The 144,179-nt window shown below is 35.2% G+C and overlaps 1 long non-coding RNA gene and 1 pseudogene across 2 annotated transcripts; one reads left to right on the plus strand and one right to left on the minus strand.

Annotated features, from left to right (window-relative positions):
• Positions 1 to 32,136: 32,136 nt before the first annotated feature.
• Positions 32,137 to 59,133, plus strand: LOC122227272. 2 transcript variants are annotated; one of them, XR_006205949.1, is made up of 5 exons: positions 32,137 to 32,241; positions 37,479 to 37,617; positions 38,357 to 38,456; positions 41,533 to 41,612; positions 58,643 to 59,133. It is a non-coding gene; the product is annotated as an uncharacterized LOC122227272 (long non-coding RNA). The 2 variants fall into 2 exon arrangements; XR_006205948.1 differs by lacking the exon at positions 38,357 to 38,456.
• Positions 59,134 to 61,064: 1,931 nt separating this feature from the next.
• On the minus strand, positions 61,065 to 98,849 carry LOC122225940 (annotated as a pseudogene).
• Between the last annotated feature and the right edge of the window lie 45,330 nt (positions 98,850 to 144,179).

The raw sequence follows: 144,179 nt of genomic DNA on the forward strand, positions 1-144,179 counted from the left end.
AAGTCATTTTGTCCTTTTCAGGCAACTTTTATCTTTATAAGATTAATAAGATTTTATCTTTATAAGATTTTATCTTATAAATTGTACTAAATTAATAATTTGTGTTATTTATATGAGAAGATTATTTTTCAAGACTGATATGCTTTTTCATATTTATTTAGTCAAAGATATGTTAAATATTAGAAATGAGAAACAAGAAAGTATACACTGAAACATTCTATCTCTGTTCTTAAAATAGCTGGCTGTCCTGCTGTACATATTATATTTTAAAATATTTATTTATTGCAGCTTGTTTTCCTTATGCTCAGGAACCATGCTCCTTAGAGTCACCTTAAAAGTGTTTATGTTAACTATTGAACTAATAGGAACTGAAGTCTTCATCAATGATATAAATTTAATATTCTTGTTGCATAGCTGTCTGTACACTCTTCTCCAGTAAACACTAGTGATTTGTTTGAATTCATTTCTTCTAGTTTCACTTATAATAATGTTATTATTGTGAAAAAATATCAGTTTTAATTTAAACAAGAGACAAAGAGTCTTAAATACTATTTCTTCTATTGCATGGTGTATTTTTAATATCTTGATTTATTTACCCCACTAGTGTTATTAACAATAGACCTGAGATTACCAACAAGTACATATAGGCTTTGTTGCATCCTAAAAAATCTAAGGATGTTTAAAATAAATGCCAAATGATTGATCAAGTTGAGAAATAATGGAGTTCAGTATGGTTTGGAGTCACAAGCAAAGAATTATAGACAATAGGACAAACTTAAGCTGAATTTGGAAGGAAGATTAATATTTAAGTAACTAGAGAGGAATGAGTATGGCATTTCCAGTAAGTCAAATCAGAGTAGGTCACTTTGGGAAAACCAGAAGAAAAAAGTTCAGAGTCTGAAAAACAGATTTTTATCCATTAATGCCAAGTGCAGGAGTCTGAGTCCCAATCCAAGCTTTCAAATCTGTGTTTCAGATTCATAATAGCAATTCAAATAATTAATATGCATATATGATTAACAGTGAATTTTAGTGGCAATAAACCAATTATGAATCAGTTGAAATACTTGTGAAATGTGGAATTTCTGAATTAGGGTATGTGCTAAATTCTCATTGCAGTTGCAACCAGACTCCATCTTTAGCTTTTGCACTTACAGCAGAAGCACAATCTTACTGCATTTGTAAAAGAATATTAATCAAAACTCCTTTCCTTTCAGTGCAGTTATTTGTATCAGATGAACAGTGAGACCTTAGTTCTATTACTTTAAAAAGGTCTTGACCACCAGATAAAATCCATTACAGAAAATTCCACTTGTACTGGATACATGTTGCCTCTTCAAGACTGGCAAAGTGCAATAAATCTAAAATTCTCAATACAGTAATTACAACTTCAGAGAAATTCTCAGATTGGATAAAGTAACAAAAGTAACTTCTTATCATTTCTGAACTTTGAACAAAGGACAAAAAGTTAATTGACTAAAATGATAGAGTTTACCTTCAAAATGAAAGCACATTAACCTATAAAGTCAGTCTGTCTCATTGAAAATAAATTATTTTACCTCTGTATTTTTACTGTAGAAATCTCTTGTGGGAAAGAAACATCATTAAACCATAAATTGTGAGATTTAGCAAAATTCATCAATAATGGTTAAATAAATTCACTTTCATGGCATCCACCCAAATATATCAGGCACAGAAACATGTATTATTAGAACTGTTGGGACATCATTAGAAGCATACACTCATATTTATTTTTATGATCAGCTCCAATTAGGGGAGCACAGAAATATAAGACAATGTACAGATAAGCAGTGATGGAACATAGGTCGAGAAATTATAGTTAACTCAAAAAAGTATAGTAAAAAAAAATTGTTTTCCAAGTACATTGGGCTTCCAGCATTTCTGTCACTCCCTAGCTCTTAGTGAACACCTTTTACTTTGTAAAGTGCTAAACAAATGTAAGTTATTATATCTAGCTCCACACAGGTATGAAACAAGTTGAATAAATATAGACAATAGAGTTACAAACTTCTTTGGTTTAATAATATACAAGTAAAAATTTGGCTGCCTACAAATGTTTACAGTAGAAACAAATAAAATAATTCCTACTGGAAGTGAAACGAACTTGTGAACTGTTCAGTTTTGAGTAATTCTTGGATAGGAGAGAAAAAAAGCTACAAACACAACAGCAGTCCTCTAACTTTTCATGAATAGCTTTCCATCTCCATTGACCTCAGTGAGAGTGTGAAAAAGTTAGTGACCAAGTTGGTTCATTTTCTTTATTGTACTGATGAGGCAGTTGAGACTCTAGAGAATATTTGGGCTTCCAGCCTCCAGTCTGTACTAAAGAAGCTTGGAAGTTAGCACCCTGTTCTAACAAGTAAAAACCTGAGCAAACTGAGGAATCAACCACTCTTCTCAGATCCTTAAGAGAAGTGATGTCACAGGGCAAACTCTGTCCCCAAAATTGGAGTGAATGCAGAGAATCATAGCTTATGGGTGCAGAGACTCACAAACTGCCATCTTGGTGGGAACCACTGCTGGAGTGGGGAGACCTGAACCACAACTGAATGGAAGGAGCCTCAATGTGGGCAAGTCCAAGAGCTAAAAATTCCTACATGACCCAGTTATAGTGTTTTACCTCCATGAGCTTAACAGAGTCTTTGTTTCTGGCAGGTGGAGGGGAAAAAGAACCATTTAGAAATAACACCATAGCACATTGTTCTAACAAAGGCTGCCATCAGGAGAAGCTAATTAACCACAACCTATCTGCTGGGGTTTTATCAGAACCTGACCCATGTAAAGAAAGGGAAATACCCAACTCTAGCTGGATCTAGCCATCTACAAGGCCATCTGATCCTACCTAAAGGAGTAGGGGGAGGAACAGAGAAGAACTGTGATGTTCACAATCCAAGGCACAGACTCACTAAAAGAACGACACCTACTCTTAGGACTACAGAATGTGTCCCTTCCCCATACCTCACTTCCGTGTTACCAAAGATCTATTTGTAGCAGTTCCTTTTACCAGTAATCATGTTCAGCTATAAAGAAAAAAATATTACAAGACATGCTAAAAGGCAAAAAACACAGTTGGAAGGGACACAGCAAGCATCAGGAGAAGACTCGGATATGGCAGGGATGTTGGACTTAACCACACCAGGAATTTAAAATAACTATGATTAACAAATATGTGAAGTGCTCTAATGGATAAACCACATTGCATAAAAGACAAGATGAGTAATGTGAGCGGAGAGATGAAAATTCTAAGAAAGAACCAAAAAGAAATGGTAGAGGAAATAAAAAATACTGCAACAGAAGAGACTGTCTTTGATGGCTTATTAGTAGGTTGCACATGGCTAAGGAGGAATTCTCTGAGGGGCATCTGGGTGGCTCAGTAGGTTAGGCAACTGACTCTTGATTTCAGCTCAGGTCATGACCTCATAGTCATGAGACTGAGTCCCATGTTGGCTCCGTACTGCACATGGAGACTGCTTAAGACTTGCTGTCTCCCTCTCCCTCTCCCTGCACATGCACATTCTCTCTTTCTCTGTCTCTCGAAAGAAAGAAAGAAAGAAAGAAAGAAAGAAAGAAAGAAAGGAAAGAAAGAAAGAAAGAGAGAGAAAGAAAGAACTCTCGGAGCTTGATGATAAATCAGTAGAAGCCTCCCAAAACTAAAAGTAGTCAGAAAAAATGACTGAAAAAAAAAAGTAGAAATCTAAGAACTGTGGCACTGCTACCCAAAGTGTAATATAAGAGTAATGGGAATACTAGGAAACTTAGGCCTCTTAACTCCAGTTCTGGTTTTTAATTCTGCGCCATGCTCCTGCAACACACAGATCTACTTCCCAATTGCCTAGTTGGTTCAAATTGCTGGCTGCTCATAAACCTCTCTTGGATTGATTGTCTCCTTACAAATGCCTTTGTTCTCACTTCACTAATACACATCTATCCACAATCAAAAGAACATGACACTAATAAAACTTTGCAGAGTACCAAATAACTACATTAAAAGACAGTTAATAGGTTAGCAAACTCCACCCCTTCTCTCTGTGTATGTGGTAATTTTTTCTAAAGACACAAGTAGAAACCAATCTGTGTGTTCTATTAGTTATATATTAAAAAAGGCAATCAAAACAAGGAGAAGATTTCGGTTAATGTACTCAGGATTTTCTTGCTAACATTCTACTAGAAATTAAAATAATGGCTTACTTTCTGTTAGTAGAGATTGGAAAATAAAATGTCTATTACTTATACTTCATGGAAAGCAATATTTGCACTACTGCAAAGTAATTCAGTCATTCCAAGAGATGAATTTTGATTGTGTCAACATTATAATGTCAGTGAAAATAAAACAAAACTTGCCAAATTTAAGTTATAGAATGGCTTCTGGTTCCTATCATATCCAGGAAGACAGAGTAAAATATTCACTGACATCATTTTTGGCTTCGGAATGAATGGATTACTCAAAAGGTATTTTACCTGAACTTTGGGAAACATATGTTAGAGAAACATATTATGAGGTTAGAGAAAAGGGATGGTAATGATTAATGTTTCTTCTTATTTCCAAAGTATTGTTTACTCTTGCGCTGGTGAAGGTAGTTTTATTTTCCATAAGAGAGCACTGTCTTGTAAAAAGCATAGTTTTCTGAAAGGGACATGAATTTTGGAAGTTAGCTTCTAATACATATACTTTCTTAACTTATATTTCTCCTAAGTCATACCTGCCTAAACATTTGTAAAAATACTCCCATATCACTGCCTCCTCGAGTCTCAACAAAATGTTTTCTTAATTGGAAGGCCATGGATCTTGGCCAAAGTGGCAGTCTTGAAGTCAATGGGTATCTTGACTTCTGTCCATGAGCTTCCTATCCAATGCATGTGTTTTTAGTTCACGAGGAGAATTTTGAACTCCAAAGGAAAGGATATTTAATGTGCCCATCCCTGTTACTTTCCTATAATAATTAATACTCTTTCCTGATAGCCTTGCACTAGGTCTCTGACATATAATGTATTCAGGTCTTATAATAGCTCTGCTAGATATGTAACATTAAATCCACTTGTGTATATGGAAATTCAAACCTGAATATATTAACTAACTTGATCAATCACAAGCTCTGAGCATTTTATTAAGGTCGTTAGAACAGAATCAAGGAAGACCACTTCTAAATAGGAGCAGAATCAGCTCCTTATGGTGAACGAAAGGATAAATTATGATTTTTTCCCCATGGCACTTGATCTACTCTTTTAGGCTAAGGTGTTAGAAACCTTTTTTCAAGTAGTGCATAGGTAGGGAGAAGCCATTAACCCTTGGGTTTAAATATATATTTTTAGATATCCCAGGAGAAATGGGAGATGGATGGATCTTTTGTAGAACAAACAAAAAGAATCTTAACAGTTCTGGAGTGGCCTGTTCAGTCTATGGTGCCCTGGTGATGTCCCAGAGGTACCTGAAAGCAGGGAAGCAGAGAAATCAGTGGGACTATGAGCTGGCTGTTCCTCACAATAAATTCACAATTCATATTAAATATTTTGAAGAAATATTTATGCAGGAAAAAATACTTTGAAAACCATTAATTCAGAGAATGAGATGTGAACAGAATGTGAATCATCAGGCAATCAGTGGACTCAGGCAGGAACCAAGAGGGGCAGGGGAATAGTTTGCCTGACTCAAAACTTTCCTGGACCGAGGCTGATAGGAAACCCATTATCTTATTCAAAGGAGGGAACTAAAATAAAAAATAAGGCTTTACCAAAGCTGAGTGTAGAGTGACAACTCTGCCATCGCGACTCATTCTGTCACCACCTGTATCCATAGTTTGTACATTCCATCCACTAAATTGCTAGTTAGCACAGTGGTGAAACTCTTTTATGTCATTACCAAAATAAAACTGGGTTATAATCCCTGATCTAGGGCCACAAAGCTGTTGTACTTTGTATCTATTGTACTGATACCCTAACCAAGGGGACAGATAGGATTGAAATCCAGTTGTCACTCAACTCATCAGCCTTACTGTATGGCTTGGGAATGTATCTGGATGCCCTTTCCTCACTTACTCAAAGACACCACATGGGCTAGTGACAACCTGACTTGTGTAATGGTCCACTCAACACCCACCTCCACCGCATGTAACCTCCATTTACCTGTCTCATGGCATTTTTGTGTAACATTTTAATGTAACCCCCAGTAAATTTGGGCCATTATTCCTTGCTATGTAATAACATAAGCATGATTTGTTATTATATCTCCTACATCTTAGTACTGTCCCTGACACATAAGATATTTCATGCATGTTCCAATGAGGTAAAATTAATACATATAAGTCACATTAGAGAACTTCAAAAAAGTATGTACTTATATAACTTTTTTATGTTAATTACAATGAGATATTTGATGTACTATATGAATTAGATGAATCATAAAATATATTTAGTTCACTCAAATCCCAGGATAGAATTAGACTGTTTTCTATTATACAGTACTTGTCTTGCTTCTTTAGATACTCTCCATTGGCATAGACAGCAAAATTTAAAAGCCATAGCAATATCACATGATTTAATCAATCATATGTCTGACTAAGAGGTCTTGGCCTGAAAGAGGTAAAAAGGAGTTTCTACTACATGATAGATTCTGTGTTCACTTGAAATCATTATTTTTTACTTTAAACATACAGCCACTCTTTGAATTAGACATTTTATTTTTAAAATGAGGTAACTGAATTTCAGAGAACATAAGTGGCTTAGTAAAAGTCACTTATCTTGTAAGTGCCAGAATTGGAAAGTCCAGTGTTGATATGAGAGACTAATTTGTCCAGTTGATATTTTACTTACACTGATGATGCCTTCACAATGATGGAGTATTTTGTTTACTTGAGAATTTTGGCTAATTATCTCAATACTTTTCTTACACAATGAAAAATGACCAATTTGAGTGATGTTATTTTTTTCTCAGTAAGGTGACTTTTTTTCCATTTAACTGAATGTATTGATGTCATTATTGCATAGTCAGGGTCAACCTCTAACTTCCCACTGAATCCTGGTACATGAAGTGAAATACAAAGACACATTCAAACATAGGCCAAGGATATTTTCATTATCATTCTCCACCAACCATGTATATTCTTCCTTTAATGAAAATGATTACCTTTTCCTAGCTTTGTTCATTGATGAAAAATGTTCCTTGTTTTTCATTGCTTAAAAATGTCTCCCTGCTTCAAATTCTTTTCACCTATTGCTGTTTCTCTTGGATGAGTGTTTTGTTGTTGTTGTTTTGTTTTGTTTTGTTTTAATTCTGGGTGATTTTCAGCAATCTTACACAATATGCACTTTCTCAAAAAATCAATTAATATAAAATCATGCCCAGGATATATATCTTTAAAAATCAAAGATATTTAAACATCCCAGATGATAAAATATAGCAATCAGTTATATATACAGGTTTATCCATAGTTTGTAATCTACACAAAGAAAGATAATACAAAATTTAGATCGTCTCCAGAAATGTTTATGAAAAGTTTTATGTAAATATATTATATAAATGTATATAATGTAATATATACATTTATACATGTATGAAATGTATATATATTATATAAATGTAAATATAAATATAAATGTAAATATATTATATAAAATAAGTATTAAATGTAAGTATATAGGATAAATACAGACTCACATACACACACACTCATATATATAGTAAATGCCTATAAGGGCAAATTCGCAAACTGTTGTCCTCCTGGGTGTTTGTTAGAAATCATTTAAAGTTGAGCCATTTCCCATAAACATCCAAATTTAGAAGACCAAGCCTTTAAAAGACTAAGGCTATGTGGGGGGACCTGTATGGTTATCCATTAGATAAGATTGTCATGGGGCATATCATCCTCATACACATGGGGTTGGCTTTACCTGAATTAGATACTTCTTTACCCATGTATCCTGGTTTAGGACTATTGAAAAGGAAAGAAGATTGACAATAAAGGCTTCTAAGGAAAGAAGTAGGAACCAACGTGATTTAGTCTTGGATTGGGCTGGCAAGAGAAATTTACCCACGAAATGAGACCAAAGAGCATCAAGGAAATGCAATAAAAGCAGGCACTTTAGGTGATTTCAAACCTGAACATTATTAAATGAACAAAATAGATGGAGTGCATAATCTGCCATATACTCTCTTCGATAACAACATGATTACTATTGTTCAGATATCTTGTATAAACTCAATTCAGTAAATATTTTTCAGCATCTACTTTATGTCTATCATCAGGCTGAGCTCTGAGGATGCCAAAATTGGGAAGGTAGCTCTGCCCTAAGAAATTCACAAACCAGAGGAAGAAACTATCATATTATAAGTGCATAAAAATAAATGAATTTGCAACTCATTAATAAAAAGACAAATAACCCAATTAAAAGATAGACAAAAACCTTACCTTATACCACATAAAAAATTAACTCAAGTGTATTGAATACATAAACATAAGAGCTAAAACTATAAAGGTCTAAAAAAAACGTAAGAGAAAATTTTCAAGATTTTGGGTTTGGCAATGGTTTATTTGATATGATACCAGAAGCACAGCCAACAAAAGAAAGAATAGATAAAATAACCAATTCAAATTTAAATTTTTTTGTGCATCAAAGAACACTATCAACAGAGTACAAGGAGGTAATCCACAGAATGGGAGAAAATATTTCAAATCACAAACCTGATAAAGGATTCATATGCAGAATATATAAAGAACTTCTACAACTCAACAACAATAACAACAAAAATAGCAAAATAAACAACCGAATTAGTAAATGCAGAAAGGATTTGGATTCATGTCCAGGAATACATGAAAAGATGTTCATCATTAGCTATCATGGAAGTTCAAATTAAAATCACCATGAGATACCACTTTACACCATTAGAATGGCTATAGTAAAAACATAGTTAATAACAGGTGTTGGCAAAGATGTGGAGAAATTAGAACCTTCATAAACTGTTGGTGAGATTGTACAATGATACAGCTGCTGTGAATGACAGTCTGGCAGTTCCTCAAACAGCTGCACATAGAGTTACTGTAGACCCAGTGTTCCATTCGTAGGTGCGTACCCAAGAGAAATGAAAACGTATGTCTACAACAACTTGTACAAAAATACTCTAGCAGCCAAAAAGTAGAAACAACCCAAATGTCCATCAGTTGGTGAATGGATGAACAATATGTGGGATATCCTTAGAATATTATCCAGACATAAAAAGGAATGAAGTCTGGACACATGCTACAACATGAATAAACCCTGAAAACATTATTCTAGATAAAAGAATTCAGTCACAAAAGACCACATATTATATGATTTCATTTATATGAAATGACCAGAAGAGACAAATCTATGTCCAGAGAGTAAAGATTAGAGGCTGCCTAGGGCTGGGGTGAGTGGGGGGTTTGAGGAGTGATGGCTAACAGATGTGGGGTTTCTCTTTGAGATAATAAAAACAAAAATCAGCCAATCAACCAGTTATGCCCAGTATATATATTTAAGAAAATCAAAACTAAGCATGCAAGATGATAAAGTGTAGCAATCAGTTACATATAGATATTTTTATATGTTTTATAATATATGCAAAGGAATATAATAGAAAATTTAGATCGCTCCCCAGAAATATGTATGGAAGATTATGTATACGTGTGTGTGTGTGTGTGTGTGTGTGTGTGTGCATGTATATGTGTGTTTGGTCTTGTTTCAATAAAGTCAGAGTTAAATTGCAACTTTGCTTAGAAGTAAGAACTTTTTCTTCTTTTTTTTTTTTTATTTTTTTTTATTTTTTAATATATGAAATTTACTGTCAAATTGGTTTCCATACAACACCCAGTGCTCATCCCAAAAGGTGCCCTCCTCAATACCCATCACCCACCCTGCCCTCCCTCCCACCCCCCATCAACCCTCAGTTTGTTCTCAGTTTTTAACAGTCTCTAATGCTTTGGCTCTCTCCCACTCTAACCTCTTTTTTTTTTTTTTTTTTTTTTTTTCCTTCCCCTCCCCCATGGGTTTCTGTTATGTTTCTCTTCTCAGGATCCACATAAGAGTGAAACCATATGGTATCTGTCTTTCTCTGTATGGCTTATTTCACTTAGCATCACACTCTCCAGTTCCATCCATGTTGCTACAAAAGGCCATATTTCATTTTTTCTCATTGCCACGTAGTATTCCATTGTGTATATAAACCACAATTTCTTTATCCATTCATCAGTTGATGGACATTTAGGCTCTTTCCATAATTTGGCTATTGTTGAGAGTGCCGCTATAAACATTGGGGTACAGGTGCCCCTATGCATCAGTACTCCTGTATCCCTTGGATAAATTCCTAGCAGTGCTATTGCTGGGTCATAGGGTAGGTCTATTTTTAATTTTCTGAGGAACCTCCACACTGCTTTCCAGAGCGGCTGCACCAATTTGCATTCCCACCAACAGTGCAAGAGGGTTCCTGTTTCTCCACATCCTCTCCAGCATCTATAGTCTCCTGATTTCTTCATTTTGGCCACTCTGACTGGCGTGAGGTGGTATCTGAGTGTGGTTTTGATTTGTATTTCCCTGATAAGGAGCGACGTTGAACATCTTTTCATGTGCCTGTTGGCCATCCGATGTCTTCTTTAGAGAAGTGTCTATTCATGTTTTCTGCCCATTTCTTCACTGGGTTATTTGTTTTTCGGGTGTGGAGTTTGATGAGCTCTTTATAGATTTTGGATACTAGCCCTTTGTCCGATGTGTCATTTGCAAATATCTTTTCCCATTCCGTTGGTTGCCTTTTAGTTTTGTTGGTTGTTTCCTTTGCTGTGCAGAAGCTTTTGATCTTCATAAGGTCCCAGTAATTCACTTTTGCTTTTAATTCCCTTGCCTTTGGGGATGTGCCGAGTAAGAGATTGCTACGGCTGAGGTCAGAGAGGTCTTTTCCTGCTTTCTCCTCTAAGGTTTTGATGGTTTCCTGTCTCACATTCAGGTCCTTTATCCATTTTGAGTTTATTTTTGTGAATGGTGTGAGAAAGTGGTCTAGTTTCAACCTTCTGCATGTTGCTGTCCAGTTCTCCCAGCACCATTTGTTAAAGAGACTGTCTTTTTTCCATTGGCTGTTCTTTCCTGCTTTGTCAAAGATGAGTTGGCCATACGTCTGTGGGTCTAGTTCTGGGGTTTCTATTCTATTCCATTGGTCTATGTGTCTGTTTTTATGCCAATACCATGCTGTCTTGATGATGACAGCTTTGTAGTAGAGGCTAAAGTCTGGGATTGTGATGCCTCCTGCTTTGGTCTTCTTCTTCAAAATTACTTTGGCTATTCGGGGCCTTTTGTGGTTCCATATGAATTTTAGGATTGCTTGTTCTAGTTTCGAGAAGAATGCTGGTGCAATTTTGATTGGGATTGCATTGAATGTGTAGATAGCTTTGGGTAGTGTTGACATTTTGACAATATTTATTCTTCCAATCCATGAGCAGGGAATGTCTTTCCATTTCTTTATATCTTCTTCAATTACCTGCATAAGCTTTCTATAGTTTTCAGCATACAGATCTTTGACATCTTTGGTTAGATTTATTCCTAGGTATTTTATGCTTCTTGGTGCAATTGTGAATGGGATCAGTTTCTTCATTTGTCTTTCTGTTGTTTCATTGTTAGTGTATAAGAATGCAACTGATTTCTGCACATTGATTTTGTATCCTGCAACTTTGCTGAATTCATGTATCAGTTCTAGTAGACTTTTGGTGGAGTCTATCGGATTTTCCATGTATAATATCATGTCATCTGCAAAAAGCGAAAGCTTGACTTCATCTTTGCCAATTTTGATGCCTTTGATTTCCTTTTGTTGTCTGATTGCTGATGCTAGAACTTCCAGCACTATATTAAACAGCAGCGGTGACAGTGGGCATCCCTGTCGTGTTCCTGATCTCAGGGAAAAAGCTCTCAGTTTTTCCCCGTTGAGGATGATGTTAGCTGTGGGCTTTTCATAAATGGCCTTTATGATCTTTAAGTATGTTCCTTCTATCCCGACTTTCTCAAGGGTTTTTATGAAGAAAGGGTGCTGGATTTTGTCAAAGGCCTTTTCTGCATCGATTGACAGGATCATATGGTTCTTCTCTTTTTTTTTGTTAATGTGATGTATCACGTTGATCGATTTGCGAATGTTGAACCAGCCCTGCATCCCAGGAATGAATCCCACTTGATCATGGTGAATAATTCTTTTTATATGCTGTTGAATTCGATTTGCTAGTATCTTATTAAGAATTTTTGCATCCATATTCATCAGGGATATTGGCCTGTAGTTCTCTTTTTTTACTGGGTCTCTGTCTGGTTTAGGAATCAAAGTAATACTGGCTTCATAGAATGAGTCTGGAAGTTTTCCTTCCCTTTCTATTTCTTGGAATAGCTTGAGAAGGATAGGTATTATCTCTGCTTTAAATGTCTGGTAGAACTCCCCTGGGAAGCCATCTGGTCCTGGACTCTTATTTGTTGGGAGATTTTTGATAACCGATTCAATTTCTTCGCTGGTTATGGGTCTGTTCAAGCTTTCTATTTCCTCCTGATTGAGTTTTGGAAGAGTGTGGGTGTTTAGAAATTTGTCCATTTCTTCCAGGTTGTCCAATTTGTTGGCATATAATTTTTCATAGTATTCCCTGATAATTGTTTGTATCTCTGAGGGATTGGTTGTAATCATTCCATTTTCATTCATGATTTTATCTATTTGGGTCATCTCCCTTTTCTTTTTGAGAAGCCTGGCTAGAGGTTTGTCATTTTTGTTTATTTTTTCAAAAAACCAACTCTTGGTTTCGTTGATCTGCTCTACAGTTTTTTTAGATTCTATATTGTTTATTTCTGCTCTGATCTTTATTATTTCTCTTCTTCTGCTGGGTTTAGGCTGCCTTTGCTGTTCTGCTTCTATTTCCTTTAGGTGTGCTGTTAGATTTTGTATTTGGGATTTTTCTTGTTTCTTGAGATAGGCCTGGATTGCAATGTATTTTCCTCTCAGGACTGCCTTCGCTGCATCCCAAAGCGTTTGGATTGTTGTATTTTCATTTTCTTTTGTTTCCATATATGTTTTAATTTCTTCTCTAATTGCCTGGTTGACCCACTCATTCGTTAGTAGGGTGTTCTTTAACCTCCATGCTTTTGGAGGTTTTCCAGACTTTTTCCTGTGGTTGATTTCAAGCTTCATAGCATTGTGGTCTGAAAGTATGCATGGTATAATTTCAATTCTTGTAAACTTACGAAGGGCTGTTTTGTGACCCAGTATATGATCTATCTTGGAGAATGTTCCATGTGCACTCGAGAAGAAAGTATATTCTGTTGCTTTGGGATGCAGAGTTCTAAATATATCTGTCAAGTCCATCTGATCCAATGTATCATTCAGGGCCCTTGTTTCTTTATTGACTGTGTGTCTAGATGATCTATCCATTTCTGTAAGTGGGGTGTTAAAGTCCCCTGCAATGACCACATTCTTATCAAAAGGTTGCTTATGTTTATGAGTAATTGTTTTATATATCTGGGGGCTCGGGTATTTGGCGCATAGACATTTATAATCGTTAGCTCTTCCTGGTGGATAGACCCTGTGATTATTATATAATGCCCTTCTTCATCTCTTGTTACAGCCTTTAATTTAAAGTCTAGTTTGTCTGATATAAGTATGGCTACTCCAGCTTTCTTTTGGCTTCCAGGAGCATGATAAATAGTTCTCCATCCCCTCACTCTCCATCTAAAGGTGTCCTCAGATCTAAAATGAGTCTCTTGTAGACAGCAAATAGATGGGTCTTGTTTTTTTATCCATTCTGATACCCTATGTCTTTTAGTTGGCGCATTTAATCCATTTACATTCAGTGTTATTATAGAAAGATATGGGTTTAGAGTCATTGTGATGTCTGTATGTTTTATGCTTGTAGTGATGTCTCTGGTACTTTGTCTCACAGGATCCCCCTTAGGATCTCTTGTAGGGCTGGTTTCGTGGTGACAAATTCCTTCAGTTTTTGTTTGGTTGGGAAGACCTTTATCTCTCCTTCTATTCTAAATGACAGACTTGCTGGATAAAGGATTCTCGGCTGCATATTTTTTCTGTTTAGCACACTGTAGATATCGTGCCAAGCCTTTCTGGCCTGCCAAGTTTCAAAGGAGAGATCAGTCACGAGTCTTATAGGTCTCCCTTTATATGTGAGGGCACGTTTATCCCTTGCTGCTTTCAGAATTTTCTCTTTATCCTTGTATTTTGCCAGTTTCACTATGATATGTCGTGCAGAAGATCGATTCAAGTTACGTCTGAAGGGAGTTCTCTGTGCCTCTTGGATTTCAATGCCTTTTTCCTTCCCCAGTTCAGGGAAGTTCTCAGCTATAATTTGTTCAAGTACCCCTTCAGCACCCTTCCCTCTCTCTTCCTCCTCTGGGATACCAATTATGCGTATATTATTTTTTTTTAGTGTATCACTTAGTTCTCTAATTTTCCCCTCATACTCCTGGATTTTTTTATCTCTCTTTCTTTCAGCTTCCTCTTTCTCCATAACTTTATCTTCTAGTTCACCTATTCTCTCCTCTGCCTCTTCAAGCCGAGCCATCGTGGATTCCATTTTGTTTTGCAATTCGTTTAAAGCGTTTTTCAACTCCTCGTGACTGTTCCTTAGTCCCTCGATCTTTGTGGCAAGAGATTCTCTGCTGTCCTGTATACTGTTTTCAAGCCCAGCGATTAATTTTATGACTATTATTCTAAATTCACTTTCTGTTATATTATTTAAGTCCTTTTTGATCAGTTCATTAGCTGTTGTTATTTCCTGGAGATTCTTCTGAGGGGAATTCTTCCGTTTGGTCATTTTGGAGAGTCCCTTGCGTGGTGAGGACCTGCAGTGCACTTCCCCTGTGCTGTGGTGTATAACTGGAGTTAGTGGGCGGGGCCGCAGTCCGACCCGATGTCTGCCCCCAGCCCACTGCTGGGGCCACAGTCAGACTGGTGTGTGCCTTCTCTTCCCCTCTCCTAGGGGCGGGATTCACTGTGGGGGTGGCGTGTCCCGTCTGGGCTACTTGCACACTGCCAGGCTTGTGTTGCTGGGGATCTGGCGTATTAGCTGGGGTGGGTAGGCAAGGTGCACGGGGGGTGGAGGGGCAGGCTTAGCTCGCTTCTCCTTAGGTGATCCACTTCAGGAGGAGCCCTGTGGCAGCGGGAGGGAGTCAGATCCGCTGCTGGAGGTTTGGCTCTGCAGAAGCACAGAGTTGGGTGTTTGCGCGGAGCGAGCAAGTTCCCTGGCAGGAACTGGTTCCCTTTGGGATTTTGGCTGGGGGATGGGCGGGGGAGATGGCGCTGGCGCCTTTGTTCCCCGCCAAGCTGAGCTCTGCCGTCCGGGGGCTCAGCAGCTCTCCCTCCCTTTGTCCTCCAGCCTTCCCGCTTTCCGAGCAGAGCTGTTAACTTATGACCTCCCAGACGCTAATTCGCGCTTGCTGTCGGAACACAGTCCGTCCGGCCCCACCGCTTTTGCCAGCCAGACTCGGGGGCTCTGCTTGGCCGGCGAGCCGCCCCTCCGCCCCGGCTCCCTCCCGCCAGTCCGTGGAGCGCGCACCGCCTCGCCGCCCTTCCTACCCTCTTCCGTGGGCCTCTAGTCTGCGCTTGACTCCGGAGACTCCCTTCTGCTAATCCTCTGGCGGTTTTCTGGGTTCTTTAGGCAGGTGTAGGTGGAATCTAAGTGATCGGCAGGACGCGCTGTGAGCCCCGCGTCCTCCTACGCCGCCATCTTCCGGAACCTCGAAAATCAAGAACTTTTTCTTCTTTAAAGACAAACAGAATGTTAGACATCTGAGCAACATTCACAAGTCAAAGGTGGCCTAAGAAGGTAGTTTAACAATGAGCAAATTCTGATTTCATGCAGAACTGGTAAAATATGTTTAACTAATATTTCAATTAAATATCAAACCTTTTCGATAATTTGTGTCATGTTTTTCAAACTTAAAAGTTAAATTAGTTCTGCAACTACATATGAGTGTAGGAAGTCATTCTTAGCCATGCACTTCAATGGATTTTAAAATGTTTGTGGAGGGGTGCCTGGGTGGCTCAGTTGGTTAAGCATCTGACTTCAGCTCAGGTTATGATCGAACACGAGTTCAAACCGTGCATCGGGCTCTGTGCTGACAGCTCAGATCCTGGAGCCTGCTTTAGATTCTGTGTCTCCCTCTCTCTCTGCTCCTCCCCCACTCATGCTCTGTCTCTCTCTCTCTCTCTCTCTTTCTCTCAAAAATTAATAAACATTAAAAAAATTAAAATGTTTGTGGAAAAGGGTGTACTATGTTCTATTATTTTTATGAGATGACTATTTGTAGATATAGGCATACATATAGATAGATATAGATACAGCTACAGCTATGTGTAGCTGTAGATATAGATATGGATATAACTATGGCTATAGATAAAGGTAGATACAGACATAGGTATCACCCGTAAGTCCATGAGTATTTCAATTAACTGAAGTCTTTGGTTATGACTTTATGACCCAAAGATACTTTCATACATATTTTCCCCATTTTAAAGAGCAATAAAAAGGGTAAATGAGTCATATTCTCTGCAAATAAGGAGATAATCTATTGGAAGAAAACTATAAATATATAAAATAGTTCAAAGGAGACTAGAATAATCACAATAATAAAGGTAGGAAGTATACAGTGCAGCTAAATGAAACAAATCACCATACCATGTCATAAAATTTCTCCATATTTTGAGGTAGGCTATCTATTGTAGCCCCAGGTTTGCCTTCAAGTAAAAATGACTTTGTTAGATCATCGAGCAAGTGGATATTCAGTTTTCTTGTATCAAAAAATTAGTGAGTTGGTTCTAGGTTTTCCTCAGCTTTTACTTTTGATGACAAAATCACTATGGCAACTGTATAGTACTTTCATGAATACACTGTCCTTTGATTAGACAGGAAAAAAAAAATCCCAAAGAAAGAAAAGCATGTAGCATATGCATGGAATTTCTACAGATAAAGATAGCTTGATAGGTGATTGATAGATAGATAGATAGATAGATAAATAAAATAATAATACAAATCAAACTAATACAACCAAACAGCATCAAGCAAATAATAAGTTCCACTCCCCCCCAAAAAAACCCCACAAAAGATGTTTTTTAAGAAAAGTATATTGTTCAGTTCAGGTGGAGCAGAGTTGTATGTTGTTTGGTGGTAAGCAATAGAACTAGAGTTGGAGATAGTTGTTGGAATCATGAATGCTAGAATTTTTTATGTTTACAGTTAATTTGATAGGTAGAGGGGTCAGGAGTGAATTTGATTATGAATGGGGCTGTTCTGGCAGATTTGAGAAAAGGATGATTTGAAGAGGAAGAACCTTTGAAGAATTTGAAACCAATGCCAGGAATTAGGATCAAGTTAATGTGTATCCAAACTGACGTGAGAAAAATGAGAAGAGAATGGAGAAGAAAACAAACATTAAGAAGAAGAAAATGTATGAGTTTCTTTTGTGAAAGAATAAGGATAAAGCAAAAGATACACTTTGAAGGGCGCCTGGATGACTCAGTCCCTTAAGGGTCCAACTCTTGATTTTGGCTCAGGTCATGATCTCACAGTTTGTGGGTTCCAGCCCCAAGTCCAGACTTCCATCAGCTCAGAGCCTACTTGGGATTCTCTCTCCCTCTTTCTCTGTCCCTTTCCCACACACGTGTGTGTGAGCATGCTCACACACTTTCTGTCTCTCAAAATAAATAAACTTTAAAAAAAGAAAAGGAAAATTTCTTTTTTTCTTTTATTTGAAAATTTAAATGTGATCACCTGGATAAATGGTGGTGTCATTTCAAAGAAGAAACTCACAATGAGGAGCTTGTCTTTGGGGAGACCAGACACACAAAAAAACATTATATAGTTTAAGGGCTGGGAGAAAGATTAGAAATCAGGTAGGATAATATGTCTATTTCACACATTAAGAAATCAAGATTCAGAGAAGTATGACGAATGGAGAATGAAATTTTGAAACATGCTCAGTTGAAAGGACCAAGGAGCAAGTGAAGATACCCAATAAGGCAGTAGAGTACAGCTGATGACAGCAATGAAAATACAGTTTATTGTCAGAGTAAAATGATCACCTCTCTATAATAATAACTTTGAAACATGCAGAAGAGCAACTTTCTACAAAAATTCCAGGTGTTGCAACAGTATTTATTATAATTTTAGGAAAACTAATTTTCTCATGGCATGTCCAGATTCTATATTGTAAGAAAAATTGGGAAAAGAAAACATTCTTAAACCTCAGAAATATTTCCTGCTGTTCTGTTACACTGAGATTAATTGCAAGTCACACAAGTTGAACAGTATAAAATGTTTTACAGAGCACATGGAGAGTTTCACATGCCCTAAAATAAAGGGCTATAAACGTGACATACTACACTCTACTGGAAGAATGTCTGAATATTTCTATTATAAAGTAGTTTTCTCCTACTGCAGCTTCCTGAAGAAAGTGACAAGATAAAATTGATTTCTTAAGCCATCATTTCAAAGGATGATACAATTATCTCATTTTAAAATTGAAAAAAAAAAAAAAAATAGAGGCACTTGGGTGGCTCCGTCGGTTAAGCATCGGCTTCGGCTCAGGTCATGATCTCACAGTTCCTGGGTTCAAGCCCAGCGTTGGGCTCTGTGCTGACAGCTCAGAGCCTGGAGCCTACCTCAGATTCGGGGTTGTTCTGTCTCTCTCTGCCCCTCCCCGGCTCACACTCTCAAGTGTATAATATATACATATTACATATACATATATAATATGAATATATATAATATATATAAACATTAAAAAATAATAAAAATAAAATTGAAAATATATATAAACATTAAAGAATAATAATAAATAAAGTTGAAAAAAAATAAAGCAGTGATGCTGCCAGTAGCTTTCATGTTTCAGAGAAGTTTCACATATGCATACTACAATGAATTTAAAATTTACTAAAAAGGGTCAAGGAAATGAATTTATAAATAGTACAGTTGCCTCCATTCGCAGCTTTAATCTTCAGTTATATTTTTAATCTTCACAGTTATATATTTTTCAGTTATTTGTGTCATTTCTTATAAACATATAAATAATGGCTTTAATAATTACTACCATTATATAAATAAGTAAATGTCACTTAATTCCCACCCATTTGTAACATACTTCATATAAGTTAATTCCCTAATATATATTAAAAATATTTATTTAACCAAAATTTTGACATACTTAGAATCTGCAGTATAGTATCTCAATTTTAAATAAATGGAATTTCTGTCACTTATACTAATGGAAACAAAGAAGGAAAAAACCCTAAATATTTTACTTCTAAAATATTTGGAAAAATGTGCGCTACACAGTTAATAACCTTTCATAAACTACAGCATCTCAAGCAAATGATCCTACATGGAGGTATACAGATATATATATCTGTTGAATAGAAAGAGTAACTTGGGCATCTAGACATCTTTGAAAACTGATGAATCATCTGAAAAGAAGAAAAGAAAAGAGGAGGAGGTGGAGGAGAAGGAGAAATCAGAGAAGAAAGACAAAAGAAAGAGGAGAGAAAGAGAGGAGAAAAGAAAGAAGGAAGGTACTAAGTCACAAATCTGCTTACTTCATCTGCTGGTAGACAAAGTGAAGATAAAGGTCAGTCAGTACTCAACTTATACTCTCAAATATACTAAAAATGTCACTTTTGCCATATTCTGTGCCTAGAATTAGAAACATGACTTTTTTTTATAATTTTTTTAATGTTTATTTATTTTTGACAGAGAGAGAGACAGAACATGAGTGGGGGAGGGGCAGAGAGAGAGGGAGACAGAATCTGAAACAGGCTCCAGGCTCCGAGCTGTCAGCACTGGGCTGGAAGCAGGGCTCAAACTCACAGACCGCGAGATCATGACCTGAGCAGAAGTCAGACACTCAACCGACTGAGCCACCCAGGCGCCCCTAGAAACATAACTTTTAAACAGGTTTTCCCTACTATCCAATATAGTGTTTCTATAAAACCGTTGGTAAGCAGAAATGGTGTAAAGCAAAGACACAATTACCATTAACTGATATCGAAAAACTTTGAGCATTTTCAGACCCCCAAAATAACCTCTCTTAGGCTTTTCTGGTACCTTAGAACACATCTTGCCAACGGATGCACAAAATAAATCGAGATAACGCACAGATGCTCACAGACAGCTCCCAGATGGCAGCTTGATGCCAAGATGTTGAGAATAGTTGCCAGGGAAGGAGCTTGGCGGTGCCACTTTTGCTGCTTGGGGTGTGTGCTACCACTACAGTGGCTTGCTGCAAAACAAATGTTGAATGCTATTTTTGCTTTTCACCTTCTTCCATAAAAGCCAAAACCTCTTCAGATTTCTTTCAGTGAGTGGAAACAGGTACTAATGTAGGTTTTTCTTAAAAGCAAAGTGGTAAACCTGAACTTTTGAAAAGCAGGGGATCCCTGTAATGGGCATTGGAGGAGGAAAACCGGTTTGGGAAATGAATACATGCATTGTCTCTGTTGTAGATCCCTCTTCATTCTCCAGATTACTACTTCTTACTGTAGCCTTTGGATACTGCCTTCCTCTTCCATGTAGTCATCTATGTCTACCTTTCTTGGGCTTTGATCATGGCTAGCTGTCAAGAAAATCTGCTGTAAAATTACCTGTTGAATAGATCGTCTCCAGAATATTTACTTTTTATTAGACAAGCAAAAAAATTCTTATTTAAATAATAATATATATGGGATGATATATAATGGGATTCATTGAACTCGTTTGCATATTATTAAATTGACACCCAACCTTTGTCCTCTGACAAGGTCAGTTAAGCTATCAAACAGTGTATTAGGTGGCTGTTTACTCAAAGAGTATGAAAATACTAATTCAAAGGGATGTATGCACCCCTATGATTATTGAAGCATTATTTTCATTAGCTGAATTATGGAAGCAGCTCAACTGTACATCAATAGATGAACGGATAAAGAAGATATGGCACACACACACACACACACACACACACAATGAGATAATTATTCAGCCATAAAAAGGAATGAAATCTTGCCATTTGCAACCACATGGTTGGATCTAGAGAGTACAGTGCTAAGCAAAGTAAGCCAGTCAGAGAAAGACAAATACCATTTAATTTCACTCATATGTGGAATTTAAGAAACAAAACAAATGAACAAAGAAAAAAGAGAGAATGAAAGAGAACGAGAGAGAGAGAAACCAAAAGCAGACTCTTAACTAACAGATGGTTACCAAGGGGTGTGGTTGGGGGGATGGGTTAAGTAGGTGAAGGGCTCATGATGAGCACTGAGTAATGTATAGAATTGTTGAATCACTATAGTGTACACCTGAAACTGATATAACACTGTATGTTAACTACACTGGAATTACAAAACAAGAGACCAAAATAAGCCCCACAAAAAACAAAAACTGTGTTACATAATTGCTCCAAAGTACTCATAAAAAGAATAAAACATACATGCATAGAATCATAATATAAGGTAAATAAAAATAATTAATCGTATTGTACTGTGTTTAATAGTTTTTACTTAAAAAACAGCATAGATAAGCACTTCAATTCTTCCTTTTAATTTTTCAGAATGGTTTACAGTTCTGTTAAGTTTTAGCTTGATGTTAATTTATTTACCTAAATTGTGAACTCATTTTCCCTAAAATTACTTCTCATTGTTAATTGTTGATAGCTCTTTTCTATTCTTCATAATTTATATTTAGCTAGGTAAAATCATAAAACTGGCACAATTTTATGAATTTTTTAGTGCAAATATCAGAGACATCAAAGACTACTCTTGGGGAGTTTGCTGGCTCAGTTAAGTGTCCAACTGTTGATTTCAGCTCAGGTCATGATCTCATGGTTCATGAGATCAAGCTGACAGCACGGAGCCTGCTTGGGATTCTCTCTCTCTCCCTCTATCTGCCCATCCCCTGTTTGCTCTCTTTCACTCTTTCTCTCAAGGTAAATAAAATAAACATTAAAAAAAGATTGCTATCAAAATAGATTTTTCTGAAGGTAAGCCCTCTTAGGAAACATTTTAAATCAAAATCCTCTTGGAAAATTAAATATAATTTTTAAATTACAGTAAAATCATAATTAAAATATTATGACCAGTGATACTACTTTGCATCATACACAAGTAACCCTATTTAATTCTTTTTTTTTTAGTTTATTTTTATTTATTCAAATCTGACACGGGGCTCAAACCCACTAACCATGAGATCATAACCTGAGTCTAAATCAAGATCCGGACGCTTAACCGACTGAGGCACCCAGGCACCCCAACCCTCATTAATTCTTATGAGAAGGTTTATGTACTTCAAAATTTCACACTTCAAATATATGTCATACCATACAAGGTAAAATATAATACTCGATATCTGTGTTCTCATAGACAAATGATAGTATTCTTTTGTGCTGTCTGGTTGCCTTACTCAAAGTTTAAAAGTAATATTAATATTAATAATGGTAGATTCTTTCCCATTTCCTGGGGCTAAATATTATATTATGTTATAATCCTTACTTTATTTTTAAATTTTTTGGTCTCTGGAACATAGTATTAACCAAAGAATACTCAACCATTAAAAATAGTACTCATGGTCTAAAGAAAATAGGGATATTTTCTTCAATCCTTGCATGAGATTTGTTTGATTCTATAGTAAGACTGCATTCTGTGAGCATTTTTTTAGTCATATGCCCAGATTTTACATTTAATCAAATCAAACCCTTTGGTTTTTTTACAAAAAGAAATTATATGTATTATGTAGATTGAGGTATTCATCTGCATTTAATGTCAACACCTCATTAAAATTTAAGATTCTCTCCAATATTACATTCATAAATACTATGTGCTATTGAAAATCTGTGACACAGATATTAGCTTCTCATTTAAAAGTTTTGCTACTTGCTAATACTACACCTTCTAGAGCCTGTAAACTGTCATGGTGATCTGCAGAATCTACTTTGTAAAAAAATATTTACTTAGCAGTACATGTCATCTCTGAATACAGATGGCCCTTTGAAAAGACAGTCTCACAGTCCTTAGTTAAAATTATTTTTTATTATTTTTATTTATTTATCATTATATTCAACATGGATTGAATCATTATAATATACCAAACATTCTTTTATTCTTATGAGATAAGAAATGATAAAAATGACCTTGTGCCAGTTCTCACACTGCTCACTGCCTAGAAAAGGAAACAATATACTATGTATATAATAATGGCAATTTCATAGTAACTGTATGTTATATAAACATAAGATTGCTATGTAGTAATATAAGTGAATGTACATATAAAACTCATAGGTGAAATAGAGATTGATTAACTCTCTTTGAGAAAGGTCACAAAAGGTTTCAGAAAAGATAAAACTCAGCAGGGTGTTGTGCTGTGAATACAAACTATCTAGTCTCACAGATAACAGGATATCTTAAACAGAGAAAGAAGCATTTCAGCATTTCCAAAGTATCTCATCAATTGTGGATAGTAGTTAAGAAGGCTCTAGAATATGAACAGTGAAACAAAATAATGAAGCATCATTTATGTCATGCCAATTTGAGAACAGAAGAGGGGTTCTGAGCAAACAATTGGTGTAGACAGATTTCATTTCAGAAAGTTCTCTTACTTGAATGCAGAAGATGAATTGTAGGGAAGAGATATAGTTATACTTCTATTTGTAATAATGCATTAAATTCCATTTATCCTAATCCACTTCTAAATTTCCTTTCTCTTTAACAATTATCACTTTGTTACATACGTTGTAATTATTTGTTATTATTTCTGTTGATTCCAAGCTCTCAAATTTAAATTGCAAGGAGTCTGGAATCTTTGTATATTTTGTTTACTGATGTTTTGCAAGTACCTGGAATAGTACCTGGCCTAGTATGGACTATTGCTTAATATTTTCTCTATAAATAAAATGTATGAGTTGTGCTAGTTTGGAAGGTAGGTTATTGATTTTTTTATATTTAGTTTGATTGCTGTCCTTGACAAATTCTCTTAATAATCATTGAATTTTTTTACTGGTTGCCAGGTTTTCTAGGAATGCAAGCATATGATCATCAAAAGGAGAAAAAAAAATTTTGATATGCCAATATTTGTACAAATTATTTCTTGATTTGGCTGATTGGATTCACTAGAATATCTTAAGCAGAGATAAACAAAAATAACAATAGTCAATATCCTGTAATTTTCTTGGCATTAAAGATAAAAGTAGTTAGCTTTCAGAAATTATAATTTATGATGAGGAATCTGGTGATCTTCAAAGAAAGGTAGGAAGTGAGTATGGGATAAAATATGAGTGTGGAGTAGTTTTTTTTGAATGATCCATATTTGATTCTCATGTACTCTCCTGTATTTTCCATTTTTCTATTTGGTTTGGTTTGACTATCTTTCATTTACCTTATATTTTTATTTGCATCCCCTTATGTCTCTAATTTTGTCTCTTCATTTTACATGACATTCATAATATCTGATTGTTTCCCTGACTCCCAGAAACCACCCTATGCAATGGCTTTTTGCTCATACCAGAAGTTGGTAATTGCTTCCCTTAGAGAAGTGGATACAACTTACTGACATGAGTACTTCACTTCTATGGAATGTTAGACTATCTAGTGTTCCTTACTTCAAGATATTTTTGATGTTTCTAAGTGACTTTTTTTGTTGTTATTTTGCCCATTTTTCTAGTTGAGGAAATAGTGCATTAGTCTGCTCTCAAATATTATAGCTAGTAGGAAGTGAGAATTCTGATACATCCGATTTATCTTATCAGTTTGTCTGCTTTATCATTAGCCAGCAAAAATAGAAGCAAGACACCATGTTAAAAGGCCATTGCAATATCCCGAAACATTGATATCAACACATACTATTTGCAAAAATGGAGATATTGGAGAGTCATTTGATTTTGAAGAGAGGACCACCAAGATTTGCTGATAGATTTGATGAGGTGAAAAAAAAAAAAAGGAATGATGGATGATTCTGAAATTTTGGTGCAGTCAAAAGCCAACAAATAGATAGCAATGCCATTTGCTGGCCTTGGGAACATCGGTGAAGAAGAATGTTTGGAAAAAAATGTAAAGTAACATATTAGAAATCCAAGAGGAGTTATTGGTTAGGCAGTTGTATGTACAAGTCTGGACTTCAGAGAGATTTAGATCTGGAGTAGTCTTGTATGGACAATATTTAAAACTGTGAGACTGGATGAAATTATCCAAAGAATAAATATAGATAGAAAAGAGAGCAGGACACCGAATTCCAAAGAAAAGCACTGCAAAGTAGTTAAACGAAGAATTAGACATAGAAGAATAAGTTGGAATATCCAGTGACGATAAGAAAAATCAGGAAAGAATGGAAATCCAAAACCCAAATGAAGAGTGTGTAACATTGAAGGAGTTATCCACCACATCAAATGCTGCTGAGAATTTAACTAAAATGAAGACTGAAATTTGGTTGTCAGATTAAGCAATGCTGAGATCCTAGGTGACCCACTAGCCTAAAGGTTGACGCTAGAGCTTGACCAGGTTGGTTCAAGAGTCAAGTGAGGAAGTGCAGACCAATTTAGGGGAGTTTTGCTCTAAAGGAGAAGGGAGAAATTTAACTAAAAGCAATTGGGGTAAAGAGAAGATTTATTTTGTTAGCAGAAAAATGAAAACACTATGCTTCCTTGCCATTGGCACTGATCCTATAGAGAAATAAAATGTAATGATATAGGATAATAAGATTATCATGGAAAGAACCAAGTCCTCAAGGTAGGTAAAGTTGCTGCCCTTAGGTAGGAATATGATCAGTTCATATACTGTAATGACAAAAGAGTGTAGCCCATATCGTACAGTTGCACATAGTTGAGGGATGGCTGGCAAAGGATGAGAAAGTTTCCTTCTCCTGTATTTTCTCCATGAGATAAAGACTCAGTTTATTGATATTTGAAATGAAAGAAGAGTGTTGGAGGTTTTTGAAGGTAGTACAAACTACAAAATATTTATCTAAGATAGCAGAGAGTAGATGGTTTAGTAAAAAAAGATTGCTTTTGGCACTAAGGACCCATATGAGATGCTTGGTGATGAAATCAACATGGCTTAAGTGTTCCCTAGTCTCTTTGAGGGTGCAATGAATTATTTTAATGTATTTTAAAACTCCTTTGCATTTTTAGAATAAAGTTTACTCACTTTTCACGACAAAATGAGTTTCACGGTATTTAGTATCTACTTCGTTTTTTTGGTAATAGAATCCATAGTTGAAGTGGCACAATTAGCTATTGGTCAAACACTACAGTTTTTTTATGCCTCCCTCAGCTAATTGTGTTTTTATGGCAGAATTCAGGGTAATGAACTATGAAAAAATGACGTGTTTAGCTTTTAGGTGATTTTATTTAAAAAAAACCAAGATTCTTGTCCTTGAAGTTCTCTTTGTTCCACTGCCTGCAAATAGCAATCGATGGTAAATCCTGAAAGGCATGTATTATGGAGGGCATAACTGTCCTGTTAGCCTGTGTCACTAGAGGACCCATTTGTACTGCACCATTTAGTACAAGAGAAATAAACATTTATTTGGGGTTTTGTCTTAGAAACTTATCCTAATAAAATAATAGAATATTGTTTTGTAAATTATTTGCTAATGTTTAATGAAAATATTTACATTCATAGTCATAAACAAAATATAATCATTTTTCCTTGTTTAGTAGTATTAGTTGTGCCATTAAAGTTTTGTATTGGTTTTCTAATATTGAATGGAGAGCTTTGCCTATGTTTCTGTTCTGGATCTTTGAAATAATGTTGAATTATCTATTCTCTACCAGAGAGTTGGAAGTCAGTTTTAGAAATATCTGTTCCAAATGCTTATTAGGAAAGATTAGTCTTGAATGTTTTTATTTTCAGATATATTAGCCAATTTGAGTGTACTAGTATGTCTTGTGTCATATTTCTTTGTGTATATTTTGCTAAGATATCAACAGTGTCCTTTAGGTTTTCTAATTTGTTTAGCATAATATTTGATCTCTTTCTTATAGCTTACCCAATTCATATTTCTAATATACATGTATATACATTTTATATATGTATATTGCTCCTTTTTGCTCTTTAAGTTCATTGATTTATTCAAAGAATCAGATTTTAAATTTAAGGTTTTTATTTCCCATTTATTAATGTCAGATATTTGCTTCATGTTTCCTTAAAAATGTATTACACATTTTTTCTAAAAGTAAATAATTTTAATCTCATATTTTTCTAAATTTTAAGCAAAATAACTTGTTTGGGAATTTACCATGTGACCCGTAAAATACTACCTCTTTTTCATGTTGTCTCTCCCTAAGAACTTTTAAGTATTCTGTTTTTAATATTACATATGTTAGTAATAACCAACAATGATCATTTAGCTATTTAGCTCCTCCACTCGACTGTCAGTAAAAACAACCAATATTTGATGGAACTCATCTCTACACGTTAATCTCATTTTTCTGTATGTCCAGAATGTTTACAAGTTTAGTTTACTCCACATTCCACAACATTTGTTCTGATCTCCAACTGATTAGTTTTCTTCCAATTTTTTATTTAAATTCCAGTTAATTAACATTCAATGTTATATTATTTTCAGATGTAAAATTTAGTAATTAGTTTCTTATCATTTGTTTTTTTATATATTTTTATTTTATTTTTGAGAGAGAGAGAGACAGAGTGTGAGTGGGGAGGGGCAGAGAGCGGGAGACACAGAATCCGAAGCAGGCTTCAGGCTCTGAGCTCTCAGCACAGAGCCCGATGTGGGACTCGAACTCAAGAACTGTGAGATCATGACCTGTGCTGAAGTCGGCACTCAACCAACTGAGCCACCCAGGCACCCAGGTTTCTTATCATTTGTAAGAGAGAATACATTCCTGGACTAAATTTCATTGTTGAGATGCAGCAGCACCACTGACACTGTAGCAGCTTTTGACTTTACAGAGGTTGAATAGTTGGATTAGGCTTTGGGGGCAAAAAAAAAAAAAAAAAAAAGCAAGAATGCATGGGTACATGGATAAATGGACTGGTGAGCAGCCCCCAAAACTAACCTACTATCTGTCACTAGGTGTGTTACTATCCCAAATCACCAAAGTGGTTATAGCATACAACATAAAGACCTGATAAGGATGTTCAGATCTCCTCTGTGAATTACTGCTTTTTAAAAATATATTTTAAATCAATTTAAAGGCCAGATTTAATCTAGTTGTAAGGCCATAACAGCTAATGCTTTTGAAATTGGCAATCTAGATCTATTTTTTGTAAGTGGATTTGGATAACACTAGATAGATCATATTCAAATATTTCTATTATTCAATCAGACAGTGTTTCCATTAAGAAGCAAGAAAAATAAAATTCAAATTATGTATTGATGATACATGTAAATTTATGGATAAGAAGCATGTAAATATTACATCAGAAAGCTAAAGGCTTAGAACAGAGTAGCATAAAATTCATTCAAATAATTGTAAAAATATGTCTGAAAACGTATTTTAAACATTTAAATTTAAATTAAAATGTAAATACTACTAAAACTTTTATGTAAGTAAAAGATAATTTTAAAAGCCTTTTCCCCTCAAAAAAAAAAGCCTATTCTCTCCCTAAAGTGAACTACTAAAGTGATTTTTTTCTAACTTCAAAATATATATTTAATCATATACAACATTGTCTTAAAAATCTTCAGCAAGCATACAACAGCACTGATAGTTATAAACTCAAGGGCTTCTAGCAAAATCTTGAAGGCTTTCTTCTAATTTGCAGTCTTTCCATGTTTTGAGTATTTTATGTATGCAGAGAAGCACATTTATAGACATGTTTATTTTTTAAAAAACACATTTTCTATAGATCTATTGTATTCATAAAGCTATAGATAGATGTATTGATAAATGTATTTGTTGCCTAAATAAGGGCTTTTAATTTTTTCTTACAAGATTGGCAAAAAAATTTTTAAGTAAATTAAAAAAGATATTTTATGATCACTGGTTTTCCAGGAGTTAATATTACTAATCTATCTGTACTAATATTAGGATACAATGTTTCTTTTCCTATTTTGTTCATTGAAGAGTAAATCCAAAATATTTCCTTTGGGGTTCTCTTTAGAGGTTTGTCTTCAAGATTATTTAGTAAAATCATTCATCTGGGAGCATAATATATTCTACAAATGCTTAATAAGATTTTACAATAAGTCTTTCCTAAAGTGTTAAAAACGAAAATTATAATACTCCTTGGATGTGATAAGAAACTGAGAATTTTTTTTTTTTTTTTTTGGATTGATGTGGGAATAACACAGCCATATTACGCATTTAGGAGATAATGTCTCGAATATTTTTTATCACTGTTGCTGCTTAGGAAATAAAGCTTAAATATACATATGTGTCTGTAAATTATTTTAAACTGGCATATTCCACCTAATTTCCTGAAACCTGACTAAGTTTAATTTCCTGAAACCTGACTAAGTTTAAAGTAACAAAACAGACTGTACTAATTTAACATTTTTTTCTCCATTTTCAATGTTCAAATTCCAAATTGTATTTTAAAGTAGATAGCATACGGGAATAGGGTCACTAGTGAAGTATAACTTTTCTGATCAAGCACACACATTTATAAACACACTTGTAATAATGTAAAAATGTATTCGTGGAGGACTGAAAAAATTCATAGATCTCTAAAAACCATAGTCAAGTCTTGTAGATAGATACAGAAGAAGATGATTTGGGAAAGGTCATGATAAAATATATTTGAAATAACCTCAAAAAATCAATTAATGATAAAAGTTAAACTATTAATTAGATCTATATATGCATGTAATGAAACTAGGTCTTCTAATCAGTATGAAAATTGACTTCTATGAAGTATGCCAGAATATTCTTCTCTTGATTTATTTGTAGGTCAATATCATTTCTATAGATTTTTGTTTAACAGCTGACTTCTTCCCTCATTTCCAATAGATCCTGTGTCCCATGAATGTCTAGAAACTGGGTACTAAATTTAATTATCATAGGTCCTTGTGGAAATCATCTTTGAGGTGACCCCAATGATTCTTGCTTCCTAGTGTTTGTGCCCTTGTATAATACTGTCTTCTTGTGTGTGGGCCAGACCTAGTGACCTGCTTTTAAAAATAAAATATGCCAAATGTGTCACTTGTGAGATACTTCTGAGATACAACTATAAAACATTGTGACACTATTTTACAATTGCCTACATTTCAGTACTGTTGATAGATTCAGTGTTATGTTATGAATCTCTTCCCTTTTTAAGGTCCTGTTTTTCCCCTCTGGGAGCTTGTAGTATATCTCCTTTGTTCCTGGAGTTTAGCAACTTCACCAGAGTTTGACGCATGGTATCTTTTTCATATCTATTTCATACTCAAGAGAATTCGCTTCCTCCTCCAAGGACCACTTTCAGTAATTGTTTCCTTGGAGCTTCTTTTGAAGGCATCCAGTGATATCTACCTGCTCCCTGCTTCAAGGAGAGAAAGCCAAACCATATATTTTGAGTGGCCACTTATTCTAGCTGCTGCCAAAGGCCACAAAGCAAACCCTCCTCTCAAAAGGGTACCTCAGAAAAATCACTGTTTTAGTCATGTAATTGTGGTTTCAATATGCTGACATTTATTTTCTCCAAAGAGGAAATTGGAGAGATAACATTACATGCTAAATTCACAAGTTTTGTTTTGAGTTTTTTGCTCATTCATAGAATTTCATTCATTGATGACTTTATTTGATATAGCGTTATCAAAAGTCCACTGGCAGTTCGTGGGTTCAAGCCCCGTGTAGGATTCTGTGCTGGTAGCTGGGAGTCTGGAGCCTGCTTCGGATTCTCTCTCTCTCTCTCTCTCTCTCTCTCTCTCTCTCTCTTTCTCTGTGTGTCTCTCTCTGTCCCTCCCCTACTCACACTCTGTCTCTTTCTCTCTCTCAAAAATAAATAAACTTTAAAGAAAATTAAAAAGGAAGCACTCACATTAAAAAAAAAAAAAAAAACAGGGGCACCCAGGTGGCTCAGTCAGTTGAGCATCCGACTTCGGCTCAGGTCATGATCTCACAGCTCATGAGTTTGAGCCCCTCGTCAGGCTCTGTGCTGACAGCTCAGAGCCTGGAGCTTGCTTCTGCTTCTGTGTCTCCCTTTCTCTCTGCCCTCAACCCACTCACATTCTGTCTCTGTCTCTCTCAAAAATAAAGAAAAACATTAAAACAATTTTTAAAAAAACCAAATAATTTGAGACACTGGAGTTGAAAGGCAATAACATACTGTGTGGAAGAAGAAATACATTTGAAATGTTATCTTTTGAGCTCAGAAATATATTCTAATTTCTGCTTTTGCTCTTCTTTCCATTTGTTAATTATTGTGTGTGTGTGTGTCCATGCACATATTTTTCAAGAAGCTTTCATCAGAAGACATTAAATTCTGACCTATATTACTGATTTCTTGTTTCTTAGAGCCTACCCCCAAGTAGTTGATTCTCTACTAAATTATTTATTTCCCACACATTTATGGAATTTTATAATATGCATGCATATAACCTACCAAGAATCCAAGATTAAAATCCAATGTTTTAAAATACTGTTGTTCAAAATATATAGATACATGCATTGTGTTCCTGGAGAAGGCTTGCTAGTTTCTCTGCCTGTAGGACAATTATATTTCCTGTTGCTCTTGAAGCTAGGAGTATGCCCAGGTAACTTTTTTTTTTTTTTTTTTTTTTTGCATTTCAGAGCTGATGCTTTAAGAAGCAGTGATTGGTTTGCCATGTGTCTTTTCCACAAGTCCTACAATGTTGCAGATAGGGGGTGCTTTGCTCATAGCAAATATGGAATGAAAGTGCTGTAAAGCAGAGCAAAAGCTGACCCACAATTAACATTTAATATAAATGATGAACATTATTGTTTTAAAACTGATGAGAATTGGGAGCAGTTTATTGCTATAGCAAAACGTAGCTTGTTTTGATCAACACACCACTTGAAAAAAATAATTTTCTCAGACTTCGTGTTTAAAATGCCAAATAAAAATTAGCAAGGAAATATTTTATTATATTCTCTTGCAAAACTAATATAAAAGAAAGTAGATACAGTAAAGAAAACAATCTACCTGTCTTATGTATATTTAAATATTCCACCAATGTGTTACTCATGTTTTTTGTTTGTTTGTTTTTGTTTTTTTTTCAGTTCTCACGAACTGCATTCTCAGGAAAATCACATAACATCCACTAAGGATTTTATTTGTGTCTGCCTATTTCGTAGACCTGTCATTGCTCAGCTTTAATGAGACCTAGTCAGGTACATAGCCCTCCTAATTTTTGTAGGTATAAGGAAATCCAAAACCCAAGATGCAGGACTTAATTACAAATTATGAAATCCAGACAATAAAGGCATAATGAGAATTGGTTGAGGAATGAGCAAAACAGAAAGAAAAGAAAGGGAAGGGGAGGGGAGGGGAGGGGAGGGGAGGGAAGGGAAGGGAAGGGAAGGGAAGGGAAGGGAAGGGAAGGGAAGGGAAGGGAAGGGAAGGAAAAGAAAAAGAGGGAAAGAGAGAAATATTAATCAATCTGGGAGCTGCCAAGTAAGTTATTTGCCCAAGAATTGCTCTAGATCAGCGATCTGCAAAGAGCCAGATAGAAAATATTTTAAGCTTTGAGAGCCGTATGATATCTGCTACTGTAGTGTGAAATAAGCTCTAGACAATACAGTTGATTGTAAATAAATGAGTGAGACTGTGTTCCAATAAAACTTTATTTACACAAATAAGCCACTGGTCAGGTTTTTGTTTTTTGTTTTTTTTTTTTTTTTTTTTCCCCCCCATGGGTTTTACTCTGCTGAATTCTGCACTGGATAGGGATCCCCTGTAATTGGCTCAAAAGCATTGGATATTTAAGGAACTTTATTTCTACATTAATCTGTGTATCACAGATTTGCACTTCTCATTCTACGTAGTTACTATAATGTTTTTCTTGAATTTAATAGCATCATTCTATTTCTTGAGATGCAACCTAATCTATTTTATATCACTTTGATACCTATATGTTGGTTGATGTGAAGAAGGCTTATATATATATAATGTGATCCATTTAGTTTGAAGAATTTCCTTGACGATTATTCACAAAAAATGTGAGCATATATAAATTGTTTTGTTTATTCAAAATTGCATTAGCAATTTTCTGATAGGCAATTTGAGTTGAAAGATAAAATTTAAACCAAAGTCAGAAAATAACTATCACTGCGAAAGAAACACTATTTATCGGTGCAGTTGCTCTTGTTTTAATATTATAAATAGGTGTAGAGCTTTTGGAAATCTAAATAGTACCTCAAATGTTTCTTATCATGGAATATGTTATCAGCTATTAGCACTAATGGCATTTGTTGCATATAATAGCATTATCTTCATTACAACCATAATCAAATTAAAGTTGTAATAAAGGTATAGCGGCATAAAATAAACACAGTGTTAAGCATTAATTTTATTTAAGTGATTAATCACTTCAGTTGCATATTTTATGCTTATTACTATAAATTATATTATAGGTAATTTATTTATATTGAGCGTACAAGTGATTACTTTCAGTATCTACAGAAAATCTTTATATTAGGTTCTTATTTGTTTTGTCTCCAAATGTTTTATTAGCAAGTGAATAAAAAAACAATAGTAATTCAGAAATAGTAATAGTTGTAAGAAATTTTCTGTTAAACTTGGAATTAATATTAAGTTTTTAAGCTAATTTTCTTTTAAATGCTTAAAGTTACATTTACCTATCATACATTCAAAGTGGTTAGCATATAATAATGTTATCATTTTTGGCAACTGTTCTAGCATTTTCCCTAAATACTCTATTGACATATATAATATAACATTCCTGTTTAATCAGATAGAGAAGGTTAATTAGCTATGTATTTCCATGTCATTCTCTTCTCATAGAATTAGTTTGGAAGTTTTCCTTCCATTTCTATGTTTTGGAACAGTTTGAGAATAGGTATTAACTCTTCTTTAAATGATTGGTAGATTTCCCCTGGGAAGGCATCTGGCCCTAGACTTGTTTCTTGGGAGAATTTTGATTACTGATTCAATTCCTTTGCTGGTTTACTGGTAATGGGTCTGTTCAAATTTTCTCTTTCTTCCTGTTTCAGCTTTGGTAGTATATATGTTTTTAGGAGTTGATCCATTTCTTCCATATTGCTCTATTTGTTGGGATATATCTTTTCATAATATTCTCTTATAATTGTATTTCTGTGGTATTGGTTGTGATCTCTCCTCTCAGAGATTTGTGATTTTATTTTTTGAGTTTTTCTCTCTTCTTTTTGGTAAGCCAGCCTAGAGGTTTATCAATTTTGTTAATTCTTTCAAAGAACCAGCTCCTGGTTTCATTGATCTGTTCTACTGGGTTTTGTTTGTTTTTTTTTTTTTGTTTCTATATAATTTATTTCTGCTCTAATCTTTAGCATTTCCTTTCTTCTGTTGGCTAGGCTTCATTTGCTGTTCTTTTTCTAGCTCCTTTAGGTATAAGGTTAGGTTGTATATTGAGACTTTTCTGCTTCTTTAGGTAGACCTGTATTGCTATATACTTCCTCTTATGACCACTTTTGCTGCATCCCAAAGGTTTTTGACCATCATGTTTTCATTCTCACTTGTTTCCAAATCCATGTATTTTTTTTTTCATTTCTTTAATTTCCTGGTTAACCCATTAATTTTTAAGTAGGATGTTCTTTAACATCCATGTATTTGTGGTCTTTCAAAATTTTGTCTTGTGATTGACTTCAAATTTCATAGTGTTCTGATCTGAAAATATGCATGATATAATGTCAGTTTTGTTTTGTTTTTTATTTGTTGTGGACTAATTTGTGAGTCAGTATGTGATCTATTCTGGATAATGTCCCATGTGCAGTCAAAAAGAATGTGTAATATGCTGCTTTAGGAAGAAATGTTCTGTATATAGGGGTTAAATCCATCTGGTCCAGGGTGTCATTCAAAGCCATTGTTTCCTCGTTGATTTTCTGCTTAGGTGATCCGCCCATTACTATAAGTGGGGTGTTACAGTACCCTACTATTATTGTTTTATTATCAATGAGTTTCTTCGTGTTTGTTGCTAATTGGTTTATATATTTGGGGGCTTCCAAACTGGGAGCATAAATATTTGCAATTGTTTGATCTTGTTGGATAGACCCCTTTATTATGATACAGTGTTCATCTTCATCTCTTCTTACAGTCTTTGGTTTAAAATCTAGTTTGCCTGATATAAGTATGACTACTCTAGCTTTCTTTTGATGTCCATTAACATGATAAATATTTCTCCATGCCCTCACTTTCAATCTGCAGTTGTTTTCAGATCTTAAATGAGTCTCTTGTAGGCAGTGGAAGGGTCTTGTTTTTGTTTTTGTTTTTGTTTTTAATCTATTCTGATGCCCCATTCTTTTGATTGGAGCATATAGTCCATTTATATTCAGCGTGATTTTTGATAGATATGAATTTAGTGCCATTCTGTTAAGTTGTTTCTGCAGGTTTTCTCTGAGGAACAACTAACTTAAAATTTTTTTTAATGTTTTGTTTCGTTTTTGTTTTTGTTTTATGTTTTTTGAGACAGAGAGAGAGAGAGAGAGAGAGACAGTGAGAACAGAGGAGGGGCACAGAATCCAAAGCAGACTCCTGGCTCTGGGCTGGCAGCACAGAGCCCGACTTGGGGCTCAAACCCACTCTGAGATCATGACCTGAGCTGAAGTTGGACTCTTAACCCACTGAGCCACCCAGGCTCTGGGGAACAACTAACTTTAAATCAGTGCAGAAAACAACAAGATTGAAAAAAAAAATAAAAGGAAAAAATCAATGGCTCTTTGTGAAAATCAACAAAATTCAAAGTTGATTACATTCTAAAGAGACCGATAATGAAAATAAAGAAAAAACACAAATTCACCAATATCAGGAATGGGATAGGTGACACCATTACAATTTCTACACATACACTAAGAATAATAAGGAAGTACTGAACAATGTTTGCTAATACATAAGACAATTTAGATGAAATAGAAAAAAGTCCTTGAAAGGCACAGACTACCGAAGCTCATTCAAGAAGAAATAGATAATCTGAATGGTTTTATATCTATAAAAAACATTGAATTTATAGTTAAAAGTTATATGACACAAATAACGTCAAACCAAAAAATTTTTATTGGTGAATTTTGCTGAACATTTAAAGAAGAAATAATACCAATTCTACACAAACTCTTCAGAAAATTGAAGTAAATTGTACTTTCTAATGTATTTCATGAGATCAGCGTTACACCTATAACATTACACTGATACCATTGCTAAAGATACTATAAATAAAACTTCATGCCAATATCTTACCTGAACATGGATGCAAAATTTGCAATATAAAATTAGCAAATTGAATCCAACAATACTTAAAAGAATAGTGTATCATGACCATAGGGGGTTAATACCAAGAATGCCAGGTCAGTTTACCATTACCAAATCAATCAATGTATTTTGTCATATGTATAAATCTTTGACTTACCCAGAGAGAGAGAGCCGCACAGTGGTTTGAACAGAATCATATAAAGAATGATAAACTACAATAGGAGTTGGATTGATATGTGATAAATTGGCTAGTAAGAAGTAAACATAACTCAGGTGCGCCTGGGTGGCTCACTTGGTTAAGTGGCCGACTTCCTCTCAGGTCATGATCTCGCAGTTTATGAGTTTGAGCCCCGCATAGGGCTCTGTGCTGACAGCTTGGAGCCTGGAGCCTGCTTCCGATTCTGTGTCTCCCCCTCTCTCTACCCCTCCCCTGCTCACGCTCTGTGTCTCTCTGTCTCTCAATAATAAATAAACTTTTTAAAAATTAAAAAAAAGAAGTAAACATAACTCTGAAGAATTTTCTAACAGATATAGAAGCAGTCATTTCCAATAGGGTTGAAATAGGGAACTGCATACATTTCAAAGAGCCAGAATGTGTTGGAGTTTGCAAAACTGTGCCTTGCAGAATGGCAGCGTTGTCACTGTTTGGCTGTATGACTGGAATTCCCTGGAAACCCATCCTTTGGAGCTTGCCAGAAACCTGCCCTTTAACATATTGGAGAAAGCTCTTCATAGGGAGGTTTCTAATGGAGAACTGAAGAAAGCAAACACAATGGCTAATATATACAAATAAATACATGTAGGAAATTTGAAAATATGCAAAGCTCGTATAGTTTTCATTTCTGTAATTACTCATGAGGTCCTAATTGACAACTATGTCTCTTTTCTTCAACTACTCTTTCAGTATTTCCTCTGTCTTCTGGAAGAATATTTGCTGTTTAGCATTCTATATCTGTGAAAGGCCCAAGCCCTCAATGTTCTGATTTTTTTTGATTGCTATAGTTTTCCATAAACCTTTACCATTGGACATGGACGTATTGGGAAGTACCATAGAGAATCCCCTGGAATACAGATGCAGGCTGCCTTGTGTTTATTGTGTAGAACATATTTTCACTTAGCAGACAGGGTCAATTGTGCAGGCCAGCAAATTAATACCCCCTTTTCTTGTTAGCTTAGTTGCAGAAAAATCCTTACATGTCCAGGAGGTGATCTCATCTTTCAGTTTAGTGGAATCATTGTTGTGTGCCTTTTGTTGGAATCATCCCATCTTGATAATTAATGTCTCCAAAGAAACAGCTCAAAGTTACCAGGTAAGAAAAAAATATTCCGTAAGTGAGTTCTAGGTATAATATGACAGACTCCACTCACACTTCCACATCTTACAGAATTCTGATTAAAAGCATATGCTGAGTCCTGTAAATAGAATTTTGTTCTTTTAAGCGGTTGTCTCCCAACTGGTAACAAAATGAGTCTTCAATATATCATTGTGCCTTTCAATTAGGCTAGCTTCTTCAATTGATTGGGTATATGGTAAAATCAATTAAATGCACAAATATGAGCCCATTGCTGTACTTCCTTTGATCTGAAATGAGTTACTTGGTCATACTCAATGCTGTGTGAAATGACATGAGTCTTAGATGTCTTGGTCACTTGAGGTTCCACGGTTAGGCTTTCAATCTCTAACAAGACTAGTAGAAAGTCTGTATCTATTTCTCAAAAGGAAACTAGTTATCTTTCAATGAAAAGAATAGGTTTTCTTCCAAAATCCTAAAGGTCTTCCCTGCAATTTTCCTACTTTTGGTTTGCTGGAGGCCCATACAACATACTTATATGCAAGTATTATTAAATCTATTACATTATGAAGCCCAAGAGGTAGAATGGCTTATACTGATGCCTGAATGTGATAAGGAGTCTTCTCTTGTTCTGGTACCTACTTATAACCGGAAACCTTATGGGTAACTCTAGATGAGTCAGATTAACACAGTATATGTTACACAAAAATCCAAAATGGCCTGTCAAGTATTGTGCCTCTTTTCTCTTGGTACACAGTGAAAGTTGCAGCAACTTGTTCTCTTTGGAGGGGATTTCTTGACATGCTCTAGACTGTTGATACAAGAAACTACCCTACAGAGACAGGTTCATGAAATCTGTGAGTATATCTTCTATCCTCTTCTTTGCATAATGCACCTGCTACTTCCTGGTCATCAGATCCAATCAGCATAATGTCATTAGGATAGTGGACCACTTAGGTGTTTGTGGATTGTCAAGATGATCAAAATCTATAGACTGCATTATGGCAAGTAGAATTAACACAGTCCTGAATCAATCTTCTAGAACTACACCAGTGGCCCTGCAGGTAAATGCAAACTGCTCCTGGCAATCCCTGCAACTTGGTAAAGAGAAAAAAGGGATTAGCTGGGTCAATAGTTGCATACCAAGTGTCAGAAATTGTGGTAAAGTAAATAATAGTACCTCAGGGATGCCCAAATCTTAATCCTGAAGCTTATGAAAATGTTACTTTACAAAAGGGGCATAGTGAATGTGATTAAGTTAGGTATCTTGAGATGAGAAAATTATCCTCAATTATTCACATGGGCTTAATGTAGTCACAGGGTTTTTATAAGAGGGTGAAAGAAGGATCAGAATCAGAGAGAGATGTGATACCAGAAGCCAAAGTCAGTTAGGAAGCCAAATCAGTCAGCTTTGATGATAGAGGAAGTGGCCACAAGCCAAGGAATACAGATGGCCTCTAGAAGCTGGAAAAGAAAAGGAAAAGATTGTTGCCTGGAGCCTCTAGAAAGAATGTAGACTTGCAGACACTTGATTTTAGCCCATTGAGACTGATTTTGGATGTCTGATCCCAGGAACTGTAAGATGATACATTTTTGTTGTTTTTATTCGTTAAGTTTTTGGTAATTTGTTAAAGCAGAATGAAGAAACTAAAACAATGGCTGAGTTGATTTGCTCCAAAAACTACATCACATCCATAATTGAATATTAGATGTTAAATTCAGTTCAGCTTTCCTACATCCCTAAGTCTTTGCACTTCATTCTCCACAGTATGCTAGGACTGCTCTGACAATTCAGTCTCATTAACTACTCCTGAGTCCAAATTTCAATCAGCCAACCAAGTTAGCTGAAAGAGTGACATCTAGCTACACAAGCAAACATATTTACTCCAGAATCTCTAGTAAGTTCACTGACTATAGGAATAACAAATAATAGAACAGGTATCCTGCCTCGGGCTGAGACAGAGCACTCAAGAAATAGCACTCTCCTCTCAAAACACACACATGGGTCTTATATCAAGACCTGTGGAGAGGCAGAATTGTGGCTCACTAAAAGAGAAGTCACTGCAGTAAACTTGCCAGAAATTTGCTCTCTAGAGTGCTAATGAAAGCTTTTCTTGGGGGAGTGTCTCACAAGGGCCACTTTGCTACAGAAATGTTTGGAAAAGGTGTCAAAGAAACTGCTGGTCTCTAGAAGCTGTTGCTCTCCACACATAGCCGAAGCCAGGCAGTGGAGAATCCGTGAGCACTACAGGAGCCCGGTGTTCGCGAAAGCCCAGCACACTGCAGGAGGGTGCCAGAGGAGCACAACAGTAACAAGAAACAGACTCCACTCTGTAGTTTCTCTCCACTTTCTTCTACTGATAAAGCTTCAGTGTCAGGTGCTAACAGGAAAATATTTAGGGGCATCAGATTCATTTTCACGGAGCAGGCAAAAAGGATGAATTTATAGCTGAGGGACAATAAATCAATGACTGTCACACTGTATTAAAAAATTAAAAATAAAAATCTGTAGGATCATCTCAATGTATGCAATTTATTCAGCCTCAGTTTCCAATATTTTTCAATATAAACTCTTGTGTGCTCAGTGAACAACGTTTGGAATGACATATTCCAGATATATTTCAGTTTTTACTTAATAAACACATTCTGTCCACTCTTAGTGTGATATTAAAATACAATATCGCCAAAGTATTGCCATTCATTTTCTAACCATGCTATTGAATTCACAGCATTTACAAATTCATAATGATATTTTTTACATTTGTTCTGCTACTTCTAGCTGTAAGCTCAATTTCAAATTGGAAAAAATATGCTTATAAGTGTTACAAAATTGCTCTTGCAGATCTTCTGGCACATCTTTCATAAATAAAAATAAGCATTTTCAGGCAGAATTCCAAAACATAGAAAAATGATTGAATTTGATCATGGGGGAAGTCTCCTTTGGCTAGAAAGGAACTAATCACACATTCAGAGAAGAAATTTACATATTTTAGATATTTATAAAAAACATGGTACATCCTAAAATAATACAGAAGACAACAGCTATAGAAGACATGATTTATTCAGCATATACACTGGCCTACAAAATGTACATAATTTCTGGCAATAAGTTTTTATTTGGGAAACCACTGAAGGTGGAACAGTGCAGAGACAAATTTTTCCTAGTGATAGATTTTTACAGCAAATAATCTGATGACTATCATTTGATTACTTTTAATTTGAACTCAAAAATCTTGCTGAGATATATATATTCATGCCCCATCGTATACACAGTTGTTAGTATATGAGTAATGAACAGGCTAAAATAAAGGACTTTAAGATGGCTAGTTGGGAAGATGGTAGGCTGTTTAAACAGACACTATTTTATTATATTGTGTGTATAACACTGGGTCAATAAATTAGTAATCTTCATTCTTTTCAAAACCAGTGACTCAGATTATTAACATTATTGACTCAAAATTATAATCTGTTAATAATTTAGACAAATGATTTTTTGGCAAGTGCAATGATTTTTAAATAAAACCTGGAGAATATTATTGCACAGAGTAGATTCATATATATTGTTTGTTATACATGTTCTAAGCATCAAAAATTAGAGTTTGCAAGTTTTTTTCTTAAATGTCTTTCAGGTTGGAAAAGAAATAAAAACTGTAAATACATTATTTGGAGAGAAATATTATCTGTTTAATCTGCAAAAGAAAGTAACAGGAAGTGAGATAACAAGTGGATAAACTGTTTACATCAAAAAAGTTGTTTTTTACGTAGTTAATGGGACTTTCAACTCTACAGTCTTATTTGCAAAGCACTATAAAGGAACAGGATAAGGACATCCTTTTCTATTTTAATTTCATTAGCTGCCATTATGTATTTTTCCTAAATCAGCCTCTTTATGAATACACCTGTCTACATTTCTATTATTTTCTTTGTAAATAGTATGGAGGCCTGATTTTTCATACTAATAAGGAACCAAGCAAATACTATGAATGCTGATGGAATTAGAGATAACAGGAACTGTGAGTACAACTGCCTTTATTTTACTCTTACAAAAAGACGTTGTGAGACAGAGCACTAGATAGCCCACAGTGTGATGAAAAAAGTACCCAAGCTGAATGCCTCCTTCGTATTACTAGTCAAGGCTGAGTCACACCACCACCCGGCTACACTAAGTTTTACTTGGTATTTGCTGTTCCATAATTAGAACAATAGAAAGAAGACGTGGGCATCCATGAAAACTACAGAGCCTCTATTCGCTTTTTATTTGAATCTGTTAGTTTCTAATTGCTGCCTCAGAGGTAAACTGTAATTCAGCATCTACATCATCTTTATTTAGATGGTAGCAATAGTATCATAATTCCGCCTAGTTGCTCAATTTGGAAATAAATTTAACCCCATGAGAAGAAGTGTCATTATCTTCCCAATAGTCACTGCCTAAGATAGATAAGTTTGTAACTATGAGGAAACCAATTTTAAGTTTCTGCTAAAAGAAAAAAACTTGATTAAATATGATTTTATATTCCCCCTCTTTTTTAAAAAGGGAATACAAGCCTTTCATAGAAGAGTTTCTGAAAGTTTTCATTTCCAAAGCAGTTTGAAATGACATGTTTTAAATCTTAGACAAATATTAAGTCTTAGATAAGACACTTTTAAGTGTTACATATTTTGTGATAAAATGTGTAGAGTCAAAGTTCACAGTAATTGGGAGTACAAATATTTTTAAAAAGTCTGGAAAGTTAAGTCAAAATATTTACTGGTTTAAATAAAGTTATGCATAATTATTATTGTATTTTGTCATGTATATTTCCTCTTGTTTATTTTCTTCTACATTTAGAGTCAAAACAAACTATAGACTCTTGAATAAGAAATGTGAGTGAATAAAGCATGTTGTCTCTGTAATAGCCTCATACTACTTTAAGAAGTTATGTGAAACATTTGGCCAAAGAAAAAGAATGGACATAATTTGGGGCGCCTGGGTGGCTCAGTTGGTTAAGCCTCCAACTTTTGGTTTTAGCTCAGGTTATGATCTCACAGTTTCATGGGCTCAAGCCCTGCATAGGTCTCTGCACTGACAGCACGGAGCCTGCTTGGGATTCTCCCTCTCTTGTCTCTCTGACCCTCCCCTGCTTGTGCTGTCTCTGTCTCTCTCAAAATAAATAAACTTAAAAAAAATGGACATGATTTAAGCCAACAGCTCTATCTCTGCCTCAGTTCCAATGTAAATTTTAGCTACTGAAAAAACCTAGTGCTTCAGAAAACTAAAAATGTCTGAGTTTTCGACTCAAAACTAGGGATGAATTATTAAAGGACAATTAATAAGAATATAATTTAAATACATCCGTTAAATTCTTTCCAAGATGTCAGTATTATAATCCACAAACTCCTTCACTTATCCTAATTATTTTTAAATTTGCTATATGAGAAAGACGTGCTTTATATTTATATTTAATTAAAATGATTTTATAAAACTCTTTCTAACTTAGTTAAATCTTAAAAAAAATTTTTATGTTTATTTATATTCGAGAGAGAGACAGACAGACAGAGCTTGAGTTGGGGAGGGGCAGAGAGACAGAGACAGAATCTGAAGCAGGCTCTCGGCTGCCAGCTGAGAGCTGTCAGCACAGAGCCCGACACGGGGCTTGAACTCAGGAGCAGTGAGAGCATGACCTGAGCTGAAATCAGACGCTTAACCGACACAGCCACCCAGGGGTCTCTAACTTAATTAAATCTTAATAAAAGTTAGAGAATTATTGTTCAGATCAATTGGCCACATCACACTTACTAACTATATATGTTATATAATAATTATTATATATTAACATACATAATTTATGTAAATGCACACATATAGAATTATAACATATGCAGCTATATATTATATACATTGATTATGCATGGGTATCTGAGAGGACAGTATTCCAGCAAATGTTTGAATGAGTTTAGTGAGCCTCCGAATAATTGGGAAAGAGAATTCCATATAGAGCAATTAGCAAGGACCCAGAGGCAGAAGTCAGTCTGCTAGTGGTCAAGGAAAAGGAAGAAGGCCAGTGTGACTAAAGCAAAATTCATGAAACTAAAGAATTAGGACATCAGGACATAAAGATAGTCGTATTTTAGATGTTTAGAGCCTTATAGGCCATAATAAGGACTTTGGATTTTATATTACATGTGATGGAAGTCTTTATAGGATTTTAAGAATAGAAATGATGAAATGACATTGGACTCATATATTTAAAAGATCACAGTGATTATAAAATATTCTACAAGTATTTAATACTGTAAGCAGGGAGAATATTAAGAAAGCTATGTCAGTGGTAACTTTGGCTAGAATGGTAATAGTAGAAAACTTAGTAAGTGGTCAGAGTCAGCATTTTTTCTTTTGGGTACTTCATTCAGACAGTATAATCAACATAATTTAATGTGATAGAGGTTGAAGAGTCAAAGATAACACCAAGTTCATTTTTTGTTGTTGTTTTTTGTTTATTTGTTTTGTTTTACTGACTTAGAAGGAGAACTCGAGGAGGAACAGATTTTAGTTTTGGATCTACTAAGCTTAAAAAACCAGTTAGATATCTGAATAAAGATATTAGTGAAAACGACATCATGAAAAAGACTCCTTGACCAAACTTCAGTCAGGCTCCTCTGAACTCCATTCTGAGCTAGATCTTGTCCTTGCCAGACCTGCATAGCCCAGTTTCAGGCAAAACCTTGTTAAGGGAGAACCCTCATTCTGGGTATTGGAGAACCCTTGATATCTGATGTATGTCTTCACCCACCATGTGGTATCAGATCATCCTGATCTGCTTTCAGCAAGAATCTTGTCAAGTTGGTTTAGCCAGAATCCCTCCTTACCCCTGAGGTTTCCTCTTGGTAATTTTCCATTCACTGACCCTCACTGAGTTCTTGGCTATAAATCCTCACTTGTCCAAGCTGTATTTGGAACTGAGCCCAGTTTTATATAAAGGTCTCCTTTCCCTACTGTCATAGGTTGTGAATGAAACCTGTTTGTACTACTTTAACTACTGTCTAGCTCTGGTTTTTCTTCATCATCACATGTATTATTAGCCTCTCAACATTGGCTTCTACCCTTTTCACCTTGATCTGTGCCCTGAGCCCCCTTTCTCTCTATTTCTCTTTGGTTTAGCCAGTGGGGAGACTCAGCATGAGAAGAGAGGGAGAAAGTAGAGCAATTATGGGTATTTATTATTTCTGCTCCTACTCATTGAGATGATATCAGGCTTTCAGTGCTTTTAGTGCTTCTTGTATGAATGTCACTGCTTTTATCAGGATGTTCCTCTACATCACTTCCTTCTTTCTGCATTTAGATACTCTCCCTGGTCCTAAATTCTTTGGGTATAGGGATTTTTTGCAGCTGTACAGGTTCTAGCCTTCATGTGCTATATTTTTCTCTGTGATTTCCCTATTTACTGTTCATATTTTAGCAAATCCTAGAATCTTTTAAATTTCAGGGAGCACTATCTGACTTATGATTCGACTCATTTGATATAGTTACTGATACTGAATGTGGGCCCAGGAAGGAAACCCTCCAAATAGAATTTTTGGATTAGGATGGTCGTATATTAAAGGAGTTCAGAGATAACTACCTGGCTGAGGAAATGTAACATATTGGTTAGAGTGGTAATAGTAGACATAGACTGTCTATGATTTGCAATATAATCATGATCAATCAAATGATCAACACTGGTAGCAATGTAGCAAGTTGAGGTCAAGGTATTATGAGAGCAAGTAACTATGGTACTTAGTTTTTATGTTAAAAATATTGTTTATTAAGTTTATAGTGTCACCTAGCTACTTAGGAAGGTACTAAAGTGTATCCCAAGGGAAAAATGAAATTAAAAGTTATGGATATACAATTAGGAGCCTCCATGAAATTTTTAAAGGAGTTCTTGGTCTCCTATAATAGCTGGGAATGTCAGGATTAATCTGAGAGTAAGAGATAGAGTTGATTGCCAATTAAATGCCCCACACTCCCCACTCCAATCTCCTATGCTAAAGTAAGGACACTGTAGCAAAGGGATAGCACCCTAGAACATGGGATGAGGAAATTTGGGTAGATATAGATAAAGCTAAGAATATTGAACTTACAAATTTCCCTAAACCTCTTACCAATGGAGGCAAACATCCATCCACTTCTGCTTTAAAAGCCTTTCTGTAACTTCATCTGGAGAAATTACTCTAAAAGTCCAAGTTTATTTTCCTCTGAATCTACCAACACCATTCTTATTGTCTGTAAGCCTGTGATATTCATCCTGGCACAACCAGTATGAGAGGTAAAAACCTATAGGTGAAGACAGCCCCTTTGCCCCACAAATCTATTGCTGCAGCAGTCTGAGGTACTTAAGTGGAGTGTATAATAAGGGTAATAGAGCAAGCTGGGCAAAACACAGGACTCAACGGGCCATATTTCTTGCCATGGACCTATCTTATCCAGGATTTTGAATTTAATGGGTTGTCTTAAACACCTGGGATAGAAGGAATTAGTCTACTTTGTTAGTTAATTAAGGTCTGGCTGGACTGGATATGACTTGTAGTTAAGGTAACAATTTGGAAATTTCCTGGCACACTGTAGTAGAGAGCCCTAAGGCTCAGGATATAGGCTCTACCACGACCCCTTAGCCATTATCCTGCCCCCAAATCTCAGGTTAGGGAGGGACTATTTACAAAACTATTCTTAAGGTGGAGGAAAACTAGGAAATACTGCAATACCCTGATGGTGGTGACAAAGGAACCGCTACCACCTCTAGGGCCACAGGGAAATATGTTGACATGAAATGAGAATTAAATAAGGAGATAGAAAGCACCAAATGAAGACTTTTTATTTTGTTGAGTGAGCTGGCTTACAGCAAGCTAGATAAACTAGTAATGAGATATTTCGATAGGAGTTATTTGACTGTGGAAATTATAATTATATTAGAATGTATCACCTCTGCATTGAATACTTGCCTTCTAAAAGCACGGTTTCTCTTTCATTCCTAGACTTCTGCCCAACCTCATCTTACAGAATACACTTGGTTGATAAACTTTGTTAATTTTCCCTTTTGAGTTTTATTTTTAAATCTATATCTAAAATGGTGATAATAGTCCCTACTGTATAAAGTGCTTGTAAGGGTTAAAAGACATAATAATTGCAGAACACTTAGAACAGTGTGCTCAATACATCTTTTTTTTTAAATTTTTTTTAACGTTTATTTATTTTTGAGACAGAGAGAGACAGAGCATGAACGGGGGAGGGTCAGAGAGAGAGGGAGACACAGAATCTGAAACAGGCTCCAGGCTATGAGCTGTCAGCACAGAGCCTGACGCGGGGCTCGAACTCACAGAGTGCAAGATCATAACCTGAGCTGAAGTCGGCTGCTCAACCGACTGAGCCACCCAGGCGCCCCTCAATACATCTTAACTCTTACTAGTACTCACAGGATTTTGTCTATTACAAAAGCTACAGAATCAGCTAGATTACTCCTTTAACTTCCACCTGAATATATCATTTCATTTTTATCTCCACATTTATATTTATATTGCAATCTATGCCTTAAAATAAAATCATATTTAGCTTTCTAGATCTAAATAAATTAGCTTGAATTCAACTAATTAACACATATTACTCTTGGCATTTTAATTATATATGTATTTTCTTATTGCTAAGGTGATATATGTATCACCTGGTTAAACAAGTCTAAAAGAATTCTTGCTAACATCAAGCCAGAATGATCAGTTATCACCTAGGAGATGAGGAGTTGGGTGGAAGATTCTGGTTAAACTGAATTAGCAGAATTCATGCTAAATTTAGGTGATACAGGCCCCACAAGAACAGATGCCGAGGTCAAGGCTTAGAGGCCTGACTGAAGTTAGGTCAGGGAAAGTGTCTTGTCAGTCCCTCCTCTAGTTAAGTAAAGGAGAGGCATTCTTTTCTTTGGCTATAAGTCCATTTCTCATTCAGTCATCATTTCATTAAAGATCAGCTGAATCATCTATTGGAACTTTGCATTAGAAGTTATTTGCTAAATGGTGTAGAGTCAGGCATTTAATGAGAGAAGTTTCTATGAAAGTGAAAGAAATACAGTGACTAGTGTCTCAGTCTATAGGGCTGTCAGTTGGGAAGATTTCTGGACGTTCGGCTGGAAGTATCTTTAGATACTTGAGTGAGGACAGCAGTGGTAATCCCATGTATTTCCTGGTTTGCAGCATAAATACATTTGATTATGCCTTTGGGTTTCACAGTGAACTTTCTGACTGTCCCACATGGCAGCAGGCATAATGGTTGCCCACACATGTTATGTTGTGTTGACATTTTGAAGTTATATCAAGTAATCCAGCTTCGGCTCTCAGAATTTAAAGAAAAAGGGCAATTTTAGTTCTTAAGAATGCCAAGTCATGAGGATGGGCAAAAAATTGGAAATGTTAATTGCTAACAAATGCATTAAAAAAGCAGGATCCAGACCAGTTTACAGGTAGATAAAAAAGTAGAAAGTAAAAGGAGTTTACCTAGAGATGGAAAATAGCTCAAAGACAGATAACAAGATTATAATCTAATAACCTGCAAGGATGTATAAAGTTCTTCATTGAAATATAACTTTTTTCTCTGAAGTCACCCCACTTTTGATTTTCCATCACAAAATAAGTAAAAAAAAAAAAATAAGTGTGGTCTTACTAGATTTGGTCTTATTATTTACATAAGCATAACAAGAATAGTAATTGATCACATAGAGCTTTATGAGTTTGCTTTGATGGAACTTTTTTCAAATTAGACTTTTTAAAGCTTCTTGAGCCTTGGGACACCAAGCCAAAGGCTTGCCATCAGACGTTTCCTTCATCACTTACAGATTTGGAGGAATTTCTCTCTTCTTGAGGTCTATCTTGAAGGTGCTAGGCCATCCAGGAAGTAACCTTCCTTACTCATTCATGAGGCTTGGAAACATATAAGCCAAATACCAGGCCAGTTGTTCCAAGAGAGCTGTGTAAGCTTTGGCTCCCTGAAGTCAACCTTAGTTCCTTGAAACCATCTGGTCATACTTGATTCTATGCATCATTTTCAAATATGACATTCCAGTCAGAGCCTGGTGTACATAACTGATGTTTCCAATTATGTTCTGTTACAAGAATAGATTATTATATAACCTCTGTAAATAATTATATTGCCATGAAAATAAGGATGCTCCACAATAGTTCCCCAATTCTGGAGGGATCAGGTAGGAAGAAAGATAAATGCTTCATTTTTGTTTACAAAAGTATATCTACTGACACATCTGAGTTATAGACAGCTTGAGAGAAAGGGGAAAAGAGTTCCTGATATAAAGAATTTAGAACATTAAAGAGCTAGTCATGTTACAAGCAAAAATTGTAATTATTATTTACCAGTCCATTCAGTCCAATGTAATTTACTTGTGTTCTGCTTGATCATGGGTTAGCAGTTTTATGAATTCATTAGCTTCTCCACTAGACTTCTGGAAATCTTTACTCAGTAGGGTGGTAGCTCTTAAAGTTATTTAAGCAATGCTATCAGAAGCCTATACCCCCAAACCCTTGTCATAATCCTTTCCATATTCTCTAAGACAGTCATTTTTTTGTTGAAGATGAAGCATTCTGGCCTGTAACTGATGACAAATGCAGTCAAGGAAGAATTAGAGTAAAAGAAAAACTATCTGTGGTGACAAGAGCATGGTAAAAGATCTGAGAGTTCATTTGACAAAGAACTCTGGTTGTGTATTTACTTATGTATTTATTTATTTTTAGAGAGAGTGTGTGCAAGCAGGGGAGAGGGGCCGAGGGAGAGAGAGAATCTCAAGCAGGCTCCACACTCAGGGTAGAGCCTGACACAGGGCTTGAGCCCACAACCCTGGGATCATGACCTGAACCTAAATCAAGAGTGAGGTGCTCAACCAACTGAGCCACATGGGCGCTCCTCTATGGCACAAACATTTATTTATTTATTTATTTATTTATTTATTTTTTTTATTTATTTTTTTTATTTTTTAATATATGAAATTTACTGTCAAATTGGTTTCCATACAACACCCAGTGCTCATCCCAAAAGGTGCCCTCCTCAATACCCATCACCCACCCTGCCCTCCCTCCCACCCTGCCCTCCCTCCCACCCCCCATCAACCCTCAGTTTGTTCTCAGTTTTTAACAGTCTCTAATGCTTTGGCTCTCTCCCACTCTAACCTCTTTTTTTTTTTTTTTTTTTTTTTTTTTCTTTCCTTCCCCTCCCCCATGGGTTTCTGTTATGTTTCTCAGGATCCACATAAGAGTGAAACCATATGGTATCTGTCTTTCTCTGTATGGCTTATTTCACTTAGCATCACACTCTCCAGTTCCATCCATGTTGCTACAAAAGGCCATATTTCATTTTTTCTCATTGCCACGTAGTATTCCATTGTGTATATAAACCACAATTTCTTTATCCATTCATCAGTTGATGGACATTTAGGCTCTTTCCATGGCACAAACATTTAAAACTGATAACTAGAATTGTGACTTACAATATTATACAAGACCTATCGTGGACAATGAGGGTATTGACAAATTTCTATGAAGTTGATCTGATTTCTAAAATACTTACATTAATACTCTTTACCCATATAAATATAACCTGGTGAAGGTTAAGACAGTTCTTATTTGACAATGTCTTTTTATGTAATTCAATATATCAGATAAGTGAATTAGTTTAGCATCTCCTTTTTACAATGTGAGAGAACAAATCCTTTTGAGATTTTCCAAGAATCCTCTGGGAAATTTCAAGGTCAGTTTGAGAACAAGAAGACTTAATTTAGAATTTGATTTGGGGAAGTTGTCAAACATGTCAAAAGGTTTGAACACTTGATTAAATAGGATCATAGATTACTATGAATCAATCCTTAGTTTCTCTTAAATATTTGAGGGCATATAAAGATTAACGTATAGTACAGGAAATGATTTGGATAAGACACAAAATCTTGGATTCTAGGCAGTGTACTTAAAAGGTGAAGAAAAACCTTTTTTAATCTATTAAGAACAGGCCAAGAGTACAAGAAACCTTTGTTGTTTTAACTGAGAGAAAAAGAACTCTAGTTTTATATCACCATGTTATTGAACTCATCTTTAAGCCTTATACATAAATCCACCCATTCTTAGCCAGCTACATGACTGTGACTACATGAGGGAAGATTACTTTTCTAAGATACTTTTCCCAAAAACCTTATCCTATATTTTCCTCTTTCTCATTCTGGAACAAACCATTAGTAACTTTTTTTTTCTTTACAGTGAACTTTAGGAAGTAGATAATTGTGCAATGTCTGTCACACACTGGGATTCCATAGCAAACTAGTAATTTTATGAATATAGCCATCTCACAATTTTTATAGGTATTTGCTTCCCCATGGTACAGTTTTTCACAGTGGCAAAGGATCATATTTATTAACCCAACCAAATACATTCAGCTACTCTATATCATATAAAAATAGGGTCTCCTGGGTGACTGAGTTCATGAGCATCAGGCTCTTGATTCTGGCTCAGGTTATGATCCTAGGGTCACTGGATCCCAGCCCTGCACTGGGCTCTGCACTGAGCATGGAGCCTGCTTAAGATTCTCCCTTTCCCTCTGCCCTTCCCCTGCTTGTGTGTACACATGCACTCTCTCTCTCTCTTTAAAGAAAATAAAGACAAAATTTTAAAAATACAAAAATAAGAAGCATTAAACTTAAACGTCTACTTAGCAGTGTTTCAGCAATTTGTTGCTTAGAAATTATCTAAATATTTAGTGAATATTTGTTGTTGAACTTAAGTTATTAGATGTTTCAAGTTACCAAAAAAAAAAAAAAAAAGACTTCGGAAACTATTTTCATGCACATGTAATATATATATATTTTAAGTTTATTTATTTATTTTGAGAGAGAGAAAGTGCTAGCGGGGGAGGGACCAAGAGAGAGAGAGAGAGAGAGAGAGAGAGAGAGAGAGAGAGACTGGGAGAGAGAGAAAGGGAGAGAATCCCAAGCAGATTCTCGCTGTCAGTACAGAGCCAGACACAGGGCTTGAACCCATGAACCATGAGTTGGGACCTGAGCAGAAGTTGGACACTTAACCCAGTGAGTCACCCAGGTGGCCCCCACACACATACTATTAAACAAAGGTAGTTATCAGTTCAAGTTATTTCCTTGTTAACTATTTTTTGTGGAACATGCACTTTAGGTAAGTATCACAAAAGCAAAGAACGTAAAAAACCTAGTTACAAAATTCACATTTATATGATACTTAATACTAGGAGATAATTCAGAAGACATAGCTGTTTTAATTAAACCAACAATACTAAACTAATCCTATTTGCCAAAGATTTTTTCAAGTTACATGAACTTTAAAAGTATTTGAGTTATATTCTATGTTTCTGAGAGTTTTAGCAATATTTCATGAATATCAGAGCTCATTTATCTCTAAGCTAATTTGAACAGAACTCTATTCCTTTAAAGGATTTTATAACTTAATTTGGTAATACCATTCAGAAGTAGAAAAAGTTTACATATATATATATATATATATCAATATATATATATATATATATATATATATATATATCATACAGGCATAAGCATGCATACAGACAGGCATAAAGATCATACTTCTTTTTTCTACAATTTTAACTGTAAGTCAGACAAACACAGTAATATACTCCCGTTTTTGCTTTTCTTTATATGTGTATCTGAATTGTGTTTATAGCAAATGGAAGAAGTTAAGATTACCTGTTCAATATGAATGCTAAAGCTTTTTATCAATATTTATGGAAGAGACTTTTAAGATTTTATTTTGCCTAATATTTAAAATAATGGAAGGTGTGGATTGTGTTTTAGGTGAGAGACTGAGGGGACATCTCACAGCTGTCTGGGTATTTCCAAAGACCATATGAATGGATAAAATATTCAGTATGTTTCTAATTATTTCCATATGTTTGTTTTTTTTATTTTTTTAATGTTTATTTATTTTTGAGAGAGAGAGAGAGAGAGAGAGAGAGAGCGCACAAGCAGGGAAGGGGCAGAAAGAGAGGGAGACACAGAATCTGAAGCAGGCTCCAGGCTCTGAGCTGTCAGCACAGAGCCCTACAGGGGCTCAAACTCAAGAACTGTGAGATCATGACCTGAGCTAAAGTTGGAAGTTTAAGTGACTAAGCCACCCAGGTGCCCCTGTTTGTTTGTTTGTTTCAATTCAGCCTCAGGTGTAATAAGGAAAAAAAAAAAACTTAGCATATCTGATACCATGTCACTTCTATTGCCCTTGCTACTGTGACCTATAGCTCAGAAATTTCTGCTTAGCCCTGCAGGTAGGCATGTTAATCATTGAAGTAATTTTGCTTACAGCTAAGATTTGCAAGAACCATTTTTTTTAACCCCAAACCTACCTCACGTGAAGAGATAAGGAAGTACCTACCGAAATGATTATGCTATGTTTAAGATTTTTAGGAAAGACATGACCAGATGCCTGCATGAAAAGATCAATTAATGAAGGACAACATAGTTACATGGCCTTCCTCTGATGTCTGCCAATGTCAATCACCTTTTGACTCCAACTCCCTCACACTTCTCCCTTTGCTAACATAAAAGAAGTTCGAATTTCGTGCCAAGGAGAGATGGTTCCGTAGGACAATAGTCTACAATCTCTTCAGTTTGCTGGCTTTCCAAATAAAGTTGTTTTCTATGCCCTGACATCTTGCCTCTTACCTTATTGCCTTGCCCTTTGGTGAGCAGAATGAGCTTGGACTCGGTTGCACAGGCAGTTGCTTTTAGGGGTTCCTGAGTTCCTTAAGAGACTGATGGAGTGAAAGGGGAAAGTCTGGCAAGGGTGAACAAGAGGGATGGAGGAAGACATATGAATAGCATTCAAGGGAACTGAATGGAAGATCAAAGGTGGAGAAAGGAGGAAGGAAGAATAGAGGCAATGGGAAGGGAAAGAGGTCTCACAGGGGACCTGTGGGGGAGATCTTAGGTTTCCCAAAGAAGCCAGTGAATTTCCATATTATTATTCATAAAGTCAAGCCATCAAGAAAGGAAGAAGAGAGGGGTGCCTGGATGGCTCAGTCAGTTAAGTGTCCAACTCTTGATTCTGGCTCAGGTCATGATCTCAGGGTTCATGGGATCAAGCCTTGCGTTGTGCTCTGCACTGACAGCATGGAGCCTGCTTGGGATTTGCTCTCTCCCTCTCTCTCTGCCCCTCTCCCATGCATGCACACTCACTTGTTCTCTCTCTCTCTGTATCTCAAAATAAATAAACATTAGGAAAAAAAAAGGGGGGAAGGAAGAAGACAGAGTTGATGGAGGATATAATCAGCATGGTTTCAAGAATGAGGTTTCACTTAGTTGAGAAATTCCCATGAGGAAACAGGATCAAATATAGAGAACAGAGAGGACTCACAGGGAGTGAGGAAGATTTTTCTAGACCAAGAGTTGGAGAATGAATTCCCACATGAAGCAATGAATCAAGAAGAATTTTCTAGCCTAGGGAGTCAATTCTAACTTGAAACAATAATCTGTGGGGCATGGTGGGAGTTTCCAGCGAGTTTTACATGAATCAGGGTGTAAAATCCCCACAGGACATACACAGCCAGGAAGAAAAGCTTCTAGCCCGCCCAGTAGGTACCTTTCAAACAAAGAAGTCCAGTCCTCTAATTCATCTTCAGAGAGTATACTCAGAATCTTAAGAATCAAAATCTGCCCTTACTGTGCTTCAATGGGCTGTCATCCAGAGCAGTGGCTTAGGAGTCAGACTCACCAGTAGATCTCTGATCAGTCAGCCAGTAATGAAGAAAAGGCTTCACAGGTGTGCACTTGAGGTCCTGGATGAGAAGTCCAGGGATCCAGTGACAAATCTGATCCCGTATGAGTCATAGCACTCTAACTGTTCAAGAAACCAGAGCTGGACGGTAAGATGGTAGAGACAAAATCTATTCAGAATCTATTATAATAGAGCAAAAGAGAGCTAGTACAGAACTCGGCTCCATTTTTAATGAAACATGGAAAAGAAGGGATTCATTGACAGAACAAGGTGGGAGTTAGTGGATAGAAAATTACTAAGAGAAAACATCAGGAGTGGGGTGCAGATCCTGTTTAAATAGACCTAATAGGATTCTTGCTAAAGGTAAGGCCAGGATTGTCAGCTAATCAATTAATTATCACCAGAGGAACTGGACAGGACAGATGAGGAACATGATTAGATAAGATATCAAAGTTAAGTGATTCTGCCTAAACTGTCTTAGCAGGATTCTTGCTAAAATAGGACAATACAGATCTCACAAGGACCTGTGACCAGGTCAAGGTCTAGATATCTTAAGGGGAACCTGACTAAAGTCACAGAGGGGTCATGTTACATCTCTAACTAGCTGAAAAACCATTTTTGAAAAATGACCTGTTCTCAATAAATAATAAATCAAATAATAGTGTATCCCATGCATAGAAGGGATTAGCAAATATCTATCAACAACCCTCAACATTCACCATGTACTTATTCCTATTGCCATCATAATGATTTTCCATAGCCCCTACCCACTGAGGAAAGGAACATATACAGAAGAGGAAAACATGGTGACTGAAATAACACAGAATATGCATGAGGTGGAATCATTATAACCTGGAATTATCAAGCTTGAGGAAGAAGAACTAACTTGGGGGACTTACAGTGCCAGATGTCATGACTCATTATAAAACCGCAGTATTTTAGAACTTGTGGTATTGGTACAAGCTTCAACGAATAAATGAAAGAAACAGGATAACAAAAACCACAATGGATATATACCCAGTCCAGAAACAGATCCAGCTATATGTGGTCAACTGATTAATGACACAATTACCACTGCAATGTGAGAAAAGATGGTCTTTTCAATATGTGGTCATGAGTCATTCAGATGCCTATATGGGGAAAAAAAATCCTGTTCAGTTTCCAGTGATTTATAGGCCTAAATGTAAAATGTAAAACAATAAAGTTTCTAGAAGAATATTCTGAATTTAGAATGAGTAAAGAAAGATTTTTGAAATAGGGTACTGATAGAGTTCCATATTTTAACTGTGTTGGTTACATCGGTATAATAACACTAATGTGCAACGTGTACAGCGTTGCAGATACTTCATACGTTGAAATAAGTTCACAAAAAATTAACAGGAGTGGAACTTCTCAGTGAAGGACTTCTAGTATTGAAATCTCACTTAACTCATTTGCTTATAATTAGAACCCTAGGGCAATAATTATTGTCATAATAATTACATATTAACATGGTACTTAGGAGAGGTAATTATTTTTGTTTTCAGTCTGTTGTTACAATAGCCATATCATTGTAAGTTAAACATCTAGATAATTTGTCTCTCACTCACTCTTGTTTCTTCTTCAAACCAACTTAGTTGTATCTATCTCTTGTGCCTACTTCTAAGGTCCTCTGATATTTCCGAGAGTGTTACTTTGAATGATTCAAGTACATGTGGATACTGTCAGGGCAAGTACAAATTAAAAATAAGATGCATAATTCTCCCTGCTGAAAATAAGGGAAGAGACTTCCCTTCTGCCCTTTCCCTAGATCATTTACTTTGAAAAACGTATAATTGTGTTTTCTTTGTCTTTTGAAAATGAATGTAAATCCCCTTAAAAGCTAAACAAGACTTTTGCCAGCATTATGACCCAGCAATGTCTTTCTCAAATGTCTCAGAACCATGTATTTAGAGGCGATCAAAGAAGATACTGCCCCATCTCTGTGTTTCCATGAGAGCATAGGAGGTTAAATTTATGGGCGCCTTACTCTAAAACTAGTTTCTGTCATAAAGATATGCATTTATTTTTCCTTTGGATAAAATCAATTAGCTAACACAGACTGTCACCCAATTACCTGGTGAATTTTGGATGAACTATGTGTGATGAGTGATGCTGGCAAGTCCTCTTGCTTAAGGACTAGTTATAATTTATCTTGAAAACATGTATATGATGGGCTACATATGCTTACTATTTAAAGGTGAGATTTATTTGTCTTTGCAATCTCTAGCAGATTGCCTGTGATGTAGATTACATTCTACTTTAATGTTTATTCAATGATACAACTGCTTCTTCCTCTTCTGCTTCTGCAGAGGTTATCAGGGGCAGGAAAAAATTTAGTTTTTAATTGATTTACCAAACAACACATTCCAATCAAATCATTCATTTGATAACTATTTGTCCTTTATTTTAAACGATCAACCAATGTGAAATAAGTATTTGGGGGGGGGGGGGTGGAGAAGGCAAATATCAGTCTAATATCCATGGTCAAATACTATACATACATTGAGAGTTATAACACATTACTTTTTCAAGTACATCACTTTGAAGGATGCAAGCAATGTTATATTCATAACTGTTATATTCAGTATATTCTATGAGATTTCAAATTTTATTTATGAACTGTTGAATTATGAAACACTGAAGTATTGGTATCAAGAACATCATTAACAATGATATTCAGTTAGAAAAAGGCAAAGTTTGCCTTCAGGTAGAAGAGTTATGTTATTTTGAAAAAAAAATATGGTTTTCAGGATTATGTTATGACTAACTTTTTCAAATAAACTTCGTTTTAGAATAGTTTGGCTTACTAGTGGCTTGGAATAATTTTGAAAATAATACAAAGTGTGTCCACATTCCACATACCCAGTCTCCTCAATTGTTGTACTATTATATGATGTGTTTGTTGTAATTAATGTACCCACAATGATACATTATTTTTTTAGTTTTATTTATTTATTTTGAGATATTGTGAGAGTGGGGAAAGAGTAGAGAGAGAGGGAGAGAGAGAATCCCAGTGCAAAGACTGACGTGGGCCTTGAACCCACGAACAGCAAGATCATGACCTGAGCTTAAATCAAGAGTTGGACACTTGACCAACTGAACCACCCAGGTGCTTCAATATTTTTAAGTACATCCATACTTTATTCAGGAATTCTTAGATTTTACCTAAAGTTTTTTTTTTTCTGATCCAGGATACCACATAAACTTTTATTGCCATGTCTCCTTGGGCAACTGTTAGCTATGACAATGAGTTACTTTTTTATTGCTTTTTGTGTGTTTTTAAAAGAAATAAAATTGTAGAATCACTTTTATTTTGTCCCTATAAAAATAAAGGAAAGTCAAATTCTGTATTGAGGCATCATTCCTATGGACCAAATGTTTCTGTCCCCGCAGATTCATCTTTGGAGCCTAATCTGCAATGTGATGCTATTTGGAGCTGGAGCCTTTGGATGGGGTCATGGGTGGGGTGGAGTCCCCATAATGGGATTGGGATTATAATAGGATTATAATGAAGGTCCCAGAATTCTCTCCCTCCACGATGTGAGGACACAGCAGGAAGATTACCATCTATGAACCAGGAAGAAGGCTTTCACCAGATAGTAAATCTTCTGGCACCTTGATCTTGGACTTCACGGCCCCCTGCACGGGGGAGGCAAATGTTTCTTGTTTAAGCTACCTACTCTATGGTATTTTTGTTATAGCAGCCCCAAATGATGAAGACGTTACTCATTCATTTTTTACATGGTGTGTAAATTGTCTTTCCTCCAGGAACAAATTGTTAATTTTGAAAAATGGAATCTGCTACAGTGTAGCTATTCAATATATATTAAGCAGCCACAAAAATATGAAAATTGAGATAAACTTTTATTTTAGTAGAAATATCATTTAGTAAGGCATGGCTATTTTGTACCCTTTCATTTAGTAATAATTAAATTCATAGAATTATTAGTTTAGATGTACACAGCCCAAACCAAATTGACTTATAATGACTGTTGTGTAATTATAAGTGCTGTTTTTATTGCAACTTTCCAATTACTTGTAACTGGGAGTCTGGCTACTAAAGTATATATATTTAATTCATGATCTACATAATTACATTATTAACCCTGATAGTAAAATACTTGTTGAGCTAAGCATAATCTTCAGCTAGAAAAGCACTGAGGTGGATTTTTACTTGCAATATTTCTCTAGTAAATGATTTAAAATATATTTTGAGATTTGACATGAAGGCTTTATGCTTAGTGAAATACAATTAGAGTCTATGTTTGTTTCACAGTGTTTCCTCTGAGAATACAACACTCTGAAATGTTAGAAATGTTGGAGACAGACTCACCATCGCATGCAAGGGGGAGTAAAGACAAGATTCTGGAATGTGCCACTTTGGCATGTGGATTGTTTCCAGCTGAAGACGAAAGCCAACAGACTCAAGAAGAGCTTTTTATCTCCCCTTTAACTGCCTAAAAACTTTTAGATAGTCTATAGCAAAAGAGAGCTAATGCCAAAGAAAATTTTTGGTTATTTGTAGGGCCTGGCAAATATTTGTTTACCAAATGTCTGCTTGTCTCATCTTCCTGAGATTTGTCTTCCTCCCTTTTGACACTCCACACTTGTATCCCCTTCTCCTTAGATCAGAATGTTATATAAGCATCGATTACCTGACTGCCAGGGAGCCTCTCATGTCTTTGTGAGGCTTCTGAATATACAAAATTAAAATTGTTTTTCCCCTGGTAATCTGTGTTATGTCAATACAACTATTAGACCAGCCAGAGAACCTAGAAGGGAAGAAGGGAAAAGTTTTCTCCCATACATATGTTTGATGTGATTGCTTATATGTCACTTGTGGGTAGGTTGGAGCCATATCACTAATTTTGGCCAAGGGACTGTGGGTGGAAGGATGGAAATATATAGTGCTATTGATTAATTAATTAGTGTGCTTTGTATGTGGCTCTATTAGACAGGCATTACATAGTAGAAAATTACATAATTTGAAAAAGTATAATCTGTTGATGCTATTATGTGGCTCTACTAGATAGATAGACATAACAGATTTTGGAAAATAATTGCATATTTTCCCAAACTGTAATTTACCAGTGTTATTAGACTAGACTGGACTTATGCTGTGGTTTTGTGGTAATAAATTAACCAAGAGATCACAGTCACACAACAAAGTGAAGGTTTGTTTGTTGCCAGTGTAAAGTCAGATGTGGTTTTGCAGCTTCCCTCCTCAAAGCTACTCCCTCCAAAAAACATCGCCTTAAAAGCGCTCTGTAGGAAAATAAGGGTAACTAGTAACTGCCTCAGTGTGGAAGATATGCATCTTCCACCCCCAGATATGTTTGAAATTTAAGAGCCTTTCATTAGAACACTAGTGCCAGTCATAAAAGCATATCATGTTAGGAAATCTTGATAGTGAGTATGTACACTGAAGAGAATCTAAAGTGGGGTCATCTACTCCACTGGCTCAACAGTTAGACTGAATGCATTAAATACCATCAACTCTGCTCATTTGTCTGTGATCTCTTGGACAACCTTACCTGTCTTAGACTGAGTTTTTTCATCTGCAATAATATTCAATTAATATTATTGTTCTAAAAATTAGTCATTCATGAGTATGGCACTGTACATGGAAATAACAACTATTTAATAATTATTAGATATAAAATTGTAATTTCTATAGTACTATTAAACATTGAGCATGTTAACTCATAACAATGGTTTAAAATCAAGTAAATATGTTGAAATTAAGTTTATGAACTGTGAGGTGTGAAAATTTATAAAAGCTTTAAAAAGTTACTTTATATGTCCACTCAGTCAGTCAGCGACTACTTACCAAGATCCTACTCTTCTACATACTCTCATAGCCACATGAGACTTTGTGGAATAAGGTCTGTGCCCTCAATAAGTTAAAAACACTACAGTAGGGGAGACAAACTAGAATTAGGGAAACAAGCATTGGGGTGAGAAATAGTCCATTTGTTTTTTAAGGACATTAATTTATGTAGGAGAATGAAATAAAAAAGGATCTAACAGTTGGAGAAGTGTACTTGGATTATATAAACAAAGGATTTCTCTGCAGATTAGACCTTTTATTGAGATCTCCTGTTGTTGTTTTTAAGTGGTCTCTGCATTTTTAAACTCAAATTTTCCCACTGCCCTCAAACTATGGCAAATTAAATAATCCAAACAAGCTGGCATGCAGGAGGTCAAAAGATACTGATGTGAGGCACATCCCCAACAAAATCAGCTCTCAAGCAGCACCCACACCACAGAAGAAACAGGTTAAGATCTCTGTTAAAACGTAATGAGTGCAGGTGCGCCTGGTTGGCCCAGTGGGTAAGCGACCAGGTGGAGATTTCTGCTCGGGTCATGATCTCAGAGTTCCTGAGTTGAAGCCCCAGGCCTCCTGGCGGACAGCATGAAGCCTGCTTGGGATTATAGCGCTCTCTCAGCCCCTCCCCCTACTGCGCTGTCTCTCAAAATAAAAATAAATTGGGGAAACACACACACACACACACACTCACACAAACAGAAAGGCGTCAGGAAAGAGATTCTGGCACTGGGCTTTTCTCCTTCAATCGGGGTGAATGGTCAGCTCGGTAGCCAGCATCCGTGGACAGGCCCAGAGCCAGCTCCTGTCCCCAAGGAGGTGGCTCACAGCAGCTGCCGGAAGGTGGCGCGCGTGCGCGGACCTCCGCGTGTCAGGTGGAAGGCACACTCCCACTGGTGCAAGAGGCTTGGGGAACGCCCAGGCAAAGAGCGGCAGGGTAAGGGTGCCGACCTTCCACCCAGGCCTGGGGGACACCAGACGCAGCTAGGCGGAGCAGCAGGTTGTGGGTGTCTCTGCGGACATGGGCAGCCCCATCTGGGCAGGAAGTTGAGACTCAGCAGCAGCTCCCCACGCAAGACAGACGTCGTTCATGTCGGGGGCATGGGTCGAACGCCGCTTAGGGCAGTAGTCCGGATTCCACTGCTCCACAGGGCAGGAAGTCCTCCAGGAGCCCTGCCACCCCGCGCGGTTGAAGCTGAGGAGGCCCCTGAAGCGGTCTTTAGCTTGTTTCCGAAAATTAACTTTGGGCAAGTAGTCCTGCTTCCTCCATCCAGACTTCAGAGCTTCCAGGGCTCGTGGCCCATCAGGTCCATCAGCTGCGCCATCTCGGATTCTTTCTCCTGGGTCACGAAGGCCTCTATCAGCATCACACCTGGGAACAGGAAGGCCCAGCAGCCGTCAAAGTCAGACTGCGGGTGCCAGGACACTTCACCTCTGCGCTGGCGCTCGCAGATCAAGCCGGTCAATCCCAAATCCTTGCAGCCGCATCCCCAAAGGACCTCTGGGACTGCTGCCGTAGCCGGGACAGCAAGGTAAGAACGACATTACAGGAAGAGGAAATAGTAAATGCGGAAACCCCCAGGTACAGAAAGAAAGCCAGTGTGAAATGTACAGACTATCAGGCAGGGACCAGATTGCATAATATTTTATAGGCCATACTAAGGAATTTGGGTTTTATTTTAGTTGGTTTGGGAAGTTGCTGGAGAGTTTAAAGTGGGGGAGGCATATACCCTGAGTGGCTTGCTTTGCCGTGTGGAGAATGTGCTGTAGGGGGGCAAGTGTAGAAAATACTCATCAGTAAAATGGGGTCAGGATAGTATCTATCTCAGAAAATTGTTACAACTATTTAATGAGTGGAGGCATGAAAAACTCTTAGAATAGTACCTGGCATGTAATAAGCACTACAAAAGTGTGTTAAATAAGTAAGAAAAATTGGCTTACTCAAAGTTGTTTTCAGAATTACAAATGCAATGGTGCTTGTGATTGTTAAAAAAACAAAAAACAAAAAAACACTTTCAAACAAAGTATAGGTAGGGTAGGTTATCTTTAGGGTAGGGAATGACTGAGCACATCCTATCCAATTATTGAACTCATTCTTTCTTCAGTCCCAGTTCCATGATTCTCTGTTCTAGAAAAATTTCTAAGTCGATACTTTGAATATAACAGTTAATATACCCAGATTTGAACTAAAAGGACTTATTGCAGCGGTGTTTGAGTGGCTCAGTCAGTTAAGCCTCCAACTATTGATCTCAGCTCAGGTCTTGATCTCAGCGCCGTGTGTTCAAGCCCAGTGTTGGGCTCTGTGCTCGTAGTAAAGCCTACTTAAAAAAATAAGCATAATAATAATAATAATAATAATAATAAAACAATTGATTGCAAGTTCTGTTAGGATAAGTATTCTCTATCTTTTTTTTAAGTCTCTTGCAGTATCTACTAAGTTTCCTTGTATCTAGATGGCCATCCAAATTGGCTGGCATTAGAAGGAGGGCATTGAAGTTGAACAGTATTAAAGAGTGTAAATATTTGAGGCTATGACCACTAAGTGGGAGATTAGTGGGGAAAAAAATCACAAGAATGGAGGTAAGTCATTTATATAAAAGCAAGACATTAAGCAATTAGTTGTACAGATACTGTATCTGAAGATACTCTTTTACATTGAAATAATAAGAGTTTTCTAATCAGGTCAATTTTAAGCACTGTTATAAACCAATTAAACAATAAAGTCAATAGACATATAGAAAAACTGAGCTATACACATATTCTGATAAATCTTCTAAAAGCTCTTGAAAATGATCTTTTCACAAAGCCCACGTATGACTTCCATTAATTCACATGGAAATTTTGCATATATTGTACATCAAGTGGAGATAAAGTTCTTTATGTTCAACTCTATAAAGTCTGTACTGTACATTAATTGTTTTGATGTATGATACAAAGTATGGATTATGCATAATGCACAAAGCTTTAAAAGATGAAAAGAGAATAGCTGAAGCTTAACACTGACGCTCCCTTAAACAAAAAGGTGAATACAACGGGGAGAAAGAAATATGCATGTTTTACACACAGTTAAGGAGAACATGTGTAAAGTTTTATATAGTTAAAAAGGACAATGATGAAAGGGGCAGCCTGGAGCTTTCTTCCAGGGAAAATTTTTTTCGGCTGTTTAATACTCACTGAAAGCTTTCTGAGGTATTATTCACTGTTCTCCATACATATAGTAATAAGGAGGGTTTTTCGTTTTGTTGGTTTTTGTTTTTCCATTTCTCCACTCTGACAAATTGATGATGGTTTGAGTCTAGTTTACAGCTTAAAACTTCTGACTGGTCTCTTGTGTCCTTATTGACAGCTAGAGTGATCCAGAGAAGCGAAAATAAGGGCATGACACTCCTCGGCTCAGAATACTCAAATCCCTTCTATCAGACTCAGGATAAAGGCCAAAGGCCTCACATTGGCCTGCAGAGTCCTAAATTATTCATCTCCTGTTTCCTTTCTAACCAAAGCACCGTCTTCTCTATCCCCATCTCGCTGTGCTCTTTCAAATGAGGTAGGCACATAACTGCTTCAGAGTCTCTATTGCCTGGCCTGCTTTTCCCACAGACTGAGTGTGGTTCATTGATTCCTTCCTTCAGGTCTTTAAACAAATGTCACCTCAAAGAAGACTTTATCTAACCATTCTGTTTAACTGTTTAAAATTACAGCTGCCCGTTCTCCTCACTGTTTGGCCATTCTCTTCTGTCTTCCCTGACTTATTTTCCTCCACAGGCTCAGCACCATTAGAGTATATATTTTATTGATTTGGCTGAGTGTGCATGCATCTATATATATGTTGTGTATATGAGTCTATATTATCCAGTTACAAATTAAGATTCATGAAAATAAGATCTTTATTTTGTTGTCTGAACCATACAACCCCTATAACAATAGTTCCTGGCACATTTTTAGTGCTCGATATTTATGTGCTGAATGAATATTTGATGAATAAAACAAACACATGATCCTAGACAGCAATTTGAATTATTAGGTAGTAAAGTTTTACTTTAAACAAATTTCATCTTAGGATTTATATTTATAGAGTTTTTTTACTATAATTTCTATTTCCTTTTCTGTGTCTTAAATTATCATGAAGTATATATAGTAGTCATATAATGAAAAATCTGAAAATGGAATGACTTCATAGGTTTATAATATTCATACTTTTCTTTATATCTTTGTAAAATATCCTCATGTAAAAATACAAGAATTGCAGAAACTTTTTTCTCTTTCTTTTTGTGATTTGGCATGTGATTTCTTTCCTGTAATTTTGTTAAATTGATATGGTTGATGAATCATATGAAGAGTGTGGAATGTGACATAAAAAAAAAATAGAGCAATATATTCAACTTGACTGGTAGAGCAGTGTTTTCAGAGTAGTTTTGAAGGGAGCAGATAATAGCTGATTATAGAAATGCTATTTTCCATGATGGGAAAATAAATAAATAAGCAATTTAATTAATAGTGTTTTGTCTAAAATTTTTATATTTTCTTTAGCATCATATAAATCCATAATTGTCTCAAGATTTAAAAAATTCAAAATAAATTTAATTTACTTTTAATCACTAATTTAGTAAATATTTTATTAGCACCTGTTGTGTTTCACACATATGTCCCGAGTGTTTAGGGTGAATATGGCATTTGAGCCCTGGTGTTAAAATTGTGAAAAGAGAAACATAGCCTCTGTTCCAAATTATCTTACACATTAGGAGACACAAAATAAATAAATGAAGAGATTATTACAACAATTCTAGAATAAAATGGAATAAAGGATCAGGCATTGGTAGGTAGGGCACTTTTGATAATATGAAGATAGGTATTTCTCAGAAGAAGATATTTTATGAGAGTGAGTGAGCATATTAGATATCTGAGGGAGAATATTTCAGGGACAGAAATCAACAACTTCAAGTCTAGAAAACTCCAGATAGTCTCTGGATAGGGGCTAGATAGACACAGCTTCTGTCAGCAAAATATATGAATTCTTCCTACTCTTCCATTGTATGTGTGTCCTTAGGACCTTTGACTAATAGAACAATCTATACTACAAGGATGCATAGAAGATAAAAATTCACCATTTTATAATAGGGAGCTCATTATGTACAATCACAGGCTGATGAGAATTAGAGAGGTTCTACAGAGCAACAGTTGGGAGACTTGGCATTTCTGCATTATCATAGATTCCTCACAATCGCCTTTCTTCTTTTTTATAACATGGCATTAGCTTTTTGTCTGCACAATTGTTAGAAATATATGTGTAATGACTATTTATGGCATAATTATTTCAGGCCAAATCCAAACAAACCTCACTATCCACCCAATTCTCTTCCTTCAGTGCTTAGTCCATGTTTTCCTTCTGTTTCACTTCTGTATTCTGTTATTTCATTTCTCTGTTGTCTTCACATTTGTATGTTCACATGCACACATACACTTTTATAAATACTATTAATTATATTTTATTCTGCATTGCAACTTGGTTTGAGCATGTCAAAAGCAAGAATCACATATTTTCATCTGTGTATGCTTAACAAAATAAAGTGTAATAAATATTTGTTACTTGAAATAATGATGCTAGGTTAAGCATAATAAGGGCATTGAGACAGGCATGTACAAAATAACTCACAGAAACTGAGTTGTTCCATTTGAGCTACAGGTTAAAATGTGAATAGCAATCATCATCATCGTCATCATCATCGTCTGTCATACTTTGTTTTGCTTTTGTGTCAACTATCGATAACAAAGCCCATTTTCTTGTTTAGTCCCCATATCAACCTTAGGATGTTGGCACTTTAAAAAAATTTTTTTTAATGTTTATTCTTTTTTTTTTTTTTGAGACAGAGAAACAGACAGACCATGGGCACATCAGTGGGGGAGGGGCAGAGAGAGAGGGAGACACAGAATATGAAGCACAGAGCCCGATGTGGGGCTCAAACCCACAAACTGCGAGATCATGACCTGAGCCAAAGTTGGCTGAGCCACCGACTGAGCCACCCAAGTGCCTCAAGATGTTGGCACTTTTATCCTCCCTGTTTTACAGATAAGGACACTTTGGCATAGAAAGGTTAAGCAACTTACTTAACTTCATTCATTTAATAACAAGAGAAGTTAAATACTACATCTAATTTCATAACCTGAATTTATATATCTATGCTACAAATAGGGTAGAAGATTTTGCTTACAAGCAACAAAATCCTTATCCCAGCCTACTTAGGAATATCTAGAAAACAAAATTGGTTTCAGGTAGAACTGGATTCAGTCAGAAAATACTTTGGGACCACAGTAATCTATGTTGATGCTGATTTCTTCTGTGCTTTATTCTTAGGCAGATTCTTTTCTTTATATTGTATATTTAGCTTCCAGCAGCTTCAGCCTACAGTCTAACTCCTAGCAGCAGTACTTATGAAAGGGAAATGATCTTTTCCAAGGATTACCATGCTTCTCCAGAAGTCCCTTTAGCTCCGGGTGGTATGATTAGGGCCAGTTGTTTCTGTCTGTCTTATGGTCTCTGATATAAAAGGCTCCAGTGGTTCAGCTTTCAGTCACAAGCCCACTCTGAACTACACGTGGGGTCACTTCCTCCCTCCCCTCACCAGGTAAACACCTGGATTGAGGGCTGAGGAGAGATTTTAAGTAAAACATGTGCTGTTTCCAGAAGAAGAGTCAAACTGCTGTGAGCAAACAAGAGGTATATGTACCTACTAGAGGTAAATAAGCATTCATTCAAGTCGTGGAAATAATTAAACGCCCAGTATAGGAGTTGGAATAATAATATTCTAGATGTTAGGAAACCATCAATCATGGATATAAAGATCTGTTCTCAAAGATTTCTATAGTCTCTTAAAGGAAAAACAGTGAATCTATATTTGTTACTATTATATCCTGAAAACCTGGAAAACTTGAAAACCAGATAGCTGGCACAGAGTAGCTGCATAATATACTTGCTGGCTTGGAATTAATTTAACTGACTTCAACAATAATCAGGATAACGAGGGAGATTAATGATCAGTTCTGGTGAGATACCACACCAGAACTTTTCAATCTAATCTTTCATCTTTCTTATCCACTCTCAGAATCTTAAACTAACTTCTATAACCTTATATATGCTGATAAATAATATACCTAAATTTCCAACCTTAACTACTTCTCTGAACTTCACAACCATATATGAAATTTCCTTTTAGACTAAGTATCCCACAGGCACTTTAAATGAAGTATATTTAATACTGAACACATTATCAGTTATCCAAAGCTTGTCCCTTTTTGTAAATATCCATTTAGTAAATTGCACCACCTTGTGTCTCTGGGCTTAGTCACAAAAGCTTGAAATATAAAATCATTTCCGATCTTTGCTTTATACACTTGACCAAGTGTGAACTTGTGAAAAAGCTCTCAACTCTGCTGCCTTATCAATTCTCATATCCTATGGATTATAAAAATTTAATGGGCGCCTTAATGTCTGTTAACCTAGATTATCAAAATAATTTACTTTCTTTTCAGCTTTATTGAGATGTAATTGACAAAATTGTAAGACATTTAAAGTGTACAGTATGCATGTATGTACATATGTATGATTTGATGTGTGCACACGTTGTGTGCTGATTTCTTCTGTGCTTTATTCTTAGGCAGATTCTTTTCTTTATATTGTATATTCCCCCATCCAGTTAACATATCCTTCACCTCATATAATTACCCTTTTAACTTGTTGATGAGAACATTTAAGTTCTAACTCTCAGTAAATTTCGGGTACACAAAGCAGTGTTATAAACTGCAGTAACAATATTATAATAAGATCTTCAGATCTTATTTATTTTATAGCTGAAAGTTTGTACCTTTTTACTCACCTCTGTTTTCCTTACCCCCACTCCCCAGCCCTTGGCAACTACTTTTCTACTCTTCGTTTCTATGAGTCTGACTTTTTTTTTCTTTTAGAGTCCGCATGTAAGTGGTACCATACATTATTTGTCTCTTTCTGTCTTGCTTATTTCAGTTAGCATAATGCTAAATATGTTTTGTAGGGTTTTTGTGAATCTTCTAGGTTTATCCATGTTGTCACAATTGATAGTATTTCCTTCCTAAGGTTGGATTTACATACACACACACACACACACACACACACACACACACACACACACACAAATGCAATACATATATATATATACACACACATGTATACACACACATATACATACATACGCCACATTTTCTTAATCCTTTCATCTGTTAACAAACATTTAGGCTGTTTGCATATTCTGGCTTTTGTGAATGATGCTTCAATGAAGTTCAGCTATTTATTTGAGATTATAATTTTGTTTTCTTTGATACATACCCAGAAACGTGACTGCTGGCTATATGGTAGTTCTGTTGATAATTTTTGAGAAACCTCAATACTATTTCCATAGTGGCTGTACCATTTGCATACAATGTACATGGGTTCCTTTTTTTCATTTTTCCATATTCTCATCAGCATTTTTTATCTCTTGTCTTTCTGTTAAAATCATCCTAAGAGGTGTGACATGATATTTCATGGTGGTTTCGATTTACATTTCCATGATGACTAATGATATTGGGTACCTTTTCATGTACCTATGGGCCACTTGTATGTCTTCTTTGGAAAAACATCCATTCATGTCCTTTGCCCATTTTCAATTGGGTCCCTTTTTGCTATTGAGTTATATGAGTTCTTTGTATATTTTGGATATTAACCCCTTATCAGATATGTGGTTTGCAAATATTTTCTCCCACTCAGTAGGTTGCCTTTTAATTTTCTGAATGGTTTCCTTTGCTGTATAGAAACTTTTTAGTTTGATGTAGTCCCACTTGTTTGTTTTTGTTTTTAGTATCTTTGCCTTTGATGTCAAATCCAAAAAATCACTGCCAAGATCAATGTCAAAGAGCTTATCCCCTATGTTTTCTTCTAGGATTTTTAAAGTTTTGGGTCTTACATTAAAGTCTTTAATCCATTTTGAGTTGATCTTTGTGTATAGCGTAAGAAAGGGTTTCAGTTTTATTCTTTTGTATATGGCAGTCCAGTTTTCCCAACACCGCTTATTGAAAAGATCATCCTTTCCCCATTGTATATTTTTGGTTCCTTTGTCAAAAATAAATAAAATAGCCCCTTTCTCAATCTTGACAGAGTGATCTTCTGTAATAAATGAACCTCATCAATCAACTTTGTCTGAGCCTGGGGTTATCTCTCAATTTTTGTAACGTCCAAACCATATTCTTTGTTCTTATTGACTCTCAGTAGCTGAGGATATGCTAAGATCTTGAGTGTCCCAAAGGGGAAGATTGCATTCAGCTCAATGCAGACTAATTATAAGTCAGAGCCTTAGGCAGCAGCTGAGAAAATAAGTCCATTCCATGGAGAAACTGGGAGATGGGCACTGTTGCCACTTCTGCCCTGGGCCAGGCTGTATAGCTGTACAGCTGGGGAAGGGGTGAGGTTCACCTGTGCCAGTTAGGAACTGCTTCTTTGTTTCTACAATCCTGGGGAACTTGTGAATGAAGCCCCCATTGCCTTTCATAGAGTCAGCTGATCTGGAAACCCATCTCTTGGTAGCAACTGCAAAAGTTGTGGCACAGAGGTGTTACAAGCTCCTTTCAGGGAGATACTGGTGCCTTGTAGTGTGATACAGGGAGATGGTTGGGGAGATGACCCTTGGTTTCTTCATTGCCTGAGAGATCAGAGCTGGACCATAGATTCAGCTAAATTAGAAGCCTGACCCTTAGACAATAACATTTAAAGTATGCAGATGGTCCTCTTTCAGGATGAGGCTGGGAGATAGACATTATTGTCTGTTCCCTCTTAGCTGAGCCCTGAAGAGATAACCAGTTAAGAAATCCTGAGTTTGCCACAGTCATTTGGAACTCATGAATGAAAGCCCTCTTAACTGTCAGAACCAGGCAGTCTGGAGACCCACCCCTTGGGTGGCAGCCATAAAACCAGGGGCCAGGGTTGGAGTTTACAGTGAGAATGTATCTCAGCCTCTCCTACCCATATTGATGCTCACTGTGGAGAAGTCATTCATTAAGTTTCTGGATTTCTTTAAGAGGTAATTGCCTGGTGTGTAGCTGCATGTTTGATGTGTCCATAGAAGGAAGGGAGTTCTAGAGCTTCCTATGTCGCCGTCTTGGTTTATATCTCTCCCAGAAATCCTCAAAAGTATTTTCTTAATGTTACTTCTTCAACTGGAATTTCATACTCTCGAATCCTCCCATTTTTTTTCATCCATTATTTTTATTCAGTATAGATTCAGTGACCATCCATTTAAATGATGTTTTAACTTATATCTGGGTTCTTTTCTATCTTTACCTATTTTCCAGGTTCCAGCTTAGATTAGCTGATACCACCTGCTTTTTCCTTCTCTGGATTTTTTGTTAGGCTAGAAAATTGTTGTTGTTCTTTCCTGAATATTTTGTATTTAGACATGTAGATCACAAGATGAGATTTAGGGAAAATCATTTAAGGAAAATCATCTGGCAATGTTGAGCAATGGGTAAAATGGTTATACTCATTAGTCATAGTGGCTGGTTCCCTGTTCTATGGCTCTTTGTGTTGTGGCAATATTACCTAATCCTTGCGGAGAGTAGAAGGGTGAAGGTAAACACATTCTGGAGAAACAGAGTGAGATAGAATTTGGTTAATATATAGAAATTACAGTTGATACTATAAATCAAAGATTTCTCTAAATCTTTTAGACTGAAGTTAGAGTATCTGGTATCCAGGAAGCAAATCCTGGCTTAGTAAAGGGGGGATGTTCAAAAGCATTATTTATTTGAGGAGGAAGGGACTGATGAAATGGGTGGGTGGGGGAGAACCATTGCATTAGGGAGAACTGAAATAAGCTCTGCAAGTATCTGAAGGCTTGGGAAGAAAACAGGTTTTCCTTTTTCAGTAATGATTTTGATTTGATTTGATCTTTTTAATTGAAGTATAGTTGACACACAATGTTACATTAGTTTCAGGTATACAGCATAGTGATTCAGCATCTCTAAATGTTATGGTATGCTTACTACAAGTGTAGCTACCATCTGTCACCGTCCATTGTTATTACAATGCCATTGACTGGATTCCCTTTGTTGTACAGTTCATCCCTGTGACTTATTCCGTAACTGGAAGCCTATACCTCCCACTCCCTATCACCCATTTTGCCCATCCCTCCAACCCCCTTCCCTCTGGCAACCAACAGTTTGTTCTATTTGTGGGTCTTTTTCTAAAACAGGTTTTCTTTTATAGAGGTGACTGAACAAGGTTGGATGAACTGAGTGTGGGAAAATGGGATGAAAAAATGGCATGATTGGATAGTAGGTCAGAGAATATTTTACCCTGCACAGAGTCTATTCTTGGAAGAGGCCTTTAAGAAGTGATTGTATATTGGCTCAGGATGAAGATGTTACCAAAACCAGGGACTTGGGAAAGAATCTTAATATTTTATTAATAAGCACTTTGTTCTGATTAATCATTGGGGATCAAGTGGTTAAACTAATCATTTATGAGGAAATAAATGGAGATTTGGAGGGTCTGTGTCTGGCTTTATCATAGATAAACAATGGGGGCCTCTTTGAGTTTCATCTAAGTCATATGCGGAGAGGTAGTCTGTGCAGTAAGCAATTTCCTAGAGCATAAAATGTGGGATAATTTCTTAATATCTCCTATTTTCTAGCATTACAGGGCTTGAATAAAGTTCAACAGGGCCATTAGACAAACAGAAGAAAGGGTCCAAATTAGGACAAAGTCCAGCTTGGTACATTTTTAGTAAATTATCTTAATGAATACATTCTATAGATGGTTGGTGAAATAAAGCTCAGTTGGGAGGAGAGGGCTAAAAATATCTGAAACCATTATTGAGGGAGTAAATAATTTGCACATTTTTTCTTGAATGAGTGAGTGAATAAATGAATAAAAATGAGTAATATCATTACTACTGAGAAAAACAGATCTAATAATGATCTTACTGACTCTATAAAGAAAAGAAAATCTCCATTTGCTACTTTTTACTTAGACACTGAATAGACATCTCAAAAGGAATTCTCAGTTCTAGTTATTCTGTGCACTACTGCCTTCCACTAAAACAAACCAAAACAAGTGAAAATGGTTCTCCCCAGTATTCTCAGATTAGTAAACGGGACCACTAGTCACCAATTTTTCATGCCCAAAGCTAAGCATTATCCTTGCTTCCTTTCTTTTCTATCCTATATTTAATCTATCAACAAATACTTCAGAAACTGTCTTCAAATATATCCTGAATTTAATTATTTCCATTCACTTTTTTTTTTTTTTTTTTGGTTACTGCCTTATTTCATACCATCATCTATTGCCAGCACTACCATAATAACTAACTGGTTGTTCTGCTTCCAAGTTGGTTTCCTTAGACTCTATTTTCCACACAGCAGCCAGAATGATCTTTTAAAAAGTTTAATCACATCATCCCCTGTTTTAAACCGATTTATAACTTCCCATTGCTCTCAGAATAAAATTAAACCTCTTATTATGGCCTAAGAAGCTTTACATAATCTCTCACTACATAACTGTGGGGCCTATTCTCTTGCATTGTTGTTCTTGCTCACTGGACTTTATCCAGTTTGACCTCCTAACTATTCTTCAAAACACCAAACTAATTGCAGGTGTATAGACTTTAGTCTTGCTCATCTCTCTGTCCAATACATATCCCTTCAGATTTTCTCTCATCCTTTTGTGTTTTTGTTTTCTCTTTTACACAATTATGCATCAATGATTATTCAGCACTCACTGAGAATCCCCTATCCTAATTATTTTTATAGATTTTATCACTGCCTCCCATCTATAAAATGGAACACAGGGTGTCTACATTAAAACAATAACTAAATGTAATAATAACAAAAAAAGTACTTAGGATGTTTCTTAATATGTGACAATATTCATTATCATTGTCATCTTTGACATTATACCTACAAAAATATTATACTAATTTATATGTATTATTGAATACTGTCTCTCTTAAAGTAGAATGAAGTCCTATGATAGGAAAGACTTTGTCTTGTTTACCCTTTATCCCAAGAACTAAGGATACTATCAGCCATGCAATGAGGAGTCAGTAAATATTCACTGGATGATATGTATAAGAACTGTAGTCTCAACAATATCTCTTCTTTATATCAGCGCTTTTAGTTTTCAGGAGGTGTAGGTATTCTCGTGTTTCTCATGTCACTGAGGTGGTGGTGTTTATGTTAAGAGAACACAGAGAAGTCAGGAAGAGAGAATGCCAACACTGTATCAAAAGGGCAGGATATCAAAGATCCCTAGAAAATCATTTATCACCATTCGGAACATAAAAGTATCTCCAGTGACCCGTAAGCAACTCTAATGACCCAGACAGTAGATATAGTAAGCCAGTAATTTTGTTGTTGCCTTTGAATCAGACAACTGTTGCTTTTTGGTCTAGTAAGCTTCCACACTCATGACTCTTTCCTCCCTTGCCTGTTATGATTTCTACTTTCAGCACTTCTTAACTATGTTTTTCCTTTCACTGTGTTATCTATTTAGCCTTGTGTTTAAACTCTCTATTAAAGATTTGATTGCATAATGACCATCTGTGGCAGATGATGACATTTTTGGTTGTCTGCTTAATAGCCATCTCCTATTTCTTACTAACAGAAGCTCTATTTTGTTTAGACACCAGTGGTCAGTTCTGGTGATTATTCATGATTGCTTTAGTTCAGTTACGCTTGTCTGAATGCCAGTGAAACAGAATGAGTGAGAAATTAGGGGTTGCCTATTAGAGAGCTCCTGGGAAAGGTTTTGTTTCCTAATAATGGAGTGTCATGAGAAAACACTTTTGCTCCTATTCCCTTCCATTTCATACCCCAAGCTGTCTTGGGATCACATAATGCCTGAAACTGTGACAGCCATCTTAGAGGTGGGAAGTTTGAAGGTGTCATGTAGTGATATAGTTATATCTTCAGTGCTGTTCTTGAGTGGCTGTGCTACTTGGGCAGCTACTTAAGTAATGGCTCATTTCCTTGTGGTTCAAGCCACTTTTAGCCAATTTTTATTGCTTTCAGCTGAACAAATCCTGGTACACTACCCAATGGATAATGGTATTAATGCACTGATTTCTCTACAAAGGACACGAAAGTATCATGGAATGACTTTAATTTCTAGGAGAAATACTTGGTCTAGTGTGTTGTGACCACAGCACTGGAGTCACAAGATTCAAAGCATGGCCAATAGTGTATAGAGGGTTAGCTATAACCTCTATTCTGAGAAGATAGTGTGGGAAGATAGAGGTACTCGATGTACTCATTCCCAAGCTGTTTTAACGCTTTATTTTTAAAAAGTTGAAGAATCAACTTTTTATATAAGACCCATAACTGATCACAAACCATTATGCACATGGTACATACATCTGACTAAATCTTTGTCACGTGTTTCCTTGTCTTTATGCTCCCTTTCCTGACTTTTATGTAAGCATCTGGTGGGAAAAGATGAGTCAGAACATTTGCCACATAAAAGAAAAGTGGAATGTTAAAAAGGTGGTGGGTAATTAAGGAGATACAGATTATTGGGTGCAAAATAAAGCTGTGCTCTCACCTCAAAGGCTAGAATGCAAATATTAGAACCTAACACAGGGCAATTAATGGACAGTGTTCTGTACATTTATAAATGTATATTTTTTAAACCTAAATCAATACACAAGTAGTTTGTTAAAGAGCTTCAGAATAAATGCATGAAAAAAGGCCAATAACTAGTCTACTTTACTTTTGAATATTTTTAAATTGACTTACTCTTTGTGTTCCCTAATGTACTCAGAGTTAATTAAATGTTACCTGTCTTCTTCATAAGTAATAACAAAGAAGTCATTTAAAGCAAATCTGATTCTTCTTCCAAGATAACCCCTTTATAATGTATTGTGTGTGTGTGTGTGTGTGTGTGTGTGAATCAAGTGTTTGTAGTACTTCTTTGAAAAGAAGGAAACGCTCTCAACTGAACTGAATTATTAGCATTTCCAACAATTGTATTTTTAAAGTATGTCAGAAAGTGACATAAAAGTACTAGTTACAGTCAATCATGAAGCCATGTTATAAAGTGGCCTATCACATTTCAAACCTTGCGTTTTGTCATTCTTAGAAGTAGTCTTCTTCCCCCACAAGAGGAGGTGGGGGGATCTATCACTAAAAGTGACGTGAATATCAGAGAGTGTTGACAGATGGAACCTGTCACCTCATTCCCTGTAATGCTGTAGGCTGCTGAAGGTTTGTTGAAAGATCCACAGTGACAGTGGAAAATTTTATATACCTAGGGTGTTTTTTTTGTATATTTTAAATAAATAACTCAAAGTGATGTGCTGTAAACTAGCATTTCTTAATCTATGCTGAATACTTAGAAGAAGTATCATATAAATGTATAGTACATATGACAACTTATTATGACCTATCTATAAAGCTTTAGGAAATGGCTAATTCCAAGTCATTTCAAATCAAAAATAATTTTCAAAGCCAAGCAGATAAAGTAAATTCATCTTCCTTTAATCAATAATTTTCTTTTTTCTTCCACATCATTGCACTTGTATCAGTTTAACAAATTATTATGTCATTGTGTTTTATACAATCACACACATTTTACCCATTGGATTTTAAACCTATAAATTAGTTGACCTCAGCACAATTACAACAAGATACTGAAGAAATCTGTTGATTGAATCAATTTTACTTACTATACTTGTATTAGAAATAAATTATCCTTAAAATGTTTTAGCGTTCTATGGAATTGTATTGTACATATAGACAAATGAACTTATAAGTGTTCAACTTGATGTATTGCTACAAAGTAAACACACCCATACCACACAGAGTGCAAAAATCTTAAATGTACACCTCAATTTTTATGGATGGTTATTCATATACAATAACCACCAAGATTAAAATACAGAACATTTCCCACAACACACGAGGCCCTTCCTTTAGATCCTCAGTCAATGAATGTCTCGAGAGCTAATCAGTTATTCTGACTTCTGTAATCATAGATTAGGTATTTTTGCTCTGTTCTTTTTTTCTAGCATTTTTTTTCTCACAGTGTTCTCTCTATATATGTTTGTATTCCATTGCCTTATGTTTACTAATTCTGTAGTCTACTGTTAAACTCATTGAGTACCTTGCATTTTATAGTTTTTAAAATGCCCATTTAAAAAATCTATTTTAATTCTCTGTTGAAATTTTCAATTTTAATCAGTTTTTCTTTCCATCTTTTCCTACATATATATTTTTCAAAATATTAATCATAAATTAAAAGAAAATCTTGTCTACTGACACCAGAGACTAGATTATCTGTGCATTTACTTTTCTTTTTACCTCTCCTTTGATTTTTGGTCATATTTGCTTAGCACTTCATGTATGTTATTATTATTATATAGTTAGACAAAACAAACAAACAAACATAGAAACTGCAAATGACATCCTCTACCAGAGAACATTTTCCTTTGAAGCTGAGAGTCTGCTCACTCCAACCAGAGTTAGGTTGCTAGTTTAGTAAGACCCAGACCTCCTTGTTCTTCAGGGTGACCCCCCTGGTCTTTTTAAGACCCTTAGTGTGTCGCTGACACATCAGAACTGTGAGACTACAACAGTTTCAGTTCTTCCCTTAAAGATTTTGTGCTTAGCTTTTTATCCTTCTGTCCTACATGCCTTCAAAAGTCATAAAGGGAAATGTTTTATTTTATTCATTTTATTTATTTCATTTTATTTCATTTTATTTCATTTTATTTTATTTTATTTTATTTTATTTTATTTTATTTTATTTTATAGTCGGTTCCTTTCTTCTACTAGAACTTTGTCTCCTAGCTATCTAGGACTAGTCTCCCTAGCTGTCCCCAGAAGTTATGGTTAGGCCCAGCTGTGAATTTGAGGCTCTTCTGGTTGCACTCCATCATAGCAGCCCCAACCAACTGACAGAACATCATTGCTTTCTTTCCAACAATAATGTCTCTCTGCCTGGGCCAGCCTGCATTTTCAGCCTATGCTCAGAAATGGCAGATGTGTCCAAATTTAAGTTTAGCTGCTCTTCTTCATTGATTCCACAACCCTTCAGTGTTCTTTAAATAAAGTTTTAAAGCTTACTTGTCTTTTGTAGCAGTTGCATTAAGAGTATTGGACAATAGGGGCGCCTGGGTGGCTTGGTCGGTTAAGCGTCCCACTTCGGCTCAGGTCATGATCTCATGAGTTCGAGCCCCGCGTTGGGCTCTGTGCTGACAGCTCAGAGCCTGGAGCCTGTTTCAGATTCTGTGTCTCCCTTTCTCTGTTCCTCCCCTGTTCATGCTCTGTCTGTCTCTCTCTCTGTCTCAAAAATAAATAAACGTTAAAAAAAATTTTTTTTAAGTATTGGACAACATCTTCAACATCTTTTGCCATAATGATACTGTCCATATAAAAATTTTTAATATAACAAATTTCTTTTTCCCTTCCAACTCCTTCCACTTAAGCCCTTATCTGATCAGAGTACTGTTTAAGACATCTAATTTTTACAAAGGTTACAAAAGTAGTGACTTTTTAATGCACATGTATATGTATGCATTTATGTATGTATATGAAAATGATTGGAAAAGGATTAAATATTCAACAGATTACCAGATATCATCATTTGAAGATGTTCAAAATCATACCAGATTCAATGTATCAAAATTCAAGTCTTTTGCATCCCTAACATCCACCCCTCCCCATAACTTTTGTTCTTCTTCCATCTGTATGGCATGCACAGTGCCCGTTGTGGCTACATAGAGCTAGAGAGTTGGGAGATTATCTGTTTTACTTCTGATGTGAAATTTATGAATGAGTCCTGAGATTCTCTTTGATACAGTTGTCTCTTCTTTTCTCCATTAGGGCTTAGTCCGAGTTCATTTTTCCAAGTACCTTCATTACAACAACCTTCCAGTGAGTTTCCCTCTTCTAGTTTGATGCCCTTTTAATCATTCTTTCACATAACTTCTAGTTATATTTCTAAGACAAAAAAAAAAAAAATTAACTTTTTGATTTAGACCTTTCTGAATAAATTTGTTAGTAAGTACAAATACATTGGCTTAGCACATAAGACATTTCATAATCTGATTTCTGTCTACCCTCCAGTGTCTTACTCTTGTTTTATATGACCTTCACTCCAGAATATAATGGCCCCTGCAGTGTCCCAAATGTGTAATGATACTACCACCTCAACATTTTTTATGATGCTCTCCTCCCTACCTGGAATACATTTGTAATTTTCTTATCTGAATAACACCTACCATTCCTTCAAAAGTACCCCCACGAGTTTGTCTTGATCTCTCATGAGTGACAACAGAGTCTCTCGTTGACTTCAAAATAGCCCCCTGCATGCCTCTGTCATGCATCGGACTTCAGCTCAGTTCATGATCTTGTGGTTCTTGGGTTCAAGCCCCACGTTGGGCTCTGTGCTAACAGTTCAGATCCTGGAACCTGCTTCAGATTCTGTGTCTTCCTCTCTGTCTGCCTCTTCCCTGCTCACACTGTGTCTCTCTGTGTCTCTCTCAAAAACAAATAAACATTAAAAAAATCTTTGAATTGTTTCTCCTGCTAGAGGATAAATACCTTGAGAACAAGGACCTTATTTATTTGACTTTATATTCTCAAAACCTATCACTGTATCTGTTACAGAGTAATAAAAGTTTGTTGAGAAGAGTGAGATATTGATGAATAATCTACAAATTGGTTTATTGTGCCTTTATCCTTCCTCTATATTACATTTTTAAATCAGTGGTTTAGGCACATTAGTCTCTAGAGGACACTTTATTATGGAATAACCTATTGTTTGTGTTTATCTTTGAGTTGTTCATTTTGCTTTTAATTATTTTTCTTTTCTCAAGATAGTTTTAGATGTTTTGTTATACTCTTTTTTTAATCTTTTCAAGCTCAATATTCCTTTAGTAAAACAATTATTAAATAACCCTGTTGCTTAAGAACCAAATGTTTTTATTATTTAATTTTATATCAGTCTATTTATTGATAAATTCTGGTCAGGTACAATCTACAAATTTAGCAAAAATATTTCTGCATATTTTCGATCAGATTAGTACATGCTTTCCAGGAAATTAGCTGGAATTGGAATTAACAGGATTTTTTTTATTATAGCCACAAAATTTTGTAATAGTCAATATGAAATCTAAATAATTTTTTAAAAAAGTTAGGGGGCGCCTGGATGGCTCAGTTGGACGCTTAACCGGCTGAGCTACTCAGGCACCCCTAATCAATTTTTTGAATCGGAATTTTTATACAAATTAATCTAACAATTGATTTGGTTGGTTTAATTCTCTATCTAGCTAAATATAATTATTTTCCTTTAATTTTTTATGCTTTTCTGTTCCTCAGATAATTTTTTTGTCTGTTTGGGGGCTTAATGTAAGTGACCGACTTTGGCTCAGGTCGTGATCTCATGGTTCGTGAATTCGAGTCCCGCATCTGGCTGTGTGCTGACAGCTCAGAGCCTGGAGCCTGTTTCGGATTCTGTCTGCCTGTCTGTCTGTCTGTCTCTCTCTCTCTCTGCCCCTCCCTGGCTCTCAACCGTCTCTCAAAAAGAAATAAACATTAAAAAAATTTAAATGTTACATTTTCTCATGACTACAATTTTAATCCTTTATAAAAGTTGATGTAAATTATACTTAGCTTTTTTTTTTTAGCAAAAGATAACATTCATCTTATTGCATACATATTTCCTGACTTTTCGCTGAATTAAATATTAGAAGTCGGTAACACCCTAATCTGATGCCATCTGCTGCAATGACAGAATTTCAACATTGTGACAACAATGTCATATCAAATATAAAGACTGATAGATTTGGGGGAAATTAAATAGTGTTAAAAGAAATGTTGAAACAATTAGTAAATGTGTCAGTGCACATTTTTTAAAATGTGAAAGGTAAATGAATCTTGGCTTTAACTATGATACAGTTTCGACTTCTTGATTTTTCTCTTCAGTAGAAACACAAATGTGTTCACTGTGTTTTACTGCAGTAGTGTTTTATTCAAAATAAAATGTTTTTCTATGTAGGTATGTTCTCTCTATATAGCCTTATATGTGATATGATTTCAGGCCCTACATCTAGATGATAACTGAGTTACACAAGGAAACGGCCCTGGATTATAGGAAACTTCTTTGCATAAACTTGGTTGTACTAGAGAAAAAAAAGTTGTACCAGTTAAAGGTGATTACTACAAATATTATAATGTGCAGTAAAGAACTGTAGCATGTACTAAGATTTGCTAGGCAAGTATGGTCACTCATAGTTCTTTGGTTCTTAAGTTAGAGGCACGCTTATACTTGACATTTAACCTGAACAAGAGGCTGAGAGTGTTTACAATAGCAAAATACATCTAAAATCGCATAGAGAAGAAAATCAACTTTAAAATAGACAACTGATAGTGTATCGAAAAATGAAATATAGAGTGTATTCTTCATGTCATGATATTGGATATCTGGATAAAATTCAATGAATCTACAAAATCCATGTTCATTTTAAATGTGTATAGATCACTTTTTATGAGATAATTTTAATTATTCATTTTAATACTTTAATAAATGTTATAAACTTACATGAAAATAATCTATATGTAGCACTGAATATTTTACTGTACAAAATCTAAACTATTATATTTCTGGTAGAGTTTTTCTGAAAATATAATGCCATATAAGCTATTAAGTGCTGAATTTTATGGTATAGTTAGGAGTTTATAGAAAGGAGAGACCACGGCAAGTCAAATATTTAGAAATTTTATAAAACAACTGGATTTTGAGCTGGACCTAAAATAAAACTGTGCATTTTTGTAAAGTTGGACATGATTTGAGTAAGATGGTATTATAATATGAATAAATATGCAATAATTGTATTCAATAAATCCACAATAACTATTATAGATAATAAATATGTAATAAATATATATTTACTTTAAAATGCACATATCTTAAGTGTTCAGATCAGTGAGTATAGATAGTTTTATACCTATGTAACCAATACCCAAAACATGATACATAATATTTCTGTCACCCTAAAATATTTTCTGCTATCTTTTTCAGTTAGGTTTCTCTCTGCCTATCTCACACATGCCCCCAGTTTCTGGCTACCACCTTTTGATGTCTGTTAACATAGATTAGTTTTTTGTCTGTTTGGGGACTTAAAATAAATTCCGTTATATAGAATGTACTCTTTTGTGAATGGAATTTTTTTTCTCACATTTTTTGATACTTACCATTATTATCTAGAATCTATGATTCATTCATTATATTGCCCTAAAGCACTCCATTGAATAAATTACCACAATGTGTTTATCCATTCACCTATTAATATTTGAGTCATTTCCAATTGGGGAAATGTTATTAATAAGATTATTATAAATATTCATTCACAAATATTTGCTCAGATATGGGTTTTCATGTCATTTGAGAAAGTACCTAGCATTGAAATTGCCCTATCACGGGTAAAATATTAAGTTGCCAAGCTATTTTCTAATGTGGCTGCACATTTTGAATTTCCCCTATCAATGTCTGGGAATTCTAATTGTTTTGCTTCCTCACTATTATTTGATATCATTATTCTTTTTTTAATTTTAGTAATTCTAGTGGTTGTGATGTGGAGTCCTAATCTAATATTTATTTGCATGTCTCTGGTGACTAATGATAGTGAGCATTTAATGTGCTTTTTTGCCATCAAACAGTACTACTTTGGGAATGTCCATTCAAATATTTTGTTTTGATTGTTTTTAAATGTTTATTTATTTATTTTTGAGAGAGAGAGAGAGAAAGAGAGAGAGAGAGCAAGCGAGCGCACAAGTAGGGGAGTGGCAGAGGGAGTGAGAGGGAGACAGAGAATCCAAAGCAGGCTCCAGGCTCTGAGCTGTCAGCATAGAGCCTGATGCGGGTCTTGAACTCATGAACCACGAGATCATGACCTGAGCCAAAGTTGGATGCTTAACCAACTGGGCCACCCAGGTGCCCTAATTCAAATATTTTATTAATCTTTTATGTTGTTTTACTTCTTATTGGTATATTATTATCATTATGTAACGGTTCTTTATATACTCTAGGTAAAATTTCTTTTCAGAGATACGTTTTTTTTTCCCCCCCACATCTGTGTCATGTGTTTTCACTTTCTTAATGTTGTATTTGAGAAAGAAAAGACATTTTAAAATATCTTTAGGGGCACCTGGGTGGCTCAGTGGTTAAGTGTCTGACATCAGCTCAGGTCATGATCTCACGGCTTGTGGGTTCAAGCCCCGCATCAGGCTCAGTGCTGACAGCTCAGAACCTGGAGCCTGCCTCGGATTCTGTGTCTCCCTCTCTCTCTGCCCCTCTCCTGCTCATGCTCATGCTCTGTCTCTGTCTCTCTCTCAAAAACAAATAAACATTAAAAATTAAAAATAAAATGTCTTTAGAAATACACACACATACACACACACACACGTAGCCTATTTCTGGAATCCCTGTATGAATTCTGAATGCCAACATAATATTGTTCTGTATAGCGTTATAGTTAGTCTTGCAATAAAATATTGTCAATTCTCCAACTTAGTTCTTCTTTTTCAAAATTGATTTAATCATTCTAAATTCATTGCATTCTCATAAAAATTTTAGAATCAGCTTGAAACATTTACAAAAATATCTTGCTAGAGTTTCTGAGATTATGTTAAATGTATAGATCAATTTGGAGAGAATAAATGTTAAAAGTTATAGATGGTTCAAACCATGAGCTGTGTACATGATAGATCTTTCCATCTATTTAAGTCTTTTTATGTTTCTCCCAGCAATATTTCATAATTTTCAGTGTACACGTGTTATGAACCAAATTGTGCTTCCCCAGAATTCATGTATTGAAAGAAACCCTAATCCCCAGTATCTTAGAATGTTATTGTATTTGGAGACAAGGCCTTTAAAAAAGTAATTAAGTTAAAATGAGGTCATTAGAGTTGGCCCTAATCCAATATGACTGGTGTCCTTATAAGAGGAGATCAGGACATAACCTGCAGAGATACCACCATGGGAGGTCACAGTGAGAAGGCAGCCGTCTTCTTGGAGGAGAGAGGCCTCAAAAGAAACCAAATGTGCCTACAACTTAGTCTTATAGCTTTCAGAAATGTAAGAATATAAATTTCTGTGAGAATGTGTCTGCCCAGTCTGTAGTATGGCAGTCCTAGCAAACTAAAACAATAGGCTTTAAATATATTTGGTAAAGTTATACACCCAAGCATTCCATGTTTTTGCAAATGACATTATTTTAGTGTTTATTGGTATTATTTTAATGACTGCATTCCTGACACATTTACTTATTAGTTCTAGTAGCTTTTTTATTCCTCAGAATATATTATGTACTATCATCTTGTCATCCGTGGAGAATATAGTTTTATTTTTTTTTTCCAATCCATATGTCTTTTATTTCTTTTTCTTGGATTAATGCACTGGTTAGAACCTATAAAATATGCACCAAATATAGGGCCCCTGGGTGTCTCAGTTGGTTGAGTGTCTGACTCTCGATTTTAGCTCAGGTCATGATCCTAGGGTTGTGGGATTGAGCCCTTCATCAAGCTCTGCACTGACCATGGAGCCTAGTTAAGACTATCTCTCTGTCTCTGTCCCTCTCCCTCCACCTCTCTCCCCACTTGCACGTGTTGTCTCTCTCCAAAGAAATATAAATAGGGGTGCCTGGGTGGCTCACTTGGTTAAGCGGTTGACTCTTGATTTCAGCTCAGGTCATGATCTCTCAGTTCATGGGTTCGACCCCATGTTGGGGTCTGTGCTGACAGCATGGAGCCTATTTGGGATCCTTTCTCTCTCTCTCTCTCTCTCTCCCTCCCTCCCTCCCTCCCTCCCTCCCTCCCTCTCTCTCTCTCTCTCCCCCTCTCCCTCTCTCCCCGCCTCTCCCCTACTTGCTCTCTCTCTCTTTCTCAAAAAATAAATAAACATTAAAATATATATATACCAAATATAATAGATACATTAGTATAAATATACATGTTATATAATATTTGTAAATATAATATATTTAAGATTCCCCACAAATTATACCATGATGCTGGCCAAAAAAGAAAAAAAAAAAACTTCAGTAGTTCCAATGTTATTTTCTTCAGTAATATAGCAAAGTAATCTGTACTAAAAAGAGTTTAAAGAACACTAGCTATATTTCATGAAAATGCTGAAAATGTATAAATCTATTCAAGACTCATTTAGAAAAAAAAAAGAAAAATGTTTGATTGGCAGCCACAAAAATGTCTCAAGTAATGACCTCCCTGTTTTGATTAGTTTCTTTCCAAATTGTTTCTGGCCTTGGCTTGCTTGGGGCAACAAGCCCCTATGACTTGCTTGGGGCAACAAGATGATAGCAATTATGTAAAACACAGTTGCAAAAGTGAAGGCACATTGGTTGCACAACAGTGTGAATGCACTTAATGCCACTAAACTGTATGTGTAAAAATTGTTAAGATGGTAAATTTTGTATGTATTTTTCCACAATTATAAATAATCAAAAAGTCTTTGTACGTTGGAATATATCCTTTTATTGCTCTTGGACTAGCCTACTGGAGGATCAGAGACCATGTGAAGGCAAAACAAGTTACTTAAGTGACAGCTAGCTAACCTTCAGACATGCGGATGAGATTATTTTAGATTATCCAACCTCAGCTGACCTACCACTTTATTACAGTTGCTTGAAATAAAAAAATACATCACCTGAACTAACCAGACATAACCTCACAGCTGACCAACAAATTTAAGAGGTATTAAATGGTCCTTGTTTTAAGTCAGTAAGTTTGGGGGGATTTTTTATACAATAAAAGTTAATTGATGTAATTTAGATTGGAAACAGAAAAAGCAAGAATTATAAACTTGAATCAAATTATGAAAAAAGTTTTATAAACAGTTATTTCCCAATAAATTTGAATGCAAAGATACAATGGAAACATTCCAGAAAATATAAAGTGCCAAATGTCATAAAAGAAAATAGAAAACTTGAAAAAAAAACAAACAAAAAAAACCCTAGGATGAGTAAATAAATACAAATCAACTCAGGCCAAGATGATTGTAACTGTGAGCTTTATGAAATTTTGAAATAATTTTTTCTAGAAAGTATAAACATCAGGAAATAGAACTATTCATTTGATAGATAGAGTACGTATAATCTTGACACTATAGCAGACAAAGATAGTAGCAGGGAAAAATATAAAACATTGATTTTATTTATTAATATAAATGAAAATATCCAAATATAAATTTAAAATTTTTATATCGTGATCAGGTAGGATTTGTCCCAGGAACTGACAAAATGGTTTTATAAATTATTTATATAGAAATAGTTATGTATAATTATATATATCATTAATGTAAGCATATCAATGCTCTAAAGAAGGAAAAAATTCATATACAATTTCAATATTTGGGTTTTTTAATGTTTATTTCATTTTGAGAGAGAGGGAGTCCATGTGTGTGAGTGGGGGAGGGGCAGAGAGAGGGAGAGAGAGAATCCCAAACAGGCTCCATGCTGTCAGTGCAGAGCCCCACACAAGGCTCAATCTCACAAACTGTGAGATCGTGACCTGAGCTGAAATCAAGAGTTGGACACTTAACTGACTGAGCACCCTGTATAATTTCAATATTTGTGAAAACACATCTGAAAATTTTCAACATGTAATTAAGATTAAAATTCTAAAAACACTAGGAGAAGAATAAAATTTGCTCCCTATAATAAAACTCAATTAATGGGGATAACAGACATATTCTATTTAAGATCTATTTAATAAAACATGGATTCCTGTGATCATTTTTTCTGTTCTTTACAATTTTGAATGTTCTGTGTAATACTTTAATTAAGAAATATAAATTATCACATTAGTTTACTAGAGCTGCCATAACGAAGTACCACCAAGTAGTTGGTTTAAACAACAGAAATTTATTGTCTCACAGTTCTGGAGGCTAGAAATTAGTTTCTTCTGAGGGCAGTGAGGGAGAATCTATTTCATTTTTCTGCCCTAACTTCTGGTGGATCTCTGGCAATTTGGCATTTTTTGGCTTGTAGAAGTATCACTCTTCTGCCTTTATTTTCACATAGCATTCACGCTATGTATGTTTCCAAATTCCCCATTTTTACAAGAACAGTAGTCAGTTTGGATTAGGGCCTAATAACCCCATCCCCTAACTAATTACATCTGCAAAGACCCTATTTCCAAGTAAGGTCACAGTCGGAAGTACTGGTGCTTAAGACTTCAACATATACATTGTCGAGTTTGGGGGTGACACAATTCAACCCATAACAACCCTATAAATTTGGAAAGTACCATCTATTTTTTATGCACATAAAAGGCAAGAGAAATAACAGACCTATATATAGCATAAGAGATTTCTGTAAGTTTTCCAAATTCGGTGTTAACATCTGTATACCAAAGTTTGACACAGGAATATAAGTCATTGCTTGGTCTGGCAGGTACAGCCCAGAGAAGCAAAGATGACAAAAATGGAAATGGGGCAAGAAATAATGTGAATCATTGCTTTTGAGCTACCATTTCATAAGAACTAATGGATGGGGCTGTTTGCTTACTGGGGAAGTCTGTTCAGCATGGTAGGATTTTGTAGAAACTTTGCGACTGGAAGTATGTCTTGGAGCATTCTACATGGAGGTGGAATTTTCTTCCGAGTTACCTCCCATTTGAAGTATCCCATTGATCAGTGTTCAGCCATTGGTAGCAAAGTTTCTCACAGTTCTGGTTTGCATTTTTGGCAAAACTTCTATTTTACATAATAAAATATGATGTTATGGGTGAGCCTGTGTGGCTCAGTTGGTTAAGCATCTGACTCTTGGCTACTGCTCAGGTTGTGATCTCAAGGTCGTGAGATCAAACCCCACGTCAGCCTTGATGCTCAGTGTGTAATTTGCTTAAGATTCTCTGTCCCCTTCTGCCCCTCTCCCTGGCTCACACATGTTCTCTCTCTCTCTCTCAAGAAAAAAAAAAAATGGTGTGATCATCTTTTTTTGCATGACAAGATTATAATTAGATTCATTTATTAAAATGGATAAATAATCCATTTGCAACATTTAAATTATCATATTTGCTTTATAAATATGTCATTTAAATTTATGATTTTCTTCATTCATTTTTGTTATTTCATATACTGGTATAGCTAGAACATTATGACACCGTGATAAAGTTTTGTTTTTTAAACTTATATTTGTGAAAAACATACTGAGTAGTATATTAAATTTGAAAAATAAATCAGTGTTTGATAATCCATTGAATAATGATTTTGTGGTCTAGTGCACAGGGTAAGGACATTTTTTGTTGTTTCATATTTCACTGGGGAAAAAAAGAAGCAGAAAAGAAAAGGAAAAACAACTAAGGGGCATTATTTTTGAAAAAAAATTAATTTTATATAAACTAAGATGTGGTACTTACATAGTTTATTAAATTAAAAGACAAAACCAATTTCATCTTTTAAAAGGCAAATTAAATTTCATCTTTTAGTTCACACCATAGTTAGCTAAAACTGTAAAAGCAGGAAAAAAAAGGAAGCAGAAAGGGAGAAAAACATAGCCAGGGACCAGGAAAGAAATACACAAACACAGTGGAAGGAAGAGGAGTAGAAAAATGTTTTGAAGAATTGATAAGCTACTTATCACATGAAATATCTTCTAAAGGTATGTTCTTCTAAGTCATCTTTTCTTATAACTTCCCTGTGTATTGTGAATTAGCTGTTTAGCCATTTCTGAAAAATTTTGTGCAACACTATATTTTTAATTCTTTAATTCTTTGAGAATCTTCTCTGAGTGGGGATGCCAGTGAGAGATATTTTTGTTTGGGCTGCAATATTTAATAAGAAATAATACCTTAAGTTTTAGATAAAAATTCTGGCCAAGGCTGCTTTAGCACTGTATTATAAATTACTTCCTAGATTATCTTTTTTTCCCCTTTACCTATTAACATTAAAAGATTACTAGAAATGTTAAATTGTACAACCACTAGTGCTTTCTATAAACCATATTGCCAATATGAATGTGGAAAAATAGCTTCTCATTCAAATAGGGATTTATAAATATACCAATATATTCCTCAAGCCACATCCCATTGTTATGCTGTACATTATCCTTATGCTTCTTTACATATTCATCTCTAGGGGTAGAGATTTTAAAAGGAAGAATTTATATACCCTGCATCATTCATCAGATATTTTTAGTATGGGCATTATTCTGAAAATGTCTAACCACATTCCTTTAACCTTTAATCTGAAGCCATTCTAGTATCCCATCTGTTACCATCTTGCAATTATTACCTAAAATAAAACAAACACTAAAATGAAATCGTGTGCATGCTTTGAGTCTGATCTATTGCCAAAAGCAGTGGTCCAAAGGGATCAGTTTCCTTAGTTCTTTGTTTGCCAGAAAACATAAAGATACAAGATAAAGCTGTGTTTCAATTAAATATCAAAGAAAATCAAAGTCATTAGATTAGTGTAGACCACACAGGGTTCTTATGAAGAAACTTTTGAAAAGTGTGTCATGATAAATCCCCTAAAATATATTGACTTTGCCAGTGTTAGTCCACACGGCAGATCTTCCATTCTGCAACCAGACTGTTTCATGTAGAGATTAACCCAGTGATCCTGCACTTGAAAGAGAATGCTCTAGGACTTAATTTATATTCAAGCCTCACTGTTCTTTGGGGAAAGGCTGGGTAATCCATACAAATTGCCAAGTGATGAAACCAAGAGCAGAAATGGAAATGACAAAATTGTCACTGATGTAACTACTTTCAGAAATAAAACTAAATAGAAATTGGTCAAAATACATTACTGTGAGCTCATTAAAAATCATGACTTAAAAGAATACATCATTCTCCTGATAACATGGATATATTTGGTTACTGAATTAATATTTTTTGGTCATAATAACTGACTTTAAGGCTGCCTTATATTTAGTGTTTATAATTATGTTTATACATTTATGTAAAAACTGCAAAGTTTATTTTTAAAATATCACATGGGAAAACATCCTTCTTAAAACAATGAAAAAACAGTGATATATCAATGCAATGTGAAATTTAGGACTCATTAAATGAAACTCCTCTTGTGACAGGTCTATAATATATGGTATCTATTTAATATACATAATCATGGATACAGGGAAACAACTATCCAATTTTATAAAATGATACCTTGAAGCATACCAAGTTGAAAAAGAAATTTTAATGTCTATTTATTTTATTGTTTATTTGTATGAGAGAGAGAAAGAGTGTGAGGGGGGAGGGGCAGAGTGAGAAGGAAGACACAGAATCCAAAGCAGGCTCTAGGCTCAGAGCTGTCAGCACAGAGCAGGATGCAGGGTTTGAATTCATGAGCTGTGAGATCATGGCCTGAGCTGAAGTTGGACGCTTCACCCAATGAGCTACCGAAGTGGCTCATAGAAGTTGAAATTATATGACCTACATAAAAGAAAAAAAATAGTTGAATATTGAAAATCTTAGCATGTGAACAGATTAGTATAATTCCAAATATAATATGTAAACAAAATGATTTTACACTTTTCTTTTTTCTAGAGTTTCACTTTCTATGTGACACATACTTCCAATGGAAATTTCTCATTAAAAAGTTTAAAAAATATATTTTGTCATTCATAAATATTGAGAAAACATGCACCAGGTATATCTGAATGTAAAAGAATGATAGAAACTGAATAAGATACTCCATCAACAAACTTAAAATGTGGTATAGTGGGATGGAAAGATTTATACATGGTGATCTATAATCCAGGGAATGATCAGATAATTGATAGCAAGAGGGTGTAAACAATGTGATAATGGTATTGGTAAGTGGGATTCCAGGCTGAGGGAATGCTGCACAGAAAAAAGAAAGTGATTCCTATGTTCTACACTGAAGGGTGTTTAGAGACTAGAGTGTGAGTTTGTGTTTGTCTCTGTATATATACAGATGATGAGCTCATATGTGTTTATGGAAGTGGGATTATAATGGGATAAGGTATTAAAACATTCAATTGAAGTTATGGCATTTCCAATAAGCCAGTTCCTACAAAAAGCATACCAAGTTGCCATCTGAGTTAACTCTGTGAGTTTACAGCAATACCACATTGAACAATAGATGCTCAGGTTCCTCCAGTATCTCAGAAGCTGTAGCTGAGTAATCCATCCAAAGGCATCATAAGTAATTTGTGTACAGTCAAGAGACAAATAGGGTAGAACAATAGGTCCCTTTTCTTGTTTTTTGAATCTGTACAAGTCACGTGTCCCTATGTATTAGGCCAAGCCCAGAGCTCCTCATGTTCACCAACTGGCAGACATTCAGACAATCGTTAAGGGGAATTAGGTGGAAATAAGGCTGTTTTACTTGAAATAGAAAGCTAGACAACTTTCTTGATGTCTCTATTGTGATATACAATACTAAGAAATAAATTTCACTTAATTTTTTTTTTTATTTTAGAGAGAGAGAGAGAGAGAGAGAATATCAAGCAGGTTCCACACTCAGTGTAGAGCCTGATGCAGAGCTCTATCTCACAACTGTGAGATGATGACCCGAGCCAAAATCAAGAGTCGCACATTCAACCTATTGAGCTACCCAGGTCCCCCCCAAAATAAATTTCTTAAATAGCAAGTATTTATCTGGTTACTGATAGAAGTAATTTAGAGTTTTGCAAGACTTATGGGATGTAAGTCTGCTTGTTTTTCATTTAAGAAATGTAGATTAAGAACACTTAAGTTTAGGAGAATCTGGATGGCTCAGTCAGTTAAGCATCCAGCTTCAGCTCAGGTCATGATATCACAGTTCCTAAGTTTGAGCCCCGTGTCAGGCTCTGTACTGACAGCTCAGAGTCTGGAGCCTGCTATGGATTCTGTGTCTCCTTCTCTCTCTGCCCCTCCCCTGCTCACACTATGTCACCTCTCTCTCTCTCTCTCTTTCTCTCTCTCTCTTTCTCTTCTCTCTTTCTCTCTCCCTATTCCCCCCCCCCCTCCCCATTCCCTCTCTCCCTTTTTCTCTCTCAAAAATAAGTAAACATTTAAAAAGTTTTTTAAAAAGAAGAGTTAAGTTTATAGGAAATAAGTGAATTAGAATTCTCCAACACATCACCTCATTCCCTATTGAAGCTCTGTAAGGTTTGATCCTTTTTTTTTTTTTTTTTACATTACCCTGTCTTCCAGTCCTGCCTTAGTGAATTTTTACGTAGTCTTTTCCTGTCACTTAGTGATTATATTTTGTAATCTCCTAATTACATAATATTGCTTGATAGGATTATTAACTATTTAAAAATTTTAATATAAACAATTTTAAACTGACAGATTTGTTATAATTTCAAACTTTGTATAATTTTTTATCTATGTGTTATATTTGACAATCTACTGTACAGAGTGCATGTGAAAAAAATCCTTGCTACTACTAGGATTGCTTACGTAATGAACAGTTTGGTCACAAATCAGTGTTTCTATGTTTCTGATTCTGAGCACCTGTCCTTGTACCTTATAGTCATAACTACAGAGACTACTTATTAGGCTCTCCATCCTTTCGAAACAAGACTGGTTCAATTATTCATTAAAAATATTTTAGCGGTTTATTGTGAACTAGGCACTGTTCAGGCTAATGGGGACCTAGGGAAAGATGAGGTATGTAATAGCTCAGCCCTCATAGAACGTATCTTGCTTTGGGGGAATAATTTGATTTGCCTTATGTTCTTCCTATACTATGTTGGTATGTCTAGGGGGTACACCTCTATGTACACACAGAGAAAGAGAGAGAGGGAATTAATGTTTGGTATCTGTAGATTGTTTCATCCGTTAATATTTCAACAGCACATTTTGGACTATGTAACATAAAGCCTACCTTACACTATTGTTAGCTTGCTTTGTTTGTTGCATGTGCCTCTCTCAATCTGCAGGTCATTATTTTGTCATACCTCAACTGCTCCACTCTACTGCTCTGAGGGATGACTATGTCCATGTTCTTGGTCCCTAAGGTTCTCTCACATTGACAGCAGTTGTCCTTGAAGAGCCACAGCTTTCCCATTGCCCTTCAACATTATCCGCATTTGCTTGCCTTCAGAAAAGTCTTCTTCAGTTGGCCTATATGGGTTGTTATTCTTCTTAGAATGTTGTATAGACTTGCAAAATTCTCTATTTAGTTCTCAGGAGTGTGGAACTAATACTTACTGATCTTCAGATTGGAATCTTGTCCCAATATAATTTGTGTCTGTTCACTGAAAAAGTGGAATTAAAATCAATCACTTGCTAAAATTAATATTAGAGCTCCCAAACTTATAGAAATATTTTAAGCACATACATTGCTGAAATCATCTCAGTGAACACATGAAATAATGTATAACCCTATTCTTAGAAGAAAAACAATACATAAACCCTTTAAATTTCTCAAAATGAATATTGAATATTTTAAGCAGAACCATCAAAAGTATATCAGTGAAATTTATAATTTTTCATAATGAGTTTAAAAAGTCAAAAATTCAGGTAGTTTTATTAGTTTATATAGTATTGTATATGTATTGTATTAAAATAAAATTATAAATAATATATATATAAAGTGTAATACAATGATAAATATTTATATATAAGGAACCTAATTGTTGAGGCTAAGATTTATTATTTATAAAAATAATCCAAGCAACCAGTGTCCTCAGCACTGATATTATCTCTAAATGTAATTAAAGGTCATATGGTATGCAGATTAATTGATTTACTCCTTATCTTCTGTATTTCTTTCCCGTCACATTTAAAATTTTACCAGGACATAAACCTACACAGATTTAGTCACAATTCTATCTGCTATACTTAGCATTGTGTCCATAAAAGGAACTCAATAGATATTCAGTGAATGAAGGCTAAAATGAATACTTTTGGTTATGTTTGTAAAACAAAATGTAGTCAGTATAAACCCTGAGCATTTATATAAAATATTAAAATAAAAAGTATAGGTACAGAGTAGTATGTTAGTAGTTTTATTTAGAATTCACTGTGCAATTGTTTTTTTCAAAAAGTCAGGATACAAGATGTTTAAATACAGCATTTGGTTAAAGGCAGACAGTCATTCCAAAGTCTCACAGAAACGTCTTTTCTAAAGTCATGACATACAAACAAATGGGAAATAAGCCCCTGGTGCTATTTGTGTATAAAGTGAAACAACTAACTTGACACTGAGACAGAAGCAGGGTATAGGCAGAAGAGAAGGTAGTGTATGTGTCTATCAGTCTGTGAGGGTGGGGGACGTTAGGAAATTAAACAAAAAATAATAAATTTGCTTGCTTACTCCATTCTTGATGTCATTTATAGTTAAGCAGGTTTAATTTTTATTACTTTACCACAGGAATTCATGTTTGGCCACAAAGGGGAAAAAAGGCAAATTCCCAAAATCTATAGACTCTAATATACATATATGTATATATGTATATATATTCCCAATCACTGAGCAGAATCATCTGAGAGCAAGGATTTTCACTGATTGTGTCTCCGGAAAAAAACAAACAGTTATCATTATTTACCCTCTAATTCGTCAGTAAACTAATAATGACTGAAGGCATGTTTCTTTTTTTATTAGCCATGGATTAAGCTGTAGACTGAAATTGAGGCAGAGAATATCATCAATTAAGTTACCAAATAAATATACCTTTTCATAAGCTGGATGCAATTTAATACTGAACACTGACTGAAGAAGACTTATGTTTCCAGATGGGGATCCTTGCCTCATCATTAAAAAAAAAAAAAATTAGGTAGTGCTGGGGTACCTGGATGGCTCAGTTGATTGGGCGTCCAACTTCAGTTCAGGGTATGATCCTACGGTTTGTGGGTTTGAGCCCCACATCGGGCTCTGTGCTGACAGCTTAGAGCCTGGAGCCTGCTTCAGATTCTGTGTCTTCCTCTCTCTCTGCCCCTCCCTGGCTCCTACTCTGTCTGTCTGTCTATCTCTCTCTCTCAAAAATAAACAAACATTAGGAAAAAGTTTTTTAAGAAGTGTATTAAAAAATTAGGTAGGAAATCCTTATTTGACATCAGTTTACTAAATATCAGTGAGTTATTCATTTGTATATGAAGATGCTAACGTCACAAAAAGGGCCTAGTAAAGGTAAATATTTAATAAGAGTTTAACCCAATCTTGAAATTTCTGAAGAGAGCAATATGAGCAAGCATATATACTCAGGGACTTCAATGCACAATAAAGTATCATTTGACATTCAAGAAGCCATTGAACTTATGAAGCAAGAAGTCTTTTTCATGACTAGCTTAATAATTGTCTTTGAAGTACATGTCTGTTTTTTAAGGACTTACAAAACCCAAGGATCAGAATAAGAGAAATTTATCCAAAAAATTAGAAAAGACTTAATTTTAAAGTAGGTTATAATCTAATACAAGTTTTTAAAAACCTTAGTCCTCTAAATTATGACTTCTGCAACTTGTGGGGGATGTCTACAATCTCATTAAGCTCTAATATTTTTTTATTCTCAATTTAAGGCATTTACTTTGCATCAGGATATATAATGTTAATATATGATACATGCATTTGAAAATCTAAAGGAAGACCTGATTGTAAATAAAGAATTGAGAGCCTTCACAGGTGAATGGGAGTGATTTCTAGGAGAGATTGTATAGATCTCAAAACGAGGAAGCTAAAAATAGAAAGCTGAGGGACCTCAATACAGAATGGCCAGAATGAACTGAGTTGGTCACATGAAATTACTGACAAAATTCTTATGTACATGAGGAGAACGGTGAGGGGGATGGATAAAATGAGTGAAGGGGAGTGGGGCAATACAGGCTCCCAGTTATGGAATAAAAAAGTCATGGGAATAGAAGGTACCACATAGAGAATATAGTCAAAGTTATGTAATAGTGTTGGGTGGTGACAAATGGTAGCTACACTTGTGAGCATAGCATACTGTATGGATAAGTTGAATGGCTGTACTATACACCAGAAAATCATGTAACTCTGTGCCAACTCTACTTCAATTAAAAAAACAAAAAGATGACAGAGAAAGACTGTCTCAGAAAAAAGGTCATATATACATTTGGCCAAATCACAATTCCACCCTCAAAAATAATCATATTTATTTTATGTAAAGATGAATGCTGATATTAAATACAGATTGATGATGTATAATTATAAGATTAAGAGTATTGTGCATGTACAAGAACAAACACTTCAAATATTCTTGTTATAAAAATTGATAGTCACCTTTTTCTTAACTTCTATTAAAGTAATCATCAGTGTGATTTTTTTTTAAGATAATTGTTTCACTGGGGGCTCCTGGGTGGCTCAGTCATTTAAGCATCCAGTGTCAGCTCAGGTCATGATCTCACAGTTCGTGAGTTCGAGCCCTGCGTTGGACTTTGCTGACAGCTCAGAGTCCGGAGCTTGCTTCAAATTCTGTGTCTCCCTCTCTCTCTGCCACTCCCCACTCACACTCTGTCTCTCAAAAATTAATAAATGTTTAAAAAATAATTATTTAATTATAATTAATCAAATAATATAAAATATAACTCAAAGAAGCATTTATAAACTATAATATGTATAAATAACTGTACATAAAAAGTCATGAGTAAAATGGCAGATAAGTGATACATATGCAGTACACATATAATTTTTTCTAAATATAGAAATTGGCTTATTACTCTATAATCATTGCTTTCTAAAAGAAAGGCTTTTACATTTCAATAAAATTTCATTAAATGGAGGAAGTATGTAATTTGTCATCATTCAAATGAGAAATTTCAATTAAGGCCTAAAGTCAGTATTTAAAAATCTATTTTAGTTTCAGTAAGAGATACTAGTCTGATGCTGCTGATTCTTTATGTGTTTGGCTTTAACTTAAAATATATGCCCTTAAATTATGTATTTTGCACTTACAGTATATAGTTTTTCCCCAGATCCAGTTTAGGTCATTATGAGGAGCACTTTCCACGGGTGACTGTGGTTATTGGCCAAATATTTCCAATACTTTCTCCTTTTAATTACATGTTAGACTTGCATTTTCTGGCTTTCTTATAGATTATTGTAATGATGTGATTAATTATGGCTAATGAGAATGTTACTTCCAGACTGAACATTTAATTACTTTTTTGAGTCTTTCTAAAACATCTTTTTTCCCCGTTGCAACTAGCAACGTTTAAGGTCGTGCCTGCTCCATAATCCTGAGAGAATTCTCTATATCCATCTTGGATGAGTATTTTTGACCAAGAAATAGATTTTTTTTTATTGTAAGCCACTAAGATTTTGCAGTTTTTGGTACTTATAGCATAATTCAGTCCATCCTTACTAATGTAGAAATTGGTACCTATGTAGGGAATGCTACTGTAACAAAATCAGTTACAGGCCATTTGTCAAGCAGAGCAAAAGCTATAATTAAAGGCTTGGAGAATGGAATTTGTAATGCAGGGGCAAAACATCTGGTCAACTTATTGCCTGCAATGGTGTTAAAAACAAATAATGTACCTAAGGAGTTTTATTCCAGTAGAAGAGGTCAGAATATCAGCAACCTTTGCTCATTACTATTAGCTGTATTTACAATGCCCTAGAAGGGAGAGATACACATATGAAATAATTGGCTGCTGTTACAAAGAAAAATGAAAAGAAATAGAGGGTCCAGAGATTGCGTGAGTAGGTAAGTTGGAATAGGCAACTCTCGTTCATCAAAAGTGTGTAAAATATAAAGTAGAAGGTTTTGAGCAACAAGTCTGCTTAGAAGTTATCCTTTTTCATAGTTGATATCAAAAGTATAGTAGTCATACTCACGCTCGTCTACTCATTGCTAAAACTTAAATTGTTTGAGATAATGTCCATGAGATTCTTTCAGAGGAAAGATGTATGGCTTCTGAACACTGATAGGCCCAGTGCACCATAAAATTTTAAAGTTATAGAGAAGCATGTCTCCAAAAACATAACAAAAATACTCTGGGAAATTGTTATTACATGGAACTTACTAGAAGCTAAAAGTAGGAAGCTATGTTTGTGGAAAGCCCCCCAAAAATTGATAAATGTGAATTAAGACAGTTTGTGACTTAAAATTTAAAACAACTCTTGGCTCAACCTTCTGCATATGGAGCCATACCCAGAGTCTCAGACTAGCATCTATTTTTCTGACTTTCTGGACTCTGACTTGGCGCAGGAACTGTATGGGACTTTTGCTTGTTTCCCTTGAAAGCGAGAAGGGAGGTAACACATTTTGAGTGTGGAAAGGAAGGTGGGTTTTTGATAGAAAGGAAGCCTAGTAACCACTGATGCTGTTTACCAAATATTTCTATTCCCTTATCCTTTTGGGGGAAATGGTGGGATTTTACTTCTGGCTCGGCTTATGGTTGAGTGGGAACAGTTGAGTAGTTCAGGCCTATGAATTATATATAAGCATAAGTGATGCATGACATTTACATGCCAGGCATTTACTTGACAGTTCAAAACCTCAGGAATAACATTTCCTCTGAAATGGCATTCAACATTTGATGGAGGCTTCTCTATCAACCTGATTCTTGGGAGGCTGATTAGGGGACTTCCCCACTTCTACCCACTTCTGACTTATAATAGACATGTAGCATAAGGAAGAAATAAACTTTTGTTGTTTTATGCTTTTGAGATTTGGAAGTATTTATGACTGACACGGGGAAGTATGTAAGTTTGGTGAATTCTCCATTCCTAATGGAAGCAACCTCTCAAAAGCCCAAAGAAACCATAAAAATTAAGGCCTTATGCAGTATGACATGATTGCAGTACATCCCATATTATTGAGGAGGAAACAGATGAGGATACTAGGTTTCCTTATATCATGATCCCAGATGTGGCTCAGTGGATTATTATGGCTGATAGGTGAAATGTTTCTTCTAGTATTACTATGAAATAAAGTTTTAGTAAACTCCAGAACTTATGGGCTGGGAGAACCAGGATCCCTATATTATATGTGACAGAATTAGATTCTGGGCAATAACCTCGTGGTTTAGTCAATGTGAATTGACATCTATAAACTGAGATTCTCAGATCATGATTAGAGAAGCTGAGTTATTTTCTTCCCCTAAGTATTTAGTAAATTACAGAATATAATCTTAGAACTGTCATAGACCTAGGATAAGATTACCAATAGATCTCAAAGTATACCAACTGGATAAATAGTCTATAATCTTTAATATTTTTTTAAATCATAAAATAAATTTAAGTGGCAAGAAAAATGTTCCAAAGCTACAGGTATATCTACTGAAAAAGTTTCCTACTTCTCAGGTATAATTTAGTAGTTCTAGTAGATTAAAAAAAAATCCTCAGATAGACTAACAGGAAATTATAGGATTTTGACCAAATAGCATTCTTACTCTTGTGGTATAGCCTTTTTTTTTTTGTAACACTTGAAAAATAAAAATAAGATAAAAAAGGAAAATAAGCCCGGGTCTGATTGGAGAAGTAGTCTATTTCAATTTCACTCTTCACTTAAGGGATAAAATGGCAAGGGAGTTGCAATGGCAGAGTGAGAGGGAGGATCGGATTCTGGATCATTTAGAGCATTTTGAAAGAGCAAAAAGTCAGATTACTTTGATTACTTTTTCTGCCATTTTTGCTTGAGGAGGCATCATTTCTTGTTAGGCCATTGCCCATAGTGCTCAACCAGTTTAGGCTAATGATGTTCACTCCCATCTGGGCCATCATTACTATAACAATACCGATAGAGGAAGTGGACAAATTCTCTTAAACTGAAGAATTTTTAACCTCCTTGCAATAATAGTTTGTATAAATTCCTACATGTTTTAAATAACATCAACAGTATGATTCATTAATTTGACATGAATTCACAAAATTACCAAAATATTATTTTAAATCAAATTGTAGGGCACTAGAATAAAACTCTCAGCTAACCTGATATTGTTCCACGTTTACGTGAACAAATCACATTTTGCCAAATGAAGGAAGAAATGTGAAAGGGTCAAGAGATTTTTCTGTATAGTGTTTGGTCGAGGCTCTTAATGATGGCAGTTACCCAAGAGCAATGCCCTGCAAGGAAGGAGATTACTTGTATGCAGTACTAAGATTTCTCTTTGTTAGGTTTTCCAAATAAATTTAAAAATTAATAAAATCATCCACTGAGGCTATAAAAGGGTAAAATTCAAAGCAGAAATGATAAAGACACACTACTTGTGGGTATTCAGAACCAGCAGTAATTGAGGTGGGGAGAAAAAAAAGAGTTTTAGTACCTGAAAATAATTTAAAACTCTGAAGAAAAGATACTGAACACATGAAACTTACTTAAATTTTAACAACAAAAACAAAGAAAAAACATTGGTCTGAGAAGCAGTCAGCAAGATTGTCTCTGGAGTCATGATTCCTCTTTAGAAAAATGAAAGTGCTTGCTTTAGCCTTGAAATGATTTGGCTTTTAACACAAAGATGAAACATAATCTTTGATTTCCAGATCTCCTAACTACCTGGGTAGGAAATTAATGTATTGCATTATCTGGGCAAATTTTTTCTGAAGTATATTCCACTGACTATAATGATATTTTAGGCTTTATTTTGATTCTTTGTTTAAAAATAGTCATTCATTATCCTATGGAATATATCTTATGTTTATTTGTTATGCAGCTGAACATAGACAATTGATAATTACCTGGGATATGTTACTTTTTTATACTTAATTTTTCCAGGAAATAATTATTTACAAACATGTGAAGAACTAAGTTTATAGAATAAAATATGTCTGACTCTGTGAACAAAGATTATATTTACCTCAGTTTTTATTGGGCTGATCAAGATTGTATGTGTTCAGGACAGTAGCCTGTCAAATATGCATGTTAGGTTCCCTCAGTCTAAGGCTAGACTTGATAGAATGTTCATAATAATTCAGTAATACTTTTATGTGCATAAAATCATTCTTTTAAATTTTATTTAGAGGCCTTCTCCTAATTTACAGATTTAAATATACCATTATATTTTTAGAGGTTCAGAAACAGAATTAAGATATGTCAATTAATTTATCCATTCAAAAATTGCTTATTGAGAATAGGGCACTTTGCTAGATTCTAGAAAAATCATTTTCAATAAGAAAGACATGGAGTCTGGATTCTAGGAAAATCATTCTCAAGAAAAACATAGAACTTACAGTCTGATTGAGGAAATAGGTGATGACAATAATAATGATCACACAAATAAACCTATTTTTAAGGTACTAGGAGACACAGCAGAAGAAATTTTATGTTAAAGGTTTTTTTAAGAGAAATTTCATTTATGCTGGAAATTCTGACTGTGGACTTTTTTGATTTTGAAAAATATGAAATATATCAGAAAAAAGAGAGCAGCATGTTTTTGGAAATAAATAAACCATGACATTGTTATTGTAGAAAAGTCTGTTTGCCTTATTAGTAAAATGGGAAGAAAAATAAGTGAATTTGTATGTAACTACTCCAGAGGAATTCAGAACATTTTCCATCCCTTTCCTGCAGAGAATGAGAGAAAAGTTACATGAGAAAAATAATTCCTTAAAAAGCATTAGGCTCCTTTCTATCCCACCTCTCAATCCATTAAATATGGAGAGCTGAAGGACTCATTTCTCTTCAGAACAGGTTGCCTGTGATCATGTGGATATTTTCAACTGGTGGGAAAAACAAATATTTTTTTCAATGTTTATTTCTTTTGAGAGAGAGAGAGAGACAAAGAGACTGAGTATGGGGTGGGGGGAGAAAGAGAGAGAGAATCCCAAGCAGGATCTGCATTGTCAGCACAGAGCCCTATGTGGGGCTCAAACTCACAAACCATGAAATCATGATCTGAGCCAAAGGGGGATGCTTAACCAACTGAGCCACCCAGGCACCCCCAAACAAACAAAGATTTGATTCCAAATTTCTCCATGGATGTATATATTCCTCTGGGTTAAGTAGAACTCTGTGTGAGTATAGATGTGTGTGGACACACATGCACACATTTGTTCACACAAGCACCCTTACACACATGTCTACACATACAGGAATTTGGGGAAACAGAGGCCTCTGTTTCTTAGATGCTGATCTTTTCTCTTCCATGTTTACATAGAAGCATAGGCAGAAAAAAGCTTAAGGTGGGGATTTCCTCTATGTGAGAATTAAATTTCTCATTTTGACCTTAAAAAACAGAAATACCTAATAAATACAAAGTACATGCCTTATAATAAGGCTACTTGTTTTCTTTCTTTTGCTATAACACAAAATTATTTCCTATGTTAAGGTGGAATAAAACAGCCTCAATTCAGATTTTTTTGTTCACAATCTGTCCAGCTCAGATTTATAATAACCACAAATCTGCTATAAGACTTAAAAGAAGTATATATCCTAGACTTCTCTCATAGGCTCAGTGGAGATCTGCACTGATTTCTCTGAAATGGGACTTTAAACCTATGAATTTTAGTTAAGTCTATATTCACTTGAAATCATTTCTTCAATTTATATTGCTTATTTTCTCTATATCACTTGAATTCCCTATACTAGATAATATATTAACTAATTTGTATGTTTACTCTCTTTGTATATTTGTATATAGTAGATGTTCAATGAATAGTTTCTAAATATTCCCAAATGTAAGTCAATTATACAATTCTTTCCCATGTAAAACCATTTATATACTCCTACTCAGGTTTCATTTGAAGGGATATTCTTTGTTTTGTTTTGTGTTTTTTTCGTCTTTTTTTTAAGATAGGCTTCATTCCCAGCCCAGAGCCCAATGTGGGGCTTGAACTCACAACCTGAGATCAAGAACTCTTGACCTGAGATCAAGACCTGACCTGATAGCAGGAGTCAGACGCTTAACCTACTAAACCACCAAGACTTTCCAGAGAGGTGTTCTTTATGTGCATTTAGGGGAATATAGTGTATATAGATCTCAATATTAATTAGATTTACATAAAAGAATGTATTATTGTAATAATGCATTAGGGTTTGCTCCCAGCTTTCCTCTTGTCTACAATAGTTACTCTCATTGAAAAAAAAAAAAAAAAAAAGAGTTGGCACTCTTGGGTGGCTCAGTTAAGCATCTGAGTTCGGCTTAGGTCATGATCTCGCAGCTCATGAGTTCCAGCCCCTCCTGTGCTGACAGCTCAGAGCCTGGAGCCTGCTTTGGAGTCTGTCTCTCCCTGTCTCTCTGCCCCTCCCCTGCTCGTGCGCTCGCTCTCTCTCTCTCTCTCTCTCTCTCTCAAAAAAACCAAAAAACAAAAGACAAAAAACACATTAATTTTTTTTTAAAACAAAGACTTGAAAAAGTAGAGAAGCAGTGAAGTTAAATGTAACAATAAGGACATTCCATACCTACAAGTTGGTATGTTGATATGTTCCATACCTACAAGTTGATAAGTTTTTAAAGATTGAATATTAGGTATACCAAAGAGAAAATTCTATAATGCATGGCTTCATTAAGCTCTTTACATGACATGATAAATGTTACATTTCTGTGACCAAAATGTTTCTGAGAGTATATCCAATACTTGAGAAAAATTCAATTCATAAGGTCAACTGATCAATTCAGTAGCTTCTATAAGTGATTATAAGACTTACAAAATTGAACAGAAAGTCATCCTTCCATTGAATTCTCAAAAACCTTTCCAAACTATCTGTTATTTGAGCTGGGTGTGAAAAAATAAAGAAGTATGGGGGTGTGTGGGTGGCTCAGTTGATTGCGTCCAATTTTTGGTTTCAGCTCAGGTTATGATCTCACGGTTCATGGGGTCCAGCCCCATATTGGGCTCCATGCTGACAGTGCAAAGCCTACTTGGAATTCTCTCCCTCTTTCTCTCTTCCCCTCCCCTGCTCCCTCTCTATCTCTCTCTGTTTCAAAATAAATAAATAAACATTAAAAAAGGAGAAACAATAAAGATGTATCTTGATAGGGATTGCATTAAATGTGTAGATTGCTTTTGATAGTATAGAATTCTAACAATATTTGCTATTCCAATCCATGAGCATGGGATGTCTTTCCAATTCTTTGTGTCATCTTCAATTTCTTGTCTCAGTGTTTTATAGTTTTTAGAGTACAAGTCTTTTACCTCCTTGGTTAGGTTTATTCCTAGGTAATTTATGTTTTTTGTTGCAATTTTAAATGGTATTGATCCCTTAATTTCTCTTTCTGCTGCTTCATATTGGTGTACAGAAATGCAACAAATTACTGTACTTTGATTTTGTATCCAGCAACTTTACTTTTTTGAGACTTTTTTGATTCTACCAAAAAAACTGGTAGGACTGATAAATGAATTCAGTAAAGTCTCTGAACTTTATATATATAAATATAAATATAATCATTTAATCTTCAAATAGTGAAAGTTTGACTTCTTCCTTGCTGATTTGGATGCCTTTTATTTCTTTCTGTTGTCTGATTGCTGTAGCTAGGACTTCAGATACTATGTTAAATAGCAGTGGTGAGACTGAACATCCCTGTCTTGTTCCTGACCTTAGAGGAAAATCTCTGTTTTCCCCAACTAAGGATGATACTAGCTGTGGATTTTTCATATATTACCTTTATTATGTTGAAGTATGTTCCCTCTAAACCTACTTTGGTGAGGGTTTTTATCACTAATGGATGTTGTACTTTGTCAAGTTTTTTTTTTCTTTTCTGCATCTACTGAAATGTTTATGTGATTCTTTTCTTTTATTAATGTGGTGTATCCCATTGATTGATTTATGAATGTTGAACCACCATTGCAACCCAGGAATAAATCCCACTTAATCTTGGTGAATTATTTTTTTAATCTATTGTTGAATTTGTTTTGCTAGTATTTTAGTGAGAATTTTTGCATCTGTGTTCATTGGGGATACTGACCTATAGTTCTCATTTTTAGTGGTGTCTTTATCTGGTTTTGGTATTAGGGTAATTCTGGCTTCATAGAATTAATTTTGAAGTTTTCCTTCTTTTATATTTCTTGTAATAGTTTGAGAAGAATACATATTAACTCTTATTTAAATGTTTGGTAGAATTCACCTGTGAAGCCACCTGGTCCTGAATTTCTGTTTGTTGTAATCCCTATCAAAACACCAACAACATTTTTCAAAGAGCTATAACAAACAATCCTAAAATGTGTGTGGAACCACAAAAGACCCCAAATACCCAAAGCAATCCTTAAAAAGAAAAACAAAGTTGGAGGTATCACAATTCTGGATTTCAAGTTATATTACTAAGCTGTAATTATCAAAACAGTATGATATTGGCACAAAAATAGACACATTGATCAATAGAACAGAATTTTAAAAGAAACACAGAAATGAACCTACAACTGTATGGTCAATTAATCTGAGACAAAATAGGAAAGACTATACAATGTAGAAAACACAGTCTCTCAAAAAATGGTGTTGGGAAAACTGGACAGCAACATGCAGAACAATGAAACTGGACCACTTTCTTATACCATACACAAAACGAAATTAAAGACAGATTAAATACCTAAATGTGAGGCTTGAAATTATAAAAATTCTAGAACAGAGGTAAGTAACTTCTTTGACATCAGCCATGACAACTTGTTTCTAGATGTGTTTTCTGAGGCTAGAGAAACAAAAGCAAAAATAAACTATTGGGACTTTATCAAAATAAAAACTTCTGCACAGTGAAGGAAACAGTCAAAAAAACTAAAAGGCAGCCTATGGAATGGGAGAAGTTATTTGCAAATGACATATCTGGTAAAGGATTAGTATCCAAAATCTATGAAGAACTTAATAAAACTCAATACCACCCAAATGAATAATTCAGTTAAAAAATGGGCAGAAGACATGAACAGACATTTTTCCAAAGAAGACATACAGATGGCTAAGAGACTGTGAAAAGATGTTCAACATCACTCATAATCAGAGAGTTACAAATCAAAACTACAAAGAGATATCACCTTATACCTGTCAGAATGGCTAAAATCAACAACAGATGAAACAAGTCGCAAGGATGTGCACTGTTGGTGGGAATTCAAACTGGTGTGGCCACTCTGGAACACAGTATGGAGGTTCCTCAAAAAATTTAAAAAATATAACTACCCTATGATCCAGCAATTGCACTAGGAGGTATTTACCCAATGAATACAAAAACACGAATTCAAAAGGATACATGCACCCCAGTGTTTATAGTAGCATTATCTATAAGAGCCAAATTATGTAAATAGCCCAAGTGTGAATCAACTGATAACTGGATAAGGAAGATGTGGTGTGTGTGTATACATATATATATACACACACACAAATACATATATACACATGTATATACATAAACACACACACAATGAAATATTAGCCATTAAAAAATGAAATCTTTTGCATTTGCAATAAGATGGGTGGAGGTAGAGAGTATAATGCTAAGTGAAATAAGTCAGAGAAAGACAAATACCACATGATTTTACTCATATATGGAATTTAAGAAACAAAGTAAGTAAAGGGGAAAAAAGAGAGGCAAACCAAGAAACAAACTATAGAGAACAAACTGATGGTTACTAGAAGGGAGGTGGGTGGAGGGATAGGTTGAATAGGTGATGGGGATTAAGGAGTACACTTGTGATGAGCATCTGGCATTGCATAGAAGTGTTGAATCACTATTTTGTATACCTGAAACTAAGAGTACACTGTATGTTAACTAGTTGGAATTTAAATAAATACTTAAAACAGTAGAGGACGTATCTATCAAGACATTAGCAAAAGGCTCAGCCTGTGTAAAATAATAGCCAATCTTTATTGGACACAATCTTTATTGGTCTCTATCTTTATTTCTCTAGTAAACATGAATCAAATACACCTACTGGTACTTAATGAACAATCAAAAATAGGGGGGGCGCCTGGGTGGCGCAGTCGGTTGAGCGGCCGACTTCAGCCAGGTCACGATCTCACGGTCTGTGAGTTCGAGCCCCGCGTCGGGCTCTGGGCTGATGGCTCAGAGCCTGGAAACTGTTTCCGATTCTGTGTCTCCCTCTTTCTCTGTCCCTCCCCCGTTCATGCTCTGTCTCTCTCTGTCCCAAAAATAAATTAAAAAATTTAAAAAAAAAAAAATAGGGAATAACGTCATTTATCTGTTACTGCTTAGTCATTTTAGGTCAGTTCAGATAATGAAATGAATGCGAACAAATGATTTTATATATTTTAAATACCATGACTTTACATAAGAACATATAGCATAACCTGCTTGAATTTCATGCATCTTGAAGAATCAGGTCAACTGATACTTATTTTAAAACACCACAAAATATAAGCCCTCAGTGAACAGAATTTCAGAAATGTTCATTTTGATTGGGCATAAGAAATAAGGGCATAACTTAGAAACAAAATCTGCAGTTGAGGTTGATCGTGACTTGTGAGGAGTTGTTCCATAACTAAGTGCCTATTTCATACTATTTTATCCATTCTAGATATGGAAGCTATGAGTTTTAAGTCAGGTCAAAAAAAGAAAAAAAAACAAGAGAAAGAAAGATATTTCTTAAAAGAAAAAAATCTGGGCCACATTTGGCTTCAAAAGATTCTTTGCTCATTTATTTGACTGTTGGCCTAAATTTAAGAAGTAAAATTTCAAATGAAAGAGTTTTTCTTTGTATCAGTTCCTTGGGCTTCAAATGAGGACACCAAATAATAAATAGTTGGGGGGGGGGGTGTCCTCAAATCTTTATCGTTTCTCTAGTATTTGTTGTACACAAAGTTTAAAGCCATGTGTCCAACTGTAGTTCATTACTTTTGGTCTAGAAACTTTGATTCATATTTAAATCACCTACTTAACAATTATTTATTGATTCTGTCTTAAAGCCTTACTCTACATAAGACTTGAGGGTGGGGCTAAAATCTATTTTATTTTAACTGAATCTTCAGTACCTTAGCTTAGTAGAAAGGGATCATGAATATATATGCTGAATCAACCAATTAATTAATAAAAGATGCTGTGTAATATCTTCATTGTCATTAGGAAAGAACTGAAGACCTTACACATTATCTTGCCAAGGGTAACTTAAATGAAATTACCTGATTAATTTAGGCATCTTCTTGCTACAAGGTAGAAAGATGCCATGTGCATACATGCACACACACACACAAACACGCACCCCTTTCTTTTCAAGCATGCATAATCAAGAACATCCAAGCCTAATTTATATATGGTCTGGTATTTAATAATTGGGGTACGTGGCTTCATATTCCAGGTATGACATTTCCATAACTGTAGAATCTTGAGCTAGTTTTATTTTTTAATCTGATGTTTTGTTTAAGCATCTGTAAAAGTGAGAATAATAGTGATGTCTATCTCATAGAATTATCTAAAGGATTAAATGGAATGATCCAACTTGAAAGGCTAGTATCATGCTTGACAAATAGTAGTTATTCAGTAAATGATAGCTACTACTAATAGTATGGCTACTAATATTATGTAGAATATTGTGATTATTCTACATACAGTAAAAAATGCCCTCACCAACTGCCAAAGGTAGATGACCCTAAATTGATGTTATGGGACAAAAGTCCTCTGAATCAGGAATGCTCACTATGTTTTCCTCAAATCAGGTGTGGATGTAGTTTATCATGGTCCAGAATCCTTTTGCTTAATAATCAACAACTACTCATAATACCTTCAATATACGGTCATGTAGAAACAGGAGCAATAACAACAAAATACACAGGCAGGTTAATTATAGTATCAAACACCATTTAAAGGTGAAAAGAAGACACACAGCATGCAAAATTCAGTGTTCTGCACGTATCCTGTTTATCTGGAGTGAGATCTCAACTATTCTCCCTCCTGACCATGGCATGAATTCTGAATTCTGTGTATGTTTATCTCTAGTTCTGTTCTCTGAAAGGGTCTATTTTGATCAGTTTAACTGTGGCCAGAGCTAGGAGAAGTAAAGTTGGGTCCATAATCCTTTAGCAGAACTCTTCTTATTCTTGTTTAAGAGCTGGAGATTTGCTTAGGGCTGAGCTATACTAGGCCCCTGTTCCCAGGTTAAAGTATCTCTGAAAGTATAATTCCCTTAAAACTCAGTAAATTTGCATTCATTTTAATTATTAGAAACTCCCAGAACTACAAATACAAATCTCAAATCTCTGTAATGGTTCTTGCTTTCAAATCTCCTTTGCCTTGCAGTGACATAGCCACTTCAGCTTTTTATATTTTTTATTAAATATTTTCATTAAGAAAAGAGAGAGGGGGGAAACAAACCAAACCGTAAGAGACTTTTAATGACAGGGAACAAACAGGGTTGATGGAGGGAGGTGGGGGGGGATGGGCTAGATAAGTGATGGACATTAAGGAGAGCACTGTGATGAGCACTGGGTGTTGTATGTAAGTGATGAATCACTGAATTCTACTCACGAAACCAATATTGCACTGTATGTTAACTAACTAGAATTTAAATAAAAATTTCAAAAAGAAAACAAAAAAAATGTTTTCATGTTATAACGTGTTATATCTTTTAACTACATTCTTATATTTCATATGGATTTATTGTAGACAGCATATAGTTGAAAATTTATTTTTTAATCAAAATTTTTAAATTTTTTAATGTTTATTTTTGAGAGAGAGAAAAACAGAGTGGGAGTGGGGGAGAGGCAGAGAGAGAGGGAGACACAGAATCTGAAGCAGACTTCAGGCTCTGAGCTGTCAGCACAGAGCCTGATGCATGGCTTGAACTCATGAACTGTGAGATCATGACCTGAACAGAAGTCAGACACTCAACTGACTGAGCCACCCAGGTGCCCCTAATCACTTTTGTTTTCAATCTCCACTTTTGAATTGAAATTTTTATACAACTGAATCTAATAATTGATTTGGTTGGTTTAATTCTCTATGTAGCTAAATATCATTATTTTCCCATGTATTTTTTATGCTTTTCTGTTCCTTTCCTACCTTCATTTGGACTAATCATTTTTATGATTCCATTTTATCTCAACTATTGATTAAAAGCTACACCTTCTTTTTTACTTGTATTGTTTGTTTATTTGTTAATTTTTGTTTATTTTAGTTTTTAGTGTTGCTTCAGTGTACAATGCACATCATGAACTTATCACAGTGTACTTTCAAGTAATACTATACTGCTTCAATTTTAGTGCAAGAACTTTACAACACTGTAATTTCATTTATCTTTCCTATTTTTTGTGCTATGTATTTATATATTTTATTCCTACATATGTCCTATACCCCAAATACACTCTATTGTCTGTCTTTATCCAGTCAGTTATCTTTTTTCAGTCAGTTATCATTTAGAGAGATTTTAAAAAGAGAAAATATATTTATCACATATTTATCATTTCCAGTGTTCATTACACTTAGTACCAAATTTCTATCTGGTACAATTTTTCTTCTAAAATCTTTTCCTTAACAATTTTTTGTAGCGTAGATCTGCTGATGATAAGTTCTATCAGTGTTTGATTATCTGAATATGTCTTTATTTCTCCTTCATTAAAAAATACTGATTCATAAGTGATATAAAATAAACTGTTCATGTTAAAGTTTATAGTTTGATGGGTATTGACATATGTATACTATCTAGATAATGGATTTTGCATCAACCCAATCCCTTCCTCCTGCCTCTTACCACTCACTCTGATCACTGGCAACCACTGATATGTTTTCAGTTGCTGTGGATTAGTTTGTCTTTTCTACAGTTTTATATAAACAGAATCCTACAGTACATACTCTATTTTTTCTGGCATCTTCAACTAGGCATAATCATTGATATTCATCCACTTCATTGCATACAGGAATAGTTCATTCCTTTTAGTTACTGAATATTTCATTCCATCAAGGAGTACACGAAATAAATGATGGAGTTCTGCATGTGTTTAACTTTTAAAAACTGCCAAATTATTTACCTCTTTCCCAAAAGGGTATGAGACTTTCAGTTACTCCGCTCCTTTGGCAGCACTTGGCATGTTTTAGTCTTTTTGGGTTTTAGACAATAGGTTTGTTGTGATATCTCACTGTGGTTTTAGTTTCTCTTTCAACTAATGATGTGAAGCATCTTTTAGTGTTCTTATTTGTCATCTATATATTTTCTTTAAGTGTTAGTTGAAAACTGTTTTTGCCCATTTATAATTGGCTTGTTTGATTTTTTATTTTGGGATTCTGTATATATTTGAATATGTGGCCCTTAATGTGACTAGAATTTATTTTCTCCCAATCTGTGCCTTCTCTTTTATTCTCTTAACAGTGTGTTTTAGAGTAGTTCTTAACTCGGATGGATTTCAGTGTATTGATTTTGTCTTTTATGAATTACACTTTTGGTGTTGTATTTGAGAAACCTTTGCCAAACCAAAGTTCACTAAGACTTTTTCATATGTTTTCTTCTAGAAGTTGTGTAGTTTTTGGTTTTACATTTAAGTGTTAATCCATTTGAGTCAATTTGTGTAAATGTGAAACTATAGAAACAAGTGCATTTATTTTTGCATATAAAGTTATAAAATTTCAGGCACTATGATTGAAAAGACAATTGTTCCCCCCCCCCCCACTGATCTGCCTTTGTACCTTTGTTAAAAATCAAATGACTATATATGTGTAGATCTGTTTCTGTACTCCCTATTACATTCCATTTATCTATCTATTTGATGCATATACCACACTGTCATGGTTGTTGTAATTAGAATGCATGTAGTTCTTCCACTTTTTCTTCCTTTAAAAAAATTCTATTCTAGGCCCTTTGAATTTAGAAGTAACTTGTTAATCTCTACAAAAAAAAAAAAAGAGAAAAAGAAAAAGAAAGAAAGAAATCTTCTGAGACTGATCTAAATTGCATTGGATCCGGAGATAATTGATACCTTAAAAATATTTCTGATCTCTGTATATATGATATATTTCTCTAGTTAAAAAAATTCCACATATTTTGTAGTTTGTAGTGTATAAACTTGCACATTTAGATTTCTCCCTAAGTTTTCCATATAATTGATGCTAATGTAAGATATAGAAATATCATGTAATTTGTACAATTATTTTATATTCTACTGCTGTGCTAATACCTTATTTGTTCTAATGGCATTTTGTAAATAACCAAAAGATTTTTTATATAGATGATCTTCCATTCGTAAGTAAGGACAGTCTCCTTCTTTTTCAATATGAATGTCTTCGATTTCTTTATTTGCCCTATTCCTCTAGCTAGAAATTTCAGTATAACGTTGATTATAGGTTGTGACAGTAGACATCTTAATTTTTATTTCCTGGTCTCAGTGGCAAATTTTCTGTACTTGCATTCAAAGATGATGTTAGTAGTTATTGTGTAGATGCATTTTATTTAGTTGAAGAAATTTCTTTCTAATTCTACTTTACCGAGAGTCTTTTTTTTTTTAATTTTTTTTTAACGTTTTATTTATTTTTGAGACAGAGAGAGACAGAGCATGAACGAGGGAGGGTCAGAGAGAGGGAGACACAGAATCCGAAACAGGCTCCAGGCTCTGAGCTGTCAGCACAGAGCCTGACGCGGGGCTCGAACTCATGGACCGCGAGATCATGACCTGAGCCGAAGTCGGCCGCTTAACCGACTGAGCCACCCAGGCGCCCCTACCGAGAGTCTTTTTATCAGCAAAATATCATTCCAGATTTTGTCAGTCTATTTTGACATGGACTGAAATGATTAAGTTTCTTTTTACTTATTAATATAGTGAATTCCATTGATCTATTTTTTTTTTAAATTTTTTTTTCACGTTTTTTATTTATTTTTGGGACAGACAGAGAGAGACAGAGCATGAACGGGGGAGGGGCAGAGAGAGAGGGAGACACAGAATCGGAAACAGGCTCCAGGCTCCGAGCCATCAGCCCAGAGCCTGACGCGGGGCTCGAACTCACGGACCGCGAGATCGTGACCTGGCTGAAGTCGGACGCTTAACCGACTGCGCCACCCAGGCGCCCCTCCATTGATCTATTTTTTTAATAATAGGCCAACCTCATACCCATGGATCAAAACAAATTGTTCATGATGTATTATTTACCTTTGTATATATATATATATTTTTTTTAATTTAATTTTACTAAAATATGGTTTTGAATATTTTTACTGATGTTCATGTGGGGTATTTCTGATTTTATTGTCTGGTTTTGGTACCATTATAAATCTGGCCTCAAAAAATTAGTTGTAAAGTCTTCCTCTCCTTTCCAATTCAATTTTCTGTAATGTTCTATGTAAGATTTGTATTATTTTTCTCGAATAATGAATATAATTCATGAGTGAAACTGATCTTGTAGTTTTCTCTGCTTAATGATTTTTACTTACAAATTTGATGTTTTAAATAGACATACGGCTATTCAGGTAATGTTTTTTCTTCAGTGAGCTCTGAAGTTTGTTTCAAGATATCTGTATTTGTATAAAGTAGTTTCCAATATACTTATTACCCTTTAAAATATGTAGAAACTCTAGTAATGACATCTCTCTCTTTTATGATGTTAGTAATTTATGTTTTCCCTCTATTAATTTATGTTTTTTCTCTATTCATCATCATTCTGGCTAGAGACTTATTATTTTTATTGATCTTGTCAAATAAGTAGCATTTACTTTCAGTAAATTTCTTTATTTTTCTGGTTTTTAATTTTATTAATTTTCACTCTGATCTTTATTTTATTTTTCTCTCAAATTGGTTTTATTTAGTTTTTTTTCTTTTTATAATTTGTTAAGGTAGAAATTGATATGGATTTGTGATCTTTTTTCCTTTCTAATATATGTATTAGATGCTATATATTTCACTTAACTGCTTCACCTGCACCTTTCAAATTTGATGTTTGATTTCCATTCAATTAAAATTACTTTGCTTTTTGTATTTAATTTTAAGTTTGTCAATGACCCATGGTTATTTGGTGTGTGTTATTTCATTTGCAAATATATGAGAGGTAATTCAGAAGTCTTTTAATTACTTATTTCAAATTAATTCCAGTTTGATTGGAGAAAATACATTTTATGATTTTCAGTTTTTAAATTTATCGATCTTTTTTTATTTTATATGTTAGGATCTATCTCTCTTTTTTGAAAATATTTTTCATATAACATAACAGTTATCATTTTACCCATTAGTAATTGTACTGGTCAGTAGCGTTAAGTACATTCACACTATTGTGCAGTCATCTACATAACTTTTCATCTTGCAAAACTGAACCTCTATACCTATTGAGTAATGAAAGCACATCCTCCTTCGCACCCTAGGCAACTGCTATTTTCTGTCTTTATGAATTTGATTACTCTAGGTACCTCATATAAATGGAACTGTACAGTATTTATCTTTTTTGTGACTGGCTCATTTTTCCTAGTACAGGGTCCTCAAGTTTCATCCATGTTGTTGAATATTGCATAATATTCTACATTTTTAAGGCTGAAAAACATTCCATTGAATGAGAAAAAAATCCATTGTATGTAGATACCACATTTTGTTTATCCACTCATCCATAGATGGACACTTGGGTTCCTTCCACTTTATAACTATTTTGAATAATGGCACTTTGAAAGTGTACCAATATCTCCTCAAGACCCTTGATTCCAGTTATTTTCAGCATATATACCCAGAAGTGGAATTTCTGGATCCAGCTGCTGGATCCAAATGTTGACTAATTAACTACATTAGTCAAGTAAGCACTTTTCTGGCCCCAGGTAAATCTCCTTTTTTTTTTTTTTTTCTTTGAGCCCAGAAGGGGTAACACCTAGAGTTAGAAAATATGAATAAGAATGTAGAAGAAAGACCCCTATTATAACTCCTTTTCCACCCTGCCAGAGGCCAAGTTATGATAAGAGTAAAAGTTAGCCTTATCATTACTAAAGTTTATAAATTTTATTTTTTTCAATTTTATTTTATTTTTTTCAATATATGAAATTTATTGTCAAATTGGTTTCCATACAACACCCAGTGGTCATCTCAACAGATGCCCTCCTCAATACCCATCACCCACTCTCCCCTCCTTCCCATCCCCCATCAACCTTCAGTTTGTTCTCAGTTTGTAAGAGTCTCTTATGCTTTGGCTCTCTCCCACTCTAACCTCTTTTTTTTTCCTTCCCCTCCCCCATGGGTTTCTGTAAAGTTTCTCAGGATCCACATAAGAGTGAACACATATGGTATCTGTCTTTCTCTGTATGGCTTACTTCACTTAGCATAACACTCTCCAGTTTCATCCACGTTGCTACAAAGGGCCATATTTCATTCTTTCTCATTTAACATAGTACTCCATTGTGTATATAAACCACAATTTCTTTATCCATTCATCAGTTGATGGACATTTAGGATCTTTCCATAATTTGGCTATTGTTGAGAGTGCTGCTATAAGCAGTGGGGTACAAGTGCCCCTATGCATCAGTACTCCTGTATCCCTTGGGTAAATTCCTAGCAGTGCTATTTCTGTGTCATAGGGTAGGTCTATTTTTAATTTTTTGAGAAACCTCCACGCTGTTTTCTAGAGAGGCTGCACCGGTTTGCATTCCCATAAATTTTAATTATTAACTTGGACTGGCATTCTTAATTGATACTACTTTTATGACTAGAAATTATTACAGGAATTTATGTTACCTAAACGTGTGGAGAGAAGCCATAGAGTTTTCTCTGATTTGCCTAAAAAATCAGAAATGGGTTTGACTATACTGTGAAGGACAAAAAATAATTTCTGACATTCTCTCATAATCTTACTTGTTTCACTTAATATTTATTATGCTGTCTTTCCAATTTGTCTTTGGCTTTTTCCTCATCTACCTTGGTCTGACCTTTCTCTTATTATATGCCACTTTGTTTAAATTCTACTAAACTATTTCCCTCTCATCTTTGTATCTCCTTTAATTGTCAGTGATATCACAGATTTTTAAACCAAGACAGGACATGAAACTCAGAGTCTAATTTTTCCTGGCTTTTCTTATAAAGCAATTATCAAGGATTTTGACTAAGGAGCTTCTTTACTTTGCAAAGAAGGATATTACCAGGTTATTTATCAAAGAGTTTTGAAGAGGCCTCCAAAAAATCCTTTTTTCCACATTTTTTGCCTCCCTATTCTTCACTTGACAATGAAAAAACAATTGAGTTTAGCTGTATAAATATTATGCTAATCACATATATTTATGCAAGCTGCTTAACATTGTGCCTAATTACCATGAAGCACAATAAGGATTAGTCATATTATTAAATATGCTAGATAATTTTGTTGTAAATTGTATTTGATTAAAACCCTAAATCCTGCTCATATGTGTTCAGACATCATATTATGTTGCTCAAGAAACACAGTCAGCTATTCACAACTTAGAAAAGAAAGCTCATACTTTCCTTCTTTTTGTTGTTTTCTGTTATCCTGCCACTCTGAAGTTCTCCTAATGGCTTACATGATCTTTTTTATGAGGTGGATGGCCCTAGCATGCTGATGAAATGCATAGGCACCAGTTCCTTGATAATGCTACTCCTTTAGACTTACCTCCTCCAACCTCTTTGTAGGCTGTGGAGTTACTCAGGCGATGTCCTAGGCCCTCTTCTTTTATTCAAGGAGAGTGTACAGTTCTCATTTTTATTCATGGCTTTATGTTCCATCTATATGCAGAAGATTCTAAGTATTTATCTTATTCAGACTGCTTCCCTCTTCTGTTTCTCAACTCTGATTAAATCACATCTCCACTTTGAAGATTCAAAAGCATTTTCAGGTGCGCCTGGGTGGCTGAGTTGGTTAAGCGTCCGACTTCAGCTCAGGTCATGATCTCATGGTTCATGGGTTCGAGCCCTGCATTGTGCTCTATGCTGACAGCTCAGAGCCTGGAGCCTGCTTCGGATTCTGTGTCTCCCTCTCTCTCTGCCCCTCCCGTCCTCATGCTGTCTCTCTGTCTCTCAAAAATAAATAAATGGGAAAAAAAAAAGCATTTTCAAATTAATATGTCCAAATCTCAGCGTGTAATATTTCACTTAAAGCCCCCAATAGTTGTCGTTATATCAGTAAATGTTACCACTTAATTCATTCATCAAATAGGTATTAATTCAGTGCCTACTGTGTAAAAAGCACTGATTTAGGTACTACATAATAGCTTTAAACAAAGACCTTGCTTTCATGGTGCTTATGCTTCAATATACTCAACTTGTCAAGGCATACAATTAAGAGTCTCCTGAGAATTCTCTTTCTCTTTAACTTTGTAGACTTAATTTCCAACATAAATACCAAAATTAACTGAATATGAAACTGAATCAGAAGCTCAGCTATATAAATCAGACCAACATGAAGAGAGGTCAAAAACAGCTACCATTGGTACAAAGACTAGTACTTACTTCAGCCACAACAGGTACTAAGTGTATGGCCACAGAACAAATTACACATCACACTGGTTATTGAGTCTCAGTGTACTAATAACATGCCTTACTTGATAAGGATTTACTTGAAGATAGGGTAGAGCTGATACTTCAGATGATTGTCAGTTCCTGCATTTTAGAGTAGCCAAAATAAGGGAAAAAAATGACACAACACATTTTGCCAGTGATATTTAAAGGAAAACACTTGGAGTGCCATAGTGTGAAAAGCAGTCAAGAAGGGCATTGATGGCAGATATCCAGGGAAAACATTCTGTTTGTGTTGTGAAGTTGTAGGCCACCTTACCTAGCCATAACTATTTACTTCAAATGAAATACTGGAACAAACCTTGCTATTACAAAATCTTTGCTGGTAAAAAACAAACACTTTTCTTGGAAGTCTGTATTTGGGCTGTTGGATGATACCAAAGAAAACATTAGTTTAGGAAAGTTATATGAAACGTGCTTTAATGAAAATACTATTCATATTCACTTTTGATTTTTTTCTTGTTTTAAGGCAGTTGTTACTGACATCATGATAAAAAAGCATTCCTAAAACATACCTGTGTCTGAGTACTGGATATGATCCCTATGATATGTAATATTAGACAGGTAACTTAAACACAGTTTTCTCTTCTATACAAAAGTACTTTGATTTAGTGATAATAAGAAGTGATTATATGATAGCTCCTTGTAAACTATGTCACTCTCTACAATACTGATATTAATTAATAACAGCTATTTGTTGAGCAGCCTCTACTCAAGGCACTTAATTCATTTAATACAATATATATCATTATTACTAAAAGATTGTAAAAAATACTACAAAGTTGTCCCACCACCCCCCCCCCACACACACACACAGACATATCATTGCTCCCTAGAAAAATCATCTGCTCAAGGCCAATGTTACAATGGTTGGAGAACTGCCATTGTGAAAATAGTCCCCTTGAGAGCTTTCCATGCTCATTTACTTTCTAAAATATGACTCATTTAAGTACTTTTTGCTAAGAATCATCTAACTAGACTCTCTAGACATATTAGGCTATCAGTCTTAAAATAGTAAAGTCTTTTGTTCCAGACAAAACTAGTGAGCTGAATGCTTTTGCTCATCATAATAAGTTTTTGCTAATTCCAAAATGCTGTGATCTTATATTAATATAACATCAAATCCATGACAGAGCTGTTTGGTTTTAGAATCTTTTTTTCATTATTGTCTTATGTACAAAGTCTGATGGAAACTACAAAAAGCTCCTAGAAATAATAAAGATATAAGTGTACAAAAATGTATGTCTATTTATAAGCAATAAATGATCAGAAACTAAAGTAAAAGTAATTTTGAATAGCAAAAAAAAGAAGTATTTATTGATTCTTATGAATAAGTAATATGGAAAAATGTCACCGTTTATTTAGGTCTTCTTTAATTCTCTGAGCAATGTGTTGCAGTTTTTAATGTATGGGTCTTACATGTTTTTCATTAGATTTATCTCAACAGATTTCATATTTGCAGATCCAACCAAAGCTGCACAAGATCTGTATACTGAAAACTACAAATTATCACTGAGTGAATTTTTTTAAATCTAAATAAATAGGGCTATAATGACTTCAAATGTCCAAAGACTCAATATTGTCAAGATGTCACTTCTCTCCAAATTGTTCAACAGATACAAGTCAATTCCAATAAAAATCCTAGCAGGAATTTCAGGACTCATTATAAAGCTACAGGTATTCAAGTGAATGAGGTATCGGTGAAAGAATAAACAAATAGATCAATAGAGTAAAATAGAAAGTATAGAATAGAGACCCTGTAAATATAGTCCAGTGATCTTTGACAAAGGAACAAAGGCAATGAATCAAAGAAAATCTTTTCAACAAATGGTGCTGGAACAACTGGACATTCATAAGCAAAAAATATGGATCTAGACAGACCTTACCCACTTGAAAAATTTACTCAAAATTGATCATAGACTTAAATGTAAAATGCAAAACTATAAAACTCCTAGAAGATAACATAGGAGAATCTAGATGACCTTGGGCTTCGCACTAACTTTTTAGATATAACACGAAAGGAATGAAATAAAAAACTGATAAGCTGGACTTCAGTACAATCAGAAATTTTCTCTACTTGAAAGATGTGGTCAAGTGAATTAGAAGGTAAGTCACAAACTGGGAGAAAATATTTGCAAAAGACACATCTGGTAAAGGATTGTTAACCAAAATGTACAGAAAAATCTTAAAAATGTGGTATTACCTCACTCACACCTGTCAGAATGGCTAAAATCAACAGCACAAAAAACAATAGGTGTTGGCAAGGATGCAGAGAAGAAGGAACCATCTTGAAATGTTAGGTGGGAATACAAACAGGTGCAGCCACTGTAGAAAGCAGTATGGAAATTCCTCAAAAAGTTAAAAATAGAACTACCCTATAATCCAGCAATCACACTACTGGGTATTTACCCAAGTAATACACTAATTCAAAGGGATACATGCACCCCTATATTTATAGCAGCATTATTAAGAATAGTCAAGATATGGATGTAGCCTAAGTGTCCATCCAAAGATGAACAGATAATGAAGAGGTGACATATATTGTACACCTGAAACTAATTTAACAATGTATATTAACTTCCTGGAATTAAAAACTTAAGAAAAGCCTTGACAATAAAAAAAAAAACCAAAAACTTGATTAATAATTGGGCCAGAGATTTTAGCAGACACTTTACCTAAGAATATATATAGATGGAAAATAAGCATATAAAAAGATGTTCCACATCATAAAGTCATCATGAAAATGCAAATTACAACAAGGAGATACTACTACATTTCATTTTAGGATGTCCAAAATGCAGAACACTGGCACCACATGCTGGTGGGGATATGGAACAACACGAACTCCCATTTACTGCTAGTGGGAGTGCAAATTGGTAAACCCACTTTGGAAGAAAGTTTGGCAGTTTCTTTCAAACTTAATATGCTCTTACCATATAAGCCATAAATCACGCTTTAGTATTTACTCAAATGAGTTGAAAACTTATGTACACACAAAAACTATGTACACAAAGTTGTTTATACCAGATTTATTTAAATTGCCAAAACTTAGAGGCAACCAAGATGCCCTTCTGTAGGTGAAGGGATATATAAACTGTGGCACATCCATACAGTGGAATATCCAGCACTAAGAAAAAACAAAAGAAAACAAAACCCCCCAAACCATAAACACACACGCACACACACACACACACACACAACACCAAAAACAAACAGCTATCGAGCCATGAAAAATATATAAAATCTTAAAAGCATATTATTTAGTGAAAGAAGCCAATCTAAAAAGGCTACATATGGTGTGAATCCATTTGTATGACATTCTAGAAAAGGCAAAACTATGGAGATAGGAAAAAGATCAGTGGTTGCCAGGGGAAAAGGGAAGGGAGGGATAAATAGGAAAAACAAAGATTTTTTAGGGTAGCGAAACTATTCTGTATGATATACAGTGGTGAATACATGCCATTATACATTTGTCAAAACCCATAGAATATATAACACCAAGAGTGAACCCTAACGTATGGGTTTGCGTGATAATATGTCAATTGAAGTTCACCAGTTACAGCAAATACATTACTTTGATGGGGTATACTGGTAACTCATGAGGCTGTGCATGGGTGAGGACAAAGGGTAAGTAGGAAATCTCCATACCTTCCTCTCAATTTTATCAGGAACCTAAAACTGCTCTTTAAAAAAATAGTTTTGGAAATTTCTTGGAAATTGACAAATGAATTCTAAAATACATATGCCAATGAAAAGAACCTAGAAGAGCTGAAACTACTTTTAAGATGAAGAACTAACAGTACCTTATTTCAAAATTTATTTTAAAACTACCTTAACCAAGACAGTGTTACTGGCATAAAACAGATAAATAATGGAACAGAGTAGAGCATACATAAATATCCATAACCACACATAGATGGCTAATTTTCAACAAAGTGTAAGGGCAATCCAGTGATAAAAAGTATTTTCAACAAATGAGAATGGAATAATTGGATATTTATATGTTAAAAAATGAACTTCAATACAAACTGTGCACCATAAACAATAATTAACTGAGAAAGGATCACAGATCTAAATGTAGCACCTAAAATTTTACAACTTGTAGAAAAAAGTTAGAGAAAAGATTTGTGACTTTGGCTTAGGCAAAGAATACTTAAAATATAACATCAGAAGCATGATCCATAGAAGAGCAAACTGATAGATTTTATCAAGATTTTAAATGTCCAGGTTTCCATGACCCTGTTCTGTTCAGAGGATGGATAGACGAATTACAGACTACAAGAAAGTTAATTATTTTCCCAAGCATATAGTGTCGTCAACATCATCATCATCATCATCATCATCATCCCATCATCAACACCATCATCATCATTATCTAAAGTCAATTATTTATTTCTTACCATATGCCTGGTACTGTACTAAAAATTTTACATGACTTAGGTCATTAAATCCCCTGAAAATCCTGTAAGGAAGATACAGTTTTCTTCATTTCACGTGAATAAAAAGAAGATTTGAAAGATTGGATAAAGCATTTAGGTCAAAATCAAAGCATCTGAATGTGAATGTGTATCTAGTCTTTTCTTTGCTTACAACCTGACCAAATAAAACCCACAATTATTGACTCACGTAAGAATCATTGAATAAATGAACACAACAAGGGGCAAAGATTGGTACTGGCTACTCAACAAGGCAGCAAAAGCAGATCTTTGTTAGCAATTGAACGGCACACTGACTAGTCAGAAAACACCGTTTCATGCCTTGTGAATCCTAAATGTCCAGCTTATTTCTTCTTTACCCCTTCCTCCCTCACTCCTCAACTGCAAATATCATCTCTCTTCTTCCTTTCCCTGCTTTTCCTTCTACAAGCCGATGCTGACTTGCCATTTAAGAAGAATTTTAATACCCTAAATATCACTTAATACATCAACACATCACTGTAGTTAACAGGTTTTAAACATGTATATGTAAAGATGCTGAAAAATGGGAGACACTAATTTGTGTGGGTTTTATCCTCCCTCCCCTATTTGGAAATAAAAGAGATTTTTAAGATACAATTAAGATAAATACAGATGGTTCCCAACTTACAATGGTTTGACTTACAATTTTATGACTTTATGATGATGCAAAAGTGGTAAGCACTCAGTCGAAACCGTACTTCAGATTTTGAATAATGATCTTTTCCCAGGCTAGTTACATGTAGTACGATACTCTTTCATGATGCTGGGCAGTGACAGCTGTAGCTCCCAATTAGCTATGCAATCACGAGGGTAAATAACCGATACACCTGCAACCATTCCATACCCACACAACAATTTTGTTTCTCACTGTCAATACAGTATTCATTAAATTACATGAGCTCATCAGTACTTTATTATAATATAGGCTTTGTGTCAGTGTTCTGAGCACATGTAAAGTAGGTTAGGCTAAGCTGTGATGTTCGGTAGATTAGGGATATAAATGCATTTTTGACTTCAGATATTTTCCACTTATGATGTGTTTATGGGACATAAACCCCTTGTAAGTCAAGGAAAATCTGGTTAATTTCTTAGTGACTACTATTGTGGATAAAATTATTTAGAAAATACGACTATGCCCAGATGGTTTGTATTTACTTCTCACCCTCCTCAGTAGTTCCTGGTTGTCTCAATGTGTTAACACAATGTGATTTCCACTTTACTAATGGAATCAAATCTGAAGAAATAAGAAATAATGGCTCCTAATTGCGCAAAAAGATCTTCCTGAATTAGCCTATCTTCCAAATAGCATCCAGTTTGGTTTCATGTTTAGACTCTTAGCAGTTTTAAATCATATCTATAGCAGTATGAATTGCATTACTTTTCTATATTGTATAAAATATTGGCTGACTTCCCCAAATGAAACTCTTTGTTTAGCAGAATCCAAGTAATTAAAATGCATTCTCCCTCACATTCATTTAATCCTGTTTTTATCTGACTGAAATGTAAAGCTTTCAATTTTCTTACAGATAAAAATACCCTAGTAGAAAGTTTTACATTTGCTGAATAGGTTTAGCATTACCAACTTTATATTTATTCCATTGGACCTTTGACTGATTCCCAAAATAAAAAAGAGTAATTATTTGTCCTCTTTTTGGAATCTGTGGAAAAAAGAGGCTTGAATATCCACTTAATTTTCAGGTATCTTTTCTTGGTCATTTATTAAATATCATGCAAGTCATTGTGCCAGGTAGAAAGTAATGTAGCAATTACTGAAAACACTTCCAACAGGAGAAATCGTCTACTTTTGAAGGGACTGCATACTGTTTAAAACATCAAGTAGCTAATTTGTTTATTACATATAAGAATCAATCTAACTGAAAACTAAAATAAACTCTTAGGAGATATAAAGGCAAAACATATGAACAATTTGACATGAACAATATATTTACCTATAAAAATAAGGAAATTTGTTCAACCTCACTAGTAATCCAGTTAAACCAAATATTAGGTTACTCTCCCATCTGCTAAATTAACAGACATTAGTAATAATACTCAATATTTGTACGAATGTACTGACACTACTATATTCTGTTACTGTTAGATCATAAGGCCCTTCATTTATTTAAAACATTTATTAAATGCATATTATGTATTAGGACTTGATGGCATAATTCTGATCACAACAATTCATTGACATGTTACATTCCATTGACACAACGTATATGTATATATGCATATGTAAATATATGTGTATGTGTTTACAAAGCTATGAAAACTTTATGGAAATACAAATATGCATCATTAGGGGATTAGTAAAACAGATTTTAGGATACCAACTCTTTTTAATAATATATAGCCTATAAAATAAATAAGATACACATAAGTGTTTCAAAATAGAACTCCAAGACAAAGATACATATATCTGTGTGTATGTGTGAATAGTATGTGAATACGCACATATAAGATACACATACACATATTCTGTTTCCTTATATGATTATTTTTTCATATATAATGTCTATTTTACATGTGTAAAGATAAGAGACTTGCAAATACGAGTTTGTTCGTTTGGTTGGGAGGGTCATTGGGTAAATGTATGAATGAGCTTTTGTATAAATTCATAACCCTAAGCATGCACTCAAAACTATAAAACTGTTAAGGATGGTGGTTATAGCCAGGGTGGGGATTCTGGGAAAGTGATGAATAATGAGTCATTTTTAGTTTGATCTATTTATTTTGATTGAATGTTTTACAGAGAATATTTTCACATATACCTATGTGATTTAAAAAAAAAAAAAAGGACCAAAAATAGAATTGGTATTATTCTTCAGAACATTAATTTATTGACTTGATAAACTAAATACATTTGTTATTAATAAAAGAAATTGTCTGCTCTTGCTTGCTTCCCAGTCTGGTTTTGGCAGATTAGGAAATATCTATAGTACCCTGCCAATTCCTCTAGACTTACCCTTTTTCTTACTCTATATCCCATATGAATGGGGAAGTGCATAGTTGTGGGGAGAGGTTATGTTCCCTGTTTCTTTATTGAAAAAGTCTTTGGGACACTTAAATTTTATTAAATCTATCAATCATGTTATGGAGGGAGAGTGGAGGTATTGATTGACAGTTTTAAAATTCAATTCCATTTGTCAAAGTATATGTTTATATTCCTAGTCTGTGTTCCTCCCTGTACTAGGTGAAAGAAAGACTTTATAGGAGTCAGTGGTTCACAAACTTCATACAGATTTCTGAGCCCCTTCCATGGTGTCTATGGTAAGTCTTCCTGGGTTAGAATAGATTAATGTGCATTGTTAGTAAGTCCCTAGATGATACTGAGATTGTGAATTCAGGCACCATATTTTGATAATCAATAGAATAAGTAAAAGAAAAGAAATAATCCCAGACATCATGGAATTTAGAATCTAGTTAGGTTGCATTAGTGTCTTATTGTGGCTTAACAAATTACTGCAAAATTAGTGGCTTAAAACAATACAAATTTATTATGGTTCTTGATGTCAGAAGTATACAATGGGTTTCAGGATTGTGAATCTTCTGGAGGCTCTAGGGGAGAAGGTTTCCTTCCTCTTCCAATTTATAGAGACCACCTGCATTCCTTGACTTGTGGGCCATCTTCAAGGTACAGTGTCTTCAAATCTCTCTTTCTTCTTTGCTTTGTCATCACATCTCCTTCTCTGACTCTGACTCTCCTGACTTTCTCTAATATGGAATCCTGTGATTATGTTGTGCCTATCCAAATAATCCAGGATAGTCTTCTCATTTCAAAAATCCCTAGTTTTTCTATGTAAAGTAGTATATTCAGAGATTCTCAGGATTAGGATGTGGGTATGACAAGAATATGAACCATAGAAGATCATGTTTGCAGGTATGGTGGTAAATTGAAAGTAATATTTTGCAATCGAGTTCTGACTTTCAATTAACCAACCAACTAACCAACCAAATATACAACCTTGACTATGTCAATAGATCTTTTTTGAATATTATTTATTGTAAATGTAGTTTAAATAGTTATTTCTAAAATATCTAATGGTTTTTAATACTGTGATTCTATAGTGGAAGCTAGTTTTGATTTTTGTTAATGACTGTCATAAGTAAAAAATCAGTGCAGATTTGGAAAAATGGAAATAGTCCGAATTTTAAGATTTCTATCTTGGGGTGCCTGGGTGGTTCAGGCAGGTAAGTGCCTAACTCTTATTTTGGCTCAGGTCATGATCTCCTGGTTCGTGGGTTTGAGCACCAGGTCGGGCTGTGCTCTGACAGCATGGAGCCTACTTGAGATTCTGTATCTCCCTCTCTCTGCCCCTTCCCCACTCACACACACTCTCTCTCTCGCTCTCTCTTTCACACACACACAGAGTAAATAAATAAATATTTCCATATTTATATTTCAGTACACATTTATTTTCTCTTTTATGATACAGTTTCTATGCTATGTTTACCTAAAAACATATTGCTTTTCTTGTAGTAGAAGCCCATGGGAACAAATACATTTAAGATATCATCTAACATCAAGAATATAGAGATTGCAAGGATAAAATAGGAAATATTAATTTAATTGTGATAAATGCATTATATATACAGATCCTTCAGAGAGTCCTATGCCAGTAAAGAGAGATGTAGGTTTTCCAATTTTTAAGCAGAGATAAACAACGTGATGAGGGCTTGTTGGGGTAGTGGGGAGAACTGAATGGTGATATAAATTGATAGGAGGTTGAACAAGGAAACTTTGAGACTTTGTTAATTTTTTTTAATGTTTGTTTATTTTTGAGAGAGAGAGACAGAATGCAAGTGGGTTGGAGCAGAGAGAGAGGGAGGCACAGAATCCGAAGCAGGCTCCAGGCTCTGAGCTGTCAGCATAGAGCCTGATGCGGGGCTCAAACTCACAAGCTGTGAGATCATGACCTGAGCCGAAGTGGGACACTCAACCGACTGAGCCATCCAGGGGCCCCGGAAACTTTGAGACTTTGTAAATTTTCCCCATATGGTAAATTTTTCACCAAAATGCAAATGGAAAGAGAATCCATCAAATAATCGAATTCAATATTGGTAATATCATTCACAAGCAGAGACATGGTGACATTTCTTATGTAGTGCAGTTTGTTTTACTGAATTCCTAAAGGAATGAAATGTCCCAAACAACATTCAAAACTTTTAGTTTAAACAAGTCTATTTGTTGATGCAATATATGAGGTTTTAGTATTTCTTCTCAAATATGTGCAAATATGGAATTTACTGTAACAACAAAATGGTGCTTTCATTTTCTTTTAACCACTAGAGGGCAGGATTATTTCTCAGTTTTACTTAAATTGATAACCATAATTATAAGATTAACAATGTCATCACACTTACATTTTGTTAAGCAATTTCTATATGAAGGCACTTTCAGATTAACTTCATTGTAATGTTTTTTTAAGATGTCCTTTGAACAAATTCTCAAATTCCATCTTACTTCACAAATTATTTTACACGTTTAAAATAAGACATTCATAGTTCACGGACAGAACATGCTGTTTTGATTTAAACGATTTCTAGTTTATTTAAGTATAGGATAAGATGGTTTTTGTTTTGTTTTTAGTCAAGAAGAAGATGAAGGAAAATAATAGTGGAATTATAATATATTGTAAAAATAGTAGTTTAGATTCAACAATTAATTAAACATTTCATTGTTGTAGGCCATTTTGTTAGACCATGAGCACGAAATAGTAAAACATGTTTCTCTAGGTGTTATTTTCTTTTGGGAACCAATTTTATTCCTCTTTCCAGAAAAGAACTGGAGTATCTTCTATGTGCTTTTGAACTTACCTCCATTTCAGAATACAAAACATTGAGTTAAAATCACCCTCATACTCTACCCCCTCACAAGACTTGCAGGCTCTTTGGGCACAGAACCATGTGTTGACACTCTATCCCAGCATGCAAAATAGGACTTGCCAGAAAGTAGATAGATACTCAATAGAAATTTGTAGCTGTATTATAATAGTAGTAGAAAAAAATCAATGAAAAATTAATTATTTACTATGGTAATATCTATACTGTATATTATTTTATTTTATTCAACTTCACATCAATATCGTATTGATTGTAAAATGATACATGGAGAAAAGTGAACCAACAACTTAGTTCTCAGTTAAGTTCAATTCAGCAATCATGTTTTAGGAACCTAATATATTTCTTGGATTATACCCAGTGCTGTCCATAAACACATGGAAAGAAATAGTCCTTAAAATAGCAGTACAAATAAAAGTACATAAAACAGATAGCTTTAATCCTTATAAATGAGATTAAACATTTTGGTCAAGTTTTTTTCCCCCATAAAATAAATATTTATTGAGTGCCTATCATTTGCCACATAAGTACTAGGGAAATTGAAATGAATATATAGCTCACAGACCTCAAGGACTTACAGGGTGATTTTTATTGTTTCTGTTCACAAAAAAATGATGTAAATGTCAAAGATACTTTCTTTTTTTTTCTTCCTCAAACAACCCTTTATCTGTTTGTTTGTTTGTTTATTTATTACAGCATTGATTTTTTTAAATTATTTTTTTAAATTTTAAATCAAAGTTAACATATAGTGCAATAATGGTTTCAGGAGTAGAATTTAGTGATTCATCACTTACATATAACACCCAGTGCTCATTCCCGCAAGTGTCCTCCTTAATGCCCATCACACATTTGGCCCATCCCACCACCCAACACCCCTCCAGCAACTCTAAGTTTGTTTTCTGAATTTAAGAGTCTCTTGTGGTTTGTCTCCCTCTTTGTTTTTATATTGTTTTTGCTTCCTTTCCCTTATGTTCATCTGTTATATTTCTTAAATTCCAATATGATTGTAGTCATATTTGTCTTTCTCTGACTGACTAATTTCGCTTGGAATAATATACTCTAGTTCCATCCACATTGTTGCAGATGGAAAGATTTCATTTTTGATTGCCAAATTATATCCCATTTATATATATACCACATCTTCTTTATCCATTCATCAGTCATGGACATTTGGGCTCTTTCCTTATTTTAGCTCTTGTCAATAGTGCTGCTATAAACATTGGGGTGCATGTTCCCCTTCAAATCAGCACCCTTGTATCCTTTGGATAAATACCTAGTAGTGCAGTTCCTGGACCATAGGGTAGTTCTATTTTTCATTTTTTGAGGAACCTCCATATTGTTTTCCTGAGTGGCTGTACCAGGTTGCATTCCCACCAGCAGTGCAAAAGGATTCCTCTTTCTCCACATCCTCACCAACATCTGTTGTTGTCTGAGTTGTTAATTTTAGCCATTCTGACAGGTGTAAGGTGGTATCTCATTGTGGTTTTGATTTGTATTTCCCTGATGATGATTGATGAGCATCTTTTCATGTGTTGGTTGGCCATCTGGATGTCTTCTTTAGAGAAGTGTCTATTCATGTCTTTTGCCATTTCTTCAGTAGATTACTTGTTTTTTCGGGGTGTTGAGTTTGATACGTTCTTTTTAGACTTTGGATATTAACCCTTTATCTGATATGTCATTTGCAAATATCTTCTCCCATTCTGTTGGTTGCCGTTTAGTTTTGCTGATTGTTTCCTTCTCTGTGCAGAAGCTTTTTATCTTGATGAGGTCCCAATAGTTCATTTTTGCTCTTGTTTCCCTTGCCTCTGGAGACATGTCAAGTAAGAAGTTGCTCTGGCCGAGGTCAAAGTTCTTGCCTGTTTTCTCCTCTAGGATTTTGATGGCTTCCTGTCTTATGTTTAGGTCTTTTATCTGTTTTGTGCGTGGTGTAACAAAGTGGTCCAGGTTTATCCTTCTTCATGTCGCTGTCCAGTTCTCCCAATACAATTTGTTGAAGACACTGTCTTTTTTTTTTCCCATTGGATCTTCTTTCCTACTTTTTCAAAGATTAGTTGGCCAAACGTTTGTGGGTACATTTCTGGGTTCTCTATTCTGTTTCATTGATCTGAGTGTGTGTTTCTGTGTCAGTACCATACTGTCTTGGTGATTACAGCTTTGTAATACAGCTTGAAGTCAGGAATTTTGATGCCTTCAGCTTTGGTATTCTTTCTCAGGATTGCTTTGACTATTTGAGGTCTTTTAGAGTTTCATACAAATTTGAGGGTTGTTTGTTCTAACTGTGAAAATGCTGGTGTTATTTTGAAAAGGATTGCATTAAATCCTTAGATTGCTCTGGGTAGTTTTGACATTTTAACAATATTTGTTAAATATTTAACAATATTTGTTCTTCCAATTAATAGCATGGAAAGTTTTGCCATTTTTTTTGGTGCCATCTTCAATTTTTTCCATAAGCTTTGTATAGTTTTCAGTATATAGATTTTTCACTTCTTTGGTTAGGTTTATTCCTAGGTATTTTATGGGTTTGGTACAATTGTAAATGGGATTGATTCCTTGATTTCTCTTTCTGCTGCTTCATTGTTGATGTATAGAACTGCAACCAATTTCTGTACATTGATTTTTTTATCCTGAGACTGCTGAGGTCATGGATCAGTTCTAGCAGTTTTTTAGTGTAGTCTTTTGGTTTTCCCCTTAGAGTATCATGTTGTCTGTGAAGAGTGGAAGTTTGACTTCCTCCTTGCTGATTTGGATGCCTTTTATTTCTTTGTGTTGTCTGATGCCTGAGGCTAGGACTTCCAACATTATGTTGAATGACAGTGGTAAGAGTGGACATCTTTGTCATTTTCCTGACCTTGGGGTGGGGGGAGCTCTGTTTTTCCCCATTGAGAATGTTAATTGTGGGTCTTTTGTATATGACCTTTATGATCTTGAGGTATGACCTTCTATCCCTACTTTCTTTAGGGTTTTTATCAAGAAAGGATGCTGTCTTTTGTCAAATGCTTTTTCTGCATCTATTAAGAGTATCATGTGGATCTTATCCTTTCTTTTATTAATGTGATGTATCACATTGATTATTTGCAGATATTGAACCAGTCCTGCATCCCAGGAAAAATCTCCCACTTGATCGTGGTGAATAATTCTTTTAATGTACTATTGGATCTGGTTAGCTAGTATCTCGTTTTCTGAATTTTTGCATCCATCTTCATCAGGGAAATTGGTCTGTAGTTCTTTATTTTAGTGGGGTCTTTGGTTTTGGAATCAAGGTGATGCTGGCCTTGTAGAATGAGTTTGGAAGTTTTCCTTCCATTTCTATTTTTTGAAGCAGCTTCAAAAACTAGGTGTTTAACTCTTCTTTAAATGTGTGGTAGAATTTCCCCTGGAAAGCCATCCGGCCCTTGACTCTTGTTTTTTGGGTAGATTTTTGATTATTGATTCAATGTCTTTACTGGTTATAGGTCTGTTCAAATTTTCTATTTCTTCCTATTTCAGTTTTGGTAGTTTATATGTTTGTAGGAATTTGTCCATTTCTTCCAGATATCTCAATTTGTTGGCATATAATTTCTCATAAATTTCTCTTATTATTGTTTGTATTTCTGCAGTATTGGTTATGCTTTCTCCTCTTTTATTCATGATATTATTTATTTGGGTCCTTTCCTTTCTCTTTTTGATCAATCTGGCTAGGGATTTTTCAATTTTGTTAATTTTTTCAAAGAACCAGCTCCTGGTTTCTTTGATCTGTTCTACAGTTGGGTTTGTTTGTTTGTTTGTTTGTTTGTTTTGTTGGGTCTTTTTTTTTTGAGATCATTGATTTCTTCTTTAATCTTTATTATTTCCCTTTATTTGCTGGTTTTGGACTTTATTTGCTGTTATTTTTCCAGTTCTTTTAGGTGTGGCGTTGTGCTATGTATTTGAGACATTTCTTCCTTCTTTAGAAAGGCCTAGATTGCTACATACTTCCCTCTTATGACTGCCTTTGCTGCATCCCAGAGGTTTGGGGATATCCTGTTTTCATTTTCATTGGCTTCCATTTACTTTTTAATTTCCTCTTTAATTTCTTTGTCAACCTATTCATTCTTTAGTAGGATGTTCTTTAATCTCCAAGTATTCATGGTCTTTCCAAATTTTTTCTTGTGGTTCATTTCAAGTTTCATACTGTTGTGGCCTAAAAATATGCAAGGTATGATCTCAATCTTTTTGTACTTGTGGAGGGCTGATTTGTGACCTAGTATGTGATCTATTCTGGAGAATGCTCCGTGTGCACTTGAGAAGAATATGTAGTCTGCTGCTTTATGATGAAATGTTCTGAATATATCTGTTAAGTCTATCCAGTCCAGTGTGTCATTCAAAGCTATTGTTTCCTTGTTGATTTTCTGTTTATATTATCTGTCCATTGCTGTAACTGAGGTGTGGAAGTCCGCTACTGTTATTTTATTATTATCAATGAGTTTCTTTATGTCTGTGATTAATTGATTTATATATTTGGGAGTTCCACATTTGGGGCATAAATATTTATACTTGCTAGGTCTTCTTGGTGGATAGACCCCTTAATTATGATATAGTGCCCTTCTTCATCTTTTCTTACAGTCTTTATTTTAAAATCTAGTTTGTTTGATGTAAGTATGGCTACTCCAGCTTTCTTTGACAACCGTTAGTGTGATAGATGTTTTCTTATCCCCTTGCTTTCAATATGCAGGTGTCTTTAGGTCTAACATGAGCCTCTTGTAAGCAGCATATAGATGGCTCTTGTTTTCTTATCTGTTCTGATACCCTATGTCTTTTGTTTGGAGCATTTAGTCCGTTGACATTTTGAATGAGTACTGAAAGGGGTGCCTGGGTGCATCAGTTGGTTCAGTGTCCAACTTCTGCTCAGGTCATGAGCTCAAAGTTTGTGAGTTAGAGCCCAGCGTCAGGCTCTGTGCTAAGAGCTCAGATCCTGGAGCCTGCTTTGGATTCTATGTCTCCCTCTCTCTCTCTGTCCCTCCCCTACTTGCACTCTGTCTCTCACTCTCTCTCTCCCTCTCTCTCAAAAATAAACATTAAAAAAATTTAAAATAAAAAAATTACTAGGGCACCTGGGTGGCTCAGTCGGTTAAGCGTCTGACTTCAGCTCAGATCATGATCTCGCGGTTCAAGGGTTCAAGTGCTGCATTAGATCTGTGCTGACAGCTTGGAGCCTATTTCCTGCTTCAGATTCTGTGTCTCCCTCTCTCTCTCTGCCCCTCCCCCATCATGCTCTGTCTCTCTCTGTCTGAAAAACTAAACATTAAAAATTTTTAAATAAAAAAATTACTTTAGAGTGAGTACTGAGAGATAAATTTAGTGCCATTGTGTTGCCTGTACAGTTGTTGTTTCTGGTGATATTCTCTGGTCCTTTCCAGTCTTTATTGCTTTTGTTGTTGTTGTTTGTTTTGTTTTGTCTTTTTTCCACTAAAAGATTCCCTCTTAAAATTTCTTGCAGAGCTGGTTTAGTGATTACTGTTCTGCTTCCTCCATCCTTGCCGTCATGGCATCCATTTGTGATTGCATCTCACTTACAGCATTTTTAATTTTGTCCTGACTAGATTTTACTTCTTTTATCTCTGCAAAAGGAATTATATGTTTTTTTTCAACCCCAGCTAGTATTCTTATTATAGTGATTCTAAATTTTAGTTCAGACATCTTGCTTATATCTGTGTTGTAAGCTTCTGGCTATCTTCTTTTTTAAATAAAAAATAAAGTTAAATAAATAAATAAATAAATAAATAAATAAATAAATAAATAAAATTTTCTCTTTCTGTATCCAAAAAGAGGAAGAAAAGAAAGAAAAAAGAAAATAATTTAAATAAAAACAGAAAACAAACAAATAAATAAACCAGCAAACAGAATGAAATTTGAAGTTACATCCAGTTTCCTCTAGAACTGAAACTGTGCAGCCCTCTATAGTCCATATACTAAGCAAGTGGAGTGACTTGTGCTCTTCTTCCAGAGGATGTGCGTGGAGAGCGCAATTGGGTGGGGCTTGGTGTAATAGCTCTGTTCTCCACTAGGTGGTGCTTCTTAACTTATTGGGGTGGATCAGTGTGCCAGGAGAGGTGGGAATGGCTTCACCCAGCTCCTTAGACTCTGGTGCAGGAACTTCATGCTCTCACCAACCTGCTATCAAGCACCCCTGCTTTGTCTCAGGTCTCCATCCACTCCCCGCCTCTCCCTCTCCCTAACCAAGCTGTCCACCTGCCATGCAGCACCTCCCTCTAGAGTTTTATCTCAGATGGTGTTGTGTTTCAAAACCCCATATTTCAGAGACCCGTGTGGCTTGGACCCACATGGACTCTCTGGAAGAGGTTCTTGCAGAGCAATGGCCGGTGCTGGCTTGCCCCAGGTAACATTCGTGTAATCACACAGTGGCAATGGTTCAGAGATTATGGCAAATTACAACACACAGCCGCTACCAGTTTTCACAGTGTTCTGGCATCCTTGTCCCAATACCAGCAAATGTGGCTTCTCTCTGGGGTCCACTGGGACTTTTGTCTGTGGGGAGGCCGCATGATCTCTACCAAATGTATTCCAAGCAGGGTAACCACTTCTTCCCATATGGCACACAGACCCCTCAGACCCAGCTGCCTGCATCTGGGGATTTTCCCTGCTTCCTCACCATAGCACCACCAGGCACTGAGCTCTGAAACTTCAGGCTCTGCGCTCCACTGTTTATAGAATCCTGGTGGTATTTAAATCTTCTCCTTTCTCCCCATCAATGGTTTTGGGGGAGCGTATATTTTTGTTTAGTCTGCTGCAAGTATTTTCACTCTTTCTTTTTTTCCAGCTACTTTTGGGGGAGTGCTTTTTTTACACCATCTCGATGTGCCATACTCTCTCCCTTTCTCCTTCTCTGTCCACTCTCTGCAAAAACAGCTCCCTACCTTCCACGGGTTTTCTCTCTCCCAGTTCACCTCTCTGTACTGTGTGCCTGCTGAATTCTGTGGCTCAAGTTATGCAGATTGTTGTGTTAATCCTCAGATCAATTTCCTAGGGGTTCAAATGGTTTGGTGCTGATCTAGCTGCGTTTCAGGGAGGAGACAAACTCAGAGTCCCCATGCTGCTCTGCCATCTTAACTCCTCCCCATTTTTGTCAAGTTTCAACCCATCCTCAGGCCAGCTAAGGGAAAAACGTCATATTCAACCTTTGGATTCTGCAAATGCACAAGGAAATCAAATGTTCTGCCAAATGACTTTGTAACATAGCAAGTTCAAGCTGTATCATAAAATATTACCAAAGCATTATATAAAAATAATGGGTGGACCACTCAAACAAGTGTGTTCTTGGGCAAATGGTAGTCTTTAAGAAGTGCTACTTAGTTGTCCTATCAGCCTTGGGCTCAAAACCTTGTGTGCAAGAAGCCACAGAGTCCACCAGCTTAGAAAATACTGACAATAGCTGAACGTAATTCAAGGGATTTTAAGGTTAACTGTAGTTTTCTAAATTACCTGTATTTATTCATTCAAGTGTTCCTTGTAATGCATATTTATATACTGTGTAGTACATATTCAGAAAAAATATATACACATACACATATTCCCATACACACCCACGCAAACACACACACACACACACACACACACACACGAACCACTACAAACACTATCCAGCTTAAACTATATGAGATTATATGATTTTTTTAATTTTTTTAATTTATTTATTTTTTCCAGAGAGAGAGACAGAGCACGAGCAGGGGAGGGGCAGAGAGAGAGGGAGACACAGAATCCGAAGCAGGCTCCAGGCTCTAAGCTGTCAGCACAGAGCCCGACGTGGGGCTCGAACTCACAGACTGCAAAATCATGACCTGAGCCGAAGTGAGCCACCCAGGTGCCCCATGAGATTATATGATTAAAATATCAGTTTCTAGTTTATAAATGTTTGATAAAAACTTAAGCCAGATGTGACATACATATATATATATATGTGTGTGTATATATATATACACACACATATATATATGTGTATGTATATGTATATATATATATATATGGGTGTGTGGGGGGGTGTGTATATGATATATATAGTCTTTATCATGGCTTAATTCAAAATTTTCTTCTTTTCTTGTCATTTGCTGGGATTTATGTATCTGTGATGTCAGTTTCACAATTCTTCCCTATTATTGGGATATAGTCTCACACCAAAGTTGTGTCTGCTTTTAATTGTTACAAGTTTATATTTTAAGGTATAATTTTTTCTGCCTGTTTATATTTAATCTTATACTGATTTATAAAAATTTGGGGAAATTAATGTGAACAGATATTTGGAGTAGTAGTCCATAAATATTACTCTACACAAGAAAAGAAGTGAAAATTAATAGAACTAAACAGATTGGAGGGGAAAATAAGAGTGACTTAAAAATGAAGAACCTTGTCACTAAAGAAGTAGGTCAAGTATACTGGGAATAACAAAAGAAAGCAGCCGTAAGGGTAAAATATTATAATCAGAGAGGGACTTTGTGATTTCAGTGTTAATCAGCTACCTGATTAAAAGAAGAAGAAAATGGAGTACCTGGTGGTTCAGTCAGTTAAGCATCAGTTCAGGTCATGATGTCATGGTTTGTGAGATGGAGCCTTGTGTCAGGCTCTGTGCTGATAGCATGGAACCTGCTTGGGATTCTCTCTCTCCCTGTCTGTCTGCCCCTCTCCTGCTCACACACACACACTCTCTCTCCCTACCAATATAAGTAAACTTAGGGGTTTCTGGGTGGCTCAGTCAGTTAAGCGCCCAGCTTTGGCTCAGGTCATGACCTCACAGTTCATGGGTTTCGAGTCCCCCATCAGGCTCTGTGCTGACAGCTCAGAGCATAGAGCCTGCTTTGGATTCTGTGTGTCTCTCTCTCTTTGCCCCTTCCCTGCTTGCTTTCTGTCTCTCAAAAATAAGTAAACATTAAAAAATTTAAAAAAAACTTACAAAATAAACTTAAAAAACCTACTTTAAAAAAATTATAAAAATTACTTTGCTGCCTTGACATTTCTTGGAGGGAGAGATACTTTCTGAGGCTAACTTAAGTCTCTCTTTTTCTCATTTTTAAGGACTTTATCCTGACTTCCTATTTTACCATCATCTTTTACAAGCAGCAAGAGTTATAATTGTCCTTTGATGCATTCAAGTACTTGTGATTTGGAAGTACAAGTATATATTATAATATATGAAAATATATTGTTAACATATAATTATTAATTAGTTATAAGTGTACATATATATGTATATGGGAAAAAAACTTGATGGGACTCTTAGTTTATTTTTCTGCATTTTCCTGTTAAATGCAGGAAATATCAACTTTTCTGGATTAAGCAGCTCTTATTTGTGAACACTGAGAATGATTGCTCTTGTCCTTGAGTGCATTTACTAACATAGGAGGGTAAATATTTAGAGCAATACATAGGGATTTAGCCTTGTGATTCCCATTATTGGAAAGAAATATAAATATTTACAGTACATTTATCCCATGATGTTTGTCCTGGGACTCAGAATAATGAAATGAAACAACTATTTAAAACAAGTTATGTGCAGCCTTGAATAAATTTGTGATTTAACACAATGTGGAAGATGTTATGGCTTCCTACTATCTTCAAATGCACTAAAATATAATCAGTCTTAATATAGCCAACACTTTTGAAAGATGGACAAACTTAAAATTGAGGCTATAAGTAATCTATAAGTGGCTTAAAGAAATATTATTTTTTTAAGTGGAAAACTGGAGAACTAGTTAATTATAATTCTTCACCTTATTCCATAAACATAGAAAGCCAGGAGGATAAGTTTATCTAATGTTTTTTTAGCACAATATGTTATATACTCTGTCAGTGTAGAAATATAAGTGAATGATATGTTCTGAAGCTGTGTCATGTTAACAGAAGAAAAGAGTAAGTGGTGTAGTATAGCCTCTTTTTTCAGAATAGGAAAATCATTCCATTTTTTGCTTTCTCTGTATTATTTATTTATGTATGTATGTATGTATGTATGTATGTATGTAAAAAAATCACAGTCCTAATTTGAAGGGATTAAAAGCTCTCCTTTAAAAATATTGGAGAACAACAGCTCTTGGAGACTAGCTCAAATATTGTCATTATTCTCCTTGTTGTGAACTTGTCTACTCTTGAAAATATTTCTGGTTCTCCAACTTAGCTGTGGTTACATCAGTTCCCTTAGGTAAAAAATACTCCCATAGTAGGAAAGCTGCTTGCAAAAGTGTGTTCTGTAGGTGGTTTGCCACCTTGGTTGGCCCGGTTCAAGGAGCAAGATGGTAGGAGTCCTTTCTTACCAAATGCCTCTCCTGCTGACTGTCAGGGAAGCCTCTTCTCTGCATCTGCCCACTATGTGCTGATCACTACTGTCACCCTTTTCACACTGTATTGTAATTATTTATGTGGTTACCTTTCCTAGTAGAGACTAAACTCCTTGGAAACAGAGAATGTGTCTTAAATCTGTGTGTCTCCAGGAGTACCTGGGTGGCTCAGTCGTTTGAGCATTTGACTTCGGTTAAGGTCATGATCTCATGGTTCGTGGGTTCAAGCCCCACGTCAGGCTCTGTGCTGACAGCTCAGAGCCTGGAGCCTGCTACAGATTTCTGTCTGTCTGTCTCTCTCTCTCAAAAACCAATAAACATTTTAAAAAAGTTTTAAAAAATCTATGTATCTACAATCCCTTAAACTATTTTTGACACCAAATTTTAGTCAGTGTATCTTTGACTATTTATCTAATTTTCACCAAGTTTTATCTATATCCATAACCTTATTCTGCACTGTGTTAGAAAACATGACTTAATTGTGACCTTAATTTTTATGAAAATTAACATTCCATTGAATAAACCTAACTCCCTCTTGTTTGACTCTGGAACTGTCTAAATAAAATTCCAAACCATTCTATATTGTTGTAATTCAGGTTTTACTTAGTCAATTATCACATAAAACAGATTTGCACAGTTGACTCTCTTGGAATTGCAGTTTTCAAAATGTGTTTAACCAAACATTCTTCTTTAGTTTGCCAATGGAGTGATCTAGTGTATAAAGAGTGTGTGTGTGTGTGTGTGTGTGTGTGTGTGTGTGTGTGTGTGTGTGTGTGTGTGTGTATTTGGTCTGGACAGAATTATGGTGTCTATAAATTAGTGAACAAACAGTATTATTCCTTTAGAATAACAGAGTTGGGAAAAAATAATGGAGATGCTCACTTACCAAAGGACTATTTATTTATTTACTAGTGGATAAAAAGTAAAACTACAATATATATTGTTCTAGCCTTGGATAAATGTATTAGGGTCCAGTAGGAGGGCACCAGAATTGCCAAAGCTAGGAAAGATACTGTGCATGTGGTTAGCATTAAACACATACCCACTTATTGACCAGACATTGTGTTTTAAACACCATTCTCCACTAAAAGTGACTTTGAACTCCTTGGAAAAATGATTGATTCTAAGGCTAGAGGAGGTAAGTACCAGATGAACCTAAATATCTTCTTGAATCAGAAAGTAGAAAATATTTTTATTTTTCAGAAATGAAGAATACCCTATCAAACAATGATACAGAAACATCAAAAGGGGATCAAACTGATCAAATCTAGGACAGTTTGGACATCAAAATAAATAAAATGATAATGGATCATACCATAGCATAAAGTAAGAATCTATGAATCCAGCCTTATGTAAAACTAAACGAATAAATAAATGATGAGAAATAAGATATTCGTATAATGTCAAGCTATCTTCCAAGAAAACACAATTACAAAAGGAAAAAAAAAAAAGGAATGGAGAAACCTTATGACATCACCTTAACTGAGCATCTAAGTTAAATTACCAGTATTGGGACAAGTTGAACTTATGTGCTACCTGATAGATATGAATGAGAAAAACACAGCATCACTCCACAGAATTCCTGCCAAAGAAATAAATCTGAATCTTATCAAAAGGAAATCTTACACAAACCTAAATGTAAGAACATTCTGTAAAATAGAGGGTCTTTAATCTTTAAAAGCTTTAAGATCATGAAAAGAGAGACTGAGAAATTGTTTCAGGTGAAGGAGGTTACTAAATGAATATAACATTATCTCTGAACTGAATTCTGTTAGAACTGATTTGTTTAGGAGGATAATTGGTAAAACTTGAATGGGATTTGAGGATTGGATGATGGTAATGTATTTTTCTAGTTATCTATTGCATATGAAATCACTTCCCACCTAATGGTATAAAACTATAATGATTTTATAATGCTTACAGATTCTGTATTAGGGTTAGGAATTTGGAAAGGGCTCAGTGGAGTTGATTTCTTTCTGCTCCATGATATCAGAGGTTTTAGCTAAAAACATTTCGCTGGCTAGGAGTAGGAATCATCTGAAGGCTTATTTATTCACATGTCTGGTGGTTGATTCTAGCTGTTGGCTCAGAACCCACACCTCCATATTGATGCTTGTGTTTCTTCATAGTATGGTGGCTGAGTTTCAATTGTGTGTTTTCCAGGAGAATCAGACAGAAGTTCTATCATCATTTATGACTTAGCTTTGGAAGTTACAAAGCCTACTCAGATTCAAGAACAGGAAGTAAAGACTTTCCTCTTTCCTCCTTTTTTAGGCAAAAGCTACACATTTGATGGGAGGAATGTGAAACTCACTTTATAAAAAGAACATGTGAAATAAAAGAGAGATTAGGTTTTAGTCATTTTTAGAAAATAAAGCCTGTCTCATGTGTAATGATAATGAACTGGTTTTGAAAGAGCTGTGCTGCAGTTTTATAAGGCAGTCACCTTATACATAGGAAATCATAGTTAAATATTCAGGTACATTATGGTACATTATGGTGATGGTACATTATGTTGGCAACTTATCCACAAATAGTTCCAGAAAAATATTTAATTGAAATGCTATATTCTTATAAGTTTTCAATAAGTTTTTAATTGTTTCAAAACAAAAAGTAAAGCAAACATCTAAAAATAGAAAGGGAGATTTCCAGGAGAACCTGATTAAGACTACCTTGTAAAATGGAAATGGAGAGAGCCAGCTGAGGTTATGCCTATGGGAGGGGAGGGTAGATTGCCATTCATAGAGGAATATTAAACTATAATGGCAAGGCTGTAACAATGATGGCAGAAATAGTAAATAGAAGGCTTCCGAGGTTTCATCTACTGAGGAGAATTAACTGTTGTTTTACAGAAATATCATAGTATTCATGAATGGGGGGAATTAGGTTTTCAGCTCCTACTTTAAGTAGAAAAGAACCTATACTGCCAATAAAGTTGTTTTTTTTTTTTCTGCCAGTAAAGTTTTAAATCATTCCTTTTTAACCTATTTTGCAGAAAACAAACTGGCCTTTTAAAGGTAATGTAAATATTGGGGCACCTGGGTGGCTCAGTCAGTTCAGCGTCTGACTTTGGCTCAGGTCATGATCTCGCGGTCCGTGAGTTCGAGCCCTCCATTGGGCTCTGTGCTGACAGCTCAGAGCCTGGAGCCTGTTTCAGATTCTGTGTCCCAGTCTCCCCCACTCATGCTCAGTCTCTTTCTGTCTCTCACAAGTAAATGAACACTAAAAATGTTTTAAAAAAAGAAAAAAATTAATTTTAACAGCATATTTTTAATCCTTCATGATCAAAATATTATTCCAATATGCAATAAATAGTAAACATGATTGAGATTTCTTACATTATTTTTTTGGAAGAAGCCTTCAATTCTGAAGTGTATTTTACACTTAGAATATATCTTAATCAGGCTAGCCACATTACAAAAGTATTCAATAACCCCATAGGACTAGTGACTGCTTTATTGGGCAGTGCAGCTCTGTATATGTATATATACATAGTACCCAACATATGCTTCTACTGAGTAGAAGTTTGGGGTGATGGTAGAGTGATCTGGAGCCGATAGCTAAGAAAGAATTCTTGAAGACATCTTTGGTGCAAAAAGGTGAGTTTATTAAGGCATGGGGACAGGACCCATGGGCGGGAACAGTGGCACTGGGGTCATGAAGGGTAACTCATTATATACCCTAACGTTGGGAGAGGGTCAGGGATAGAGTCAGTCTCTAAGGAATTTTGGAAGCAAGTTTTTCAGGATCTTGAGGGGCTAACTGTTGCTAGGGAAACACCATTGATTACCATTTAGCAAAACCTTAGTCATGAGACCTTTTCAGATGTATGTCAGGGGCCATAAGCTTGGAGTATGATTGCTAACATATATCTTTGGGCAGGTGAGATAAAGGAAGTTTCCAAAAGAATTTGTGTATATTAAAGTAGACTTGTAGGTTTCGGGGTGGGGGTGTGGGGCGAGCTCAGGATAATGATTCTCTTTTGCTCCTAGCAAAGTGTCATCATGGAGGCAGCTGAGCTCCTAAAAGGGAGGTCCTTCTGCCAGTTTCAAGGACTTGTCAATGGGCTATAGGCAGTAAGGGAATTTAATTTTTCATTTGCCTTAGTTTCCCACATCACCATGGCAAGCACTTAAACCCCTTTCCTTTGTTCTTGGGTAGCCAAGAGTGCTGAGGAATATCACACATTATTCCACCTGGACAGGGGCCGTTAGCCCGTATTTTGCCCTCAGCTTGCTCTACGTTCCCTCAACACTGAGTATGGATTCAATATTTGTTAGTAAACCCTTGTGTTATATTTAAAGTCCTGGATTGAAAAAGTCTATTCCGGTAGTATTATATATAAATATCTGAAATGTTTGAAGCCTTGCTACTCAATCCAGTAAATACTCAGGTGTCCAGGGAGTCTTAGTAGTATTCTTATGCAAATACCTTCTCTGAGACTTATTCACGGTGGGCATAGTAAGCATTTATTCCAAAAAGCTAATTAAAAACTTATTTTATATCCTAGCATAGATAATATGAAATATTCACTTCTCAAAAGGGAAGATCAAAACTGAAGAGATTTTGTTCAAGTGTGAGATATTCCCTGACTGGGAGGACATTGTGTATCTTCTAAGTGAGAGGAGATGTGAGATTTTTAAGGGTTGTAGTAGAGGGAGTTTCAATACTGGTAACCAAGCAATGACTTCTTAAAAAGTTTACTTCTGCACATTTGCCATTTATCAGCTAACTGTACCTCCTAAGCTTTATCTGAATGTTACTAGGATCCAGGAAAACATCAATCTTTACTAAAATATTTAACCAAGAAATCTGATTTAGTAGCAAATGGAGGGCGGGAGATCAATAGTGTCTATTTACATAAGTACTAAGATTTGGGTTTAAACAGAGGCAAGAGTTAGAATGTATTTACTATGAACAGAATTAAGTGCTTTATATGCATTTGTTTATTTAACCTTAAAAAGGTTATTGTCCTTAAAACAATAACTCCTACAAGATAGTATAACCATTCACCACCAGTACTTCTTATGGAAATTGGAGGTACAAAGAAGTTAAGGTAGTTTCCCAGGTCATAAAACTAAGAGGAGATATAGTCAGGATTCAAACTCAGGTTAACCTGAATCTAGAATCAGGGACCCTAACATCTAGACTACCTGTCAAAAAATATGAATGCGTTTCTTCCATGAAGCCATCTGCTTATTCAGTTATTTCTGATGTACATATTCTTTGAGATATACCATATTAAACTCTTTGATCCAGTAGTTGAATTTGACTTCATATGAATAAAATTTAAGTTTATTTTCGAGCTTAGAACAATTGAAATTATATACCTCTACTAAGTGTTAGACGAAATATCCTTTTAATGGTACCTAGTAGCCCTCATCTCTAATGGCCTCAGTAATCTTCCAAGAGTTTTTTCTGTGTGACCACTTTGGATTCTATATGCTCTTCCTCTCTGTGTGACTAACACTTTATTTTTTCCCAACTTTGAAGCCAAATGAAATTTAGTACTTCAATTTCCCTCTGTGACTTCTAACTGATTTCTTCTGTTCTGAGCCAGTGGAGAATAACAACAGGCAGTAGAATTTCTCTATGTCCCAAACTACCCTCACTTATTCTGCTAGCTGTATCAGAGACTCTGTAGCTGGCATTTCACTATGCCACTAGAAATTTAACAGTAAACAGAGCAATATCCACCCATCAATTCATGCACACACACCTCGTTACTCATCCAGGACTCATAGGGGTAATGAAGTGTTTCTCTGGCATCTTAGCAGTAGACCCTCATTTATTACAGAACAATGAAACTGACAGTGCTGCCAAAAGATCATTCTGTTTTGAAGACTTGCCTGACTGGTGTCAATCTTGTTACTGTTTTATTTTACTTTATTTTATTTATTTTGTTTTCTTTTTCCTTCATTTCCTCTTGTATTTTTTCTCTTGTTTTCTTTTCTTTTCTTTTCTTTTCTTTTCTTTTCTTTTATTTTCTTTTCAACTTATAGCCATTCCCAAGTTTGAAAATCCATGGACTCTCTAAATGCTATATTTGAAAAAGTAAGCGTTTACTGACTATATGACTCAAGGCAATAGAGAGACACATTTTTACTTATAACTTTCTTAAATAGCCTCTTTCTAGTTAGATTTAGTTGGGACCAGATAGATTTCTTTTCTTAACTGGTAAAGGATGCAAGGTCTACTTTTCTTGATGCATTTATACCAAGCTAACACAAAAATTAACACATGAAAGAGATAATTTTATTTTGGTGCAAAAATGAGTGCTGGGAGGTTGATCTCTCTAGCTGATAAAATAAGCCAAATGAATCAGTAGTCTATCTGAATGTTGTGTTTTCATGAGAAATAAGTCAGTTGTGCATTGGGATGAATAATCTTAAGTAAAGAATTGTATTTTGCTCTTTAGAAGGCTCCCTACCTCCTGTGGTCCACTTAACAGTAGGAATAAAAACACTAAAATATGATTTTTCCAAACTACTTCAGTTTCCATCTTTTGTTGTTTCCACTTGTAGAGCAGGCACTGGTAGTCTTGACATGCAGTGGGGAAATGGTTACTTAAAATTATCACCTGTAGACCTGTATTCAAGCAGGTAGGAAGAGAAAGGAGAAAGAATGAATGACAAGTAATTGCTGCTATGGAAGTTTTTAGTGAAAATAAGTAGTAAAATTGAGTTGGTTGTTAGCTTATAAATACAATGGGGAACTTATAGAACTAAAATGATGAGCTCAGGGTCATGAATCCTCACCTCAGGTTCAAGGGATTAGAAAAGCTCCAAGACTGCCCTATAAGAAACTCTTATTTCTTATAGACACATGGTTGAGATTTCTGAAAACTGAAGTCTGTCCCTATTGGTAGTGGAATTACAATGCAACTTGAATTACTCTGCATAGAGGATCTCTTATATTAGATATAGGGCATTGATTGGGAAAGACTTAGTTTCTGAAATTCAAATGGGAACATATAAGCAGATTTTCATGAAACTGAGGACTTCAGTCCCTTAAATTCTACTGAGCCTCATTTGATAGTAAAAGCAGACATTCCCTCTATTTCAGGAAGTTAGTCTTCCCTTGCCCGAATATCTCATGTCTTTTAATAAGGGATTGTTGATCCTTCTCAGAAGATAGCTTGTAGATGTATAACTATACTGAAGTCCCAGTT

The sequence above is a fragment of the Panthera leo genome, chromosome C1 (genome assembly GCF_018350215.1).
Source record: "Panthera leo isolate Ple1 chromosome C1, P.leo_Ple1_pat1.1, whole genome shotgun sequence".
NCBI classification, from domain to species: Eukaryota; Metazoa; Chordata; class Mammalia; order Carnivora; family Felidae; genus Panthera; species Panthera leo.